The 125,767-nt window shown below is 44.5% G+C and overlaps 3 protein-coding genes across 7 annotated transcripts; 2 read left to right on the forward strand and 1 right to left on the reverse strand.

The window, feature by feature from the left end:
- The first annotated feature begins 24,535 nt into the window (after positions 1 to 24,535).
- MLF1 (myeloid leukemia factor 1) lies at positions 24,536 to 68,760 on the forward strand. 5 transcript variants are annotated; one of them, XM_074298078.1, is made up of 9 exons: positions 24,536 to 24,931; positions 47,899 to 48,037; positions 53,455 to 53,535; positions 59,126 to 59,209; positions 60,382 to 60,510; positions 63,060 to 63,219; positions 67,099 to 67,237; positions 67,907 to 67,985; positions 68,639 to 68,760. In XM_074298078.1, the coding sequence occupies exons 1-8, from the start codon at positions 24,885 to 24,887 to the stop codon at positions 67,911 to 67,913; spliced, it is 786 nt and encodes a 261-aa protein (XP_074154179.1). In that variant the 5' UTR covers positions 24,536 to 24,884; the 3' UTR covers positions 67,914 to 67,985; positions 68,639 to 68,760. The 5 variants fall into 5 exon arrangements, with proteins under 5 accessions (XP_074154179.1, XP_074154177.1, XP_074154181.1 ...); XM_074298076.1 differs by lacking the exon at positions 67,907 to 67,985; XM_074298080.1 differs by lacking the exon at positions 53,455 to 53,535.
- A 4,869-nt stretch (positions 68,761 to 73,629) lies between these two features.
- On the forward strand, positions 73,630 to 119,437 carry GFM1 (G elongation factor mitochondrial 1). The gene is made up of 18 exons (XM_074298081.1): positions 73,630 to 73,835; positions 82,456 to 82,605; positions 83,126 to 83,258; positions 84,282 to 84,486; positions 86,681 to 86,797; positions 87,906 to 88,056; positions 94,441 to 94,595; positions 95,101 to 95,185; positions 95,624 to 95,761; positions 97,259 to 97,360; positions 98,181 to 98,237; positions 98,805 to 98,942; positions 99,699 to 99,781; positions 109,283 to 109,445; positions 110,577 to 110,721; positions 117,624 to 117,784; positions 118,603 to 118,656; positions 119,065 to 119,437. Exons 1-18 carry the CDS (start codon positions 73,776 to 73,778, stop codon positions 119,194 to 119,196), a joined length of 2,229 nt encoding a protein of 742 aa, XP_074154182.1. The 5' UTR covers positions 73,630 to 73,775; the 3' UTR covers positions 119,197 to 119,437.
- LXN (latexin) lies at positions 99,819 to 106,008 on the reverse strand. Its single transcript, XM_074298083.1, has 6 exons — positions 105,754 to 106,008; positions 105,039 to 105,101; positions 103,691 to 103,868; positions 103,170 to 103,306; positions 100,485 to 100,547; positions 99,819 to 100,235 (listed from the first exon to the last, which is right to left on the reverse strand). The coding sequence occupies exons 1-6, from the start codon at positions 105,880 to 105,882 to the stop codon at positions 100,137 to 100,139; spliced, it is 669 nt and encodes a 222-aa protein (XP_074154184.1). The 5' UTR covers positions 105,883 to 106,008; the 3' UTR covers positions 99,819 to 100,136.
- Positions 119,438 to 125,767: the final 6,330 nt, after the last annotated feature.

Raw genomic sequence — 125,767 nt, forward strand, 5'->3', positions numbered from 1 at the left:
TTTTTTCTAGGTCATTGAAATAGTTTCTTGGGAGTCTGATTGGTATAGCACTAAATAAATAGATTAGTTTGGGGAGTATTGTCATCTTTATTATATTCGCTCGGCCTATCCAAGAGCACTGAATGTCTTTCCAATTATTTAAATCTGATTTTATTTTTGTGGCAAGTGTTTTGTAATTTTTCTCATATAATTCCTGACTTTTCTTTGGTAGATGGATTCCCAAATATTTTATACTCTCAACATTTGTTTGGAATGGAATTTCTCTTTGTATCTCTTGCTGTTGCATTTTGTTAGTGATATATAAAAATGCCGAGGATTTATGTGGATTTATTTTGTATCCTGCCACTTTGCTGAAATTTTGAATTATTCCTAGTAGCTTTTTAGCAGAGTCTTTGGGGTTCTCTAAGTATACCATCATGTCATCTGCAAAAAGTGATAATTTGATTTCCTCATTTCCTACTCTAATTCCTTGAATCTCTCTCGGCTCTTATTGCCGAGGCTAGCGTTTCTAGTACTATATTGAATAGTAATGGTGATAGTGGGCAACCTTGTTTCACTCCTGATCTTACTGGGAAAGGTTGCAGTTTATTTCTATTGCATATTATGCTTACTGAAGGTCTTAAATATATGCTCCTGATTATTCTAAGGAATAGTCCATTTATTCCTATACTCTCAAGAGTTTTTAGTAGGAATGGATGTTGGATTTTGTCAAATGCTTTTTCTGCATCTATTGAGATGATCATATGGTTCTTATTAATTTGATTATTAATATGGTCAATTATATTAATAGTTTTCCTAATATTAAACCAGCCCTGCATTCCTGGTATAAATCCTACTTGATCATAGTGTATTATCTTGGAGATGATTTTCTGAAGTCTTTTTGCTAATATCTTATTTAAGATTTTAGCATCAATATTCATTAAGGAGATTGGTCTATAATTTTCTTTCTCAGTTTTCGATCTACCTGGTTTAGGTATCAGTACCATGTCTGTGTCATAAAAGGAGTTTGGTAGGACTCCTTCATCCCCTATTTTTTCAAATAATTTATATAACATTGGGGCTAATTGTTCTTTAAATGTTTGGTAGAATTCACATGTGAATCCATCTGGCCCTGGGGATTTTTTCCTGGGGAGTTGATTAATAGCTTGTTCTATTTCTTTTTCTGAAATGGGACTATTTAAGCAATTTATCTCCTCCTCTGTTAATCTAGGGAGCCTATATTTTTGGAGGAAGTCATCCATTTCACTTAAGTTATCAAATTTATTGGCATAAAGTTGGGCAAAGTAACTCCTTATTATTTCTCTAATTTCCTCTTCATTGGTGGAAAGATCCCCCTTTTCATTTGTAAGACTATCAATTTGATTTTCCTCTTTCTTTTTTTTGATCAAATTTACCAAAGGTTTATCTATTTTATTGGCTTTTTCATAAAACCAACTCTTGGTTTTATTTATTAATTCAATAGTTTTTTTACTTTCAATTTTATTGATTTCTCCTTTTAATTTTTGTATTTCAAGTTTAATTTTTGGTTGGGGGTTTATAATTTGGTCTTTTTCTAGCCTTTTAAGTTGTAAGCCCAATTCGTTAATCTTCTCTTTCTCAATTTTCTTCAAATAAGCCTCTAAAGATATAAAATTTCCCCTTATTACTGCTGTAGCTGCATCCCAAAGATTTTGATATGATGTCTCATCATTGTCATTATCTTGGGTGAAATTGTTAATTGTTTCTATAATTTGCTCTTTCACCCAGTCATTCTTTAAGATGAGATTATTCAGTTTCCAATTACTTTTTGGTCTATTTACCCCTAACTTTTTACTGAATGTAGCTTTTATTGCATTGTGATCTGAGAAGAAGGCATTTATTATTTCTGCCTTCCTACATTTAATTTTGAGATCTTTATGTCCTAGTATATGGTCAATTTTTGTATAGGATCCATGAACTGCTGAGAAGAAAGTATATTCCTTCCTATTGCCATTCAGTTTTCTCCAAAGGTCTATCATACCTAGTTTTTCTAATGTTCTATTTACTTTTTTAATTTCTTTCTTGTTTGTTTTGTGGTTTGATTTGTCTAAATCTGAGAGTGCAAGGTTGAGATCTCCCACTATTATAGTTTTACTGTCTATTTCTTCTTGCAGTTCTCTTAACTTTTCCTTTAGAAAGTTAGATGCTATACCACTTGGTGCATATATGTTTAGTATTGATATGGCTTCATTATTTATGCTACCTTTCAGCAGGATATAGTTTCCTTCCTTATCTTTTTTAACGAGATCTACTTCTGCTTTTGCTTGATCTGAGATAAGGATAGCTACCCCTGCTTTTTTGGCTTTACCTGAAGCATAATAGGCTCTGTTCCAACCTTTTACCTTTATTCTGTATGTATCTCCCTGCTTTAAGTGTGTTTCCTGTAGGCAACATATCGTAGGGTTCTGCTTTTTGATCCAATCTGCTATCCGTCTCCGTTTGATGGGATCGTTCATCCCATTTACATTTACAGTTAAAATTACTAATTCTGTATTTCCTGCCATCGTATTATCCCCAGATTATGCTTTTTTCCCTTGACCCCCCTGATCCCCCTCCCCGATATTTAATTTACAGACCCCCCTTGTGATGCGCAACCCTCCCTCTTTTTTTTTTTTTTTTTAGGATCCCTCCCCCCTCCCTCCAAGTCCCTTCACTTATTCTCCTTTTCCTTTTCCCTTTTCCTCTCCCCCCTTTTAATGAGGTGAGAGAAAATTCTCTGAAAAACAAATATGTTAATTATTTACTCTTTGAGCCTCTCCTGATGAGAGTAAGATTCACACAATGATTCTCCCCCTCACTAAGTTCCCTCAGATATGGTGTATTTTCTATGCCTCTTCCTGGGATGTAGTTTCCCTCTTTTTATCACTCCTTCCCCTTTTTCTGAACCGACCTCCTTCCCTTTACCACACCCCCCTTTTTTTCTTTTATATCAATAAAATCAAATTATCCTTGAGTATTTTTTATATACCCACAACAGAGTTACAGTTCTCAAGGGTTCTGTGTACCTTTTTCTGTTTCTCTTCAGTCTTGTGGATGTAGATCAAATTTTTTGTTTAAGTCTGGTTTTTTTCTTAGAAACATATAGAATTCCTCTGTTTCATTGAATGACCATCTTCTTCCATGGAAAAAGATGCTAAACTTAGCTGGGTAGTTCATTCTTGGTTGCAGTCCTTGATCTTTTGCCTTACGGAATATCAGGTTCCAGGCCCTTCTATCTTTTAATGTGGAGGCAGCCAGATCTTGGGTGACCCTTATTGTGGCACCTTGGTATTTAAATTGTTTTTTTCTAGCTGCTTGCAGGATTTTCTCCTTTGTGTGGTAATTCTGCAGCTTAGCCACTATATTCCGTGGTGTTCTTTTTTTAGGGTCTATTTCAGAAGGAGTTCGATGAATTCTTTCCACATCTACTTTCCCTTCTGTTTCTATTATCTCTGGACAGTTCTCTTTGATAATTTCCTGTAAAATAGAATCTAGGCTCTTTTTTTGGTCATAGTTTTCTGGAAGTCCAATAATCCGCAGATTATCTCTCCTAGATCTATTTTCCAGGTCTATAGATTTTCCCAGTAAGTATTTGACGTTGTTCTCCAGCTTCTCATTTTTTTTGTTTTGTTTGACTGATTCTTGGGTTCTCTGTGAATCATTCATTTCTATTTGTTCCATTCTGACTTTTAAGGAGTTATTTTCTTCTTTCACAGTTTTTAGTTCTTTTTGTATATGCCCAATTTCATTTTTAAATGAATTATTTTGCTCTATTGAATTTTTTTCCATTTCCCTAATTTTTTTTTGAGAATTATTTTCTTTTTCCAATTCAGAAATTCTATTTTCTTGAGACTTTTTTATCTTTTCCAATTCAGAAATCCTACTTTCCTGTAGTTTTTTTAACCTTTTCTAATTCATAAATTTTGTTTCCCTGCATCTCCTGTGAATTCTTTATTTTTTCCAACTCCAATTTCAGGACGTTGTTATTTTCTATCATAGCTTCCCTTTCCTTTCCCCATTTTTCTTCGATCTCCCTCAATTTCTTAAGAGCTTCTTCTAGGAGAGAGTTATGTGATGGGGGGCAGGAATCGTTCCCCTTTAGGTTGTTGTCTGTTGATTCTCTGCTGTCAACTTCCTCGGGGTTGGATACCCGCTCTTTCTCTGTGTAGAAGGAATCTATTGTTTTTCTAGCTTTTTTGCTCATATTTAAAAAAATGTTTTGGGGTCTGTCCCTGGGGTAGGAAATTATTTACTTCTTTACCAGCTTCCTCCCAGACCAGATGGATGCAGCGGCTCCTGCGCCTGAGCTAAGATAGAGCTCTGGGAGAGAGTTCCCCACCCCCTCCCTGGAAGTGCCTCAGAGGTGATTAGCACTACTGTGCTTCGAGGGCGTAGAATAGTAAAGACAGCACGAAGCCCAGCCTATGTGTCCGGGTGGGGAGTGGATGTCTGCAGCAGGTGATGTGAGAAGCCCCTGCGCTCAAACTGGAAGTGTCTGCCAGAAACCGCGGTCCCTAGTTCAAAGGTTCCGCTTCTCTGGGACTTCCTGGAGCTGAGTTCCACTCCCTCCAGCTAAACTAGGCAGTGTGTGTTGCCTTGGGCCGTATCCACCCACTTGTCAATCTCTTAACTATTCTCAGGTGGTAGCTGAGGCTGCACCCCCTGGTGCCGATTCTCTGCTGAGTCACCCCCAGGATCGGGGAAAATCTAATCTGAGTTTTAAAATATTTTGGCTTTCTCTTCTGAACTGCTAAATAATTAGCAGAGAAGAGCTAACAGCCTGTGCCAGATTCCTTTACCTCAGTGGCTTCTCTGATCCCAGAGCCCTTCCCAGCACAATGGGCGCAGTGTGCCCCTACCCCACCGTCTGTGCTGGTCTCTCTTATTCCTCCCCTGAGAACTGACCTTTCCTGTTGAAACTCCAGATTCTCTTCAGCTGGTAAGTCGTGCTTCCAGTCCTTGTGGTATCTATCAGTCCTGAGCTAATTCTGAGACTTAATTTATCTAATTGGTTGTGAGGGAGTGAGGACGTTCACTGAGTCGTGTGTTTCTTCTCCGTCATCTTGGCTCCGCCAATACTGCCATCTTTTGAAAATCTCGGTACTAAAATAATCATTTTGTATATATATACACACACACACACATATACATACATATACATATGTGTATATATATATATATATATATGAAATATGTGTGCATATTTATATATATGTAATGACATATAAGTATCCATACAAATATATGTCCTCATAAACATTATCTATGTCATTTCAGTTGGGGCCGTGACAGCTGGGAAGAGATCACTAAAGGCATCATGGATGAGAGAGCACTTAAGCTAAGCTTTGACTTAGCTAGACCTTAGGTAGCAGAGAGAAGGAGGGGTGCTTTCCAGGCTTTATGCAGAGGCCTAAAGACAAATGGAAAGCCATGTACAAGGAACAGCAAGGAAGCTAAAACATTGAGTGTTTGTCACTAATTGCACTGAAGTTGATGATTCAACGAACTTTTAATACATGATGACATGCAAGTTGATATGATAGCATCATTAGTTTCTTCAGCTTATTTGCATGCAAATAAGATTATCTGAGATAATTTAATGATTGGAGAAAAGGGTCAAATTACTAAATAACCATAGGGGAAAAGTGTGATTACAAAGAAGATCCCTTTGAATTTGACACAGTTGAAAGAATCGCTCTCACATGGCCGGCCATGGCCTGGATGATGACTGAGAATCAGTGAGAAGGGGGTTTGGCAGCACAGGGACAATCCTGAAGGTCAGCATCCTGAGGTCTGGCTCTTTCGACTCTCTCTTGGTATCTTCAGCACCTCGGACAGAGCTTGGCACAGAATTTGCTGAAATCCATAAAGCTGTGTGTATAGAAGGGATTCTGGGAAGATGGCGGAATAGGTTGGTAAATTGAAAGCTCTCCCAATTTCCCCCACAAACAGAAATGGAAACCAGTGGAATTTAAATTGCCAATTTCAAGATCCCCAAGGAAATACAGAAATAATTAGAATCTGAGCACATTGGCTGTGGAATGGACCTTTGTCTTGTCCAACACTCCCAAAATACCCATGAAAAAACTGGGGTGATAGAGATGAAGTGATTTGCCTGGGGCCATACAGCTGCTTAGTGGGAAATTTCTTCATTCCCAATACAACACTCCTCCCATTTCAGAACATAAGCTACCCAACCAAAAAACCAGAGCCTAGCCTTCCAAATAATAGTTAGAGATGTTCCCCACAGACATTTAATACCAAATTCTTAAGGAAACTAAGTCTTCCAAGCTTCAATGGGCACATCATACCATATCACTGGGCACTGGCTCCAGCATTGGTTCTGGAGTCCTGTGGACTCTCTCTTACAACATTTCATGAATCCATCTCTTTCCACTCAGATGGTCTCGACACTTACTACCTGGATGTTTAAAGTTGCCTTCTAAATGGTCTCTCTGGTTCGAGTCCTTCCACATAGTGGCTAAACTGGTTTTCTTAAAGCACAAGTCTGAAAGTGCCCCTTCTGTGCTCAGCAGCTCCCTTTTCTTCTATAATTAACTACAAATTCCTGTTGGACATTTAAAGCTCTTTACCACCTGGCTACAACCTACCTATTTGCAAGTATATGTAGATATGACTTTCTTTCTTATGCTCTAGTACCTGGCCAAACGGATCTTTCAGTGACTTCTCAAGCACAAAATCTTATTTTTCCTCTCTGTGCCTTGGCAGAGACTGTTCCCTATGGCTGGATTGCACACCCTCCTCCCCGCCACTATTTAGAACTTCCTTCAAAGGGCTCTCAGGCTGATGATCATCTTCCAGATGAAGGATCAGCCTCCTAAAGGGGACTCGGGCAAGAATCTTGAAGATTTCCCTGTGCTTGTCCCAGAACAATCCCTTTCCTCTGCCTCCATAAGGATGGAGCATGGAGCCATCCTTGAGCGCCTCTTGCCACATAACCTGGAACATTTCAGTTAGCTTTTGTAGGGACAGCTGCCCTGCAGATCCCAGCCGAAAGACAAGCAGCGTGGGTGCTTTGTCACACCAGAGGAGCCCACGGACTCAGAGCTGCTTCCCAGCTGGAAGTTCAGCCAGAGAGGGACTGACTCCAGCCGGAGGTAAATGGTCACTGACTTCGACTTTGATTGGCGGCGGTCTGCCGAGAACTCCAGAGAAGAGTTCGGCTCTGGGATCACGTCCTCGTCACTGACCAGTACGGCTCCTTCAGAACTGGTAGTGGGGACAATGGCCCACAAATAGCCATCATATAAAGTGCTTCGGTTGTCACTATCAGTGTAAAGCTGAGCTTCATCTGCCTTTTTTACCGAGGGAAGAATCCTGCATCTCTCCAAGCTTTGCTTGTGTTTTACATTTGATGGAGTGAAACGCACTCTTCTTAGAGATGGGTCACATGGCTAATGAGTGTCTGACTCTGGATTTGAACTCAGATCCTCCTGACTTCAAGCCCTGTGTTGTCTTTCCTCAATGACCTGCTCAGGATCACTCAGCTAGTACAGGCAATCGAGGCAAGCTTATAGATCCAGATGGTCTGGACGGCATCGTTACCATAGACTGGCTCCCAACAAGGTTTTATATTAACCAAGAATTGTTTAGCATGGAAATGAAAATAAAGACTTTGCTTAGGTTCTGCTCTCATTATTCCAAAATTACATAACCAGGACACTGAAACTGGCCCAGCCCGACAGGTCCTCCAGCGTATTGACCGTATAAATCAGAGTCAGGGTAGATCTCAGCCAAACCGACCCGCCACCCACTGACACGACAGGAGGATTAATAACTGATAGTCCTATGAGGCTTTGATGTTTTCAAAGCCCTTCATATACAGCAGGAAGAGAGCTATCCCTGGTGGGAGTCCTGATTCCCCGACATCAGGCAATTCCCTACTTCTCTCTGGACCCTCATTTTCGTGATCCTCACAACCCCTAAGGTCCCTCACAGCTCTCCTTCTCTGATCCCACAACCCTAGGTTCTACAAATTGTATCATACCTACTTACAGATGAACCTATCAGAGCCAAGAGAAGTCAGTCACACAGCTAATAAACATTGGAGGCAGGATTTGAATCCAACTCTCTCCTGATTCAATTCCAATACTCTGTCCATGAGGGCTTCCCTTGGAATGACCACCGGCTCTATGTTCCCAAAAAGGCCTGATGACAGACTCAGGCCATCCACTCCACCCCCGTCCTGGGTGCGCCACACCACAAAGCCGACAGTCGTGGATCCCCACCCAAATGACCGAGAATTAAGGAGATAAATGAATCCCCAGTGGAAATCACTGTGGATTCTCATTAGTTCAAGAATAACATACCTGAAGACTTTAATTAAAAAATAATATTTACTCCAAAGAAATGAGAGTTGTCAGGTTTCTGCAGAAGCCATAATCTCAGTTATGCAAAATTGTCTTCGATGAAGGCAGACATCATTAATCTCGCTGGCGAGTCCCCGCAGACTGACAGTCCTTAGAGCATCGCAGTGATTTCCTGCAGATGCCTTTTTATCTGCACAAAAGAGCTATAACTCATGCAGACACAAAGCCTGCAAAGGTCTGAGCAATTAGAGACATCCTTCTGTGAAAAACGCTGGCCCTTTATCATGGGAAAGCTCCTCATAATGAGTTTATTCTTTAATGGAGCCCCACGTCTCAATACTATCCCCCCAAATTAACAGTGGCCAGAAACCCTCTGCTTTTTTCTGTTAAAGCAGTGTACCCTGTCAGCACGTCCTGCAGAAAGTCTGGAAGAAGCTGCTTCCTCTCTAGTTTAAGCTGGATTTCTCCTGGGACTGCCTCTTTAAGTCAACTACCAATGGACTAGAATTCTACTTGCCTACAGAAGTAGTCCATAAAAATATGAAGCAGTAGTCCTCGAGGTCAGGGACTACGTCTAAGAAGGACCAGAGATTTAGAAGGGTCCTTGGAGATTATCAAGTCCCCCCCTTTTACAGATGAGAAAACTGAAGTCGAGGGAAGGATCACCTAGGGAAGTAAGTGGAAGAGCTGACATTTGAACTCAGGTCCTCTGTAGACCCAAGACCCATTCCGCTGTTCTACCTGGCCCCATAATTCTGACAATTCCCTAGCCAGTTGCTGACTTCACATCAGCCCAGAAGCACCAGTAGTGAAGACTTACAGCCCTCTCCATGGTTGCATCCCAGACAACCCCTCATTACCTCTCTTATGACTAGAACCCTACCACCACCTCTTTCTCTCCCTAGCCTTGTGCTATTTAATCATCAGCTCTGCAAGACTAATCTGCTCCCCAAATTCTTCTCTCAACTTCTCTTTTTCATCCCTGCCTTGTTTGTGCCCCACTCCAGCTCTACCCAACTTGGCTCCCAGGTCGCCAGCATCCATGACCATCCTTTAGAACAATGGTGGTACCTTCTGTTACCCCCAACACACACAGAGCGGGTCCAGACTCTCCCTTTGTCATCCCAGCTCAGCAACCTCCTTCCCCCTGAAGTTCCCTCTACTAAAATTTGTCACCCAGCAGAGAGCATGATGGTCCCTGGTCACTCCCTTTTCTCAAGAAACTCAGCAAGTGGCTCATCATCTTCCTCTCCTTCCTCATCCCCCTTTAAACTAAGGGACATTAGCATTCATCTTGACACTCTATTCCCCAGGTTCTTCATGTCTTCCAAAAAGTTACCTCCTCTCATCATGGCCCACAACGGCTCCCCTTCCTCATTCAAAACTGACGTTTCTGTATCTGCTCTGAATCTCCCACCATTCTTTCTCCCTCTGCTTTAACTCCTTTTAAACTTGATTTTCATCCTCATTTCTCAATCCATCAGGATGTTCTCACATCATTATCCCTCCTCTAACTTTTTTCTTCCTTCCCAAACTTGCTCCTAAATAACCAATTCTATTGCACATAATCCACCTCTCCATTCTTGTTTCGCTGTTGCTTATCTCTTACCAAACTCAGTTCCTTGATTGTGTTCACCGTCTGCCCTCATTGTTCACAAACTGTTCAACAGATCTAGAAGAAGGTGTGTGATCAAGGGAACCCCACGGCAGGAAGGCGATCCTTTTACTCTCCCCTTACTGATTCCCCACAGAAGCTATCCCAAAGCCTCTTCTCTCCTTGTCCCCCCATCTCTCTCTTCTCCTCTCAGCAGATTCTCATCTCTTTCTTTACAGAGAAAATGGCCATTCATCATGAGCTCTTTCTTCTCCTTTATTGAAAAATACTTCATTTGCTTGCATTTTGTTTTCTTATTTTTTCCCCTTTTTGATCTGATTTTTCTTGTGCAGCAAGATTATTGCATAAGTATGTATACATATATTTTATTCAACAAAGTTTTTTTTAACACATATTGAATTACTTGCCATTTAGGGGAAAGGTGGGAGAAGAAGGGGAAAATTTGGGACATGAGGTTTTGTAAGGGTCAGTGTTGAAAAATTATCCTTGCATATGTTTTGAAAATAAAAAGTTTTAATTAAAAAAGAAAAATACTTGCTGAGTGAAACGAGCAGAACCAGAAGATCATTATACACTTCAACAATGATACTGTACGAGGATGTATGCTGATGGAAGTGGATTTCTTCAACATAGAGAAGAGCTAATCCAATTCCAATTGATTAATGATGGACAGAACCAGCTACATCCAGAAAAGGAATACTGGGAAATGAATGTAAACTGTTATTCTTCCTGTGCAACAAAAAATTCGGTTCTACACACATATATTGTATCTAAATTATACTGTAATATATTTAACATATATAAGACTGCTTGCCATCTGGGGGAGGGGGTTGGGGGAGGAAGGGAAAAAATCTGAATAGAAGTAAGTGCAAGGGATAATGTTGTAAAAAATTACCCATGCATATGTACTGTCAAAAAATGTTATAATTATAAAATAAAATAAAAAATTAAAAAAAAAAAAAAAAAAAAAGAAAAATACTTCAACACCATCTCCTGCTCTTTCTTCCATGAGTAGGGCTCCATAAAAAGAAGAGAATGTTTTTGGGAAAAGGAAATAAAGGATAAGGTCAATCGCACTAGAAAGGTCAAGGAGGATAATGAGGGTCCTTGATCCCAACTTCTCAATTGTCTCCAATCTTTCTCAAAAGTTTGTTCTCTTTCTATTGGTTTCTATTCTGGTCTATGCAGCCATTCCCAAGAAAAAAGCTACTTCATTTTCCCCTACTACATCTCCAACTTCTCTCTCTTCCCCATTTCTCAGCCAATTACTGGGAAAAAATTGTCCTCCCTCATTGCCGCCATTTTCTCACATCTTCCTCTACCTTTTGCAGACTTCCACATGACTGAAATTGCTCCCTCCAAAGCTACCAGCTCTCTCTCCTTTGTCAGACCTCAGTCTTTCCCCGTCTTCATGCTTCCTCTCCTCCTCTTCAGTCTTCTCTGGGCTTTTTCTTCTGGTTGCCTCTCTGTCTCCTTTTCAGCATCTTTGCCAGCCCTTCTTTTAGATCCCACGTCCCTCCCCCCACAAGTGGTTCTCTCCCGGTCTCCCTTCTCTCTCCCTCTACAATTTGTTTTTCCTGTTTATGAGGTCATCTTGGCAATCTCATCAGCTCTAGGCCTGCTAATGATCAGGGATCACGGTCCAGACTGCTGATTCAGCATCTCACCATTTAATTAGTGGACATTTCAAACTGGGCACTCTAGAGATATCTCAAACTCAGAGAACTATCACCCAGTCCCCCAAACTCAGCTTCCGAACTTTCTTCATTCTGTCGTGAGTCTCCCAGGCAGATTGTTAGGATTACTAAGTGAGAACTCAGGTTGTCTGGATGGTGACAAGGTGAGAATTCAGGTTTTCTGGACGGTTACAAGGTGAGAACTCTGGTTGACTTGATAGAGGGGGCAAGCTCATTGGCTGGGGTGGTTCTTCCCAGAAGCCCTTGCATTATCCCACGCCCATTCTCTGGGAGGATAAAAAGAGACAGCAATGGGCGCAGAGGGCAGATCGGCCTGGAGAAGGATAAGAGCTGGAGGAGATTCAGAGCCAGGATTCAAGAGAAAGACTCTGAATTGCATCAGGCTTGACGGGGCTCTCTGCAGGAAGGGAAGTCACTTCGTTGGACAAGAGTTAACAGCAACTGCCTGGAGACAACGGTTCGTTACAGGAAGAAGAATAAGTCGGAGAGATTTGAGTAGACACAGCAGATCTCTTCCCAGAGAGCGATCCAGCAGCTTCTGGAGACGACAGCACGCTACAATTGGCGCCCAACGTGGGGCAAGGACTTTTGCTTATCCTGACAAGAGGAGCTAGACCAGACCTTTGCAATTTGGCGCCCGAACAGGGACAGACACGGTCCTGATTCCAGTGGAAAAGCCTCCCATCCAGATCTCAGTCTCTCTGACCCAGAACCGTGAGTAAAGAGGAAACTTTGTTAAAGATTAAGTGAGTGTGCTAATAGATAAATAAGGAACTTGTTAAGGACTAAACCAGGAATCTCTTATAGTGAAATGGGGCAAACACCTTCTGTTCAAGGAAAATGTTTAGAGAGCATCATCAAGGTTATGAAAAGCCAAGGCTTGATTATAATTTTAGAGGAGATTACTGAACTTTTAAGAACTGTGAAGGTCATATGTCCTTCTTTTTCTCTGGAAGAAGAATTGGATCCAGATGAATGGGAATTAGTAGGAAAGCAATTAGGTGAACACTACAATTCCAGGCCAAACTCAATTTCCAAAGATACAATTCATACCTACAATTTAATCCAAATGGCTTTAAAAAATGTTATTCTAAAGGAAGAGATGAAGGAGCAAAATGGGGAGGTGTCAACTAAACTAGGTGAAAAGGATGAATCAGATAACAATGAAGTTAAGTACAATTCTGAGCAACAGCAACAGGAGCACCTTCCATCTCCTCCCTCAATTAACCCTTCATGGGTGGAGCAAGAAGGAGGAGAGGAAGAGGCAGAAACACAAACAGAATTGCCTGTGAAGAAGCCTAAGCCTATGACAAGATTAGAAAAAGCATTGGTTAAAGCTAAGAGAGAAGGACAGGATATAAGTGATTTTATACATGCATATCCTGTGATTGAAAATACTGACTCTGTAGGTAAAAAAAGGAGAAGATATGCACCTTTAGATTTGAATAAAATTAAGGATTTGAAAAAAGGTTGTACCCTTTATGGGGCTACATCAGCTTATGTCAAAATGTTACTAGATGGTTTGTCTTATGAAGTCCTAACCCCGAATGATTGGAAATCCATAGCAAGGACATGTCTGGAACCTGGAGAAAATTTATTATGGCTTGCGGAATTTCATGAATTATGTAAAATTCAAGTCAGATGCAATTTGGAAATAGGAGTTAACACACAATTCACTTTTGAGCACTTAGCTGGTGAAGGTCAGTATGGAGAGAATTCGGAACAGATTAATTATACCATGACAATATATGAACAAATTGCTAAGGCTGCAATAAAAGCTTGGGGTGTCCTTCCTGGACAGAAAGATCGTGGAGAGGCTTTCACTAAAATACAGCAAGGTCCCAATGAACCTTTTGCAGATTTTGTGGGACGTTTGCAAACTGCTGTCAAAAGAACTATTGGAGAAAATTCAGCTACAGAAATAATGACCAGACATCTGGCTAAGGAAAATGCCAATGAGATTTGCAAAAGAATTATATGGGGATTAGACAAAGATGCTCCTTTAGAGGAGATCATAAGACGCTGTGCTACAGTGGGAACAAATGCTTTTTACACCCGGACAATGATGAATGTGGAAAGACAGGGTCCCTCATGGCAAGGGCCTTCTAGAGAAACTCGGCGATGTTTTCAATGTGGAAAAATTGGACATCTAAGAGCTCAGTGTAGGTATGGAGATACAGTGAGAAGACAGGGTGAGAGAAGACCTAAAACCCCATGTCCAAAATGCAACAGAGGACTCCATTGGGCATCAGAGTGTAGACTAATTCAGGGAAATGGGATGAGGGGCCCAGGTCCAGGACCCCAGGCAAAAAAGACTTGGGGCATGATGGCAGCTGATGTTACACCCAAAGAACCTTTAGAAGACCAGGACTCTGATTTAATCAATCAGCAGAAAAGCAATCACATGGCAGAAAGGGATTACCTGATAAGTGAGTCAAAAGGCAATCAGATTGCAAAAATGGATTACACTTGGGGAGAATACAGGCCTTTTAAACCAACAGGGCTGTGCCCAGTGCAAACAACTCCAATGTAATTGCCAGATGATGAGAAGATATTTAGAAAGTGGTAAATAGAAGGTAATTAGATAGGTTAACTGCCTGGGAGAGAGGGTTTGCTTGTATTTCTTCAGCAGGAGAAGGAATCAGATGGGTGCCAACGAGTCATATTCGCCTTGTCCACCAGAGAGAGACAGAAAAAGAGAAAGACCTCAAAATAAAGGAGAAGATCTAAGAAACATCTGACACTGAAAGAGCATGGATAATAAGAAGACTGTTAAAGAACTTTAAAAACCAGCAGGAATCATTGGACTTCCTCACACAAGATGAGACTAATGGACAATGGACTTATGGACATTTATAAATTTTCAATTTATGATTATGTTATATACTTCTAGCATGTGTTACGTTACTATGTTACTATGTGCTTATGTAATTTATGTAATTATCTGTAATACTTCCCATATTGATGGATTTATGTTTCAAGGTCATTTATGTAATTATCTGTAATACTTCCCATATTGATGGATTTATGTTTCAAGGTCATGACTGTCCTATGTTCTAAATCAAAAGAAAGGGGGAGAATGTTAGGATTACTAAGTGAGAACTCAGGTTGTCTGGATGGTGACAAGGTGAGAATTCAGGTTTTCTGGACGGTTACAAGGTGAGAACTCAGGTTGACTTGATAGAGGGGGCAAGCTCATTGGCTGGGGTGGTTCTTCCCAGAAGCCCTTGCATTATCCCACGCCCATTCTCTGGGAGGATAAAAAGAGACAGCAATGGGCGCAGAGGGCAGATCGGCCTGGAGAAGGATAAGAGCTGGAGGAGATTCAGAGCCAGGATTCAAGAGAAAGACTCTGAATTGCATCAGGCTTGACGGGGCTCTCTGCAGGAAGGGAAGTCACTTCGTTGGACAAGAGTTAACAGCAACTGCCTGGAGACAACGGTTCGTTACAGGAAGAAGAATAAGTCGGAGAGATTTGAGTAGACACAGCAGATCTCTTCCCAGAGAGCGATCCAGCAGCTTCTGGAGACGACAGCACGCTACAGCAGATGATCTTGGGGTTCTCATTTCTTCACTCCCTGGATCTGGCCAGATTTTGTGATTTCTACCTTCACTGTCCTCTCGGACAGATACTGCCTTAGTTCATTCCTTCAACATCTCTTGCCCAAACTCCACATTGATCCATCATCCACAAAGTGGCCACTCTGAGCACATCATTCACCTCCTCACTAAACTCTGGTGACTTCTGGTTTCCTTTTGAATCAAATATAAATTCTTCTCTGGCTTTTAAAGCCCTCCACGACCTAGAACCAACCTTTTTTCAGCCTTTTTATACAATATTTCATTTCCCTCCCTCTGCAGTTTAATTAAAATCACCTTCTCGCTTTTCCTCCTACAATATATCCCGTCTCCCATCCCTGTCTTTTGTACTGTCTGCCCTAATAGTAGCCCTTCATCCTTCAGATCCTCCCTTTTCCCAGTTCCATGACTACCTTGTATTTTTCTGCATATGTTTACATATGGAAAGGTCAGCAACAACTTTTTCTATTTGCTTCTGTATGTGCAAGGCCCAGAAAGGTGTCTGGTCCTTAATTAATAATTGATCGTACAAAGAAGACCATGATAAGTGTTTATTTGAATGAATAAATAAACAAAAAAAATTAACCAAAAGCCTACAGTTTGCACTTGGAATAAGAAGGAGTAATAATTTTGCTTTGAATAATGAGCCTCATATTATCATTAATTACACTAATACTATGCTAAGTATTTAGTCCCATACATCTTTCCTGGAAGACTTCTGTTACTAGGGGAACCTAGTTTATGAATTATTGAACCATTATTAAAACTATTATTTAAATAATGTTTGGATTTTTTTCTTTCCAATGTTTTTAATATGGTAATTAAATTTGAGTCCAAAGGAAAAGTGATCAATCAAAATCTTCTGTTGCTACAGTAGAACAGAGAGCTTTGGCATATTTATCAGGACTCCTACAATAGAAATGGAGCTGGAGATAAAGGTGGACTGGTGGACTGAAGGAAAACCGGCTTCACTCTTGTTAAGCCCAGAACCTCTTGAACTGGGTTTGAGCACAAGGGATTGCCACTAGGGAAAGAAGCAAAAGCTACAAACAAGTACTTTCTGACCTCAAGTCAGACACTAAGACAGAGACTTTGTCCCTGGTGGTAGAAAGGGGAGTTTTACTCGGGTAGATGGCTTCTCTGTGTCCTAATATTCTTAGGCAGGATCACTTTGCTTATAAAATTCCCATGAATCTCCCACATAGATGGCTCTTGACCAGTGGATCTTCTCCAAGCTCACCAAGTTTATGCAAAGGCCTTCCCTTCTTCTCATCCTGATCTTTCTCCTTCCGAAGCCAACAGCAGAATTGAAATGTCTCAAGTCATGGTAGCCTAGCAGCTCTGGGTCACCCAAAAAGCAATGGAGAAATGTCCGTCGGGCATTACTTGGCTGCTAAACTTGTTACAAGTGGGGATTTTCATAGGAAAAGAGGCACAAAGAAATCAGAGAAAAATATGGCTGAAAAAAAGCCAGTTCCTTAGCAAGAGCTAAAGGATGGACAGACAGTCCATTCGCTCCATTGGAGTTCATGCATTCAAATAAGGTTCCTAGCACATTTGGTGGGCCCCCTCTAGGGCATCTATTGGAAAACATGGAGAACTACATGAAATGTCCTTGTTGTTGGATTGATCCAAAGAGACAAGCTCCTCCTCTCTTATTATGGGAATGGTGGGAATGACATGGCTTCCCAGTGCTATGGACATGGCCTCAGGGCTCCTCAGACTTGGCAGGTATCAGCTAAGTCATTACACCCTCCCCTGCTGACCGGAGAAGCATTTCTGGATGATGAGGTGGGCCATGGCTATCCAAGCAAAATTCTTCTGGAGCACCCCTGGTGAATAGCCTTTCTCTGCTAAGTCTAAGTAAAATTTGCTTAACTGGATAATGATAGGAGAGAACCTCAGTTCCTTCCATGGTTGAACCTGGACCAATTGCACAGGCAGGAGTGTGAGCCAGAACAACCTAGCATGCAGTCAGTGAGTTCAAATGAGCCTGGCCCTCAGTAAAAGTTTGACAATGTTTGTTGATTGACCTCCCAAATTGTTCTCTTCCCTTCCTCAAATTACTTTATAGGAACTCATTTTCGTCTCTTTGGTACTTAGAGCAGAGCCTTGCACAAATAAAGCTTATTGAACTGAATTGAATCAGACGCCACAGAATTGGATTTCCAGTTTCTTTCCGCCTTGGGCTCTTCTTCTTGCCATTGCCCCCAAATCTGTACCTTCAATGGTGCTGACAGACTACTGGACTGGCCTTTTTCATTAGCATTTCCCTTGCTCACTTTTTTCAAATTAAGAAAAAATTCCTTTAAGATCCAACAAGGCGTTCCTAACATTTCAGTTCTTAAAAACTTCTAGGTTTATTTTTGAGAAAAGAACACAGACCTGCCATTTAATGTTTTCTTTGCAAAACAATCCCCTTCTCCTTAGAGCAGGGCTGTCTCTGCTCCTCTTCCCCGTAAGACCCAAACTCTGAGCGTCTTCCTGAAGATTTCAAAATGACTCAGAGAGCCTCTACCCACAAGCACATAAAACATCTCAAGAATAGCCAGCTTCGGTGTTATTTACAGAGCCTGCTTTAGACTTTTGGACTTGAGCTGTGATCTTAATACTCCTCATTTTATTGGAGTCACAAGATGTTTCTTCTATCCCATCCCCTGAAGAAACATTGCCTGGAGTTGACATCAAAGCTGCTGATTCAGTAGGGGATGCTTCTCTGCAGAATCATTGTCCAAGAGAAACAAAAACAACAGAAAGGATTCAGGAATGGCTGGATATTCATTTGTTTTTCGAAATACAGCGGCTCTTTTCCTACCTGGGATTTCACCAGCTTCAGTGGTAAATGGCCCCATATGGGACACTGCAAAGCTTTATCTCTCAGCAAAGAGACAAGGGATAGAAGATGCAGCTCAATTTGAAATTTTCCTTTAGGAGAAAAAACCAATACAATCCACTTTGTTCCGTCGTCATTAATACTCTGTGGCTTTGAAATAGCCACTGTTTCCTTCTCATTTTTAACACTCCATGTTTTTGAAAGAGAATGCTAAAACGTGTTGTTGCCCTTCAACTGGACTTGGCCGTTTGGGGGCCTTCCTGACCATGTTTACTTATGGAAATGTCCCCATCAGTTGGTCCTTTGTCCCTGAAGTACAATAGTACCACTCCACAAAATGCTCATTTCTTCCAAAATAATTGAATAAGCCTTTCTAAGTCAAATATTGACATGACAGAAAGCTCTTGCATTGTGGTTTCATTTTAGAATTGATCATTTTTCTATGAAACTGTTTAGACTTGATATTTTAAAACCAGTTATATAAAAATTACATTTTTTAAAGATGAGTATAATAAAATGTTAGCCATTAAAAAATTTGACATGAGAAATGTGGACAATGCTCACATTACCTGTTTGATGAAATGCTTTTTTTCCCCCTATAACCATAAACTGAGCTGTAAATTGGTGCAGTTCTTCTGAACAGCAGAGAGGAATTAGGCTTTTTAAAAAAGTGTCTAATTGTCTATGCCCTTTGAACCTGAAATGGGCATGTGTCCCAAGGAGATCAAAAACAAAAAGGCTCCAAAGTCATTGTCATTGGTTAGGAAATGTCTATTGTATCGCCTCAATGTGATGGAGTATCACTGCATTGTAAGAAAAGATGAATTTGGAGGTTGCAGAGAAGGCTTATCAAGCTGTAGACAACATGTCAAAGGATGCTGAATCTGCAGCCCAGGGGGCATGGGTCTGAATCCTGGTTCTGATACTATTTGGGTGAGCTTGGGTTCCTCGGGTTCCTGATTTGTAAAATGTTGAGGATGGGACTTGCTGACTTTTAAAGCCCCTTTCAGTTCTAAATAAGCCAGGTGGTTCGATGGATAGAGCACGGGGTATAGTCATCAGGAAGACCTGAATTCAAGTCCTATCTCAGAAGCTCATTAGTCATGTGACTCTGGGCAAGTCACTTGACCTAAGAACCTGTCTCATCTATAAAATGGGAGTAAAATTAGCATCTGCCTAGAGACAATTCTGGTAAATCATTTTGCAGACCTCAACATGTATAAATGCTATTATTAAGCAGATTGTTTACTGACCTAGCAGGATGTCCCTTAGCCCAGCTTCAGCTGGTTTTATGGCGCCATGGTCATGTCCCTTCCAGCCTTGACTCATCTGGCCAGTTCCCAGCCCTTCTTGCTGGCGCTATGAACTGCTGGGGCTCTTCCCAGCCCACCGTACCACTTAGACTCTCGGGATTGCTCCCTTTTGTATGCCTCTTTCCGCCCCAGCATTTAGGTGAGGGCCCATTGTCCATCATCAGACCAAACCATAGTAGTCAACATGAATGCAGAGTTCCAGATTTACAAAGCACTTTCCATCCTCACAAGAGCCCTGGGAACTCAGCTGGAGTGTAATTATTTCCATTTCTCATACCTTTGGAGGTTCTAAGATGATGTGACATAACCAGGCCCAGACAATACCTAGAGGAGGATTTGAATCCAGGTCTTGCAGGCAGTACATTATGCTGACAGCCTGGCGCCATGCTGCTCCTTCCCCTCAGCTCCTACCTCAGTTTCTGAGCATAGGCTTTCTGGAGCTTCTCTTTATGCAAATAGCTTCATGTGGCCAAGTCAAGAAGGGAGGGGTGCTGAACCCAGTGAGAGCCGCCGTCTGGCACAGAACCCTTCCTCCAATCAGAGGCTGGTTTATAAAGGTTAACTCTTTCCCTTCCTCTTTTTCTACTTCCCTCTTCTTTCCCTTTTCTCCTTCCCTCCTCTCTTTCCTTCCCTTTTTCTTCTCCCTTCCCTCCTCCTCTCTTCCCTCCTTCCTTCTCCCTTCCCTCCCTACCTTCCTTCCCTTTCCTCCTTCTCTCTCCCTTTCCATCTTTCCTTTCCCACCCTTCCCCCTTCTCTCCTTTCCTTCTAATCTCTCTTCTTCTATCTTTCCTTTCCCTTAAGCTAGAAGTCATTCTCATCTTTCCCCCCATTTCATTAATCTCTTCTGACATTTAGAATCACTTTTTCTCCTGGAAGGGTGAGCCCTCGAGCAGTTGGCTTAGTGCTTCCTGGCCCAACCTTTGAGATCTTTGGGTCACCTCCATAAGGCATGGGGGAAGACTACAGGAGCCACAAAAGGGATTTTTAAATTAATTTTAATTTCTGAATATAACCATTTCCAGAAGCCATGCATTGTAATAATTTTTGTTTAGATAGAGAGGGAAGGCATTTAGCAAAGCGTAGCCATATTCTGCAAGGCTTGCAATTATTATCCATGAGAAGGCATCTTCTCAACTCTTCAGAGGTCAGCTATTTTTATCCCTGTGGTCACTGTGTATTTTGCCTTGGGTCCACGGACTTTTTTCTGCATAGGTTGTAAGTTCATAAGAACTGGGATAGATTTAGGAGGAGATGGAGGAAATCATACGTGCCAGACAAGGAGGGAAGCCATGATGCACAGAGTCAGGAAGATGTCTTCTGAACTCAAATCCAGCCGCAGGCACTTAAGAGCTTTGTGACCCCAGACAACTCATTGACCTTGTTTGCCTCAGTTTCCTCCTCTGTAAAATGAGCTGCGAAGGCAGAGAAATTGCCAAGAAAACCCCAGATGGTCATAAAGAGCTGGACAGACTGGAAACAGCCAAACAGAAGATGCACCAGGCACCGTGCCATGCACTGATCATGATCTCACTCAATCCTCACAAAACCCACAAGCGATAAAAGTAGTATCTCCATTTTACAGTTGGGGAAACTGAGCCAGTCAGGCCCAGGATGACGCAGCGAGGAAGTGTCTAAGGCTGGATTTGAACTCAGGTCTGACTCGAAGCCTGGCTCCACAGGCTGCCCTTTAAGTCACCTGCACATTTCTTTACTAAGAGCCCCAGCCTAGGGTCCCCTTCACGCCCAGAACTGACCGGCTCCTTTGGGGCTGGCTCTCTGGCTGGTCCTCTGTATTCTCCATTCTCTGCCCCAAGTGACGGCACCAGCTCAGAAAGCCCAGAGGAAGCCGACTGATGGACAGAATAAGGGAGGAAAAAAATGGGCTGGATCACCTTTGGGAAGGCTGATCCTAAACTGCTCTTGCAGAACAATCCCTTTTCTTTCCAGTGATGCTCTGGGTCCCGGCCAGTATCCCTCTCACTTCCGGTTTAGTTACCCATCTCTCACAGTCGCTTTGCTTCCAATGAGTCGCTGATGCTGCCTTGGCAGCAGTTGGTGATGCTGGGGGCCAAACTCAAAGACAAACAGAGACGACTAAACCGCTGGCCACAGCTGACTTAGAAAGCCACAGGTTAACATTATCCATGTTCCCTTGGATTCACATTTATTTTTGTTAAATGTTTCCCAATTACATTTTAATCTGGTCACACTTACGATTCAGTGAGGAATCCAGATCGGAATTATAAACTCTGCACCTAGGGAGGAAGTCCCAAATAAAACTTAGAAGAAAGCTAACGTGGGGAGCCAGATGGCAAAGTGGAGGGTGCGCTGGGCCTGGAATCAGGAAGGCCCGAGTTCAGATTCGGCCTTGGGTGATGATGGTCAATTTGCCGAGTCCGTCTCCTCGTGAAGGGAGAATCGATAGATACACTGGCAATTCCTTCCCGACTAGTTGTCCATCTCCTCACAGCCACTCTGCCTCCCAAGAAGTTGGTGATGCTGCCTTGGCTGTTCGATCCATGGCCACCCAGTACATTTTAGTCTACTTCTCTACCCTCGGGCTTGGGGGTGCCACCTGTAACAGGTGGGAGCTGGGTGCCGACCCACCCGAGAGGGGGGATAGGGAGGGAGAGTCGGGGAGGAGGGGTAAATGTTTAACTACCGGCTCTGCCAAAACATCTAAATTAAAAATAAAGTCCAATATGCATCATTAATGGTTTCTCTTCACTTCGTAATCAACAGACCAAAAGCCCAAACCCCAGGTTTGCATTTGCAGATTTCTGAAGAGTAATACTCACTGAACATTTCTCAATGGATTCAGCCTCCTGGAGCTCCTAGGGACCGGCTGCAGCACCTCCAGAAAAAACCGCAGGCTCACAGCTCCCTAACCCCCAAGTGCTGATCAGGCACACTTAGAGAGACCCTCGGGTTACGTCACGTCGGTGCTGGGAGACTAGGAACGGGAGGTACACGACATTCCAGCTGTGATATTCCTGTGATACCTGTGGGCTGCTTGAGCCCGGGGGGAGGGGGCAAGGGTTCACCTTAAAAAGTCTCAGGCCCCTCCTTGGGAAGGTGAACTCCTTCCCCAGGCCTTCCCACAAACCTCCACCTCAGGTCTGCCCCAAAACATGGACAAAACCAAGAGGAATCTCTCGCTCCCACTACACTGAGCTAATGAGAACCCGAGTCAATGTGGAGACCAGAGTACTTGATAGGAGAAGCTTGACAACGTGAGGTCCAGGTATTCCTGTGGAGAAAAAGAAAAAACACGTCAACTTTCATTTCTCAAAATTGTGTGAAGGCCCCAGGGGAGCCGGGGTCGGGGAGCCGTGGGGGCCCGGGGAGCACCTGTGGCGGGGGAGCCGTGGTCGGGGCTGGGGGAGCCATGGTCAGGGCCCCAGGGGGAGCCGGGGTGGGGGAGCCGTGGGGGCCCGAGGAGCAGCTGTGGTGGGGGAGCCGTGGTCAGAGCCCCAGGGGGAGCCGGGGTGGGGGAGCCGTGGGGGCCCGGGGAGCACCTGTGGCGGGGGAGCCGTGGTCGGGGCTGGGGGAGCCGTGGTCAGGGCCCCAGGGGGAGCCGGGGTGGGGGAGCCGTGGGGGCCCGGGGAGCACCTGTGGCGGGGGAGCCGTGGTCGGGGCCCGGGGAGCAGCTGTGGAGGGAGAGCAGGGGGGGGGGGGGCCGGGGAGCAGCTGTGGCGGGGGAGCCGTGGTCGGGGCTAGGGCAGCCGGGGTGGGGGAGCCGTGGGGGCCCGGGGAGCACCTGTGGCAGGGGAGCCGTGGTTGGGGCCCCCAGGGGGAGCTGTGGCGGGGGAGCCGTGGTCGGGGCCCCAGGGGGAGCCGGGGTCGGGGAGCCATGGGGGCCCGGGGAGCAGCTGTGGAGGGAGAGCAGGGGGGGGGGGGGGCGGGGAGCAGCTGTGGCAGGGGAGCCGTGGTCGGGGCTGGGGCAGCCGGGGTGGGGGAGCCGGGATGGGGGCTGGGGAGCACCTGTGGCGGGGGAGCCGGGGTCGGGGCCCGGGGAGCACCTGTGGCGGGGGAGCGGTGGTCCGGGCCCCCAGGGGGAGCTGTGGCGGGGGAGCCGGGGTCGTGGTCGGGGCTGTTCTCAGCCTCAGTCTCCTCGACTGTAAAATGGGATGACAGCAGCTGCCCTTCGGCGCCCATTGCCTTCCCTTGAGCACACTTTGGGCAAATGATATCAGTTGTTACAGATGAGGACCCTGTCTCACAGTCACGATCTCACAACTGATTCTCTCATTTTAAGGCATTTTTTTAAAAGTACCATCTTGTCCTCAAGAGTGTTTGAGGAGATAATAGGCATTTTCTTAAAAAACAAAACAAAACCCAAACCACCCGATTCTCCGGCGGGCCGCCTGGTTTGCTGACTCGGTGGGCCTGCCCTCAGTTTCCTTCCAGGCCTCCCGACAGCCCCCGATGAAATCCGGCTCCACGTGGGGACAGTGTCCTGCGGAGTGCAGGCCCCGGCGCTGGCTGGAGGCCACGTGGCGCCCTTGGGGGCCAGGTTTCAGGGCTAGGGTTTCAGGCTCTAAAAATACCTCGGTGCGCACCTCTAAGCGGTCAGTCTCTGGCCGGACGCCCAGGGTCCGGGCCCTCCTGCAGCCGGCCGGACCGGGGCATTTCACCCTTCACTCCACGGCCCCCCAGCCTGCTCCGGCAGCCCCCAGACCCAAACTAGGAGCTCTCGTTCCCCACCCACCCGTCCATCTCCGGGCCCCGCACGCACATCCCGGGCAGGTCCCAGGAGACTTAATGGCCACGGCCTTGACCCCTGACCCAGGCAGGTTTCCAGGCCAGCCCGCCCCCGGCAGCCAGGCAGGCTCGCGGCAGAGCCCGTGAGGTTGGGGGGGAGGGGGCGCGGAGGGGGGAGGGGTAGCTCCTTCCCTGACCACTGAGGTGACCCCAGGCGAGGGACTCCTCCGGGCTCTGCCGTCCTCCTTGGCCCAGGTCATCTGGGACAGGGCCTGGAGCAGAAGCCGGGAAGCGCGGGGTCAGGCCCGCCCCGTGACCCCGCCGTATTCTGCCCGCCTCGGTTTCCTCCTCTGTAAATACGGGCCCATGGCAGCGACCCCTCTGCCCCTCCGCCTGCGTGAGCTCCTCGCGGACTCCTCGCACGGCGCAGTGAAAATGCGGGCGGTCGTTATCATTAGTATCAGAGTCCAACTGAAGGAGGAGGAAACTGAGGCCCGAGACGCGCCCTCCCGCTACGGCCCACGCGCCACCCACTCCTCCGACCCCCGCCCCTCCCCGCCGCGGTTTGTGTTGACTGAGGTTGCCATGGCAGCGAAGGCGGTGCTGCAGCCACGGCGCCCAATGGGGAGCTGGCGCCTGTGTCACGTGCGATAAGCCCCGCCCCCTGGCTCGCGGTGGCCTGGCTGGAGGGAGGAGGAGCGGTTCAGTCACGGCGTCGAGACCTGACAGGGAGGCGGGCTGCGGGTCAGCTGCCCCGGGTCCAGCGAGGTTCCAGTCTGCCTGTGTTCCCCCCCGTGCCCACGGAGAGAAGCCACGATGTTCGGCCCGTCGCGGAGCAACTTTGAGGAAGACCCCTTCTTCTCGTGAGTTGGGGGGGAGGGGCGTGCCTTGGTTTACCCGCCTAGCGTCCACGACCGCGCCCCGCCCTGTATCTAGGCCCTGTATCCGGCGGGGGGAGGGGGGAGCAGAGGGATGTCCCCCGAGACTCCGGTCACGGCGAGGGGGCCAGAAATGCCCCTTCACCCCTTGTGACCTCCCCCTCCGTCTGTTCTAGAAGCATGTAGTAGGCCCCTGGGGCTTGCCGCGGGGTCCAGCCTCCTGGTCCCGGGATTCCCGGCTGGACACAGTCTGGGCTTCGGGCCTCAGTTTCCCCGGGGGAATGGGCGGGGCCGAGAGTGGACCGGGGTCGGAGGCCCCGTCCGAGCCTGCTGACCCCCCACCCCGGCTTTGGGAGCGTCCCCGCCCTGCCCTCAGTGAGCTTGCCCTCACCGGCCGCCCTCCTCTGGGGGCCCGTGACTGTCGCCAGGGCTGTGTTACGGGCCCTGTGTGGGGCGCGCACTGAGCCAAAGAAGCGCAGAGGATGGCGGGAGAAAAAAGAACCAGAGTCTCTGCCCCCAGGGGCCATGGGGGGGACACCCCGCGAGAACCCCCATTTGTCATTGCTGAGAAGGGCCAGTGTGCAGCTGGTGGCGCCCCCCATTAGTGAGTGACCTCGCCGGCGTCAGGGGTCAGGGGTCAGTGCGCAGGTCCCCGAACCATAGGCTGTGGTGCTTGTGTCCTGATGTTGGAGCCGGTTTTGGAGAGTGTTCAGGCGTAGGGTTTATTTTGGTGCCGTTATCAGCCGGGGCTTCCCGGACGGGGCGGCTGGCAGGGGAGTCCGCTCTCTGGCAGGGCTGTTTGCCCCCGGCCTGGTTTTTAAGAGCTTTCGGTGACTTCTGACAGGACAAGAGTGGGGCAGAAGTCCCGCGTGGGTGAGACCACCTCGGCGTGGTGGGCCCCAGGACACCTGTCCAGGCATTCGAGGTCCTGCCTTTCTCAAGGGCCACATTAGTCATCTGTTCTCCCAGGTGCACAGTAATTAATGCACAGAATCGTGGCGAACTTTAAAAGCCTCATCACGCTACTACTGCACTCAGTGACGGACGCACTTTGTGTTTTTATATGGGGAGCTACCATTGATTCCTCAAATAAGAGGAAGCTTTTGAAAACTTACAGAATATGTGCACTGCTGTACATTTAGGGCCTTCTAATTTCGAAATTCCACGACTCTGTGAAAATAATTTTATGGAGGGTGGGAGGGTAATTCGTTCAGTCGGGTCACTGCCAACTTCATAACCGAGAACTCGCTGCTGCTGAAAAGGGAGTGCTCGGCCCTCATCTCCACGGAGCTATTCTGGGATTACAGGGAAATTCTGGATGTCTAAGAGTGAGCAGGCTCGGCAAATGGACTTTTAGTAGGCCAAGATATGAGTTAAAAATCCCATTTAGGAATAGATACCCCGGTATAATCTGTCCGAGCTGATTATTTAGTACTTTTTTCAAAAAACAAAATATTTTGAGTGGTGCATTTAGTGCTTCTTCCTGTCTTAATTAAGTCAGCCACAATATAGTAAATTGTTCGATTTTTTTAATGAATTGAAAGAGATCTGGAAAGAAATTTCATGAGAAAAAAGAAAGCACTTTCCCAAATAAGTGAAAGGATTGCCTTGTGCTCCAGATACTTCGATAAATTTGTTTATAGAGTTAGAAATAACCCAATATCACAGAACTACTGAATTTGAGAATCAGGAGGGACCTTGGTCCAGCCAAGGATCCATAAAAGGCAGTCCTCATGCTCACATACCAGACAGGGGCTTCCATCCTCTGCTTTCCCCGAGGAAGAAGCGGATAATTTTAGGCAGGCAAAAAAAGCTTAAATAAATTACTGTTGGGGATGCTTATTATACTGCCAGTTTCTAATAATGTGGATGAGTTTTGTTTTCTGACTTCTGAATACAACTTTTGTAAAGCTCTCAATGCTGATATTGTATGATTGCTCATATTTCATTAATGGTTGCTCTTTCAGCGAACCTTTTAAAAAGATTTTTTCTGTCTCAGGCATAATTTGATTGTGTATCTAGGGCACAGTTTTCTCTAATGGATACCATTTATTTCACGTATCAAAAATCAGTTGAAAAGAGGACTTAATATAAATTTGTCTTGGAGTTGTTGAAACTCATTGACAGGTGTGGCAGTGTTTTACCTAAAAACCACAAACACTAAAATATTGGTTCTTAATAGTCTGTAGTTACTTTACTTTTATGAAGATAAATCACTTGGCTGTTTTTCAAGAAATATTCTGTTCACGGATCAAGAGAAACACTGGCTAACCTTTTAAAGTCAGTAATTTTTAGAAGAAATATTAATCAACTTAAACCACTTTTGGTATCTGCCTTGAAGGAAAAGAGTTTGGTAAAGAAGCTGGTGCTTTTGAAGGCACTACATGGTCTTCCTGCCACGCAGAGAAGAGACCTTCAGATGGGCAGAAGAGGGATGCCCCAGGAGCGGGTACCCTGATCGGCCTGGCTGCCAAGGGGATGCTTCCCCTGACTCGGCCTTCACCTGCTGGAGATGCAAGACTTGGGAATGAGCTTGGCCCGTCTCGAGGGAGCCGGTGTTTGCCCCCATAAATAATAGTCTTTAGCCAATTGTTAGGGGTTCAGCCTTGGCCTTTTCAGTAACTGTTTGAATTGAAATGGAGTTGCCTCCCCAAGGAAGGTCGGCATTGATTCTAACCTGGGAGGGGCACTGATGGATGGTGACTCAGGGACGCTGCATTTTAAGAGTAGAAGGCCTGGAAACAAAATGATCCCGTTAGGAAAATTAACAGCCCTTCCTGAGCTGCTTGCAGCTGTGTCTAGCGTTCTCAGACTCTGTCTAGATATACACACACATATGTGTACAGAGTTCATAGGACACCTATTCCCTTGGGAGATGTTCCTCGTGCTCTGTGATGAAGCTAGCTGGAGTAGGTCTGGGAAAATCCATATTGTACGTAAAACAAATTCTCTTTTATAAAAGAGAAACTGCAAAAGATCAGCTAAGTGGTGCATTGGATAGAGCCCCAGGCCTGGGGTAAGGAAAACTCCTATCATGAGTTCAAATCCAGCCCCAGACACTCATTGGCTATGTGATCAATTAACCCTATATGCCTCAGTTTCCTCATCTGTAAAAGGAGCTAGAGAAGGAAATGGCAAACCACTTTAGCATCTTTGCCAAGAAAACTCCAAATGGGGTCAGGAATAGTTGGGCCTAAACAACAAATTTTTTTCTATCCAAAATATATCTGATGTATTTTGATATTTGGTGTGTGTGGATGTAAAGATTAAGTCTTTGTAAAGCCCTTGCTTAGCACAATGTTTGGCACACACGAGATTTGTTCCCTCTCACCCCTCCTATATTGGTTTTATTTCCAAGCTGTCAGAATAGCCTCCATTTGCAAGAGAGCACATAAACTGATCTGAAAACAACAGGGCAGTCGGGCATGGCCCAAGCCTTGGGAAAAGGCCCTTTTCAGAAGCTCCTTGTTAGAGACATGACAACTCAGTATTATTATGGGGAGACTCGGGGTCTTGTGCTGACACCAGCCACCTCCTGGTCCGGGGGAAGGTCACAATGGTGGTTTGTCATGGAGCAAAGGGCTTCGTTGTCTCAGCCTTATTTCCTCCCTCAGTTGACATGTAGGGCAAGAACACTCAGGGAGTCGGGTGCCACACTGACCCGAGACAGGGTTACAGCAATTGCACTGATTGAATGGCTTAAGATACAAGTTAGTGTTGAATTTGAGGGGCAAATTTGTAAGAGGAAAATATAACAAGTCATCTGTTATCACTTCCCATGTGAGGAAAGATCTCAGATTAGATTAGTTTCCAAAAACTAAAAATAGCCTCCACTCACCCCCAAAGAAGCCTTTTGGTTTCTGTGAAACAGGATTAACGATTGGAATAAGAGAAGCATCATAAGAGTTTCTCTCTTAGCAGCTGTTCTGGGGAGTCATTTGTTGAACTCTTTTCAGGACTCCAATGAGGTTCTTCCTAAGTAGTTCAGGCAAATCTTGAAGCCAGACTTTTTTGGGCCCATGTTTGTTGTTTTTCAGTAAGCAGCTTGGATTAATGTGATGTGTTTGTGTGTTTTGTGTGAAAGTGCACAGCATGTGTGCGTGAGTATTCACAGATTGAAAGGAATAATGAATGGATTTAGTAAAAGTGAAATAGCCCTGATTTTTACTGGTCTGCATTTGCTGGCTGCTTTCTTTACTGTTTCACTTGCTCATCTCCATTCTTTTCTCCAGGCAAGATTTTCTGTCTGGCTAAGAAGTAGAATGGAGGAACAGTAGAATAAATTAAACACATAGTACACAGTAGTAAGTGAACACAGTAATCTAGTGTTTGATAAATTCAGAGATCCAAGGGGAAAGAATTTGTTATTTGATAAAAATTGCTGGGAAACCTAGAAAGCAATTTGACATAAACTAGGTTAAAATAACATATCTATCCCGCATCATATTCCAAGATAAGGTCAAAATGATAGGTATCTCATAGAAATATAGTATTATAAACAAATTAGGGAAATGTTGAGATTACTTTATCAGATTGGCTAATATAAAAAAAAGAAAATAGCAAATGTTCAAGGGGATATAGGAAAACTGGCTGCCCTGTTGGTAGAGTTGTGAACTGATCCAACCATTTACTTGGAACTCTGTCCTACGGGCTCTAAAGCCGTGTGTACTTTTTGACCCAGTAATCCCACTACTGGGACTGTATCCCAAAGAAACCAAAGAAAAAGAAAGATGTCCTATTTTTACCCCCAAAACATCTCTTTGTGATGACAAAGATTTGGAAATTGAGGGGATACTTATCAAGTGGGGAGGGGCTGAACAAGTTGCAGTTTATGATTATGATGGAATATGATTGTGCTGTAAGAAATGATGAGCAGGATGCTCTCAGAAAAACCTAGGAAGACTTACATGAACTTTGCTGCAAAGTGAAGTAAGCAAAACCAGGAGTGTGTTGGACACAGTTATAGCAACACTGTGAAGTGATTGCCAGTGAATGGCTTAGCTATTATCAGCAATACAGTGATCCAGGCCAATTCCAAAAGGCTTGGGTTGAAAAAAATCTACCCACTGATGGAGTCTGCAGGTGAAAGAAGACATTTTTCAACTTTATTTTTCCTGGGCTTTTTTGTTTTCTTTTGTAATACATGACTGATACAGAAAACATGTTTTGTGTGACTGCGTATATCAAAATGCTTGCCTTCTCAATGAGTGAAGAAAGGGAGAGAACTTGGAACACAAAAATTATTTTTAAGAACAAATGATTTTTACATGCAGTTGGGAAAAAATAAAATAATAACATTGTTAGAAAAAAAAAAATAAATATGTTAAATAAGTGTTTGAATAGCCAAAAGGAGTGGTCAAGTGCCTTGGGCCCAAACTCTTTTTTTTGTGGCTCTCCTCATTTTGTCTTGATTTTAACTCTTCATCTCAGCAGTTTAGGCATTTCTGTGAGAATTAAGGAAAGCCTAAGTGAGATCATCAGTCATTTTATTTCATCTGTTTTAATGTTCTTACTATTAAATGCATTCTTTAAAGTAATTATTATAACTAACATTTATAGAAAAACACTTTAAAGAACCACTTTACTATGTTATTATCCCCTCTGAGCTTTACCACAACCTTGGGAGGTAGATGCTATTATTAGCCACATTTACAGATGAGGAAACTGAGGCAGGTGGAAGTGAAGTGATTTGCCCAGGATCACACAACTTGTGTCTGAGATGGAATTTGAACTCTGGTTCCTAGCTGTCTTTGGACCGAAAGTGCAAGAACGAATACCTACTAGAGGCAAACTCAATAGAAATTGAAAGGCCATTGGAAGTGGCCATGTGAGGAACTTCTGTGGGGGGTAATCTGAGCTCCTGAGTTCTCTTGAGCCTCTGGGTTCCTGAGTGGTGTTTCAGGAGGAAATCATGGGAGGTGTGTGTAAGGGCCCTTTAAATGGGCGGACACAGTGCATCGGGAGATTGAGGCCCAGAAGTAATTTCTGTGGATATTAGGACTGCCCTTGGGCGGGATCCTGGCCATATTGAGATAGCTTTGTAATGGGTGACTCTCTCCCTGATTGGCTGTGTGTGTGACCTCACAGGCCCTATGTAAGCCCACTGCAGGCAGCAACCGCCCTCTTTAACCTCCTGCTGTTCACCCTGGCTCTCCAGCCTGGGTGGCCAAGCCAAGATGGGTAGCCAAAAGAGGTAAGAGTTTTGGTAGTGAACACATGGGTCTTCTGACCAGGTGTTCACCAGGGAACCAACAAGTCAGGGCATCAGTTAGGGCATTATGTGAGTAGGTATAATAAAGGCTTTTAAGATTACACGTGGTTGTTCTTGAGTGCGCTACCGGTTATTAAGCTAGTAATTGTAACTGCCAGGAGAGCACGATACAGGTGTGTTTGAGTCAGGCTTGAAAGTTGGGCTCTGAAGACAAACAGGAGAACATTCAGGAGAGCTGGGCAGCTTTGTTCCTTCCAAACCGGTGAACAGAGGTTAAGCACTCGGAGAAATTGTGGCAAAGCCTTCAAAGAATGTTTGGAGTGCCAGGAGACCCTGCCTCTGTGCACGCTTCCCTTTGAACCCGCCATGGCCTGGAGATCATTGAGGTTGGTGGGCAGGAGGCTGCAAGGACAGGAGACAAGGAGCCTGGAGGAAGTAAAAAGAAGGCCTTGGGAGGGAAGTGATGAAAAACCAGGAACGAGAAGCCCTTTCAACATCAGTGTACAATGAATCCTAGAGATAATAGGGAGCAAGTGGAGCTTATTGAGGGAGTCAGCAGCATTTAGGAAATGCTGCCTATAGCAAGCCAACACTGGCCTGAAAAGAATCTTTTGGATTTGGGAAAACTTCAACAATAAAAATTTTCCAGTAAATTGCATTTACTCGGGCCAGCCACATTCACAGTTTTGAATCTCAGTGCTCCCCAAATAATCTCCTCAAATAATCTTGGCGTCCTCCAGGTCCAGTCTCCCTCCTTGTCAGTACTGTCTGTCTCAGCCATTCAGAAGATGTGTCACTCATTTCATTTATTTACAGTCACTATGCAATCATCTACCTTTCAGAATAATTTAAGGGACTGATTTTTTTAAAACGTAGATTCTTTGGTTTGAATTCTTGGCCCTTCAGAGGTAAAAATCTCTATTGAGTGCAGCAGCCGCCCCAATCCTCCGCATGTTTCTGTGTCCCTGACCACCGCCGGGTCCACTGGTCCATTTGTGCCTACCTCTCCCAGACAGCTATGACCCATATTCTCCATCCATAAGTTTGCTAAGCAGCTTCTCCCAAGAAAACTGAGAGCTGGGAGTTTTCCTGAGGTGGACAGGATTTCATGGCACCTCTGGAGCCCCAGTGACTGGCCCATCTTCCCTTTGGGCAATGACTTTCTCCAGGAATGGTTCTTGGAGGAGCCCTCAGCTGCATGTCTGCACATAGCCCTTCTCACTATTTTGTGGTTCGTGGGGCTTTTGCCCCCCATTCTGATAGTTTGTTCCCTTCACTGTTTTTCTCTGGATCTGGAGGCAGTGGCCTCAGGGTGCACAGTGTGGCCCTGCTACTTACTGTGGGGACCTTAACCAAACCAGCTCAACTGTCAGGCCTGTTTCCTCATCTGTAAAGTTTAAGGGTTTGGACCAGATCCCCTGAGGGATCCCAGCAGCTGCTGTCCAGCAGGGACCCCAGGATGTGATGTCAGCTCTCTGCTCTGGCCCCTGATACTCAAGCTGGCTGCCGGCACCTACGACTTCTGCCTCCCTCTTTATCATCTCTTAGGCCCTTGTAGTCGATGGTTGATCTATATTGACATTATTCCTTAAGCCACCGTGGGAAATCTGACAATCACTGTCAGTGGCCTCCATCCACTTCCTGTTTTTGTTGTGTCTGACCCCACTGGCGCTTTTCTTGGCAGAGATGGTGGAAGGCTTGGCCATTTCTTTTTCCAGTTCATTTGACAGATGAAGAAATTGAGGCAGACAGGGTGACAGGATCTGCCCGGGATCCACAGCTAGGAAGTGTCTGAGGCCTGACTCTGGCCTGGCACTCCGGGCACCACGCCAGTAGGTTGGAATTATCTTCAATCCTCTTTATACTTTTCATTTTCTAGCTCGTCTGTTGTATACACAGAGAGAATGCTCACTTGTCACAAGATGCTTTCTGCCAGTTAAAGTGAGACCTCGCTGCTCACTGTCTCTGACACCTCTAGTTCTCCCAAAGCAGGGTCACTGCTGGGCCGGTCCAAGGCTGATCCCGGGGGATCTCAAAGGCCCCCTCCCCTCAGTCATGGCTTCTGAACTGCCAGCGCTTCCTTATGCCATTGTGTGGGTGTTTGTTCTGTTAGCATTCTGTCAAGGCAGGTGCCATCAGTGCTGGTTAGTGGACAGTGTGTCTGCTGATCAGACACTGGCCTCTTAAGTGGGACATCTGGCTTCCCCATCAGTCAGTCACAAGACAGAGGGACAGAAAAGGGCTTTATCAGTGACTGCTGTTGAGTTCCACAGGTATTGTAAGTAGCTTTGTCACTGCGGGTGATGTGAAGATGAGATTGCATAGGGGAAGGTGAGACAGATAGACAAAAGAGATTGGGAAAAAAAAATTTTGAGGAGAAAGTGGTCTTGAAAAATTGTTTTTTTTCCAAGGGAGTGTGAGGGAAGGTTTGAGTGGCCGTGGATAGGAAAGAGACACCAACACCAAAAGAAGTCCTCGATCAACAATTGTTGCCTTCTTGTGGTCCCTTTGTGAAATAGAGTATTTATTTGGATAGGACAAAATGAATGTAAAAGTAAATCTTTGGGGTGGCTGAGGCTTTGGAAGAAAGGAGTCCTGGAGGTTTCAGGGTGATCTCATAGTCTCGTGCTCACAAATCTATTTCAGTCCTTGTTTCCCTTCACCTTGGGAACATAAGCCCTTGCCAGCACGCGCTCAGCTCTAGAGGTGTTGGTCCCTTTGGGACTGAAGTAAAGATGGCCTTCATCTGAGTGGGGCGTGTTGGGAAGTGCGCCGGGCGATGGAAAGCTCTCTTCAGCTGTAGTTGGAGCCGGTTATGGTAAAGCTGGCACTGCAGTGACAACATGGCAAGAGGGCTGCTGGTTTTGTGATTTCTCCTTCATATACATGAAATGCAACTTCAGAAATGGCATAGGATTTGGAGTCCTGTTTAGAATTTTAATTCTTTTGAGTATTTTTAAAAAGTCTTTCCTGTCTCAGTGCCTTGAACCTCTGAGTTTACATGGGCAAATATTTGCTAGAGCATGAAAACCCATAGATTTTTCTTTGGTTAGTCATACTTCTTTCTGCCTCCCTCTCCCAAGTTTGATGCAGGAAAATCTTTGAATATAAATCCCGTGTCCTGACAGATGTGAACAAATGTCACCTCTAAACATACCGTGCAAGTATTCAAGTGTTACATTCACATATGGGGTATAGGACGGCCCTAGTCCTGCCTCAAACCAAAACAACAGCAACATAAAAGGACCCCCCCCCCCCCAATAAGGCCATAGGATATCTGGCAAAACACAGAGAGATCTCCTTGTATCTCCTCCTTATCTCCTTTCCCCAACCAAGTAGTCAGTGAAATGGGTCTTCCTTTCCATTGAGTTCTCCTGAGTCTTCTGGTCCTCTAGACACTCACAGTTTAGACTCAACTCCTAGAAAGCAAATGAAGTGGGACTTGCTAGAGAGGTCACAGCCAGACCCTCCCCCCAAGTACAACTGCATGCTCGAGACCCTTACTGAATAGTCCACACTTTTGTGATCCAAGCCAAATACATGGTCCAGGTAAATAGCAGATCCTTGCGTTCCCCTCACTTCTTTAGGCCATTGCTTGCTCTTCAGTGTTAGGGATCCCCTGTGAAATCCTCTTCTCTCTGCAATGTAATTGTTTCCTCCTAGAAACTTTGCCCTTGACCAGATCTTAGGGTTCTTGAATATGGGATGGTTAGATAGGCTGTGCCCTTGTGAGCTAGTCTTGAGAAAGCTGGCTTCTAAGACTAGCAACTTCCTAGTAACTCTAATTTTCTAATTTCATCTGAGGAGGAAATCCCAACTCTCCCTTAGAAAATTGGATTTAGAAACTCCCACAAATTTGGACCATGTAGTTCCCCTGCCCCAACCCTGTATGTATGTGCATGGTCCCTATCCCTCCAGGGTTGGGTATGATATTCTTGAACCTCTCATCATTGCTCTGGCTGTGCCATCTGGGACATTTGGGCCCCATCAATCAGTCAGTTAAGATTATGTGCCAGGCACAGCAGTGTGCCATTCCCCTCCCTTCATGTCTGCTCCAAGGCACCCATTAAGGACTCCTTGTGATGATGGGGCTGAAAAATAAAAGTTCCCTTCTCGGTCATTACAGAGAATGGTTCCTTCTCCCCCAACCTCTGCCCCACAGGAAAGGAGCCAAGCACCAACCCCTACTCCTGGAGATGTGTGCCAAGTGGTCCATTCAGATCCTGCAAAGGAAAGCTGATTGGAATTTTTGTAAACCTTTTTTTCCCCAGTACTTTGAAGGAGGGGATGAGAAAATCAGTTTGCCTCTAGGTTAAACTTCATTTCTATCAAAAATCAAATTTTTAAATGTGACTTTTGTTGGAAGAGTTTCTTTTGAAAAGTTCCAAAAATAAGCAAATGAGTCAAGTGAGCATTATAAAAACAATTAAGCCTCCTGTGGATGGCCTTGCCTTTCTGGAACTCCAGTCCCCAATTCCCTTTTTTGTGCACAGTGGCTGTTTTTTTTTTGTTGGTTTTTTTTTTTTTTTTTTTTTTATCATTGCTTGTAACTGAGAAGCAGTGGGTCAAGAGGTGGCCTGCCTAGGACGAACCAACAGGTGGCTTCAGTCTGGGCTTCCTGGAATTTGTTCAGAGACTAGTGCTAAAAATACTTTGGCTAAGATGCCAAAGATGTCACGGTGTGAAGATGTAGGGTGATTGAGTGTTTGAAAACTTTACTGAGAAGGATGTTGAAAAGACTATGAGCAGCATTATGGGGTACCCCATAAATGAGAAAGAGTATAAAGCACTCTTTGCAGTTCATTTGTTTGAGATTCCCAATTTGATGTGGAAATTCTTGGATTTATGAAGGAAGATGTTTTCCACCTTCACAGGAAAAGAGAATAAACAAGTATAGTATGGTGTTTTACATAGAGACATATGAATGTATATACATCTATATGTGTATGATTGTACAATCTGTGTATGTATATATATATATATTTCATGTATATATATATACACACATATATACATATACATAGTTGCATATACATGGAGGTTTGTGTATATGTGCACAGTGTATGTATGTATACATGTATATATCTGCACTTAATTATAGCCCTCTTAGGGTGGGGAGTGACAAAAAAAAAGTATAAGGTGTGTGGCAGAAAACAAAACAAAACAAAAAAAAAACCCTACAAGCAAAGAAAAGATTGATAGCACTACACAAATCATGGTATTTATTAAATAGGCTTTGTTGAAATGGAAATTTTATTGCTTTATATGTTGAATTCTCTCTTATGTTTTGTGCATATGGCGGTGTCTTTTTTCTTTCCCTATTTTCTATTAATTTTAAAAATAAATATTTTAAAAGATTTTTTAAAAGAGAGATTACCAACTTGATTCTCAACTCCGTTTTTTTCTTTTCTTTTCCAAATAAATGCAAAAATAGTTTTCAACATTTACTTTTGCAATTTTTCTCCCTCTCCCTTCTCCCCCTTCTCTATGACAACAAGCAGTCCAGTAGAGGTTAAACATGTGCAGTTCTTCTAAACATATTTCGCTACACAAGAAAAATAGGATTAAAAGAGGAAAAAAATTACAAGAAAGGAAAAAACAAACCAACAACAATAAAAAGATGAAAATGCTAGTCTTTGATCCACAATTCAGCCATTTATCAATTTTCCCCATTCTTTTCTTGAAGAAAGTCTATGAGTCTGACTAGTCTCATGTCTCAATCCTAGTCTTTTTACAACATGCAATTTTCATGGAGCTTACTTTATGCCTGCTTGTGCATTGAAGTCACTGAGTATCAAAGTGCATATTAATTTAATTGGAAGAAGGTCTTATCAGGTTTTTAATAACTTCATTTTCCTCTTCATTTCTGCAATAGGTGTTGGCATGTAAGTTACAATTTCCTCTCTGTGATCTTTTTTCAAATATTTGTCATAAACTTTAGTAGTGGGATAACATAATGGCCAACTAAGTGTTTATTACTTCTGGACGCATGTCAAAGCCGACTCCACCAGCTTCCTTATTTACCTCTTCAAGGAGGATCTGGGATCATCAACTTTAAGAGCGATATGATTCTTTTTGTTCAACTGGTTATTGAACAAAGAAATCACATAATACAAAGCATATGAATGGGATAAATTAATATTTCCTGGCCCCTTTCTTCCACTCCAACCATCAAAAAAGGTACTTCTTAGGACTTAAGGCCTTTTTGAATTTTTCTGAGTTTCATTGATTGCCAGTGAATTCATCCTTAAGTGGTCAACCTATTGGTGACAAGTCTCTACTTAAAGTCCAGGATATACCTTGAATTATAATGATCCATTTTGCCTCAAATATATTGTATTGAATTATTTGCTTGATATTGCATCTCCCCCTCATTAGAATGTAAGCTGGAAAGCAGGGACTGCTTCCCCCCCCCCCTTTTTTTTTTTTTTTTTTTTTAATCAGCATTGCTCACACATTCCCTTCATTATATGGTGTAGAAACTGAATAATGCTTATTGAATTGGATCCTGAGAGGGCCCTGACAGATGTGGGGCTGCTTTAGGAGCTGATGATTCTTCCTCAAAAGTCTTGAAGCAAAATATGGATAATCCTTTACTAGGAAAGCTGTAGAAAGGATTATTGTTCTGGCCTCCAAGGGCCATTGCAGTTCTTGAAAGTCAGTAATTCTCTGACATGTATTGTCAGACTATTTTACCTTTTCCTCCCAATTTTCCATAAATGTCAGTATAATTTAATGTCTTTTGATAAATTTTGCTTAAATATGACTTTGGGATTGTGGTATTGAAGATAGGGAGAAACACTTTCTCCTTAACTCTAATCTCATCAATGTTCCCTGAACTGATGATAATAAAGTTGTATCACAATTGCTTACACAAAGAGCTGCTCAGAGTAGCCAAGAAGACTTGAACTGGGCCGTGATGAAAAGAAAAAGTCAGAGTCAGGCCCTCTCTGTGGCCACATTTAACGAATAATTTAATAGATCAGTCTTAGAATTGCCCAAGAAACTTAGAAGTCAAGTAGCTAGGAAGTGCCAAGAGTCAGAATTTGAATACAAGTCTTGATGTTAGGTCTCTTGATCTCCACAGAATGTGAATTTGCCCTATTGGGGATGCCGCAGTGAGAGTTGTATGTCCATGTACAAAAGGAATCTCCAGTGTGATTCAAAGATGGATTTTTGTGAGGTAGCTCTTAGCTACCTTTACAGATTTGCTAAGTGTGGAGCTTCTGCTTTTATCAAGAGATTTATAAGATGGTAATTAGCCTCTGCAGACTCAGTTTCGTGGACATGTCCGAGTACTGCCATCTGACCAGTTGGGAAGTTAGTGTTTTGGTCTGACGGGCATCTTTCCGCCGTCTTCTCAAGAATAGCAGCAAGTTCTCATTTTGTAGCTTACCAGTTGTTTCACAAAAGGAAATGCTGTTAGTCTTAGACAACTTGTCTCTGAGGAGATGATATTGCCTTTGTTATTTTTTTCCCTCCTTCCCCCACTTCCTATCCCCTGCCTTGGAAGTCATCTTTTTAATCATAGAGAAACAGAGTTAAGTTTATTGGCCTAGAGTTTTTAGACTTTCTGCTCCCGGTTTTTGAAAATCAAACGATTTCCTCTTCTTTTTTTTTTTTTTTTTTTCTTTTTTGAAGGGGAGGGAAGACAAGGATATTAGGGCTTTATCTTGCTCAGTCCAGAAGTACAGTGGCCATTGATGAGCCTCATTCCATTATTGATCCATTGCCTGGCTTGGTGTCTCAGCCAGTTTGCCCCCTTAGTTTGATCTTGCTCCCCCTGCATTTAAAGGAATCTATCATCTCGGTCTTCCCCAGTATGTGTGTGTGTCACCATGTGCCACTGATGCAGGCTCCTTTTATTGTTCCTAGAGTCATTTTCCATGATTTTTTAAATAGCTCTTTACCTATATGAGCCACTTGGCTCAGCAACCACACCCAGTACCCTTGGGTGTGGTTCACTTGGGCCAGCCTTGAATTCATTAAAGGAAAACTAGGTGCTTTCTTACTAGTTCTTCTTTTAGGTAAGAACTCCATGTAAGTTATTTTTGTTCTTTCCTTTCTAGTGTAAAGGTCATTCTCCTTGGCAGGTAAAACAATCAAAATAAGAACTGAGCAATTTCACTTTCTTTCCTTTGTCTCATCCCAACCACTCCATCTGTCTTGAGCATTGGCACTATTCTTTCTTTGATCTTTTGATTCTTTTTCTCCAGTTGTAAATGTCTTTTAAAAAACCTGTTTTGTTTTCAAACCATCCTGCAAAAAGAGAAAAAATTGCAGAAAAGAGGAAAACAAATATTTAACCAAAGTGAAGAATATCTAAGTAGAGGGAACCTACCAGACAACTTTAATTTTATAAAGGAATATATTAAAAATGCAACTGGAGCAATTAACAGATGATTAATATTGGAGGGTGGCACAAGTTCCTGATGTTCTTTTTTACAGAACTGTGTAATGCCGTAGGATTCGTTTTCTTTGCTTTGATCACATTTTTGTTCAGATAGTTTGCAAAGAGAAAGAAATATAAGCTATAATTATATAAGAAAGTGTCTAAATCATTAATAGAGATGTGAACATTTAGACCTTCCTAAGGTTCCATTTCTCACACTCTTCAGATTGGCAAAGATGACAAAAAAGGATGGTGACAAGTAGTGGAGGAAAATGGGTACATTAATGTTTTGTTGGTCAAGCTGTGTGCATTATTAAGTTCAACTATTCCAGAAAGAAATTTGGAACCATGCCCAAAAAGTCGCCCAACTTGATATAGTGAGAACTATTACTAGGCCTATATCCTAAAAAGATCAAAGGAAAAGAACTCAAAGATCCAAAAATATCCAATTAGCCATACCTTCACAGCAGCAAAGAATGGGAAATTAAGGCAGTGTATCTATTAACTGGCAAATGACTGGACAAATTGTGGTATAGGAAAGTAATAGAATATTATCATGCCATAAGAAACAACAAGAGGGATAATTTTGGAGAAACAAAGGAAAACTTAAAGGAACATTGATATGGAGTGAAGTTTTTATGCAATAACAACATTGTTAAGACAGATAATTTTGAAAGGCTTAAGCAATGACAAACTATGATTCCAGAGGACTTAGGATGAAGAATGCTAACCCAATTCCTGAGAGAAATGATAGAAGTAGACATATTTTTAGACATGGCCAAGGTAGGAATTTGTTTTTGCTTGACCATGTTTATTGTTAGGTTGGTTTGTTTTTCAACTGAAGAGGAACTTGGGAGGGAAGGATTGTGGAAAAAAGAAGAAAGAAAGAAAGAATTTATTGGAGTGTTTTATAAAATGCACAGAAGAGAACGGAAGGAAAGACCAAAAGGCATCACAACCTAACAAGGACAGTTTTTAAATTATAGGTGGAATTCTTTATATACTTTAAAAAGAAATCTTAGAGATTCACAGTATCTTGTATTTTTTTCTGTTCTGCTGTGTATATGGAAGTTCTTATTGTGTTTGGTGTTTGTAAAGTTCAAAATAAAAAAGATTTTGAAATGATTTCTCTTTGTGTCTTCAAAATTTTGTTCTTGAGCATCTCCCGTCCCTCTTGGACTAACTTGCCCTATAGAATTCTAACCTGAGGGATCCTGTGGAAGCATAGCTTATTCAGAAAGGAGTTCCATGAAAGGTCCCACAAGTGGCCTAGCTTTTCTCCCTTCTCTATGGCTCCACAATTCCTCTTTCCTAGGCCCTAGCACTTGGTAGTGGTTGTCACCCTGTGTGAAATAGAGACATTAGGAGTGTAGGAAAGAGAACATTCCTTGTGAGATTGTGGGCAGCAATATAGTAGATAGGGTCACTTCAGTGCCCCTTCCTTGGCCGCCTCTAGGCAGAGCGCGCTGCGGTGGGAAGCAGAAGCAGCCCCTTTTCACTTTTATAGTCGGTCCTGAAAAAGACCCGTTATCAGTGTAAATGATGGTGACATCATTCATTTTGTGACATCTCTTAGAGACCAGAGTCAACAGTGCCTTGTTAGGAGCAGCTCTCAGTCCGATGGGCCACGGCATTGTGTCATTCTGCTTGTGCTTCTGCTCAGCCCTTTGGGTTTGGAGACCTTTCCTCTTCTCCTTCAGGTTTCTTTTTCCCATCACTGCTTTGGTTCTCTCCAGGTTATTCAAATGAATCTCCTTGTGTTTGTGTGTAGATCCTACACTGGTGATTTCTAGCTTGGAGCCAAGCTCTCTCACTGTCTTACCATGTGACACTGAGCAACAAACTGTCCTGGATCTGAGTCCTTACCTAATTGCCATCACCAGGGGGTGACTGACTAGCAGGCTATCAGTTCTTTGGTCATGGCAATCTCCAAAACAAGCCAAAGTGACGCCAAGTATTGTGCAGTCCCTTTCTTATTTGACAGCTTCATTAAGAGATTGGCAAAAAAAGAGTAGACCAAATATGAGTGCTACTATAAATAAATAATAGTTTAACTATAGGTTTTCTAAATGTGAGATTGTTGTTCAATGTCTAACTCATTGAGATATACTATATACTCTAGAAAAACTGAAAGACAATATTTTTCTTCTAAATCAAACCAGAAATTAAAAGAAAGATCTAACCAAGTGGAAGGATAACTTTTAGAGGTTCTCTTTGGAAAGGGAAACAAAAGCATTCTTTAGATCACAGATTTGGAAAAGCTAATAAGTAGCTGTAAGCCATAAACTCTTTACTTTGCAGATGAGGCAACTAATTCCTGCATAGGTCACTGGGAGTTAATAGTATACTTTTTCACATTAATTGCTAAAAAAGTTTCTCCCCATATCCTAGGTGCATATGATTGATTTTTTAAAATTAATGTTATAATTATAGTTTTTTTTGACATTACATATGCATGGGTAATTTTTTTACAGCATTTATCCCTTGTACTCACTTCTTTTCCGAATTTTCCCCTCCCTCCCTCCACCCCCTTCCCTAGATGACAGGCAATCCCATACATGTTACATGTGTTACAGTATATCCTAGATACAATATATGTGTGTAAAACCGAGTTTCTTGTTTGCACGGTACGAATTGGATTCAGAAGGTAAAAATAAACCTGGATAGAAAGACAATAGTGCAAACAGTTTACACTCATTTCCTAGTGTTCCTTCTCTGGGTGTAGCTGATTCTGTCCCATCATTGATCAACTGGAACTGAATTAGATCTTCTCTATATTGAAGATATATGATTGATTTTTTAAAGACAAAATGTAGGACTTGACATTGATTGCTTTTATGTATTCATTTATTTATTTATTTATTTTGATTTGTTTTGTCCCAAGCAATCATCCTAGACTTTTTTTTTTTTTTTTTTTTTTGCCAAGAGGATTACCCTTGCTTCTTCCCTAAATATCTTATATCTATCTCCCCTAAATGTCAACTAAATAACAGGCTTTATCCTTGTTATTTGTCTAATTATTTTGAACCAGGCAGCCATTTGGTTTAAATTCAGCATTCATTTGTCAGATCTATGGTATTATTTATCAACATCATTGTGCCATCTGCTCGTCTGATGGGTATTCTATCTTTATGTGAGTTACTGGTGAAAAACCAAACATGACAGGCCCAAGGATGGAGTCCTGGAGCACTTGAGCCATTCTGAGGAAGACTGTCATGGAGCTATTTATCAACACACTTAGGTTATAATTTATTTAACATGTTCTGTATTTGCCTATCTGTTGCCATTCCACCCATCTATCACCATCTTGCCTAAAGTGATATTGCTTACTAAAGTGAAACATAGGGGTGGACTCGATAGAGCGCCCCTAGGATCTTCTGGCCTGGAATGTTTGAAGAACTCAATTGGTGCTTTATGATCACCATATTTTACAGATCCACATTGTAACTCAGATCACAAGCCCGGTTTTCTTGGGAGTTGGGAGGCATCTGAGTTATCATCCCTAAAACAGAAAACAGATGAAGAAAATATTTTGGCAACATCATCATTATGAGCCAGGAACTGCAGAGAACCTCTGGGAGGAATAAAAGGAAAATGTTAGATAAATCCTCTATGTTCATGAACATTGTCAGATTTGGGCGTCTCCCAGCATCTTGGGATGATGACTTGGGCCTCAGCCTTGTTAATCTGGCATTAGGCACTCAGACTAAGACTAGGACATGAGGTCTACAGGAAAAGAGAGGAGATAGGAACATTGAAGGTTCTTGAACTTAATAGGAACATGAAGGTTCTTGCACTTAATATGCCTTCATTTCTTTCTGTGTCAGAGGGCCTTGAGTCTGGTACTCAGGAGTTTCTTACGCTGCTCCTTCAGTTGACCAGTGGGGAACTGAGGCTCACTTACTGCAGTCAGCAGTTAATAAGAATGGCAGACAGAGCTCTGGGGTTTGATCTCGGGTCCTGTTATTCTAAGTTAAACTCTCCAACCTTGGGATTTAGCACCATGGAAGTAAATGAAGTTCTTGAAAAGACCTTTCATACACTTTAAATACTTAGTAACTCTGCAGAAATGAAAGAGCAGAAGCTGATAAATTGATCAGAAGCCTTGTTGCCTCCAAATAGTGAATGTCTCCCAATAGTCCAAAGAGGCTAAACATGGTGAGTAAATACTGACCAAAATGCAAAGAAATGAAATCATATTACAGAGCAGTTACTGATAGTGGGTATCAAGAATCCATTTTCTGGTAAAGGAAAGCCAAATATAAAGGCAGATCAAAATATAAGAAAGAATAAACATGTGAAGACGAAACAAAGAGCCATTGCTTCAATCTGATCTGTTCTAATGAACCATTAATTCAGAAAAGTGAGAACTAGAAAAGGTATAGGTTTGATCTTAATTATTATTTCCTTCCAAAGTTTTAACTGATGCAGAAGTTTTAGAATAACTAGGAAGAGCTCTGAAAAGCCCCCCAACTCTCTTAATCAAGAAACATTTGGTCTCTTTGCCAAAAGGGTGGGGAGATGGCCACCAAGGGCAGACATGGAACACAAAATGCTACAGTGGAAGAGGATATTAGCCAGGAGCATCTTATAAAACAGCAAAAATCAATGAAAGGGAAAAACAAGTCTATAGGAAGCTTGGTTTGAGACCCCAGTGAATTTCATCTTCCTGAGGGTCTTTGTAGACAAACTGGCAAAAAGACAACAAATTAACATACGAAGGAAAGCATTGGCTAACATTTCCTGAATGAGCTTTTCTCCAACACCGCATTTCCCCTGTTCAGAAATGGAAACACAGAGAGTGGCCCATCTAATGCAAGCATCTCAAGTTTGTCACTTTTCCATTGCATATCTGAGTCTGGGAGAAGACAAATGTGGCAATTGTAGTTTGCACAGATCAAGCAAGCTCTAAGGTGTCAGGCTGGAAAGCCTGTATCTGAGGAGCTCCCAGGTCTGTGGATAATTTGCAAGAGGTCCATGAACTTGGATAGGAAAATAATTACTTTATTTTCATGAATCTGTAACAGAAATTGAGCATTTCTTTTTGTCACTTAAAAGGCGATTCTAAGAGGAGCCATATCATCAGAAAGCAAGGTCACAGGGCCCAAGAGTATGTCTAAGGTGTCAGTGCCAGGCCTAAAATAATCTTTAAGATGAAGAGTTTTCTCAACTGAGTAACCTAGTAAAAAATGAATAGAAATATATATACTTAAAACCTGCCTACCTCTGGCCTACAGGTGGTTTTGAGCTTCTTAATGGCTTTCCCATTGGCTCAAAAGTTCTTGTAGGAAGTAGCTACCAAGATGGAAGGATTTGAGTAATGCCTTAAGGTCCAGTTGAGAATAATTCATTACACAACTAAAGAATATAAACAAAGAATGTAAATGGACAATTTTCATTACACAAAATTGGTTTTTGTACAAATACCAATAACTAAAATTAGAAGTGAAGCAGATAACAGGAAAAATCTTTATAGTAAGTTTCTCTGCTCAAAGCCTCATTTGTAAGCTCTATAAGAAATCAATTCAAATTTATAACAATAACAAAAAAATAAAATAGAGCCATTCTCAAAATTGATAAATGAAAATAAATGAAAAGACAGTTTTCATAGGGGAAAAAATGAAACTTACTGACAGTCAAAAGAAAAAAGTGCCCCAAATCACTAATGTTTTGAGCAATACAAATTAAAAACAACTCTGAAGTTCCATCTCATACCCATCACATTGACCAAAAAAAAAAAAGAAAAAAGAAAAGAAAATGACAAATGTTGAGAGAGATGTGGGAAAATAGATCTATTGATACACTATTGATGGAGCTATTAAATAGTGCAACCATTCTGGAAAGCAATTTGGGTCTATCTTCAAAAATGTAAGTAAATTGCATATAACTTTTGAACCTGCTATATACCACCATTAGGTAGTACTTCAATAAAAATAATAAATAATAAAATTTTAAAAAGAAATAAAAAAGTTGAAAAAGGATCCATATGTACAAAAAATATATATAGCAACTTTTTAAAAAGTTTAATCTGCATCTTTAACATTTTCCCTTTTTTACATCAAAACAGTCATTAGGACAATAAAGTACTAATCTGTAGTGGCTATTCTGATTTCTGATTTTTGTTCTTGAATCCTTTGCCTTTTTTTTTTTCCCAAATTAAATTTTAAGTTCTGAATTTTTTCTTTTATTCCCCTTTCCCCACTTGTTGAGAAGCTAAGAAAAATAAAACTCATTATAATATGTATAGTGTCACAAAACAAATTTCTACATCTGCCATATTTCCTTCCCCAAAAAAGAACAAGATAAAAATATACTTCAGTCTATACTCTTGAGTCTTCCAGTCTCTTTGGAGGTGGATAACTCCTTTGAAATGGAATCCTTTGAAACAGAAATGTTACTCAGTTACACTAAGTCTTTTACAGTTGATTATAATAATGCTGTATAAATTGTTTTCCTGGTTTTGTTCATTTTGTTGTGTCTATGTAAATCTTACCAGATTTTTCTGAAAATCAACCCTTTTGTTTCTTACAACACAGTATTCTATCACATTCATATTCATGATTTGTTCAGCCAATCCCCAAAGCACAGGCATCCCTTCAGTTTCCAATTCTTTGTTACTACAAAAAGAGTTGGCAAAAATAGATTTGTACATATAGGTCCTTCTCTCTTTTTGTTTCTTGGGGCTATAAACCTAATAGTGCTATTACTGGATCAGAGGGTATATAGGCTTAGTATAGCTTTAGGGGCATTGTAAGTGACTCAGTTACCTATTTATTTTAGAAATGAGATTTTTATCAGAGAAATTTGAATCAAAGAGTTCCTCTCTGTTTCCTAACAGCTCCTTTTGTAGAGATAGAGAATTAGAACTAAGCAGGAAGTACCCATCAATTAGAGAATGGCTGAACAAATTATGAACAAATTATTCCTCACGAACATAATGTAAGAAGGTAAGAAAGGATGAAAGGAACTGTTTCAAAGATTTGTATGAATTGATGTCCAGTGAAGGGAGTCTATGATTTGAGTTTGTGTTGTCCACCCTTTTGAGTTTGTAAGCTTTTTTTATATTATTCTTCTATAGTGTCTTTACTTAGTAGCTTTGGCATTGGATATTATTGAACAAAAAGAATCAGATAAAAGGCTTCAAAATCACTAATCATTAAATTTAAACATCTGAGTTTTCACTCAGACCTGGGAATTTGGTGAAGATGATAAAAGACAAATAGTCACTGGGAGCGGTTTGGGGGAAATAGGCTCTTGTCCACAAGGCTCAAGTGCCCAGGTCATCTGACACTGGGGATCAGTGTCTTTTACATGACTTTGAACCTTCTGCAAATGGGATTCGACACAATGGGATTAGATGAATATTGTCGTTTTAGAATTAACTGGGAAAGCTATAGACACACACATATATGCTCTTATAGATGTTCACCTGTTGTGTCCGACCTTTCATTAATTGCCTTCAATGCATGAATTACAAACGAGCATCAGTCATGTATTTTATCTAAGGTCATCCCTCAGTGCCAGTTCTGCTTCCCAGAAGGGGCTCTGAGCCACTTGGAAGTTTGAGAATGGGTTGACATCGTTTGGGTCCCGAGTTTGCTAAATGAGTGGGCTTTCCTGGGGTTTGTAGTGATTCATGAAAGTGATGTTGGTAAACCCTGGAAGAAAAGCCCGAGTTTCATCCAGGGGCTGCTGTGGTCTGTTATTCTGTCTGCCCCCAGCCATCGAGCCTGTGACCTGGGCTCTTTTTTGCATGTTTCTCTTGTTTCTGGTGTAACTTTTCATGCAGATGACTGTCAGAGCCACAAATGCAGTCTTCCTTTGTCTCCTGAATTCCAGCCCTGCTTGACCCCCTCACCTGAAGTTCTCTTGTTCCCACCTCTACCCTTGCCTGGGTCTTTTGAATTAACCATTGGGCCTGCCACCTTTGAGGGAGTTGTCCTTTGCACTAGAAATTCTTTCTGTTATTAAGTCTTATTGCTTCTAGTTGAGTGAACAGAGCATTAAGTATTTACCAGAAACAACACACTGAGGATATATATAGAAACATCAAGTGAGAGCTCTCTGCCTCTGGTCAGATGGGAGAGTCCTGGGGGCCTCGTAGTGAAGGGCCAGAAGAGACGCAAGGCTGCTGTGGGGTGGTCTCCACCAGAGACACAGATCCTTTGTGACACGGAGCCATCGGTAGAGCCAAGACTTGGGGGCAGGAGCTTGCCTTTCAGGTGCCTTGCAGTAGCAAGGGTCAGGTTGTGTGTCTGACAGGGCTTGTTTTCTGAGGAACAGAAGAGGGTGGTACTTGAAATCCATCATTATTAATGATATTTTCTATCTTCTGTTTATTTTCCACAGAGACACCTTTTCTTCTCAGAGTGAAAATATGCGTCAAATGATGAAAAGTTTGGCTCAGCCTTTTGGACAACTTCTCAGCATTGCTGGTGGGAGAGGTCGTCATGATGATGACGATGATGATGATAAAGTTTCTTGTTGTGTAGGTTCTTTATTTTGAAGATTCTTAATAAGAACATGATAGGAATTTTAGGAAAGAAATAGAAAATATCATAATGCATTTAATTCCTTAAGGCTGCTTTTAGGTCACAACTACGGGTATTGAAGCTGCCATGTTTGCTGGGATGGGATTTAACCCAAAGGATGTATAAAACTCTGTAATATGACAACTTTTTATTGTGTTACATAGGATTTGCTTGTACTAAATTCCCATGATTATAGAGTTACAGTTTATCCATACATTTAACCAAAAACTTTTGCTATGATACTCATTTGTCACTCATATTAGTCAATTAACAATTAACTTCTCACATCGTATTTTAAGAAAATAATCAAGAAACATGTTTGTCACCTGTAATTGTCTTCCTCTTCCTTCCTCTTCTATTGTGAAAAAGCACCTGGGGGGCTATTAGCAAAAGTGACAATAGAATGCATTTTTTGCTTTGTTTTTTCCTTGGTCTTTGACAGAGTGGACACAGATGTGGGCTGTTGACTGCCTTTTGGCCCTTTTTGCTTCTTTCATTACTATCTTAACCACCTCAGCCCCCTCCAGAGAAAGAAAAGTAAACCTTGAATGGGCATGTTACCTTACCCTTCCTATTCATTGTTTCTCATAAGCATCAGTGATTCCTTAACTTAGGGGAAGTTTCTACTCTAAATATCAAAGAAACCAAAAGATGGGAGAAATAGAAGCAGCCCTAGAATGTAGGACGTTCATTACCATCCACTGCTCTGCAACCTCTTTCTGTTGTTTAATTTACAGGAATGAGAGTTTAGCAGGTAAAAAATGGTTGCTGGGAGTTGCCCTTAGTTGCCCTTTATTCAGAGGGGACATGAGGAGTAGAAATGCAGGAAAATGCAGACTATCTGTTCCTGACAATTACTTTTATTTATCTGAAAAAGTGCTTTTTGGTCCATCTGAAAAGAAGGGAATATTTTAAGTTCCTAAGCCCCTTAACTCACATTTGTTTCAAATTAATCTCCAGTCATAAGTGGAAGGGACAAGGATCAGTGAGCCATTGTATCTTTTTTGGTTGACTGTTCCATTTGGTATTGGAGGGAAAAATAGCTTCATGACAATATAACATATGTAGACTGGGGCCCCTGGCTCTCAGTTCAGTGGGTCTGTAGAGCATCGGGCTTTATTTAATTGCTGTCAATTACCACCCTCAACTAAAGAAGACAGGTATAGAAACTTGAAAAGGACGCTGAGAATCCCCTTGGGGGTCAGCCCACCCTGAGCGAGGTGGAGAAAAGAACTCCCATGAGGAAGAGCAGAAATCAATTTTCTTCTCAACAGAAGTTCCCTGGACATCTGCCAGGCCTAGTTTCAGTGCCTTCCAAGGATTGCCAGATCACCAAAGTGTCTACAACTTCCATCCTCGGATTTCAAATTTTATGGCAAAGTAGGGACTTAACTGCTTACCTAGGGCACTCCAAAAGTGCATTTTTAAGATGTTAAAGCTTGATGGGAATAGCCAGCTGAACGTTTAAAGCTGGGAGCCACCCAGAGATTTTGGGACCATCCTGGAGAGTAGGTGTGTTTGGGGATTTATTGGGGTGACTCCTTGGAGGGTTTTCCTCTGAGAAGGATTGTAGTTTCACAAATGAAATGTGATCCTTGAACAGATTTGAGACTTTTTGTAGCTCAAAAGTGAAGTTGTAAGAGGTACCAAAGGTGGTATTGGGGGGGCCGGGAATCATCCTTTATATGTGTGGTGTTTGCTACACAAACAACAAAGCTGCTCTCTCAGCCAGAGTCCCCCATGTCCCAGGCTGGAAGGGTCAGACTCTAGAGATGAAATCTGTCCTTTTGGAACTTAAATCAAAGCTTTTGTAGAAACTCATCTGTGTCTTAGGTGGAACTTTCAATAACCATGCTGTCAAGTGTCACCTAGTTTCAGTGGCACATGACACGCATATAAAAGTTCATGATTTTAGAGGTATATAAATATAAACAAGAAGTCCTTACCCTCAGGAGCTTGCATTCTGTAGTTGAAGACAGTCCTTGAAAGGGGAGGAGGTTGGGAGTGTGTGGAAAGGTGCAGTGCTAGATTTGGGAGCAGAGTAGCATGACTAATCTTGGCCCTTTGCCCACGATGGAGGTTCTAGGGGAGAGCCTGCTAGTGGAAAAAGGGGCCTTTGGGCAGCTGAGGCTGGAGGAAGAGTTACAGAAAGAAAAAACACCAAGAAATGTTACAGAACACCCTTTTTTAGCTCTAAAGCAGTAGCTTACATCTTGTTTTGTTATCTTTCACCAATAAAGATTGTAATTGTTCTGTAGCATCACCACTTAACCACTGGAGCTCAAAGTTAACCAAGGAGAGCAGTGGTAGGGTTTGAGTTTAAGAACCCGTGATTTCTTCAGTACAATTCCTCATCATAATTAGACTAATTTTTCCACAATGCTTTCAGGTTCACAAAACCTTTTCCAAGTGTTCTTACTTTGGAGCCTTCTCTGAACCTTGTGAGAGAGGTACCACAGGTGCTGGTAGCCTGAGGGAATTAATGCTCAGGAAGGCCAGAGCCACCTAGCAAGGGTTGGAGTCAGAGTAAGTGGTCCACATGCCTCTCCTTGCTCCTCCTGTCCTCCTGCATGGCCTTCACACTCCATCACTGCTTCAAGGATTGTCTTCAGGAGATTTTAGTGCTGAGAAAAATACCCCCCCAAAAAAAGGCTGGGTTGGAAGGAGAGAAATGAGGCATAAAACCTGCCAGACCCTCTGGGACCCAGGCTCTTGTACTCTACTTCCCTGAGCCGCATACCTGTTACGGAAGCAAAATTATCATTTTAGGGAGGGAAATTCCATTTGAACTTAATCTTTTCATTTAAATTGCAAAATAATCTGGGTAGATACCGCATTGTCCATGTCAAGAAGTGGCAAATTCTATACAGATGTAAGCACTCAACAAACAGTTATTATTTGGTAGCTATATATTCCATTGTTAACTCTCTAATTGATTGTCACTGTTTTGGGGTATTCCTAAGGCTTTACATAGAGCTTAATCTGGAGTCATTGAATTGTATTGGGGGGAGGGGAAAAGGCAGGATACTGTAATTCAAAATGTCCCAGTGGCCTTTGAAACAAAAGGAATACTAGACTACATTTTGGCTAAAGAGGTCCCTTTGCAATGAGCAGCCAAGATCAGCATTGATTGTGTTGTGTGCCATCATAACTGTGGAGACGAACAAAAGTCAGGAAATTATCCAAGAAACCAAGAGCCCAGGAAGTGAGCTAGGTCTCAAAAGTCCTTGATTTTATAGATGGGCAAACCAAGGCCAAGAGAGATGAATTGCCTAAAGTCACTAACTTGTTTTATCACTAACTTGGAGAGCCTCTCAACCCTTAAGGTCTGGTTCTCTTCTCCACAACTGTACTCTCTCCTCCCAGGCTGCAACCCAGGTGTCATTGAAGTTCCTTTGAATGGTAAAATGTGACACTGACACCTAATGAATGTGCTTCCAAAATGATGACTTGTTCTTCAGAGTAAATCCACTTGTTAAAACAGGGACTAGCATTTTCTAGTAAACAATGCACAAAGATTAATTTATTTTAAAAAGGAAACTTAAATCTGAAAATAAGTTAATTTTATCTTTAGTGAAACTTAGATTATGATTGCACCTAATTCTTAGGCTGCCCTAAATCTCAGAATGAAAAAGAATGAATTATAATGATTTTTATGGCATATTTTTTCTGATATGATAGCATACTATGACTTTGACATCACAATTGTAAGGAAGGGTCAGTATTGAAAAATATTGGAGACATCCTGGGACTTTTATAACTAATATGTTATGCACATAGAAATATGACTCAATATGGAAAGATAAAACACACAAAATTTCCTCAGAAGGAAAAAGGCGGCTAATATTGGCCCTAGGAAGAGGAATTGAGCACCAAGGTTTGGCGGGTGTCACTGGGAAGGGAAGGCATGAATTCTGGAATAGACATGGCCTTTATTTTAGGAGGCCTTGAAGGGAAACAGTGCTGGAGCTTCATGGTCTCTGAGTGACCTCCCTGGCAATCCTCGGACTTAATCTCAGTCACAGCATCCCATAAATCTTTTAATACCCTCCTATGGACTGCCTTTGAATGGACTGGCTCATAGCGGATCCCATAAGAGTAATCATATAGGGTGGGTAGAACTGCATTTGGGGTCCAAACTCCACCTTTTCAGCTATTCCAGCTCCTCATATTAGTGTGTTCCTATTGTTCCTGCCAGAAAACCACCAGCCAGCATCTTCTAGGGTGCTGTCCAGGGTACTCTGAACTGCACCCCACTGTCCAGAATACTCTTATGTTCTGGCAAAGCCTGTAGCCCTTGGTGCTCCTGAGTGCAAAGCAACACAGTTTGTGGGGGAAAGAAATCTTGGCCTTGGACTCAGGTGAGACAAGGTCAGATCCTGTTTTTTGTGATAAGAGGATAAATCACTTCTCTGAAACTATCTACTCATCTGCAAAATGGGAATGATAATACCTGTACTATATATAATATTTATATTAAATATTAACATATCATATATAATAAATTTATATATAATAGCTGTGTAATGAAAAAAAGAGGCAAGGTGATGTCATGACTTAAGAACTTGGCCCAGAGAGAGAGACCTGCATCCATCTGGCCTTCCCCCTGCAGGATGGGATACAGACAAATTTCTAAGATGCTAAGCTGAAGCAAAAGTCTGGGCCTATGGTGGAGGGAGTTATTTCATCCTGGAGTTCCTTAAGTAATTAATATCAGAGGTTCATTTTCTAAAAACTGACTTTGAATCTCCTTTCAGTGACCTTGGGACTACTTTAGGATTTCACTTCTCCCAGAGAAACTAGAAATATTTTAGAAATCAAGTATATATTTCATTGCTGGTCTACGTTAATTTGTTTTTATTTTACATAAAATGTGTACTTAGGAAGCTATTAGGTACAACCCTAATCTTTTGAAATTTAGTTAACTTGAAAAAAATGACTTGTTTTAAATCAGCATGTATAGCAGACCCGATAAACTGGTCTCCTGTGTCAAAAAGTAAGAAGAGAGCATTTTAATCATTGTACCATATGTTTCTAATTAACTTTGGTATGAAATATGAAGGTTCATTTAAAAAATATTTCTCTTAATCCAGTCTTTTATATGTCTTTAATGGCTGCTCGCTCGGTCATGCTCACAGTGATAAATGATCTTCCTGTTTGCTTGAAGAAAACTATTTTTCTTGCTTTATAACTACTGGTCTGACTGTGATCATAAACAGATAAACAAAACATGAAAAAACACCCAATTTTTAAAAATTAAAAATCCACATAATTTCTTTAGTTAATAGGCCTTGTGACAATGTATTCTGCATTCCTCATCTTTTGAGGACCTGTCCTGCAGCAAGTAAAGAGTAATTAGGCATTTTTTTTCCAGGCAAGGAACCATGCCCTTGTTCCTTTTGGCAGTTTTGGTGATCCATCTTCACTGATGCCTTTTGGGAGTTTTGGTGCAATGGTTTGTACTACAAATACATCAGTTTCTAGAGGATTTGATTTTGCTGCTGGTGTTTGTTTTTTAATTTTTGTTTTCATTTTAACTAAAGTAGACTCATTTTTTCCTACTAATTTCATAATTGCTTGTTAGAATAATATGCATTGGTATAATTTCAATTTACATTTACATTTTAGCCAGATTAAATATTTAGCAATATAGGACATTTCTAGACAGATTGAGCTTCTTGGTTGTCTGTATTGGGTAAGTGTTAAAATTAATTGGATTTCCTGAGAAAATTTCAGAGCTGTGATTAAGTTTTTGGGAGAAAGAAAATGGAAGCCCATCTGATGTTTTTTATTTGCTGTAAACAATCTACATTTGCACACAGATATATGGATCTATACAGAAATGTGGATGATTGATGATGTCCTATGTTTTCGAAGACAATCATGAAATCAGGGAGATGATGCTATGACATGCAAATGAATTGAATTTAAGTGAAGATGGGTTGTTCAAAGTCACCTGCTTTACTTTTCCTTCCAGAACCATTTGGTCTTGTGGCCAGATATAGATTAGGATGACTGGAGATGGACCTCATGTGGTTATACTTAAGCATTGAATGAAGTTCTGATTTCTCTCTGTGATTTTGTGGGCCATGATTTATCTGTTATTGAAGCCAAATTTAAAAGGAGTCCTATGATTTCAGTTCTCATTTGGCATAAGGTGTGGTTATGGAATAGTGCCTCTAGTGGAAAATTGTCTTAAGGGGGTTAGGGACAGGAAATTAAGTAGTGACAATAGCTATTTGAGGTTTAAACTGAGGTGCTGTTGGAGAAGGCAAGAAGGAAAATAGCACTTACAATATCTTTTGTCCCTACCAAGTTGCTTTTGCTTGATGCATTTTACTGAAATGAGGCTTTAATTTTTTTTTTCAAATTTAGTTCTTTATTCTAAGTTTTTCTTTCCTAATAAGTTCTTTAAAGAACATCTGTTCTAGGTTTGAGATGCAAGCTCAAATTCAATGGAATTCAGCAAATATTTATTGAAATGTTGTGTGAGGTATTGTGGCAGGCACCCCAGGGGATAGAGACCGTTTCAGAAAATTGTCTAGAAAGAAGAAATGAATAATAAAGAACAATATCTTGGGATGATATGACAGGAAAATCTATAGCAATTGAGAGTTCAAAAGAGGGAGAAATCCCACCAATGCTTCATGAAGGAAGAGACATTTAAGTTTATATTGAAAATGTGGGGAATATTTGAATGGAGGTGGAGAGAAGAGCATGGAGGAAACCTTACAAAGTCATGGAAGCCTGGGAGCGTTTAGTCCAAAATATTCTGATGGAGCAGCAAATAGTTAGGGGAGCTATAGGACAGGGTTGGAACCCCATTTCAAAGAACCTTGAAGTCTGAACCTTTTTCCTGTGGCTGGAGAAGTTGGCAAAGGGTGTTCAGGGGAGCAGTGACATGATCAGACAGTTGTGCTTTAGGAAAACGGATCTCCTAGCACCATGTAGGAGAGATTGCAGGGAGGAAACACTGATGACTTGGACTCGGGCTGGAGATAAAATAGCCTTTGAACTTGGTTGATAGTAATGACAGTGGAATGGAAAGAAGCAACTGACTGTGAAACATGTTTCTCTGAGATAAAATTGATTAGATTTGGCAGCTGCTTGGAGGTGAGAGACAAAGGGAAGACAGCAGAGAGAGCAGGGATGATTATAAAAATCAGGGTGACTGGCCAAGAGAATGGCAGCCCAAGGAGCTTGTTGGTTGGAGGAAGACAGTGTCTGATTGGGGAAGTGGAGTTTGGGGTTCCAGCAAGGTATTCAGTTGGTATTCAACAGGGAACTGGAACCATAGGAGTAGAATTTTGGAGAGAGGCCACAACCAGAAAGACGAAGATTTAGGAGTGACCCACAGAGAAGATTGACCAGGAAAATAAGTAATTATTGGGGGACAGAGCCAAGATGGCAGATAGTAGACAGGACTTTGCCTGAGCTCTTCCTGGCTTCTCTCAGAAGCAATACCAGATCAAACCTCTGAACCTATTTTGAGTGATAGAACCCACAAATATTTGGAATATAACCAATGGAAGATATCTTGGAAGGACTTCAGGTCTGTCTCAATTGGGGAGGGAGAGACATGGCCCAGAACAGAGAGGCCACACATGGGGAATCTAGTGGGAGGCTCTAGCCAAACTACAACGGGTGCTAGTGGGTTGGCATTCTACCTGTGAGACCTCTTCAACAACTATAGAAGGCAAATAGTCTCCGAACTCCAGCATAACAAGTAGGACTTAGCCATACCCATCCAGCACAGGAAGGAAGCTGGCAGCATTAGCCCCAGGGCAGCATAAAACCCATCCGTCATCCTATAGAGGAAGCTTAGGACAATTTCCACTTTGCCCTTGGAACAGACTTCAACCTTTAAAAATGAGCAAAAACCAAAAAGTTTTGACCATAGATAGTGATTATGGAGACAGAGAAAAGCAGACCTCAAACTCTGAGACAACTAAAGGAAAAACATCTCCAGATGATGCCTCCTCGAAGGGTGATATGAATTGGTCTCCAGCTCAAAAGGCTCTCTTGGAATTCAAAATAGATCTTTAAAAAGAGAAGAAAAATGGAGAAAAGGAAATGAGAGCTTTGGAAAAGAAAACACAAATTGTCTGAAGGAAACAACTTAAAAATACAATTAGTGAAATGGGAAAAAAAAATATTACCAAAGAAAATCACTTCTTAAAAAAAAAAGATTTAGTGAAATGGAAAAAGAGAACTCCTTAAAAAATAGAATTGGTGAAATCAAAAACAATATCCAATAAAAGAAACAATTCATTTAAAAAGTTCAGTTGGCCAAATGCAAAAGAGAGATAAAAAAAGCTAACTGAAGAAAATAATTTACTAAAAATTAAAATTGAACAAATGGAAGTGAATGACTCAATGAAACATCAAGAATTCATCAAACAAAACAAACAAAAAAAAATGCAAAAATGCCTCATTGGAATAACAGATATAGGAGGGACAATCTAAGAATTATTGGATTACCTGAAAACCATGATTTAAAAAAAAAAAAAAAAAAAAAAGGCCTGGACATATTTCAAGAAATCAAGGAAAACTGCCTTGATGTCCTAGAACCAGAGAGTAAAATAGCCATTGAAATAATCCACCAATCATCCCCTGAAAAAGACCGCAAAATGGAAAACTGAGAAATATTGTAGCTAAATTCCAGAATTATCAGATAAAGGAGAAAATACTGCAAGCAGCCACCAAAAAAAAGCAATTCTAATATCGAGCCATAATGAGGATTACCCAGGACCTAGCAGCTCCACTTTAAAGGATCTGGAAGATTATTATTACTGGATATTAGCCAGAGCAATGAGCACATGTAGGAGATGGGGGTGAGGAGAAGGAGCCATGGAGAGGATAAGAGTGGGGCACCCAGGGGGTGTCAGGGATGGTGTCAAAAGGATGAAGGGCAGTGGTCCACAGTGCCTGTGACTGCAAGGGTCTCACAGGGACGAAGGCGTAGAGTCAAAGGGCCTTTGGAGGCCATCAGTCATAGACTTCAAGAACTCTGCATCTGTTGATGAGGAAAGCTGCGGTACGGAAAAGGTGGATGACATGGGTGACAAGGCAGGATTTTAACTCAGTTCATCCTGATTCCAGTGTCTGGGAATAGACAAAACCTAATTTGCTCAGTTGGGTGAGGACAGAAGAATGCTCTAAGGCTTGGATTCCAGTTCTGCTTTTGCTGCTTCCCAGCTTGGTAACATTGGGCAAGTTACATCACCCCTCCTGGTCTCGGGCAAAGCCCCAGGTAGCCTCCAACTGAAATTTTAAACTAGCGATTGATGATGCACTTTCAGACTCTGCCATGAGCTCATGCTCTGACTGAGCAGAAGCAGCTGGGCTTGGCGAGAGCGACTGTGGGTGGCCTTCAGGAGGGTGGTTTGGGCTGAGCTCACCCATGGGAACAGCAGGCACCATTGCAGGTGGTGGAAAGTGGCTGGGCAAAGCCAGCTGAGATCTCAAGGTTGCTCATGGTGGGTAGCGAGCCAGAAGTGGGGTGAAGTCGCAGCAGTGAGGAGTGTGCCCTGAGGAATAGGGCCTGGCCTTGGGCCTGTCAGGGAGCACATGGGGCTCAGCCCATACCCATTGTCTGATTCCACGGTTCCCGGGATTGACCCCTGCCTTTCTCCAGGAGATTGCCTGCTTCTCTCATGCATTCCCCTGGTGACGATGTAGGATGTAACTTCAATGGAACTTTTGGAAATAACTTTCAAATGTGGAAAAACAAAGACACCAGCTGTGAAGGGGTCCTTGGCTATTTAATGATCAGTCACAAGTTGTGGCAGGTTCTGCCCAGCGCCCTGCATGCCCTTGGGATGGCGAGGGGGCCCATAGAAAGCCACCCCTTCAATGGTATCCATGAGAGTGACCACCCAGCCTTTGTATGAGAGGCTCCAGACAAGGGAACCCCTGCCTGTTTGGTACGGCTTATTAGGACCAAGTCTCCTCTCATCTCAAGTGGTGAGCTTGGTCCCTCCCCCAACTTTCCCCAGCCTCCGCTGCCCCCTCTCACAAGGAGGGAATTGGATTAGATGCCAGATAGCTCGGTCTTTTGTTCCAGCCTCAATGCCCCCCAGCACTCTCAGAACCTTTGGGAAGCCCTGAGCAGCTTCCTGACCTGACCCAGCTCTGTCTCAGCCAGAGCTTGGTCCATCAGCAGAGGAGCAAGAAGGGCTTAGGAGGCAGAGGCTGAGAGATCTGTGTATGTGTACTCCCCTGCAGGCCTCAGACCCTGGCCAGGACCACGCCTTATATAGAAATGTCATCCCAGTGGGCAATTTGGTGGTGATGGGAGCTGGTCCCTAGTCCTGGGTCTGGTGGAAGCACAGCTAGCCTAGGAAGGTCCTTGTTTCTGGGTGCCCACGTTGAGTGCCTTCTGAGGGACTGACTTGGATCCCAGACCTCTGACCAAGCCAGGGAAGGCGCTGTGGGAAAGGAAGCAAGTGGGTGATCTGGCCCCTTTAGGGATAAAAGGTCATAGTGGCCAACAGAGTGGCACTTAGGAAGGCCTCAACTCTTCAAGGAACCTAGGCTGGTCAAGGGAAGGCCAGGGCACCCGAGAGGTGCCACAGCTGTGCTTTCTGAGATGCTGCTTGGCAGGAGGGAGTGACTGGGGCATCTGGAGTGAGGAAGTGGGAAGTCCCAATTGGATAGGCTGAGCCTTGGAATGGAGGGAAAGGAGACCAGCCTGGCAAAATGGGGAGAATGGACAGGACCATTACTGCAGGGATGTAAACCCTACCACTGGAGAGAGTCCCGAGGGCCTGGTGCATCCAGAAGTGAAGGGCTTGGTGTGTTTTTTTAAAATATGGATGAGAATCTCTTCTGGACTCACTCCTAATTGAGTATTGAATTTGCCCGTATTTTTGGAGCTCATTTTATGATGATTGTATGATTTCTGATTTGCCTGCTTGGCCCATGTGCATGTGACTTGATTGCATGAACCAAATGACTTTTCTTTGACTTCTGTTTTGGGGATGTTGGTTTGTTTCTCCTGTATTATTCTCCTAGTTAATAACTCACTTCCTAATATCCTGTAGAATACAGATGTCAACCCTTTTCAGGCAATGGACAGAATGATGTCAAATATGCGGCAAAATATGCAGGATTTACAAAGACGTTTTGTAAGTATTAAAAATTAATTAATACTTAAGTGGGAACTGTGGGTGCAGAACACGGCGTACACTGTCAACCACCACGGGTGCATTGGATAGACTGAGCGGTTTCTTTCTCTTATGTGTTATAGGCCCCATACTCAACATAGGGGATGGCTTTCTGGGAGAGCGACAAGTATATTTCGAAACAAAGCGGGGAGCGTAGAAACTATTAATAACAAGGTTTTAAGATCTCTAATACTTCACAGTACCCTATAAAATACAACACAAAAATGAAGTCGCTTCACAAATCAATTAATTGCTGCCCTCTTAGATCTCAGTCAAATGCCAAATTGTGACTGGCCTTAGAATGGAAGCTTTTGTAGATGTGGGAGGAATTCGGTGGAGGAAAATCCCAACAGTGACCCAAAGCTGACAGTCACATATTGAAACCCGAGTCGGAAACCGATCCTGGCCTAAAAGCAGGCCTTGGGCATTTCGTAGTCATCCAGAATGTTTAGTTTGGGCATGTTTTATCCAGTTAGGCTGACTTGTAAAGGTAAATACTCGGATCGCTTCTGCCAGCGGGATGAAAGAGTAAGAGCAGGGTCTGATTTCCTTCTGGTGAGAGCAGCCTGCCAGAGAGAGAAGTAGCCAGGGGCCAGAATGGGGGCATGCCCCAGAACACCCTATTGCTCACTCTGATTCTGAGGGACACCACATGGGAAACAATTCCTGGAAACTACATTCCAGGAAAAGCTGTAGTGGACTGGGCCTTCTTAAATGTTTCTAATGAGAATTCTCTTCTGTTCCGGTGGATCCTAGACATCTTGGGCAAAAGCCGAACCCTTCTGGACTCCTGAATAGATCGAGGAGCTCCATAGGTCCTAGATAACGTGGGAGGCCTGGGGAGACTCAGGTCAGAGGCTCCCAGAGTCTGCTCACTCAAGTGGGCATTTATGCCAATCTGCCAGCTTGGTGTTTTGTCCTTTTCTACTATTTGCCAGTCCTTCACAAGAGTGGGGAAGAGTAGCCTGGATTCCTCTTAGTGGCCACTGAAGCTCTCCAGAGGGAATGTAGAATGCTCTTAATAGATTTCCTAAGTCACTTCTTGCTGTCTAGTTGACTCTTTCTCATGTGGCAGTGATTCAGAAATCTGAGCAGTGTATTTCTGACCATCATCTTTTTGTATTTCTCTGTAGAGTGATATGTCAGTTGATCCAGAAGGACACTCCTACTGTTCTTCTTCCATTATGACCTTCTCCAAAGTAGGTAATGAGCCTCCAAAGGTTTTCCAAGCTTCTTCTCAGACGCGGAGAGCTCCTGGCGGGGTGAGTATTTTGAAATAGCTTGTAAAAGCAGGAGCAGCTTACTGCTGTTTGGTACCTTTTTAAACTGTTTCCTTATTTGCATTTTTTTTCTCTTTTTAAAATAAATTTTTTCCCAATAACTGTTATTTACCTCAGTACCCTCTTCACCTCCCTCTGCAGAAGTATTTGCCTTAATCAAGCCTGGATCTACCACCATAATCCAGGAAAGCAAAGGCAGACTACAAAGTTACCTTGTCTAGTGCCTTGCTTATCCACCTCTGACCCTACCTTTCTTACCCAGAACCTTTCACCTGATAAACAGGTAGTCCTCATGTGGCAAAGCATCATAGGAGAAACAGTCATTTCCTTACAGGGTGTTCTGGTGTTCAGGGTGGGTATTCTGGACCCAAGGCTGGGAAGATCTCCTTTCAATTCTTTTTCTCAGCTCTCTGCTCTACTTCTCTTATATTTGTCTTAGATACCTTCTGTGCTCTTTAATACCAGAGAATTGGCTTCCTTGAGCATATGGAGAACGAACCAGATAGATTTTTGGTTCCTAAACTGAAGTCTTTGGTGAAAATGTAATTGAGGAAACAGCTGGCCAAAGCCCTTCTTTCTCCTCATCTAGAAAGAGGTCATTGAAATTTTCCTAGCCTTCCATTGATAAGGAAAGTTGTCCTTAAGACTGCCTCAAGTGGGCTGCCTCTGGTTCAGAAACAGACTCTCTAGTCCCTTCCCTCCCATCTTTATTGATCCACCTATCTTTGCATAGGGCCTTCCTATCTTTTTCAATTTAATTGATTTTGGTTACATTTTAAGTTCTAAAGGGTCTTCTTCCCTTCCTCCTGGCCTGCACCAGAGAAGGCCCCCCCCCTTTAATGCAGATTTGTAGTTGTGTAAAATCATACTATGTCCACTTCTGTTTATAATTCTTTCTCTGAAGATGGATTACATCTTCCTTCATAGGTCCTTTGTACTTTGAGTATTTTTGAGTATTTATAGTACTCAGAGTAACTCGATTGCTCACAATTATTTGAAAGATATTGCTGTTACCTTACATAATGTTCTCCTGGTTCTACCTGTTTTATTATTTCATGCAAGGCTTCCCATATTTTTCTAACATCAACCAGCTCATCATTTCTTACAGCACAATCCTCAATTGATGGACATTCCCTCAAATTTCAATTCTTCACCACCACAAAGAGCCACTATAAATATTTCCCCTGATCATTTTGGGAAACAGACCTAACTTTTGCACATGGCTGTCCCAGTACCTGAAAAGCGCCCACCAGGTGTGCTCCTGGGCCAGGGGGCCGCAGCCTCTGCCCACATCTCTGCCATCACCACTGTTTTCTGACCCTCAGTGCTCCACATTGAGCTCTGGAGAGGCTGTCTCGCCCTCTTTTTAGGTGGTCCTTGGCAATCCCACTGTAGTCACAGAACAGGGCCATGGGAATCCTCCTGGAGCTCAGGCTTGGGACAACCTGGTCCAGGCCCATTTCTGACGCCAGTTCTGTCACCATCAACAAAAGACCCTCCCTTTCCTGGACATCCTTTTCCTCACCCATAAAATGATACCTGTAGTTCCTGCCTCCCAGCATTGTTGAGAAGTTCCAGGGAGACAAATGATGTGTAGCATGATTGACCTGCAGAACGGGGAGAGCGTCATAGTGGGTGTCAAAGGGACAGAGTGGGAATCCTGGCTCTCTGGGGCTCAGTTTCCCTGTCTGTAAAGTGAGAGGGCTAGGCTTGGTGGGGCCCCTGGGACACACAGACAGCAAGCTGCCTTTCCTTTGTTTTAATACATTGAGTCAGCCAGGTTGGGGAGGGCAGGAAGGGAGGCTTCCCCAAGGAGGAAAAACTCTCCACTTATGTTCTCTGGCCCTCCTGGGCAGCATAGCCTAGACGAGTTTCCCAGAACATGGTCCTGGCAGGGACTTGCTCACCCTGCCCCGGGGCCTGGCTTTGCCCAGGACATCATGTGATTTTTTTTTTTTAGGCAGCTTGGAAGTGGGTCTCTCCAATAATGGTGGCTTTTCTCAGATTTTGAAGATTTGCCATTTTAAGCCTTTTGTCCACATTATAAATATGTTCTGGTGTCTTTTTACTTTGACCTAGTTTGGTGTTTGGCTCGGGTGTTTACCCGTGCATGCCCCTGATGAAGGGAAGAAGGGAGGGCTCTGGGAGGTTGAGACCTGCCTAGGAGGGTCCATCTGGAGGGCAAACCGATGTCTAGAAATGAAAGAGATTCTGTTGAGAGAACACCTCAAGTGTGGTGCAGGCTTGGAAGTCACGGGCCTTGGGTTCCAATCCTGGCTTTAGGATAGCTTCCTCAGCCCGAAATGAAAGGGCTGAACTCAATGACTGCAAGGATCCCTTCTTCTCCAGCCTAGCACTGTGTGAAATCTTAGGCAAGGCCTCCCTTGACTAAAATGATGGGTCAGTAAGCCGGAAAGGGCCCTCTGAAGCTATGATCTTAAGAATGGGAGCTTCTCACCTGGTCAGCTGTGGAGGAGGGTAGAACGGCCATCTGTAGCTGGGCTTTGATTCATTTTCTCTTAATTATTTAGATTAAGGAAACCAGGAAATCATTGAAAGATTCTGACACTGGAATAGAAAAAATGGCTGTGGGTCATCACATTTATGATCGGGCTCATGTCATAAATAGGCTAAAAAACAGCAAAACTGGTGACCAAGAGTTGAACCAAGAGTTCATCAATATGCGGGAAGGTAAGTGAGCCAAGCCTGCCGCAGGCTGAGCAGCCTCCAGGAGGCGCCCTAGAGCAGCCATCGTCCTCACCATGCATTACACTGCATTTTTTTTAAAATATGGTTGGTGCGTCTTTTATACATCAGAGTCATTTCCAGATATGCCCCTTGTTACAGACAGACAAACTCTGTGTCTGTCAGAATATGTGCCATGCATTTTAAACATGCATGTATGGTTTCTTTTGTACTCAGGAAATGGAATCCTTCACATCATCAATAAGGGATTAAACACATGATGCTTTAGATTTTAAAAGAGTTTTCCATACAACAACATTGCAAGGAGGGGCAAAAATCATTATTGGGGGCTTTATTTTATTTTTATTTCTTTTAAACTTAAATACAAAACAAGGAAAGAAAAAAGATAATACACGACAGAATATGAGAAGATTCGATATTAAACAATAAATTTCCATTTCAATAAAATATGTAATCTGTGTAGAATTCATTGTTTTCAAAACTACTTAGCTTTTTGGTTTTCTTTTCTTCTCTTCTATGTACTTTTTACTTTATTCTCTACCCTCCCAAGAGATACACACATGTCTATAAATATACTCATACATACATGTACATATATGTAAGACCATACAATGCATATTTCTGTTTGTCAGCTCTTTCTCTGGAGATCAATAACATTTTCCCTCATACAGCTAAAACTTTCCATGTTTTTCTAAACTAACAACTCATCATTTCATATCTCACAGTAGTATTTCATCACAATCACATTCACACAACTTGTGTAGCCATTTCCCCAGTTGAAGAGCATCTATCATTTTAGTCAATCTCATAGGTGTAAGGATGTCTCAAAGTTGTTTTAATTTGCATTTCTTTAATCATTAATGATTTAGAGCATTTTTCTTAGATATAATTTTGATTTCTTCTTTGAAAAACAGCCTATTCATGTCCCTTGATCATTTATCAATTGGGGTATGATTCATATTCTTAGAAATTTGACAAAGTATTTTATGTATTTGAGAAATTAGATCGAAACAATATTGAATTGAAACCTAGTGTGGTTTCCCTATTTTTCTTTTAATTAGCTTTAACTTTGTTACTTCTTTTTTTATATAATTAATCCTACTCCAGCCTTTATTTTACTTCTGTGTATAACTCTTTTTTAAAATTTTGTTTCCTGAAAACAACATATTGTCAAAACTCAAACTTTTAATCCATTCTGTTATCCATTTCCATTTTATGGGTAAATTCATCTCATTCACATTCTAAGTTAAAATTACTTGTCATGTATTTCTCCTCATAGAATTTTTCATCACTATCCTTCTCACCCTATTTACTCTCTATCCCTCCAAACTTGTCTCATTTACTTCTACCTTGCCTTTCTATTTCTCAACCCACCCACCCCTCTCCTAGTCCTTCTCTTACTCCCTCTCTACTCTTAATTCTGAATCAATGCCCCCTTCAAAAAGCCCCTTCTTATCCTATCCCTTCAGCCTCTTATTTCTTTCTAAATTTAAAAGGCCTTTAATCCCCTCTTGACTATATGTTTGTTTCCTTTTTAACGCATTTTCTATAAAATTAAGATTCTAGCACAACCAGTCCCCTCTACCTCCACTTCTTCTGTATCCTTTATGCCTCATTTCTATGAAATAATGACTCCTTTTTATCTGTCCCTATGCAGTTTTATTTTTTAGAATCATTCCATCATATATAGCTCAGTCCAAGCTTTTCTTAAAAACTACCCAAATTATGATGACTATAAAAATAGATATTTGCGCATATAAGAAGTAAACAGTTTGACCTTGTTGTTGATCCCTTATGTTTAGTCTTTCATGTTTACTTTATATTTCTCCTGGATCTCATATGTCAAATTTTGCATTAAGGTTTGATATTTTTGTCACAGATAGCTGAAAATCTTTCAATTTTTTAAATGTCCTTTTTTTTTCCCCTGTTGATGAGTATACTTAACTTTGTGGGTTAATTATCCTTGGTCACAACGCCAACTTTTTTGGTCTGCATCATATAGTTTTCCAGAACCTACAGTCCTTCAATGTAGAATCTGCTTATATCTTGTAATCCCAATTGTAGTTCCTCAATATTTAAATTGTTTTTTCTTGTTGCTTGCAATATTTTTTCCTTAACCTAGGAGCTTTGAAACTTAGCTATGATATTCCTGTAAAGTTTCTTTTTGGGGTCTCTTTCAGGTGATTATCAGTGGATTTTTCTATTTCTGTTATACTTTCTTGTTCTAGAACTTAAGGGCAATTTTCCTTAATAATTTCTCATACTATTGTATTAGTATCCTCAGTATTCTTTTATTCTCTCTCCTCAATCTGTTCTCCAGATCAGTTATTTTTCTGATATTTCACATTCTCTTTCACTTTTTTGATTTTGTTTTATTATTTCTTGATGTCTTATAACATTATATAATATCTTGATATCTTTAACTTTCCTTTGCCCAATTCTAGTTTTCAATAAATTATTTTCTTAAGTGACTTGCCCAGAGTCACAGCCAGGAAGTGTTAAGTGTCTGAGATCAAATTTGAACTCAGGTCCTCCTGACTTCAGGGCTAGCGCTCTATCCACTGCGCCACCTACCTGCCCTGTGATTTTTTTTGGATTGCTCTTATTTTCTTTTTCTAATTTTTCCTTGATAATCTCTTGTTTTTAAAAGTTATTTTTAAGTTCTTCCAGGAATTCATTTTTGGACTTAAAGCCATTTGACATTTCTCAATGAAAAAGGATGTTTGTTTTTTAGCTCAACTTTTTCCTCTGAATATGAACCCACATCCTGTCTATCCCCACAATAGTTATCTATGGTTGGGTTCTTTTTCCTTTTATTTTGTTTACTTTTAGCAGCAATCATTATAATCAAGTTTTGGTTCTAAGGTGTGGGGAATGATCCCCCAGGCCTCAGGTCTTTTTTACTGTTATTTCTGAGCTCTGGGGGGCAACCTTGGGTACTCCCCCCCCCCAGACCACAGCCCAACCCCCAGTCAAGCTGTCCCACAAATGTTTTTGCTTCTGGTGGTCCCTCTGGTGGCTGCGAACTTTTCCTGTCCTTTCTGGCAGGGACCTGAAACCAGGGACGCTGCTTTCCTACAAGTGTCCGCAGCCAGCACGTTCCTACCTCTCTACTCACCAGGTGTGTGCTAGCTCCTTCTACCCCACAACCGCAGCCTGCGATAGCATCTGGCCAGCACATTGTGGATGGGGTCTCTGCACAGTGGAAGACCCTTCTGTCTCCTCCTCAGCCTCCCAGCCCCCATCCTGGCCTAAAGCTGAAAGCTGCCAAGGCTTCGGTTGTTTTTTGGTGGAGAAAACTGGGAGCCTAAAATCTTGTAACAAACTCCACTGTTTTCCCAGTATCTGCTCCCTCATTAGTTCTTAAACTTCAGAATTCTGTACAAAATTGGTATTTTTCTCTCTCCAGATTTGTCACCTTCATTATTAACAGTTTCAGTTTTTCTGTGTAGACTTTGAAATACAAATGCAATTATTTAAGTCAAAGTAGAGAGAAACATTGGGATTCTAGCAAATGACATTTCTGGTAAGGAGAATGAGCTCAGTAGTTGAGCAGTTGCCCAGCTGCCCCCCCCCCCACAGGTGGAGTCACGACATTGTAGGACATTACAGCATCTGGGAGCCCCAGATGTGAAGTGTAAATAAGCACATCCTCCCAACACAATTTAGAAGTAAAAGAAATATTTAAGGAAGCAGTGAGGGCCCAAAGGAAAGAACAGCTCCTGTCAGGCTGGGCAGGTAGATGCCAAGGCCCCAGGGATGGCGCAGGGGTTTCAAGTCCAGCGGCCCCAAAAAAAGCCGGGGGGCCGGGAGCCCGTAGCTGAGCCAGGAAGCCTAACCGTGTCTTTTGTCTATCTCCCAAAGCCGATGCCCGAGACTTCAATAACGAATGGCAAAGCCAGATTCTAAAAGTCATCCAGTCAGGAAAGAGGAACCTAGAAGGCACAAGAATAAGAAATGGTCACTCTGACGGTTCATTGCCTTATGAAGACATTTCCAGAAGGTAACAGATGACTCCATTTTGTTGGGACGGCTGTAGGTGCCCCCCTAGACCTCAGGCTGTGCACATGGACATGCCCTGAGGAACACAGGGAAGCTCAGACTTAGCCAGCCTCGTGCTGGGGGTGCCTCATGGGCACAGTGCCTGGCACACAGTAGCCCCTTCTTCACTGACCCATATCCCAGCCCGACAAAAGAGTGCACGTTAATCTGTGCTTCGGGACGGAGACAGAAGCCACATTGGCTGATGGCAAATGCTACCCTCATGTAGTCACTGAGCTCCTGGAATATATTGGGGTTTGCATCTGCATGATCTTCTCTCTTAGCATAGGAGGAGGGGGAAAAGGCCTATGTCAGAGAAGGGATGGGGAGAAAGAAAGGGGAAGTTTTGAATATTTGATCCTAAAATTTTTTTTGGAATAACTTTAAGCACAAGATGAAAAAAAGAAAAGCTAAGCATGATGTCCCATTTTTATGCTACATTTTGGGTATCTTTTTTTTTTTTTTTTTTTTTTTTTTTTTTTTTTAAACCAATTTTTACCAAGGACTAGACTTTACATTTTGACTTAATCTTAAAAACAAAAAGAATGGAAAGAGAAGGCCTAGTCTTTGTGATGTTACGCTTCCAGACCCTGGGAAGCCGGACAAGGCCTTACACAGAAATCTGTTTTAGGCTGTAGGAGTTGGGAGAAATGCTGCTGAAGGTGGAAGGCTTCTCAGAATCATCGTTGGATCGGGCAGAAGGCTGCAAAGTAAAGAGAAGCCTTGGTTGGCGGAGTGTCTCCTGTGCTAGCACCTTTTTAAACAATTATTTAAGGACTTAGTTTTCTTCCTAGTAAGGAAAGGCAGGTTTGTCGCCAGGAGGCTGGCCCCCAGGTGACAGAACCCTTTTTTTGGCCACAGCTATTCATGAAGATCCTCTTAAGTTGGGGTGGGTGGAGGAAAATCCAGCAGTCTTAAATTAGGGACAGTCAGTGGGAACACTTGAATACAAACGCCCCAGTGCTAAGTAGGACAGTGGTGTCCCCGGCCCACTCTGAAAGTCTCATTGACTGAGACCTGGCAATGTAGACTGTTCATGGGAGGTTCTGGAACACCAGCATAAGGTGCTGGCTCTCTGGATGAAATATAAAGCCAAAATCCTGCGAGCAGCCACAGAGCTTAGGGCACTATGTGGCTGGTAAGGCGTCATTGTAGTCTGTTAAAACAGGAGCTGTTTCTTTTGTCTTAATGTGCAGTGAAACAAACAAGTTAGAATTTTTGAAGCTAAATTTGGGCTGTTAAAAGGTAAAGAATGATGTCGTAGTGGGATCTGTGGTACTTCTGTTGACTTACAAAGTATGGCACCGTTTCTGAGATGTATTATTAACACAATTGTTTCTCTATGTATATCTATTTTATCCAGGGAGAGACCTCGCCAAAGATCATCCATCGAAAGCCAGAGAAGACCCAGGGCTTTTGAGGAAGCTCTTCAAATTAAGGGATCATCTGTCAAATCCAACAAAAAATAAATTTCCGTGCATTTGATTTGAGTTTTAATTTTTTTTTTTTTTTCATTTTAATTGAACAAAGGGGATGGTGCTGCACGAGACCAGTCTTGTTCCTCATCGTTGGCCTTGACTGTTCTTTGGAACTTTACTCGCCTTGCTTTATTGCCCCTACCCTGGGCAATTGCTCCATTATAGCTACATAAGTGCCTGGTTTTCAGCAATTAAGAGAAATTATTAACACAAAAAGCACTTTTAAGTTTGTTTAGCACAAAGGCATGTGTATAATTTAAAAAACTTTTAAAAGATAATCATTTTGCTTTTTTTAACTTTCTTCTGGCCATGTTGTTCCTACTTTAAGCAGGTTTGGCTAATGCATCTAGTTTTATGATCTACAAATAAAATTTATATGAAAAGCAGATCTTTTGAATTTTTTTTTTTTTTTTCCTGTGGCTGACCATTCTGGAGTTGTGTTAATAAAGTTCTGGCTGAACACCGGCAGGTAGTAGTATATAGTTACCATACTCTAGATCTTAGGGGAGGAACCTCTGTTTTTGTCACTCTTAAATCTTGATGTGTTCATAGTAAAGTGACTTATTTTTTCAGAAATAGATCTGATTGTGAATGATTGGGAGCTGTTATATTACATGATCTCATTTGCTTCTTCCATAATCCATTCCACTCTCCCTCTCCCCTCCAGTGTGGGAAACAGGTGAAGAATTTACAGATTAAGTACATGTTGATCAGGGATTGTTATCTAAAGCCTTAAAGGCCTCAGTTTAGGAAGCATGTGATTTTTAAATAAGGCCTGGACTACATTTCACTGTCCAAAAGAGGATCCATGGTGAGGAAGCATGTAATTTTTAGATAAGGTCTGGACTATGTCCTATTGCTCAAAGGAGGACACTGGTAAGAAAGCTATACACCTACTACATTCCACTGACTAAACAGTAGATTTATGTGGCTAATCACACCATGTAGAGGTGTCTTTGTCTGAAATGTATAAATATGAATTATTATAAGCATATATAATATATTTTATATATGTTATTAGTAGCAATATATATTATAAATATATATATATAATATAAATATAATTATTATAAATGTATAAATATTGTGAACATTTTCAAGGGAGTGGCTCTCTCCTGCTGTGAAATTAGTTTCACAGACCAGGATGAAGTCTACTTCTCAAGATTCTAATAATTCTGCTTTCTGTGAGTGATCTCTGAGTAGTCAATTTGGGTAGGTCTTTTTGTCTCAAACACTTCTGATTGTGAATGATTGGGAGCTGTTATATTACAGGATCTCATTTGCTTCTTCAATAATCCATTCCACTCTCCCTTTCCCTGTCCCTCCCCTCTTTCTTTTAAACAACTTTTTTTCTTGTTCTCCTTAAGTATGTTTCTATTGCCTCAAGGCAGGGATTTTCCCCTTTCATGGTAAACTCTTGAGTATCATTTTTCACTCTCCTCTCTCAGCCCTCTTTTTTGTGATATATGAAAAGTAAATCTGGTTGAGATTCTACAGATGTAATTATCTAAAATCCATCATCCATGAAACAAACTGCAGAGGTATACTTGATTTTTGTACTTGTATGCTACCTGAAACATAAGTTCTGTGTTAAGGATTACAAACACAAATCTCTTTTTTCCTTCAAAATTCAAGGATTTTTTATCCTTCCCCCCCCCAAAAAAAAAAAAAAAATTTTTGTTCATTGTTTCTTCAGAAACACCAGCAATATTCCTCTCTAGAGAGGCCAAACACTCAAACACTCAGCTTCATTTACTGCTTTGGAATTAGGATTCGAAGCAGGTTCTTCATCTTAATTTGTATCCTCATAGTAAATACTGTTGTGCTTTCCATAGTGATAGCTGTGGGAGGAGGGAAGAACCTGCCCTCCATAGGCTGCTGTCATATTCTTAGCTGTACATTATCTTGTCAAAAATCCAGTGGGCATTTTACATGTTCTGATCATCAGGCTACAAATGTATCATGTGAATATTTTACATGTGATCTCATTTTACTACTGAAATGGTTTGCCATCTGTCAAGGGAACTCTTTAGAAAGTCTTAAACCCAATTTGATGTATTTATCACCGTGACCTGGCTGGTTAAATAAGTGTTCAAAAGTGCATTTAATCAAGATTGTTAAGATTACTCCTACAGCAAAAGTTTTACTTTTCTGTTTTCTGAGTTTTCTGCATGTGCCATAGAATTTTTATCTTGCAGCCATTTATCCATCCGAGAAGGATCCTCTTCCATTTCCCATAGCTGCAAGCCAAGGCAATTCTTTACTTGTAGAAAGATAATTTTCCTGACAATTCAAATTGCAAACTCAATTTGGATTTTCTTTCTGGGATACTTGCTTCCCACATGCTCCCCTCATGCTCTTGGAGAGAAGCCGGGGGTTTCTGCACTCAGAATTGCAACTTCTTTGCCAGGGTGAGACCAGCAGGGTCCTGCAGCTGCCCAGGAGCAGCCCTGGTCCTCAAGCTCTGCTTGGAGCAGCTTCATGATGGCCTTAGGAAGAGACCTCACTCTCCAGGATCCAGCATAGAGCCACTCCAGTTAGCAGCTGCCTTCTGGACAAAGCTAGGGACCCGATGAGTGGAGGGCTGAGACCTTTGTCCTCCAGACAGCTTGAGGTAGGCCTGCTCACAGGTTGAGGAGCCCGGCTCCCTTGGTGGTTTTTCTTTTTCCTCTTACAAAAGGATATGCCGGGTATGAGCGTGGCCACAAGCCTGGCTCTCACTGGTAGGGAAGCCTCTCGCAGCTGTTAATTGGCCCAGTGGGATGTGGCTGACAGCCACTCTTGGGGACCTGGAGTCGGGTGCTTTCCCCATACATAACCCTTCTGAAGCTTTTAGTGATCTGGAGTCGGACACTTACCCCATACCGAATTGAGCTAGTTCTGGAGCTTTTAGTGACTTGGAGTCAGGTGCTTTCCCCCTACAGAACTGAGCCCTTATGGGGCAGTATGGATAGAGCTTTGTGGTCACCAGGGAAGGAAGGGTTGTTTCAGGATTCAGTCCAGCCTCCTCAGGAACCAGGATTGCCTTCATCCCCCTCCTCATCACGCCATCTCCATGCTCTGAACAGAGGGCAATACTAGGAGAGCCTACTTCCAGTGCCGGGTCCCTCAGCCCTAGCTTGTGGGGGCGCTGTGTCCCACAAGCAAACCCTGGGGAGGGGATGGGGAACTTTTAGGGGTTTGGTAGGTGTGGACGTGAATGAGCAATGTGAACAAGCATGAAGATTAGCCTTGCAGTCCTGGCATGTGCTGAGCCGTTCTTCACGCACTGGTCCAGAGAGCTGTTTGTTGCTTCCCTTCTAATCTTGTTTGCATTAGTTTTGTTTGTACAAAAGCTTTTCAATTTGATGGAATCGAAATCTTCTATTTTGTGATCAATAATGATCTCTAGTTCTCCTCTGGTCATAAATTCCTTCCTCTTCCACAAGTCTGAGAGGTAAACTATCCTATGAAGAACATTTCTAAGCAGAAAAGCATCACGTCAGACTCCAAGGCTGAGGTTACGGCTCTCCCCGGAAGCTGGATAGGATGTTCCGGCTTCTCTGGGGATTCGGTCAGGCGGGCGCTGTAAAACCAATGTCCCATCCATGGACTGCACGAGCCACAGAGTGGGGCACGAGGTGGGGAGCGTTGAAGGGGAGCTCCAGCGGGGACCCTGGAATTATATCCGGCCTCGAAGGCCCCTTGGGGCCTAGCTCAGCAAGTCAGGAGACCTGGATTCCGGTCCAGCTGTCACTGTGACTCAGACCCACTCTCCTCCCTGTAGCTCAGTTTCCTTCCTTGTAATAGTGATATTTAAAGTTTGCAAAGCGTCTTGTGTGTGACCTCCATTGATCTTGAACAACCAGTGGAGTAGGTTGCCCCGGGCGCTGGGCATCTCGATGGCGGCTGCAGTCCGGCAGGGGGCGTCGCTGCACGACCCACGGCCTGCAGGGCTCCCTCCGACCGGCAGAGGGCGCGGTGCCCTTTGGAGCTCCGACCTCCATATGGAGGCATTATCCCCATTTTCCAGATGAGGAAACAAGCTTACAAATCGATTCGTAACTTGGAAGGCCAAATTGGAACCAGTCTCACATACCAGCTGGGTGATGGAAGCCCAGGTCATTTAATCTGTCCATACCTCAGTCTCCCCAGCCCCCCAAATGGAGACAAAACAGAGCTTTCACCTTCAAAGCTCCTTGGGTGGCTCAAGTGGGATCTTGCAGAGTACGTTGCAAATCATACAATTATGCTCTATTATCTCTAGCTTTTAAACAGTAAATTCTAGAAGCCTGAGGGAGACCTTGTTAACTGGCACGAGCAGGGCAGTACCCCGCCCTTTCCTCCACAAGCCTTGGCGGCCCCTGGGAGCCAGCCTGTTCCCCAGAATTAACTCTAATTTAGCCTGCCCAGAGCTTGCTGGGACCTGTCCGCACGGGCCTCCCCAGCTAGACCTAAGCTCTTTGAAGGCAGGCACTGGGTTTTTGCCCCTTTTGGTCTCCCCGGGCTTAGCACGGAGCTGGGCATATAGTAGGTGCCTAATCCATGCTGATTGAGTGTTGATGCCTTGCAAAGGGAATGGGTAATGGACGGGGGACAAGGAGGAGGCCGGCCCCTCTGTGTGTGACGGTGACCAGGGATCCACCTTTTTGTGTATCCTAGGGAAACTTCTGGAGCAAGGCCAGCTGAGCTTAGCTCTGGGCCAGCCCCGGGCACTAGGCATCTCGATGGCGGCTGCAGTCCGGCAGAGGGCGTCGCTGCACGACCCACGGCTCGGGCAGCCCGCAGGGCTCCCTCCGACCGGCAGAGGGCGCGGTGCCGCTTGAAGCTCCGACCTCCATATGGAGGCTTTCTGGCCGCCCCCGCTTCTTGGTCGCCCATTGCTCCGGAAGTGTTCGAGCCCGGCCTCGCCGGTCCGGAAATGAGCGGCCGAAGCCCGGCGTGACTTTGAGCGGCTCTTGCTGCGCCTGCGTCTGGTGGTGCGGGTGCCGGGAGACGCCGCCGTGTGTCTGCGAGTCCGTGCATCCGTCCCACTGTCCCGCGATGTGGCTGCTCCGAGTCCGGGCGGCGCTGGGCGGGCGCGGGCTCCGGCCCGGGAGGCAGGTACGGGGCGGGGCGGGGTGACCTTCAGCCGGCGCTGTCACGCCCCCGCCTGTTTACCCACGTGGGGTCCGGGGGTCGCGAGCAAGGCGAGGGGTCGCCGCTTCTTTGCTTTGGGGGTCCGTGCCCTGGAGTAGACTGCGGAGGGGACGTGCGCCCCTCCCCCTCCCTGCGCCTCAGTTTCCCCATTCCGTCCTGCCCGGCTCGTGACAGCGGGAGTGTAAAGCGCCTTTCGATGCTGCTGTTCGAGCGCCGTGCAGACGTCTGGCATGAAAGTGCATCTGTGCTCACTGTCACCGCCCTCCTTACGGGGCTGGAGAAGCGAGTGCTTATCATGGATAAAGCGCCGGCAGCGTCGGGGAGGGGCGGGCGCGGGCACCCTGAGCTCCAGTCCGCCCTCGCCGGCCCCTGAGCTGGAGAAGGAAAAGGCTCCGATGGCTTTGCCCCCCCCCCCCCAAAAAAAAAAAAAAAAGCCATGGGATCCTGGAGAAGTCAGCAACTGAACAGCAGAAATGTAAACGTTCTTGTTCCTAAAGCTTAGTTAGTGTTCAAGCGCGGCCGCGGGTCCGTACCCCGTTACTTTGTTATTGTGGGAAAGCACAGAGTAGAGCGCGGGATACAGTACTAGCTATTAAAGAACCGCCAGACCTGGGGCAGCAGGGGGCGCCGTGGAGAGAGCGCCGCCCCCAAGTCTGGAGGACCGAGTTCTAATCCAGCCTCAGACACTTCCTGGCTGGGTGACCCTGGGCAAGTCACTCAACCCCAGCCTGGGGGGGGGGGGGGCCTTGGCAGGTATAGCAGTTATGTTAATAGGATACAATGATGATAAAACTAGGAATCCTGCCTATTTACCCGCGGGGAATCCCGCCTTCTGCCATTTATAGAGCGCCTCCCTGGGAGGACCGAGCTGCTGTTGCAGTCTTTACAGTGGGGGGGGGCGGGGGGGCGGACTGAGGCAGGCGGGTTCGGAGAGACTGAGGCAGGCGGGTTCCGTGGGACTGAGCCAGGCGGGTTCGGTGACTGGGGGGACTGAGGCAGGCGGGTTCGGTGAGACTGAGGCAGGCGGGTTCGGTGAGACTGAGGCAGGCGGGTTCGGTGAGACTGAGGCAGGCGGGTTCGGTGAGACTGAGGCAGGCGGGTTCGGTGAGACTGAGGCAGGCGGGTTCGGTGAGACTGAGGCAGGCGGGTTCGGTGAGACTGAGACTGAGGCAGGCGGGTTCGGTGAGACTGAGCCAGGCGGGTTCGGTGAGACTGAGGCAGGCGGGTTCGGTGAGACTGAGGCAGGCGGGTTCGGTGAGACTGAGGCAGGCGGGTTCGGTGAGACTGAGGCAGGCGGGTTCGGTGAGACTGAGGCAGGCGGGTTCGGTGAGACTGAGCCAGGCGGGTTCGGTGAGACTGAGGCAGGCGGGTTCGGTGACTGGGGGGACTGAGGCAGGCGGGTTCGGTGAGACTGAGGCAGGCGGGTTCGGTGACTGGGGGGACTGAGGCAGGCGGGTTCGGTGAGACTGAGGCAGGCGGGTTCGGTGAGACTGAGCCAGGCGGGTTCGGTGAGACTGAGGCAGGCGGGTTCGGTGACTGGGGGGACTGAGGCAGGCGGGTTCGGTGAGACTGAGGCAGGCGGGTTCGGTGACTGGGGGGACTGAGGCAGGCGGGTTCGGTGACTGGGGGGACTGAGGCAGGCGGGTTCGGTGACTGGGGGGACTGAGGCAGGCGGGTTCGGTGAGACTGAGGCAGGCGGGTTCGGTGACTGGGGGGACTGAGGCAGGCGGGTTCGGTGAGACTGAGGCAGGCGGGTTCGGTGAGACTGAGGCAGGCGGGTTCGGTGAGACTGAGGCAGGCGGGTTCGGTGAGACTGAGCCAGGCGGGTTCGGTGACTGGGGGGACTGAGGCAGGCGGGTTCGGTGAGACTGAGGCAGGCGGGTTCGGTGAGACTGAGGCAGGCGGGTTCGGTGAGACTGAGGCAGGCGGGTTCGGTGAGACTGAGGCAGGCGGGTTCGGTGAGACTGAGGCAGGCGGGTTCGGTGAGACTGAGGCAGGCGGGTTCGGTGAGACTGAGACTGAGGCAGGCGGGTTCGGTGAGACTGAGCCAGGCGGGTTCGGTGAGACTGAGGCAGGCGGGTTCGGTGAGACTGAGGCAGGCGGGTTCGGTGAGATTGAGGCAGGCGGGTTCGGTGAGACTGAGGCAGGCGGGTTCGGTGAGACTGAGGCAGGCGGGTTCGGTGAGACTGAGGCAGGCGGGTTCGGTGAGACTGAGGCAGGCGGGTTCGGTGAGATTGAGGCAGGCGGGTTCGGTGAGACTGAGGCAGGCGGGTTCGGTGAGACTGAGGCAGGCGGGTTCGGTGAGACTGAGGCAGGCGGGTTCGGTGAGACTGAGGCAGGCGGGTTCGGTGAGACTGAGGCAGGCGGGTTCGGTGAGACTGAGGCAGGCGGGTTCGGTGACTGGGGGGACTGAGGCAGGCGGGTTCGGTGACTGGGGGGACTGAGGCAGGCGGGTTCAGTGAGACTGAGGCAGGCGGGTTCGGTGACTGGGGGGACTGAGGCAGGCGGGTTCGGTGAGACTGAGGCAGGCGGGTTCGGTGAGACTGAGGCAGGCGGGTTCGGTGACTGGGGGGACTGAGGCAGGCGGGTTCGGTGAGATTGAGGCAGGCGGGTTCGGTGAGACTGAGGCAGGCGGGTTCGGTGAGACTGAGGCAGGCGGGTTCGGTGAGACTGAGGCAGGCGGGTTCGGTGAGACTGAGGCAGGCGGGTTCGGTGAGACTGAGGCAGGCGGGTTCGGTGAGACTGAGGCAGGCGGGTTCAGTGAGACTGAGGCAGGCGGGTTCGGTGACTGGGGGGACTGAGGCAGGCGGGTTCGGTGAGACTGAGGCAGGCGGGTTCGGTGAGACTGAGCCAGGCGGGTTCGGTGAGATTGAGGCAGGCGGGTTCGGTGAGACTGAGGCAGGCGGGTTCGGTGAGACTGAGCCAGGCGGGTTCGGTGAGACTGAGGCAGGCGGGTTCGGTGAGACTGAGGCAGGCGGGTTCGGTGAGATTGAGGCAGGCGGGTTCGGTGAGACTGAGGCAGGCGGGTTCGGTGAGACTGAGGCAGGCGGGTTCGGTGAGACTGAGCCAGGCGGGTTCGGTGAGATTGAGGCAGGCGGGTTCGGTGAGACTGAGGCAGGCGGGTTCGGTGAGACTGAGGCAGGCGGGTTCGGTGAGACTGAGCCAGGCGGGTTCGGTGAGACTGAGCCAGGCGGGTTCGGTGAGACTGAGCCAGGCGGGTTCGGTGAGACTGAGGCAGGCGGGTTCGGTGAGACTGAGGCAGGCGGGTTCGGTGAGACTGAGGCAGGCGGGTTCGGTGAGACTGAGCCAGGCGGGTTCGGTGACTGGGGGGACTGAGGCAGGCGGGTTCGGTGAGACTGAGGCAGGCGGGTTCGGTGAGACTGAGGCAGGCGGGTTCGGTGAGACTGAGGCAGGCGGGTTCGGTGAGACTGAGGCAGGCGGGTTCGGTGAGACTGAGGCAGGCGGGTTCGGTGAGACTGAGGCAGGCGGGTTCGGTGAGACTGAGCCAGGCGGGTTCGGTGAGACTGAGGCAGGCAGGTTCGGTGAGACTGAGCCAGGCGGGTTCGGTGAGACTGAGGCAGGCGGGTTCGGTGAGACTGAGGCAGGCGGGTTCGGTGAGACTGAGCCAGGCGGGTTCGGTGAGACTGAGGCAGGCGGGTTCGGTGAGACTGAGGCAGGCGGGTTCGGTGAGACTGAGCCAGGCGGGTTCGGTGAGACTGAGCCAGGCGGGTTCGGTGAGACTGAGGCAGGCGGGTTCGGTGAGACTGAGGCAGGCGGGTTCGGTGACTGGGGGACTGAGGCAGGCGGGTTAGGTGAGACTGAGCCAGGCGGGTTCGGTGAGACTGAGCCAGGCGGGTTCGGTGAGACTGAGGCAGGCGGGTTCGGTGAGACTGAGGCAGGCGGGTTCGGTGAGACTGAGGCAGGCGGGTTCGGTGAGACTGAGCCAGGCGGGTTCGGTGAGACTGAGGCAGGCAGGTTCGGTGAGACTGAGCCAGGCGGGTTCGGTGAGACTGAGGCAGGCGGGTTCGGTGAGACTGAGGCAGGCGGGTTCGGTGAGACTGAGGCAGGCGGGTTCAGTGAGACTGAGCCAGGCGGGTTCAGTGAGACTGAGGCAGGCGGGTTCGGTGACTGGGGGGACTGAGGCAGGCGGGTTCGGTGAGACTGAGGCAGGCGGGTTCGGTGAGACTGAGGCAGGCGGGTTCAGTGAGACTGAGGCAGGCGGGTTCAGTGAGACTGAGGCAGGCGGGTTCGGTGACTGGGGGGACTGAGGCAGGCGGGTTCGGTGAGACTGAGGCAGGCGGGTTCGGTGACTGGGGGGACTGAGGCAGGCGGGTTCGGTGAGACTGAGGCAGGCGGGTTCGGTGACTGGGGGGACTGAGGCAGGCGGGTTCGGTGAGACTGAGGCAGGCGGGTTCGGTGAGACTGAGGCAGGCGGGTTCGGTGAGACTGAGGCAGGCGGGTTCGGTGACTGGGGGGACTGAGGCAGGCGGGTTCGGTGAGACTGAGGCAGGCGGGTTCGGTGAGACTGAGGCAGGCGGGTTCGGTGACTGGGGGGACTGAGGCAGGCGGGTTAGGTGAGACTGAGCCAGGCGGGTTCGGTGAGACTGAGCCAGGCGGGTTCGGTGAGACTGAGGCAGGCGGGTTCGGTGAGACTGAGGCAGGCGGGTTCGGTGAGACTGAGGCAGGCGGGTTCGGTGAGACTGAGGCAGGCGGGTTCAGTGAGACTGAGCCAGGCGGGTTCAGTGAGACTGAGGCAGGCGGGTTCGGTGACTGGGGGGACTGAGGCAGGCGGGTTCGGTGAGACTGAGGCAGGCGGGTTCGGTGAGACTGAGGCAGGCGGGTTCAGTGAGACTGAGGCAGGCGGGTTCAGTGAGACTGAGGCAGGCGGGTTCGGTGACTGGGGGGACTGAGGCAGGCGGGTTCGGTGAGACTGAGGCAGGCGGGTTCGGTGACTGGGGGGACTGAGGCAGGCGGGTTCGGTGAGACTGAGGCAGGCGGGTTCGGTGACTGGGGGGACTGAGGCAGGCGGGTTCGGTGAGACTGAGGCAGGCGGGTTCGGTGAGACTGAGGCAGGCGGGTTCGGTGAGACTGAGCCAGGCGGGTTCGGTGAGACTGAGCCAGGCGGGTTCGGTGAGACTGAGGCAGGCGGGTTCGGTGAGACTGAGGCAGGCGGGTTCGGTGACTGGGGGGACTGAGGCAGGCGGGTTCGGTGAGACTGAGGCAGGCGGGTTCGGTGAGACTGAGGCAGGCGGGTTCGGTGAGACTGAGGCAGGCGGGTTCGGTGACTGGGGGGACTGAGGCAGGCGGGTTCGGTGAGATTGAGGCAGGCGGGTTCGGTGAGACTGAGGCAGGCGGGTTCGGTGAGACTGAGGCAGGCGGGTTCGGTGAGACTGAGGCAGGCGGGTTCGGTGAGACTGAGGCAGGCGGGTTCGGTGAGATTGAGGCAGGCGGGTTCGGTGAGACTGAGGCAGGCGGGTTCGGTGAGACTGAGGCAGGCGGGTTCGGTGAGACTGAGGCAGGCGGGTTCAGTGAGACTGAGGCAGGCGGGTTCGGTGACTGGGGGGACTGAGGCAGGCGGGTTCGGTGAGACTGAGGCAGGCGGGTTCGGTGAGACTGAGGCAGGCGGGTTCGGTGAGACTGAGGCAGGCGGGTTCGGTGAGACTGAGCCAGGCGGGTTCGGTGAGACTGAGGCAGGCGGGTTCGGTGAGACTGAGCCAGGCGGGTTCGGTGAGACTGAGCCAGGCGGGTTCGGTGAGACTGAGCCAGGCGGGTTCGGTGAGACTGAGGCAGGCGGGTTCGGTGAGACTGAGGCAGGCGGGTTCGGTGAGACTGAGGCAGGCGGGTTCGGTGAGACTGAGGCAGGCGGGTTCGGTGAGACTGAGCCAGGCGGGTTCGGTGAGACTGAGCCAGGCGGGTTCGGTGAGACTGAGGCAGGCGGGTTCGGTGAGACTGAGCCAGGCGGGTTCGGTGAGACTGAGGCAGGCGGGTTCGGTGAGACTGAGGCAGGCGGGTTCGGTGAGACTGAGGCAGGCGGGTTCGGTGACTGGGGGGGACTGAGGCAGGCGGGTTCGGTGAGACTGAGGCAGGCGGGTTCGGTGACTGGGGGGGACTGAGGCAGGCGGGTTCGGTGAGACTGAGCCAGGCGGGTTCGGTGAGACTGAGGCAGGCGGGTTCGGTGAGACTGAGGCAGGCGGGTTCGGTGAGACTGAGGCAGGCGGGTTCGGTGAGACTGAGGCAGGCGGGTTCGGTGAGACTGAGACTGAGGCAGGCGGGTTCGGTGAGACTGAGGCAGGCGGGTTCGGTGAGACTGAGGCAGGCGGGTTCGGTGAGATTGAGGCAGGCGGGTTCGGTGAGATTGAGGCAGGCGGGTTCGGTGAGACTGAGCCAGGCGGGTTCGGTGAGACTGAGGCAGGCGGGTTCGGTGAGACTGAGCCAGGCGGGTTCGGTGAGACTGAGCCAGGCGGGTTCGGTGAGACTGAGCCAGGCGGGTTCGGTGAGACTGAGGCAGGCGGGTTCGGTGAGACTGAGCCAGGCGGGTTCGGTGAGACTGAGCCAGGCGGGTTCGGTGAGACTGAGGCAGGCGGGTTCGGTGAGACTGAGCCAGGCGGGTTCGGTGAGACTGAGCCAGGCGGGTTCGGTGAGACTGAGGCAGGCGGGTTCGGTGAGACTGAGCCAGGCGGGTTCGGTGAGACTGAGGCAGGCGGGTTCGGTGAGACTGAGGCAGGCGGGTTCGGTGAGACTGAGGCAGGCGGGTTCGGTGACTGGGGGGGACTGAGGCAGGCGGGTTCGGTGAGACTGAGGCAGGCGGGTTCGGTGACTGGGGGGGACTGAGGCAGGCGGGTTCGGTGAGACTGAGCCAGGCGGGTTCGGTGAGACTGAGGCAGGCGGGTTCGGTGAGACTGAGGCAGGCGGGTTCGGTGAGACTGAGGCAGGCGGGTTCGGTGAGACTGAGGCAGGCGGGTTCGGTGAGACTGAGACTGAGGCAGGCGGGTTCGGTGAGACTGAGGCAGGCGGGTTCGGTGAGACTGAGGCAGGCGGGTTCGGTGAGATTGAGGCAGGCGGGTTCGGTGAGATTGAGGCAGGCGGGTTCGGTGAGATTGAGGCAGGCGGGTTCGGTGAGATTGAGGCAGGCGGGTTCGGTGAGACTGAGGCAGGCGGGTTCGGTGAGACTGAGGCAGGCGGGTTCGGTGAGACTGAGGCAGGCGGGTTCGGTGAGATTGAGGCAGGCGGGTTCGGTGAGACTGAGACTGAGGCAGGCGGGTTCGGTGAGATTGAGGCAGGCGGGTTCGGTGAGACTGAGGCAGGCGGGTTCGGTGAGATTGAGGCAGGCGGGTTCGGTGAGATTGAGGCAGGCGGGTTCGGTGAGATTGAGGCAGGCGGGTTCGGTGAGACTGAGGCAGGCGGGTTCGGTGAGACTGAGGCAGGCGGGTTCGGTGAGACTGAGGCAGGCGGGTTCGGTGAGACTGAGGCAGGCGGGTTCGGTGAGATTGAGGCAGGCGGGTTCGGTGAGACTGAGGCAGGCGGGTTCGGTGAGACTGAGGCAGGCGGGTTCGGTGAGATTGAGGCAGGCGGGTTCGGTGAGACTGAGGCAGGCGGGTTCGGTGAGACTGAGGCAGGCGGGTTCGGTGAGACTGAGGCAGGCGGGTTCGGTGAGACTGAGGCAGGCGGGTTCGGTGAGACTGAGGCAGGCGGGTTCGGTGAGACTGAGGCAGGCGGGTTCGGTGAGACTGAGACTGAGGCAGGCGGGTTCGGTGAGATTGAGGCAGGCGGGTTCGGTGAGACTGAGGCAGGCGGGTTCGGTGACTGGGGGGGACTGAGCCAGGCACGGTGAGACTGAGGCAGGCGGGTTCGGTGAGACTGAGCCAGGCGGGTTCGGTGAGACTGAGGCAGGCGGGTTCGGTGACTTGGCCCGAGGGTCGCCCAGCCAGTGAGCGTCGCCCGCCCCCTGCCCCATGGGAAGGACTGTCCTTCCCTGCCTTCTCTCCCTTGGCTCGGTCTCCGGGGCTTGTGTTTGTTAAACCTTGTGGCCCCAGCCTGCCATCCCAAGCCTGGCCCGTAGTAAACATTCCACATGCACGGGCTGGCTGCTCAAAGGTGCCAGGAGCACAAAAACATGGCTGAAGCACCACGTGGGCCCCACAGGACACACGGAACCCATAAGCACGAGAAGTGGGCCCCAGACTTGGGGGGATGAATCATCTTGGCTCTGGGGACAAAGGGGAAATAAATGTGTGCTTTCATTCTGATAAACGATGGCTCGCAAAAAAAGGGAAAACAAGGCATGTGGTTTAAATTTTAATAAAATATAGTGGCCTACAATGAATTTGTCCAGTCCTCTCTTGCCATGTTCCCTGAAGAAAGGTACCAAGGTGAGCAGATGACTTTCCCTTACTCTCTCTTTGCATCAGCCCGGTGCCAGCTAAGTGCAGGCGCCTGGCACGGTCCCCTTCTGTTGCCCATGAGGCCATGTGCCGGTCCTCGCCTGCCCACGGTGTCTGTGATCCTGTATGCCTGCCTCAGTAGCCAAGCCTGATTGCCTCTTTATATTCTAGTGAGTGGAACTGAACCAGCCTTGTCTTTTCAGGTGACTTGGAAGGGCTGTCGATGGTGTTCCGGAATTGTTCCTAACGAGAGGATCCGCAACATTGGCATTTCTGCTCACATTGATTCTGGAAAAACAACTTTAACTGAACGAGTGCTTTACTATACTGGAAGAATAGCCAAAATGCACGAGGTAGGAGCTGGTGGGTGGCCCCAGCAGCTGTATTCTGTCATGGCTAAAGAAGCTCCACTTAAAAAACAAAAACACCGCCGGCAATGTGCTTTAAAATAGAAATCTCTGGCAATCTTCAGCTACATTTTGATAAAAGGTGAAAAGGCTAAAATCTTGGGAAGTACAAAGAAGAAAGGTCATGTTGATTTTTGCTCTTGATCTGATGACGTGGATGAGAAAACCGAGTCCTGTGTGGGGCGCTGCATTTTGGCACATTGCAACTGACCTTTTACAGTTACCGGTTTCCCCAAATTAGGGGAATGCTTATGTGCATGTGGGGGGCTGGGTAACCGCTGCCTGGTAGGGATGTGGGGAAGGGTCCAAAGGGGTAGATTCCTTCACTGATCATGTCTGATGTGAGACTCGGCAACTTTGGGATCAGCTAAATCTTATTCTTCAAAGTCATTTAGTTTTCTCAATCAGGATCCTATCACGATAGAATCCTTCCCTTCTTGTGGTCTGAATTATTGTTGGCATTTAGGTGAAAGGTAAAGATGGAGTCGGTGCCGTCATGGATTCCATGGAACTGGAGCGACAGCGAGGAATCACTATTCAGTCTGCAGCCACCTACACCATGTGGAAGGACGTGAACATCAACATCATAGACACACCTGGTGGGCTTTTTATCCTCACAGTTAGGGTACTTCATGTAGCATGAGCTCCCTCCCCTCGGGCCTGGCTCCCGTCCTGGACATGTCAGACTGACCTTTCTCCAGGACCCACATTTTCAGGTGCAGGATGAAAGGTTAGATTAGATAGCCTCGGTCCCTTCCAGCTCTGAGTCTGTCTGCCTCCCACAATGCCAAGTGCATTGACGTGGGGTTCTAAGTCTCTGCTGTACCAGAGGGTTTGATGAAGGGATAGGGCCTCCGAGAAGATACGGCACTTCTCCATGGCCCCAGAGCTCCCGAATTGGGAGGCAGGATTCAGACCCAGGGCTTTGTCCACTATGCCACATGAGCTAGTTTATTATTTTATGTTAATTTATTGTAAATATTATATTTAATTTATAATTCATATGTGGCTCTGGGCAGTCAGTTGTAAATAATGTACTAGGTTCTGTGCCAGCGACTGGGAAGATACTGAGATACAAGGACCGATAGGATGCCCAACACTACAAGGTTCTTGGCACTACAGGTTACCAATCCCAGACTTGCCAACTTCTATCAGTTGCCTCATAATTGAAAATGAATCATTAGATTAGGTATCGATTTAATTAGTTCTTAGCTGAAGCGACTAAATTAGGGCATTCAATTGGTCCCATTTTTATGTAATTCATTCTGGAGCTGTCCACACCAAACGTGACCTGTTGGTAGTGAAAGGACGAATATGTGGTGCTGGGTCCTGTGCCAAGCACGACTCCAGCCCACCTGACTTTCGTCCACCCCAGGGGAGAGGGAAGTTCCGAGTGGGCACAGAAGATGGTACCTGTATTAGGGACTGAGAGAGATGCGTCTGTAGACAGTGACCAGGAGAAGTCTTCTTCATGGTCACTAACTCTGGCATTGGGCTGAGGAATTGTTCTCTCTGTGGGAGAATTTATTGCAGGGATGCTCGAAGTAGGAGGTGAGCCGAGGACCTGCTGAGCCAATCCTGGCTGCCCTTCGAGCCATCACCAGACACTTCTGTCTCTCTAGGGCATGTGGACTTCACAATCGAAGTAGAGAGGGCACTACGTGTATTGGATGGCGCTGTCCTGGTGCTCTGTGCGGTTGGAGGCGTTCAGTGCCAGACGATGACCGTCAACCGGCAGATGAAACGATACAATGTTCCATTTTTAACCTTCATTAATAAACTGGATCGAATGGGTTCCAACCCCTCGAGAGCTCTGCAGCAAATGAGGTATCAAGGGTGGGCTCCTGTCAGCAAGGGATACTGCATCTGACGCAGGGGCCGTGGCCTTTTATCCCCGGCTACTTCCGCTTCCTTAGCAACAAGAGGCAGATCTGCTGCTGGGTCCCCCTAGACTTCAATGGATGCACCTTTGTCTGGGATCCTAAGTGGAGTACACATTAGAGTGGCCAGCTCCCAGTGTGTAAAACTTAGTACAGGGCAGTGAGGGTGATGAAAACAGGAGCCTGTGTGCTCTCTTTAAATTGTCAAACACCTTGAAGGGGCTATCTTATGTAATCTTCACAACGGTCCCATGGAACTAGTGTTATTATTATCTCCATTTTATGTAACATGCCCTCCTAGCAGTTACTATTAGCAATCTGTCCTCGTTCCTAGGCCCAACAGAGTACCTTTGACCACTGACCTTTGCAGTGTCAACTCTACCCGGCTCGCCTCCTCTGAGGCCTTCAAAGGTCTCTGGCCATGATTTCTTGAATTGGAGTTTAATAACCGGTAGCGCGCTCAAGAACAGCCACGTGTAATCTTAAAAGCCTTTATTATACCTACTCACATAATGCCCTGACTTGTTAACTCCTTAGTGAACACCAGGTCTGAAGACCCACATGTTCACTACCAAACTCCTTACCTCTCTGGCTATCCATCAGCTTGGCTCGGCTACCCCAGGTTAGAGAGCCGGGTTAAAGAGAGTGACTGCTGCCTGCAGTGGGCTTATAAAGGGCCTGAGAGGTCACACACACAGCCAACCAGTGAGAGAGCCATCACCCATTATGTAGCTATCTCAATATGGCCAGGATCCCATCCCCAGGGCAGTCCTATATCCATAGAGATTACTTTTGGGCCACTCAAACTCCTGTTGCACCGTGGCTGCCCATTTAAAGAATCCTTACAATTTTACATAAGCATTGTGTCTGAGACTGGATTCAAACTCAGGACCTCCTGACCCCGAGTCATGCACTGTATTCCCAGCACTGTGTAGCTGCCTGCAGGAACAAAGCATTTGTCTCTGACTGATGGTTTCATCAATTTAGGCAAATGTTGTCATTTGAGCAGCTGCTGACCATGTAGCCTGAGGTTCACCTGTGACTTAGAATAGTCCTCCGGAGTTGCCAGGACCTAGAACTGAAGTGAACTGCTCAGAGTCACTGCTAGTCTGGATCTCAGTTGGATTTTGATTCCAGCTCTTTGAAGCTTAGCATTTTCTGTGCTTAACAACAACCCTTTAGAACCCATAACAGAGATGGGGCCCAGGTGAGAAAACCCTCAATTCACTTTGGCTCCTTCTCTGCAGCCAAGAGGCTAAAGGGTTCCCTGGAGCCCCTAGAGGTTCAGTGATATCCTGGGCTCCCATGGTGTGTCAAAAGTGGCACCTGCCCCCAGGGGCACCCTGCTCCTTTATACCCAGAATGGCCTAAGTACATCTTGTGTATTATGGAAAAGTGATGGGGAGTGTCTTTACCTGTTAGGAATTGCAGCTAATACCTTTTCATATTCCATGAGGATAAAGTGAAATTCGCTTTCTTTGGTTTGCTACATCTGAAACCCAAGTAAATCGGCTTTCTTAGCTTAAAACTGTTACTTGGAATCGTTTGTCGCATTCAGCATCAGTTCAGTGCTTTGCTTTTTTCTGAACTCCATGACAACACTTAGGTCAGAGCATTACCGTTCCCCTACACAGATTGGAAAATGAGTTTTAGAAGTGAGTTGTCTTGCTCAAATTTCATAACAAATTGAACAGGGCAGAAATTTTGAACATGGAAAATTTCCTTTCCATTTGGGTCATGGAGCTCTTGGCCTTTGGCCCAATAGAAAGAAAGGAAAGATTTTGGGATGGTGGGCAAAAGGAAAGAGGTGGCTGTGATCGGAAGTCACCTGTGAACATCCAACTTGCGAGTTGCTGAAAGAAATAGCACCGTATGGTGGTGGAGGCACTGGGCACAATGGCACGTGTAGGTAGCTGGGCTTCACTGCAGAGAAGTCAAGGCGTAGCTATTAGCCCCAGGTTCTTCTTTTGAGGGTGACAAAATTGTAGAGCTGGATTTGTTCATTTTTCAGTGTTGAGGATTCAGGAGTAGCAAGTGAGCACTGTCTGGGTGGGATATTATTTTTTACTTGCAACGTGAAGTAGTTATATAATTAGTGGTTTGCCACCTTTTCCCTTACAATCCCAGTTTTTATTTTTCAGATCAAAACTAAATCACAATGCAGCATTTGTCCAGATACCCATTGGCTTGGAGGGTGATTTTAAGGGCATCATAGACCTCATTGAGGAGCGGGCCATATACTTTGATGGAGACTTTGGGTGAGTGGCCAAACCCTGGAAATTGGAGAACAGTGAAATAATGAATTGAAATGAATTCCTTTCAGAAAATAGCGTCTCTTTGAAATTGGGTCAGAATGATTTCTTCCAAAATACTTAATGAAAAATAATATAATCTTCTCTTTACTAAAGTCCTGCTACAACAGAAAGAGCTAGTAGAAATATTTTTGCATTTATGTTCCTTTTCTTCTTTTTCTGTGTTCTCTCTAAGGCATGAGCCTAATAGTGGAATAGCTGGGTCAAAGGTTGGATGAAGTTCAGTGACAATTTAGGTATAGCTTTACTGGCACGTGTTCATGTTCAGGTTTTCTTGCACTCTCTTCAACGTTTATCATTTTCCTTTTTTGTCATCCTTGCTGCACTGATAAGGGTGAGGTGAAGCTGCTTTAATTTGCAGTTTTTGGGTTTTTTTTTGCTAAGGCAGTTGGGGTTAAATGACTTGCCCAGGGTCACACAGCCAGGAAGTGTTAAGTGTCTGAGCCCAGATTGGAACTCAGGTCCTCCTGACTTCAGGGCTGGTGCTCTCTCCACTGCACTGCCAAGCTGCCCCAATTTGCAGTTCTTTAGTGGAGATTTGAAGCATCTTTTTCTTATTTGTGGCTAGTTTGAATTTTCTCCTTTGAAAAATGCTCATAAGAGAAGACAAGAAAGATTGAGACTGAAAACAATGATTGTCAGTTTTGGCTTTAAGTAGTCACGGGTGACATTTGAGAAAGCAGCTTTGATGGGGTGGGCAGGGAGGGGGAGGAAGAATGGGTGGGAGGAAGAAGCCACAGGAAAGCTTTTTTACCATTGGGGAAATCTGAGCATGTTAGTAAGCAGGTGGGAAAGGACCATGGGGAGTCAGTGATGATTCATGAGAGGAGGAAGGATGGCTAAAACAGGGTCCCAGGGGAGATACCAGAAAGGGATCCAGGGGACAGGCCAGAGAAGTTTAGGGAAGTGTGATACTTTGCCCAAAGAGAATAGGCAGCATTGCCCAGAGGCTTTCAGAAGTGAGCAAAGGTCACTGAGGGAAGCCTGCCTGCCTTCACTTTTCCAGAAGAGTAGGAGATCCAATTTTTTGAAACAAAAGACTTTCTTTCCTCAGCCAGACCATCCGATATGCCGAAATCCCCGCGGAGTTTAGGGCAGCGGCCACCGACCATCGCCAGGAACTTATCGAATGTGTTGCAAATTCAGACGAGCAACTTGGAGAGCTGTTCTTGGAAGAAAAGATCCCCTCAGTGACAGATTTAAAGGCAAGTGTTTTCAAAATAGTCCTTACATTAATGGTGAAGCTATATCTTGGTCTTTCTTGTTTTTCTTTATGTAATTGGTATTTCTACTGTCCTCATTGCTGAATGAGGGAATAATGACAAAAACTGATACAAGTCTTGGAAAAATGTTGTCACTTTGATTTCTTGTATAATATTTTGGAATGGAAAAGAAGGAATAATATATGCTTTGAGAAAGATATATCATAGATATTAGCTTATCATCTATTCCTTTTTCACAAAAAAGAAAATATGGAAAATTTAGGAGAGCATTTATGTCAGTGCCAGAGTTGTCTCTTGAAGGTACCTCCCCTTCCCTAACACTTGAAGAATTTTTCAGTCTTCCATTAATTGATACGGTTTCAAATTCAAATGTTAGAGGACAAGCTGATGGACATGTTTCTTAAGCATATTTGGAATCTGTGAACCATACTTGTAGCTACAGTGCTTTTAGCCAAACAACAAAGAGCTTAAATTCCCTGCTGGACTCAGTCATTGCTTATTTTGCTTTTAATTCCATTGGGTATCCTTGGCAGTTTTGGCTAAAATTGTGCATGCAGGAAGGATTTCGTTCTCTTGGATCATTTTGCCCCTAAATACCTTTATTACTTGTAAGGAGGGAAGCCGCCCAGCATTTAGAAGATGACAAGCCTGCTAGAGAGGGAAGGAGGGCATGCAGAATGGAGGGGGCCTCGGCTCCACCGAGCTGTCAGGTGTGTTTCATGTTCTTAGTTTAGGGCACCTTCCAGATTTCCCTCTTTTGGCCAAAGCAAACCAAAGTCTGAAAGAACCTCCTAGCTCTACTGTTCCAGACCTTCTGGAATTCCTGGAGTGTGATCTTCTTATCTCTTAATCACTACATTTTACAGCCTAGCAACAATAATAGCAGCAGCAGCAGCAGCGGTGGTAGTAATGGTAGTAGTAGCAGAAGCAGTAATGGTAGTAGTGCATGGTAATAGTACATAGTAGTAATAGCAGCCGCAGCAGCAATAGCAGTGGTAGTAATAGTAGCAATAATAATAGTGGTAGTAATGGTGGTAGTAGCAGCAGCAGCAGCCAGTTATCATCCAGCTCATTTGAGCCTTTTCCTTCCAGGTCAGCAGTAATCTTTTTTGGAGGGGGGTAGGGGGGCTGAGGCAATTTGGGGTTAAGTGACTTGCCCAGGGTCACACAGCTAGGAAGTGTTAAGTGTCTGAGACCAGATTTGAACTCAGGTCCTCCTGAGTTCAGGGTTGGTGCTCTATCCACTGCGCCATTTAGCTGACCTTAGCAGTGATCTCTTAATGACAGCTCCTCATTTCTGTCCTTGACCACTGCAGTCTTTGATACTGCTGACTATTCTCCTGAATCTCCCCTCTGTTTTGGATTTTCATGACGTTGCTATCTCTTGATTCTCCCACTCCTCAGATTTCTTTTGGGAGTTATCATCTAGTGTGTGCTCCCTAATTGTGGATATCCTCCCAAGGCTCTGTCGTTTTATTTTTTTCCGGTGATGCATGCATATTGACTTTTTAAATATATACTGAATACATATATATATATATATATATATATATATATATATATATATATATGTGAAGCATGTTGAGAGAGAAAAATCAGAACAAAAGGGAAAAAAACATGAGAAAAAAAAACCAGAACAACAAAGTGAACATAATATGTGTTGATTTATATTCAGTCTCCTTAGATCTTTTTCTGGATGCAGATAGCATTTCCTGTCCAAAGTCTGTTGGAATTGCTTTGGGTCGCTGAACTACTGAGAAGAACCAAGTGTTTCACAGTTGATTATTGCACATTCTTGCTGTTATTGTGTACAATGTATTCTTGGTTCTGCTTGTTTTGCTCAACATCAGTTCATGTAAATTTTTCCAGGCCTTTCTGTAATCAGCTTGTTCATCATTTGTATAGAACAATAATATTCCATTACCTTCATGTACTACAACTTGTTCAGCCACTCCCCAGTTGATGGGCATCTACTCATTGTCCCAGTTTTCCCACAGCCCCTCCAACATTCATCATTATTTGTTCCTGTCATCTTAGCCAATCTGACAGGTGTGTAGTGGTATCTCAGAGTTGTCTTAATTTGCATTTCTCTGATCAATAGTGATTTGGAACACTCTTTCATGTGAGTGGAAATAGTTTCAATTTCATCATCTGAAAATTGTTCATATCCTTTGACTATCAATTGGAGAATGGCTGATTTCTTATAAATTAGAGTCAATTCTCTGTATATTTTGGAAATGAGGCACTTATCAGAACCTTTAACTGTAAAAATGTTTTCCCAGTTTGTTGCTTCCCTTCTAATTTTGTTTGCATTAGTTTTGTTTATACAAAGGCTTTTTAATTTGATATAATCAAAATTTCCTATTTTGTGATCAATAATGATCTCTAGTTCTTCTTTGGTCACAAATTCCTTCCTCCTCCACAAGTTTGAGAGGTAAACGATCCTATGTTCCTCTAATTTATTTATAATTTCGTTCTTTATGCCTAAATCTTGGACCCATTTTGATCTTATCTTGGTATGTGGTGTTAAGTGTGGGTCCATGCCTAGTTTCTGCCATACTAATTTCTAGTTTTCGCAGCAGCTTTTGTCAAATAATGAATTCTTATCCCAAAAGTTAGGATCTCTGGGTTTGTCAAACACTAGATTGTTATATTTATTGACTATTTTGTCTTGTGAACCTAACCTATCCATTGATCAACTAATCTATTTCTTAGTCAATACCAAATGGTTTTGGTAACTGCTGCCTTATAATATAGTTTTAGATCAGGTACAGCTAGGCCACCTTCATTTGATTTTTTTTTTTCCTAGGTCATTAAAATATTTTCTTGGGAGTCTGATTAGTATGTCACTAAATAAATAGTTTAGGGAGTTTTGTCATCTTTATTATATTCACTCAGCCTATCCAAGAGCACTTAACATTTTTCCAATTATTTAAATCTGACTTTATTTGTGTGAAGTGTTTTGTAGCTTTGCTCATATAATTCCTGACTTTCTTTTGGTAGATAGATTTCCAAATATTTTATGCTATTGACAGTTATTTTGAATGGAATTTCTCTATTTCTTGCTATTGAATTTTGTTGGTGATGTATAAAAATGCTGAGGATTTATGTGGATTTATTTTGTATCCTGCAACTTTGCTAAAGTTGTGAATTATTTCTAATAGCTTTTTAGTAGAATCTCTGGGGTTCTCTAAGTATACCATCATATCATTTGATAGTTTGGTTTCCTCATTACCGACTCTAATTCCTTTAATCTCTTTTTCGACTCTTATTGCCGAGGCTAACGTTTCTAGTACTATATTGAATAATAATGGTGATAGTGGGCAACCTTTTTTCACTCCTGATCTTACTGGGAAAGGTTCCAGTTTTTCGCCATTATATATGATGCTTACTGACAGTTTTAAATATATGTTCCTGACTATTTTAAGAAAATGTCCATTTATTCCTATCCTCTCTAGTGTTTTTATTAGGAATGGATGTTGGATTTTATCAAATGCTTTTTCTGCATCTATTGAGATGATCATATGTTTTTTGTTAATTTGGTTATTGATATAGTCAATTAATATAGTTTTCCTAATGTTGAACCAGCCCTGCATTCCTGGTATAAATCCTACTTGGTCATAGTGTATTATCCTGGGAATGATTTGTTATCTTTTTGCTAATATCTTATTTAAGATTTTAGCATCAATATTCATTAAGGAAATTGGTCTATAATTTTCTTTCTCTGTTTTCAATCTACCTGGTTTAGATATCAGTACCATGTCTGTGTCATAAAAGGAATTTGGTAGGACTCCTTCAATCCCTATTTTTTCAAATAGTTTATATAACATTGGAGTTAATTGTTCTTTAAATGTTTGGTAGAATTCACTTGTAAATCCATCTGGTCCTGGGGATTTTTTCTTAGGGAATTGGTTAATAGCTTGTTCTATTTCTTTTTCTAAAATGGGACTGTTTAGACTATTTACTTCCTCTGTTAATCTGGGCAAGCTATATTTTTGAAGTTATTCTTCCATTTCATTTAAGTTAATGAATTTATTGGCATAAAGTTGGGCAAAGTAATTCCTAATTATTGCTCTAATTTCCTCTTCATTAGTGGCGAGTTCTTCCTTTTCATTTTGAAGACTAACAATTTGATTTTCTTCTTTCCTTTTTAAATCAGATTTATTAAGGGCTTGTCTATTTTGTTGGTTTTTTCATAGAACCAGCTCTTAGTTTTATTAATTCAATAGGTTTTTTATTTTCAATTTTATTGATTTCTCCTTTTATTTTTAGAATTTCAAGTTTGGTGTTTGACTGGGGGTTTTTAATTTGTTATTTTTCTAGCATTTTTAGTTGCAAGCCTAATTCATTGATCTTCTCTTTCTCTATTTTATGCAAGTAGGCCTCTAAAGATATGAAATTTCCCCTTATTACCGCTTTGCCTGAATCCCACACATTTTTGTATGACATCTCATTATTGTCATTTTCTTGGGTGAAGTTATTAATTATGTCATGATTTGCTGTTTCATCCAATCGTTCTTCAGTATGAGATTATTTAGTTTCCAATTATTTTTTGGTCTGTTTTCCCTCGGCTTTTTATTGAATGTAATTTTCATTGCATTGTGGTCTGAAAAGGATGCTTTTACTATTTCTGCCTTATTGCATTTGAGTTTGAGGTTTTTATGTTATAATATATGGTCAGTTTTTGTATAGGTTCCGTGAACTGCTGAGAAGAAAGTATACTTCTTTCTGTTTCCATTTAGTTTTCTTCAAAGATCTATCATATCTAACTTTTCTAGTATTCTATTTACCTCTTTGACTTTTCTTATTTTTTTTTTTTTTGTGTGTGGTTTGATTTATCTAATTCTGAGTGCAAGGTTGAGATCTCCCACTATTAAAGTTTTGCTGTCTATTTCTTCTTGCAGCTCTCTTAATTTCTCTTTTAAGAATTTAAATGCTACACCACTTGGTGCGTATATGTTTAATATTAATATCGCTTCATTATCTATGCTACTGCATCCATTTCTCTTGCCAATTTTTCCTTGATTTTCAAAATCCATTTTGAGTTCTTCCATGGCGGAATATTTTTCTTAGAGGCTTTGAATGTAGGAATTATGACTTTGTTGCCATCGTCTGAGTGTGTATTTTGATCTTCCTTGTCACCATAGTAGCTTTCTATGGTCAGAATCTTTTTCTGTTGTTTGTTCCTTTCCATGGACTATTACTTGGCTTTTAACCTTTAAAGGAGATCTCTTTCCAGGGTGGAGAGTATAATGTCCCAGGCTTCAAGTTTTGTGCAGCTAGTTTTAGCAATCTTTTTAGGGATCTGTACTGTGAGCCACCACTGCTACCCAAATCTGAGTATGGGCAAAGCGACAGAGTCCTGCCACAGTGCCAACAAAGAGGTCCCTGAAATCTCCTTCTGACCAGCTGTTTGGGTCCCCCCACCTGTGGGCTATCTCCCGAAGCCAGAGGTGTCTCTGCATGATCGCTGCTGCTTACCAGGTGCTGCCGCCACTGCTATTGATTCAATGACTCTCATAGCCCTCTCCTGGTTTGCTGGGGCTCCCCTTGCTCCCTAGTGCCCCAAACCTTTCTTGCCTAGTTGTCCTTAATGTCTGTGGATATAGAGGTCTGGAGATTGCCACCAATACCACAGATTCAGAGGCTCCACCACCTATTCCTGGTTTCCTGGGGCCCAGGCTGTGCTGGGGTGGCCTGCGCCATAATTATGCTCCATTCCCACCCTGATGCCACAGATGCCTCCTGCTGACCTGAGCCTTCTTCAGCTGGAAAATTGTTATGCTCTGTCTTTTTGTGGGTTCTGATGCGCTAAAATTTGTTTAGAATCATTTTTAAAGGTATTTGGGGGAAAGCTCATACTTGACCTTCTGTTCATTGATCATCTTGGCTCTTATGGTTAACTTCCTTGTAGCTATTTTATCTTCTGTCTACATCTGTGTGCATCCCATCTTCCTCAATAGCCCAGTGATAAGTGGTGGCCATTGTGATTCTGAGGAAATGCTATGGTTTTATCTTTCTTTGTCTAGTACTAAGACCTGTGTGTGGTCCCTTAGGGGAATGGTGAATTGTGCAGTTTGGGTAGAGCAGAGTTGTGAAAGGGAACAAGGTACGTCGAGGCTAGAAAAAGAGTTTGGAGCAAGGATTCTTTGTCAGGCAGTGACCTTTCAATTTTCCATTATGGCCTTAAGAAAAAGGGGGCAGCTCTCCCAATTGCTATTGGTTTCTGTACTATATAAAATCTTGACTAAAAGCAACAAATACTAATTTACTCTTACTTATTGGGTTTTAGGCATAAAATGTACTGCTTAAATGAAGCCAAACAGAAGTAACATTTGATTAAAATTTTATTTTTTGTCTTTTTAGCTTGCAATCCGAAGAGCAACCATTAATCGCTTGTTTACGCCTGTTTTTGTGGGAAGCGCTTTGAAGAACAAAGGGGTGCAGCCTCTCCTCGATGGTGTCCTGGCTTACCTCCCCAATCCCTCCGAGGTCCAGAATTATGCCATTCTCAATCAGGAGTAAGAGCGATGGGGATGCTTTCTGGTTGGGAGGGCATTTTCATTCTCTAAAAAGGGCCAGGATACAGAGCTGTGTGTTGGAAGTCACTGGGTTTTGTTTTCCAGCACACAAATTAATATTATCAGGAAATCTTGGGCAGCAATTTCTACATATAACTTACAAGAAAAAAATTCTTGTTTTTCATACTTGTTCTAAGTAGAGAACATTGTTTTGTATATTGTGAGTCTATTTCTCCTTCCTCTGGCATAGATTTTGTAAATAGGCTCTAGTGCTGAAAAGCTTTTCTGCCTTCTTTATCCTCCCTTATTTGTCTCATGCTTTGGCAGAGGCCCTAGCCTCTGGCCGGGAGCTGCTGCTTCATCCTAGTTACATTTATATTGGCTGGGAGACACAAGGCCCAGAGAGAGGGGAACAGATGCCCTCTGCCCCCAGCTGACGGGCTGCTAAGTGAGCTTGAGGAGCACTGTTGGTCCTACAGCTTCCCCCATTTTCATTTTCTTTAAGGGACACTGAAGAGAAACCCAAAGTCCTGATGAGCTCCCAAAGAGATGGTTCCCAACCTTTTGTTGGCTTGGCTTTTAAACTGGAGGTAGGCCACTATTTTATTTTTGCTGAATAACTCTGCTAATTAAGAATAGTGAAAGTAATTGCGTGTCTTTGGGGAAGGTTTGAATTGGAAAAGATGTTTTGTCCTTGATCATCTAGACAGTAGTTTACATAGCACTTGGGTTTGTTTATTTTCCCCCTACGCATGACTGGAATGGGCATTGGCTAAACATTGTCTAAACAGTTCTTGTAAACTCATTCTAAAGACAAGATTACATGGAAATGAGGGGGGGGGGCTCTGTTTTGGAGTGCTGGAGAAGTGCTGGGTGACTCCCTTAAGGCTCCCTGAGAAGAATTACCCTCTTCTCTCCTGGAGGTTGATGAAATCACGTACAGAAGGGTCAGTAGCTCAAAAAGATGGTGCAGCTGAATTGACCACATGCTCTTCTTGTCTGCCTTGCCCTCCAATGCCCCTTTCCAGGCTGGGCGATTTGGACAGCTGACTTACGTGCGAAATTACCAGGGTGAGCTGAAGAAGGGCGATAACATTTATAACACCAGGACCAAGAAGAAGGTGCGAGTGCAGCGCCTTGTCCGAATGCACGCAGACATGATGGAGGCAAGTATCCGGCCCACTGCAGAGGCCAGACGTTTCCTTCTCTCCTCTCCTCTCCTTGGTATGTCCTTCCTGTCCTAAGAGCTAGTTTCCGTTTAATGGAAATCACTTACTCTTTGTTGTTTCTCTTTCCTACAGTTTCCCATGGCTCTGATTCAGTGTTTCCTAGTATTAGGAAAGGCAGTCCCTGTAAAGAAATGGTTCTCTGCCAGATGTTGCAAGCTGTATATAGCATATTGCCAGCTTATTTGTTTTGGAGGTGGTCTGTAGCAACATCTCAGGACAAAGAGAGGGAACTCTCTCCTAGCATTTGATCAAGTGATCAGTTCTGGGTCTCAGCAAGATTCTGTTGTAGGAACAGGAGCATGAAAAACCCTTCTAAGGGTTCATGAATCATGGTAACTCATGTGTCCTAAAAATGCCATCATGTTTTCCAGAAAAGCCTGATCCTTTTTTTCCCTAGTGGATCTGGAATATGGTTGGAGGTCTTCCTATACCCCAGGGTGTCTGGAAGGCAAAGGACAGTTTCTGCCCCCTCCCACTCCCAGGTGAAAGTAGTTTGGTGCCAACATCTCTTTGCCCCGGCCTGCCAAGGGGAACAGAATTAGGGCCAAGCTGGGAGGGGGCTTTGGCTTGGGCTTTGCCCTCCCCACCAAGTGCCGTACTTTGGTCTAATCTCTGTCATTTGGCTCCATGTTCCTGCACCTAGGATTGTGTGAGTCGTGTATATCCATGTCTGTAGTGTGTGTGTGTGCATGTATGCAGTACACCAGAAAGTAGAACCGGCACACACTTAAGTATGTCCATCCAAGGAAAACTGTCCTTCCCCCAGCCACCTCTCTGCCCCGGACCCTGAAGATGAGGGAGCTCTCTCTGAGGTCCACGGTGCTGCTGTTCTGTTTGTTGGGCAGCAGAGGGCGTGGATGGTGGGAAGCAAGGTTGGGCTGTGTCATGGGCCCTGGCCAGGGCTGCCCAGCAAGCAAGGGGAAAAAGGAGGTTCTTGTGAATGAAGCAAACACATGTGGACAAAAGCCAGGAAACTTAGCGGACACCAGCTCTCGGATTTCCTGTTTTTTGGGGCCCCTTTACATCTGTTGAAAATTAAGGTTATTTTTAGGCACAATGGACTTCATTCTCCTGCCTACACTCTTAGAACTTCCTTTGAAGTTATGGACTGAAAATAGTTATCTCACATCTCATTATCTGATCGAAGGTAACCATCTGGGACTTATCAGTCCCCAAGAAATCATTTTACAGGAGATTTGGTGATATCAGGGTTACCGATTCTTTCATGGCTTGTCCCGGAGGAGGGCTGTCTTAAATGGGACAGAAATGAGACTCAAGTGAAGGTGCTCTGGCTTGCTGCTGTTTAGCTGCCAGAAGTGTTGGGAGATTCACCCTAACTGGTCACTTCGTATTTCTCTTAAATACTGTGCACTTCATTTTGATATTTTTAATGTGTCACATGCATGTACCTTAGTATTCTTTTTCTTCACTTAGGATGTTGAAGAAGTTTATGCTGGAGATATCTTTGCTTTGTTCGGCATCGATTGTGCCAGCGGAGATACATTCACAAACAAAGACAATATTGATCTTTCTATGGTAAGTTTCATTGCTTCAAAGCAATCTTTGCTTGACTTGACAAAATTTGTGTTTTTATGCAGTCCATTTAGTATTAAGACTCAGAAAAGCATTGTCTTTTTTGTTGAATCTCACCATCTTGGCCATAAAGATGCCAGAATCTTGTTTTCTCCTACCTACTAGAAAATAAGGATTCAAACTGGACACCTAGAGACAGATAGGATTTTGGATTTCCTGGTCTCTCTTATAGATGAGGAGAGTGGGAATTTTCCCTCACAGAATTGAGACTCCTTGAGGGAGAAAAGGCCTTTTACTTTTGTCCTCATGATTTTTCCTGCCACATATTAGGTTCCTGTTAAGCTAATTCTTGATTGATAATCCCTTTGTTGGCAAATTAGCCCTTTAGAATTTCCAAATTGGGATTTTTGTTTTAATTTTTAATTTAAAATGATTACATGGGCATCAAACAAGAGAATCATAGAACTGAAGTGCCCCAGATTTTGCCTGTCTAGTCTCTGGAAGTGCTTATTGTATGTCAAGTATTGTACTAAACATTGTGGGTGAAAAGAAAAGGCTGGTCCTGTCAATAATAAAATCTAGAATAGCTTATTTAGAGACTGGCGATCATTTCTTCTAACCCTTCATTTTGCATATGAGGAGACTAAGCTCCTACACTGGGAGTGGGGATTTCCCCACTGAAGCACTTTAGTCGCTTCATTGACAGGAGTTTAGGAGAAAACCCATAAGAACTGTCCTTTGTTCTTCCTAATTTGTGTTACTTTGTGTAATTCTCCAGTCTGTTCCAACCTAAACTAGAACTTATTTTTTTAAACTCTCCTAGGAATCAATCCATGTTCCTGATCCTGTCATTTCTATATCAATGAAGCCTTCTAACAAGGTAGGCATTTTTCAGAAATGTGCCCTGTCCCCACTTAGGTCCAGCAGGGGAGAAGGCCCTTTATTCTTTTGTCTCAGTCATTCCTTCAGGGCTGTCCTCCAGCCCAATGAGTAGAGGTGGAGTCTGTGTTGTGGCTTCTCATCAGGGCACAGATTAATGGGCAGCTGTTCTGCACCACCCGTGTTAACCCAGGCTTCTGCTGGAGGGTTGGCATTTCTAAAATGTGCAGGTCCTCTGGAGAAGGGGGCACTTTTGAGTGTAGTAGTAAAGAATGAGGTTTAACCCAAACTTCAGGAGCCTCCTCTGTGAAGGGACAGAAAGGCATAAAAGTCCCTTTCCTCTCTGCTCTGAAGGTATCTAGGCCATGGAGCATAAGATGTCCCCTTCCCTCAGAACTCTGAAGTCTCTTAAGGAAAAAATCCACCATGTCAGAGTGGACTTTGATTTTTACTTAATTCAATCTGCTTGGTCCCTGAAATTCAAAGATATTTGAAAATGAGATATGGAGTAACTCATGTCTTTGGAAAACACAAATAATGTAACTCATTGCTTTTTTACTTTGAAAAGAACGATCTAGATAAATTTTCAAAAGGCATCGCCCGGTTTACAAGAGAAGACCCCACATTTAGGATTCACTATGATCCTGAAAGCAAAGAGACAATTGTTTCAGGAATGGGAGAATTACACTTGGAAATTTATGCTCAGGTAATGACCACTGTTCCCTTTCCTTCTGACCCCTGGCCAGGGATTGGCATTTTGTGGGGGACAAGATTTGAAATCGATTCCAAGGAGTCTTGTGATGTGCCATGGAGTGAAGAGTGGCATGTGGCCCCAGGGCTCTGACCACAGAGGCCTGTTTGCCTCTCCTGACATCACAGTCATCATAGCAGTTAAAGGGTTGTAGGTGAGGTCTGCAGCCCCTGGGCCTCATACATGACCCAGTCACCTCTTTGTCCTTAATCTGACTTGCTTTTCCATCTGGGTTTTCATTTTAGACCACATAAAAGTGATAGGGAATGGTGTAGATTTTTTTGGAAGCTTAGATTTTGTTTCTATGACTTGAATATATTGTTAAAAACTGTCCCACTCTTTGTAAAAGTAGAATTTTTTTCTTTCAATTGCCATTTCCCATCTGCCTACTGGAGAGATTATATAATTAACACTTCAACTTTATAAAGTAGGTGCTTCTGCCTGCAGATCACTCCCCTCTGTGCTTGTAATGTTTACCCCCCACATGCCCCACTCTCCAAAAATTGGTTTATATTAATCTGCACCATCTACAAATGGTTTGCTAATTAAACTTAGTAAAAAAGGTAAAACTCAGCACTTGTTTGAATTACCATTTGTCCTCAAGTAGTAGTTCAGAATTCATAATTCACTTTCCAATTTAGACCTAAAAATGCAATTTATCAACATGTCTGTTTACATCTCTTTGCCCTCCTGCCTCTTCCCTTTCCCTAGAGGATGGAGCGAGAATATGGCTGCCCTTGTGTCACTGGAAAGCCCAAAGTAGCCTTTAGAGAAAGCATCACCGAGCCTGTACCGTAAGTATAGTGTACAATTAATCTAATTAGGCATGGGTTGGACATGGGTTGTTTATTATGGAAATTACACAATAGTACACAGCAGTCTGGACACTGATACATATGGCTGCCCTTGTGTCACTGGAAAGCCCAAAGTAGCCTTTAGAGAAAGCATCACTGAGCCTGTACCGTAAGTATAGTGTGCAATTAATCTAATTAGGCATAGGTTGGACATGGGTTGTTTATTATGGAAATTACACAATAGTACACAGCAGTCTGGACACTGATACATCACTATCTTGGGCAGAGTTTGGTTCCCAAGCTCTGTAGATGGATGAAGGGCACAAGCAGGACATTGGTGACTGAGTGTTCCTGCTCATTCCAGGTGGCACACCTTGGGTTGGCGGCTATAGTGTTTTACTTTAACTCCATACTGGGGATGCCAGAGGACTTGCATTTGCCAGGGATTAATTTCCTAGAGAGGAAAAATTAAATGTAGAGTTGAAATTCAAGGTATCTTGAGTTGTGCAATTGTTCAGTCAGTTAATCAAGGATTTTATGTGCCTGGTCTATATGAAGTGGCAAAGAATTTGGTCTTCAAGGACAGGGGAGACAAGGTGTCATGCTACATATGTACAGATCTTAGGGAAAGGCATTGGCAGCTGTTCACAAGGTGTGGGTGAAAGTCAGTTCCTGAGGCAGGGGTATGGTGATAGTACTTTACCTGTGATACAATATCATGAAGTAGGATGGTATAGTCTAATTCAATAAAATCATCGTTTCTTTTCTGTAACAAAAATTAAAAATTAATTTAAAACACTTAACAAAAAAAACACCTTTGAATGTAAAAGAAGTCAGGTTTCATTTTGAGATGCAGATCACAAGATGGCTCAAAAGTGAATTGAATTCAGTAGGCAGTCTAGAATGATGGAAAAGAACTGGCTAATGAGATCTAAACAGCTCTGCTTTCGCCTTAGCTCTAGGAGGGAGGGCACCAAGGCAAGGCAAGTCATCTCTTAAGGGTTCAGTTTCCCTGAGAGTGGGGGACTAGATACCCGCTCCCCCAAGGTCCCTTTCTGGATGAGTTCATTCTCTGATTCCAATTTTGCTTGAACTGGTTCAATTAGCATGTTCAAAAAGCATCACTGTTTGCCCTTTGTGTTCTTAGTCTCCTCATTATTGTGACAGCTGCATAAGAATTGTTAAAAGACTAGTTTATTATTTAAGAACCTAGAGAGCATCCGTCATTATTCATGAAAGTAGAGCTCAAGGGACAATCAATTATTGAAATGAGTTATTTGTATTAAAGTAGCACATGTTTCTATGGAAAGCTTACTCTGGAAAATCTAGAAGTTGTGATAAACACAATGTGTAGGTTTACAGGGTTTTCTAATTAAGAGCAGCTAATTAGACATTGGTTTATCTTGTGAGGAGAGCTTCTGGCTCTTTAAGACAACTAATGTCTTATTCCTAAACTCTTTTGGGAATATGGTGGTTTTATGGTGGTTGCAGTTGTGATTGTATTGAATACAAGCCGTGTTCTGGTTTAAATGAGTTGCTACAGAGGGCCTTCCTGGCTCCCACTATACAGTTCTGCTTCATGATCTGTTCTGTGCAGATCTGTAATGAATGTCAAATGGGAGAGAGATGGTGGCTTGCTTTTGTTTGGCTCTGCAGACACTGTTTTCTTTGACTGTTAAGGGAATGCATCCAGTAGTCTGTTTGCCATAGTAGTGAGACATTTTCTTGAAAAATTAGAATCTTTCTATTAAGGTACTTGATGTGACTCCAAGTCCCTGTCATGGTCCAGGCTTTTTATCTACCAGATATATATATGCATGGGTAATTGCCAAATCTTTTGTTTCAACTTTTTCCCTCCTTTCCTCCACCCCTCAGATGGCATGTTGACCAATACATGTTACATATGTTAAAGTACAAATTAAATACAATATATGTACAAAAAGAATCAGACTTTGAAATAGTGTACAATTAGCCTATGAAAGAAATAAAAAAATCAGGCTCTTATGGATGTGACAGTCTGTAAAAATCTTTTAAATCTTTTATAAAGTCAAGTATTTGTCTTCATTCCCTCATTAATTTTAACAAGTCCATGATTTCTCTGTGCCTTATTTTTCCCATAAGGGAAATATTTGTATCTTTCTAACTTCTATGGAAAGTTAGGCATATGGGCAAAGGAAATTAAGGTTCTGAGTGTTAGGTTAGCAACATGATATGGCCGAGGAGGATGTGACATCAAACTCAGGCAGAGTTTTGATAGAACAATTCTTATAATCTGAATTTAAAGGCCACTTAAAATTTGTCTGAGCCAATGGAGAAGAGAACTTAAAAGTCCATTATAATTGGTCTCTTGTTGCAAAACAGATCAGCCAGGTGCTACAAGTTAACTAAAAGGTTTTATTCCTACAATACAAGTTGAATTCCCACAATAAAACTTGAATGAATGGGCAGGAAGTGGGGGGGGGTATTTACAGTCAGGGCTTTTTTCCTTCCCTTCAAATTCAACTACTTAAAAAACATAGTAACAAAACCTAGGAAAAGCTCAGGGAAAGGTCTCAGTAGCAATGCTATCAAAGACTTATTACTTAAAAGAGAGCAGATACATTCCAACATTAAATTGAAAGACAGATGCCAAAGGTGATCTGGGTAGTTTACTGGGTGTCTTTAATAACCTAAAAAAATTAATCATAGAGTATGGAATTACTAATAAAAGTGAAGTTTTGTGACTAAAAATTTGGAGCTGAAATTGCAAGAAATAAATGACTTTAAAGATCTATGTTCTCAGAAACATCTACTAGTCAATTTAATTTGTGATTTAGGAAAAATGGGTGGTGTTGAGATGCCCTTGAAAGCTAATGGGGATAAAGAATCCATGTCTATGAGTACCAATCTTTCATTGGTATGAAGAAACATTGACAGCATGTATTTGTATGTAAAGGATTAAATTATCCTCTATCTGTAGTTGTCAAAAATCCTAGGTAGGATATATTTAGATTTTTTTGAGCCTTTTTCTTTTGGATATAGGAGAGTGCTCATTTTCATAGGTAGAAGTCTCAGAACACTGCTTTGCCTCTGCATGTTTATTGGCAGCAAGTATCTGTCCCCCAAGAAAATATATTGTGCCTTACATTGCTAAATTTTGTGTTCTGGAAATGCAAACTAAGTTTCCTATCAGGCTGAAACAACTCTACATAATTAAGAACCAAAATGTGCTGCCAGTAATTTGATCATCATATTCCAGAGCCAGATATTTCATGGTCTCTTATAACCATTTGCTCCCTTTATAGTGGATGGTTAAGCATTGATTTAGGGACACAGGCATTTGCTGTATTACTAATTCTATGGTTAGAATGGGTCCCCAATGTCTGATGGTCCAAAAGTTGCTACTCACCACTTGCTTGACAGTTTGTATTCTTGCCATTTTATACCATGTATTTTCAGTGGAATTCTGCCATATAATGTAACCACAGGCAACCATGGCTAGGTGTCGAACTGGCTTCAATTCTGGAGATACGTTCCCAGAATTGTCTGTTGGGGGAGAAGCATTTATATGGTGAAGGCGGCCATCATTTTATTGACATAGCAACTCACAATTCTAGATTAGAAATTGAGATTTCTGGATTTTTGGAAACATAGTCTTCTCAGCAGTAGAATATTAAGGGTTTCCAAAGTTACTCTTAAGCACCCCCTTGTTGTTTGACTCTGGTACCGTTTGGACTAGTCCTGAGCCTGCTGAGAGGGAGCTGGGAGACGATGCCCTGAGCATCTGGGACAGCTTCAGGCCCAGGCTCCATCCCTGGCCTTCTCCCTGTCTAGCTTGGGGTCCTCAGCTGTCCAGTGATGGTGGTGCTGAACAGGCCTGCCCCACCCACCACTGGCACATGGGGCAAAAGGTAGTCTTTTTACATGTACCTGGAATGTTCTTTGCTTCCAAAGGTTCCTTCATGGATTTGAGACTCTCATAAAATTTATTGTCTTCCTCATCTGGGTTTTTACCAATGTCCCCTTCAAACGTGAAGTCCACTTCGGGTACAGTGTTCTCTCCAGCTGTCGGGTAAAATACTTGTGCTTGGCAGTTCACCTTAATTTGCTGTTTAAAATATATTTACATAAAATTCAGATTTTCTGATGCTCTGGCTTAGAATTCAAAATACTTCTGTGATTATTCTGGGTGTCCCTTAATCAGGGTGACTTATTTTGTCCCATTGTACCCTTTTTCAGAAGACTATTTAAATGCCCTGATATGTGTGTATGGCTATATACATACACATATAATATGTATATATGCATTTATAATTTTATATTTATAATATTCATAATCCATCTTGCACTGGAACACCAAACATTTTAAATATGAATAGTAACCATTTGCAGAATCAGACATAAAAATCAAATCACCGTGAGTGCCCTCCCTCCCTTTAAACATTAGCAAAGTGAGGTGCTAATGGTACCGCAAGAAGGAAAATCAAACATTTAGATCTTTCCATCATCGTTTTTTTATTGGCCTCTGAAAGTATCATCGCTCATCCCTTACCAGAGGGCAGCAGCGGATAATCCTGTTTTAAAGGTGGTTGGTTGTCTAGCAACTCGGATGCCTTTTATTAGAATTCCTATCAGACCCTGTATCGCTGGCTCACATTTAACATCTCGTGCCAAAGGCAGAACTTCAATTCTGACTGCCTCCTATCAGTCTTTATCACGGCCATGGCCCAAACATCTGTTTCCTTGCCATAGTAATACATTTTTATCAAGCCTGTTTAACGTCTTGCCATCTTTGCTATTACTGACATATTTGTCCAACAGTATTTGGCCATTTTGTATCTCGTAGATAGCTGGAAGATTATTCCCCTCCCCCCTCTTTGCAGCCTCTTGTAAATCAGAACAGGAATGAGGAAAGCAATTGGAAAAAACACTGATTATGGAAAAAGCAAGTTCCTTCAAGGTACTTCCAGCCAAGCTGGACAGTTCTATTGTAGCCACAAGATGGGATTGACCATGGTCATGTGGTGCCTAAAATGGAAACCAGAGTGAAATTGATGGCTTGTTTTCTATATAACGCAGCAAAAATGCCCATTTCCCATGGGGCCTTTGCATTTGCCGACCACAAAGCTTCTCCGATATGGTTAATATTTCAGTGTTTAGGAGGCAAGGATTTCACCTTGGCTTTAAAAATAGTCCCCCGGAAAGGCAGCCTTATGTTCGGCTCAAAGATTATTTTAGCTGTTACAAGTAAATGACATTAAAACATGGAGTTACTTACTTTCTGGATGATTTCTTCCACAGAAAATTTCAGGTGGTACTTATGGCCACTTCCTGGAATGTCCTGAATGAGCAAGGTAGAGAAGGCCAGTCTTACTCTCCCGTTGGGGAAGGGAGAAATCCCTGCGGATTTGTCGGGGGGCCGGGACCCCAGGGAAAGGGGAAAGGGGTGTCAAATACCTATGTAAATACCCCTTAGGACAGCTCGGGGGCTTTGCGGCCGGAGAACAAAACGGACCCATCTCCGCGCCAGGCCGAGAGCGTTCCTTACAAGAAGGGCAGCCCGCAGCTTGATTTTTCACTTGATTAGCCAGGTCTTAGCCAAGCGGGGCTCTTCCACCCCCTGGCTGTGGCCCGCTAGCAGAGCTGGGTCTCCCAGGACCCTCCGCAGCCCAGCGGCGGGGCTCCGGGAGCCCATCCACTTTGGGGCCACTTGGGCGGCTCGGCCTCGGGGGCGTCAGCATTCCCACGGCCCGCCGCCGCAGGGTGCCCCTGGGTGCTGCCCACGTAGCCCGGGGCCGGACGTTCGGGCACGGCGGCCGCCCTCCTGCCATCTGAGTCGCAGCCGTGGGAATTCTGCGGAGAAGGGGGGCTGGGCGGGAGGGGGCTCGTGGGGGACCCCGGCCCGGCCGCCGCCCGCCCTCCACCTGCTGCTCCAATGAATTAACTGGCCGAGCCGGAGGCGCGGGGCCGCCCGGGCCGGGTGAGACACTCACCTCCAGGCTGGCCTGCGTGACGAAGTCCGCCAGGAACACCTTGTGCGGGGTCCCCTGCTGGTAGTTGATGCAGTTCTCGGCCACCGTGGCGGCCCGCGCGGCGGGGTAATGCTCCGGGGGGATCTCCATGGCCGGCGGGGGCAGCGGCTGCGGAGCGAGCGAGGGGAGACGTGTGGAGACTCGGAGAAGCGCCGAGCCTTTGGCTGCCGGGCGGCGGGGGCGGGGGCTTCGGACGGGGGGCGGGCCCGCCTTCCTCCTCCCCCTCCTTCCTGGTTCTCCTCCTACCCTCGGCTTTCTCTCCTTTCCCTCCTCCTCCTTCTCCTTCTTCCCTCCTCCTCCTCCTCCCGCCCCCTTCCCCTCCTCCGGGAGGCAGGAAGCTCGGGCCCGCGGCCGCCGCTCCCTCTGCCCTCGGGGCTCTCCTGCCCGGCCCGGTTTCCTGTGGCGCGGGGGCCTCCCGGAGGCCGGGGCTGGGCCCAGGGCGGGGGAGGGCGGGGCCCTGCCCTTTGCCTCCCAGCCCCGCTCTTCCCTCGCCACCTGTGCGGAGCCTTTGCGTCTTCCTCCCCCACCCCCCCTCCCAGAAAGCTGGCCCCCCAAGCGGGAGCTATCTGGCGGCAGTGGTTTGTGGGTTTCCGGGCCCGCGCCCTGGGGAGGGCGCTGACTTGGGGCTTGCAGCCCCTTCCCTGAGGATTTTTCTGAGATCTAGACTTGAGTAGCCCCACGGATGGGGGGAGGGGGGAGTCAGGTGGCTGCTAAGCAGGTGCAAGATTGGCTTCTGGGAGATTGGAACCTTGAAGAAAATTGGGTTTCGGAGGATCCCAGAATTTGAGAGTTAAAAGGGACTAAAAGTGGAGTCCAGCCACGGGCCAATTCCCCGGGACTGAGTCCCGTCTGACTAGTGTCCAGCCTCCGCCGGGACGGCCAAAGGTCGCCCCTTTCACTCCGAGCGGCACTGTGGTCGGCGTTTTCCTCCCATTCTTGTGCCTCTTTACTGGAACCAGTCTGCTCCCTCCCTCCCTCGGGATGCCTGAAGACAGCTGTCACGTCCCACAGTCTCCTCCTCTACCATTCAGGCCCTTCCTTCCCCAGGCTGGCTGCCCTCCCCTGGAGGACAGTGCCCTTAAATCGTGGCAGCCAGCACAGAAGGCCATCCTGCCGAGGAGAGCCAGCAAGAGCAGATTCCAGCCAAACCCTCACCGCCCTGCCCCCCGGACCCCTCCTCCCCGAGCTCCGGCGGGGGCCTCATCGTCACTCGGGTTCAGCCCGGACTCCGCTACCCCCCCCCCCATCATGTTCGGGACCATCATGTTCTCTAGCCAAGCTTTCTGCCTGTTGTGACTTTGAGCCAGTGCCACAACTGCCTGGAGCCTTTAGGAATTTTGAGTCACAGCTTCTTTTGTCCTCCCAGTTTGCAGATGATGATCTATCTGCAGATCTGGCATTCTCCCCCTCAGATCCGCAGGTACTCCAATGGCAGCTTCCCACCCAGATTAAAATGAGGTGCTTTGTCCAGTAATGGAGCTTTCTGGGGGTGGTGGATAGAACCCCACCCCCACCCCTTGGAGTCTGGAAGATCTGAGTTCAAATGATGCCTCAGACACTTATCGGTTCCTGGCTGTGTGACCTTGCATGATTGTCTTGGCCCCTCCCCCCAAAATAAATAAATGTTGGTGCTTTGGTGGAGCTCCGGATAAGCAATATCTCTAGAATTTCCCTGATAAAGCAGTTTGGGAAGGTCACTTACTAAAGGAAGTAAGGTCACTAGGCCAAGAGCTGGGCCTGAGGAACCAGAACCACCACTTTCTTTTTCTTAATGAGCCATCTAGAATTTTCTGAGGAATTGAAGCTAAGTCAGTGGCCTGGGATTTGTAAACTGGGCCAGGTGTGTCCTCCAGGCCTTCAGGACCTCTGCTCTTGGTCTTTCAGAGCCCCCTGTCGAAGGGGCAAGTCCCATCTGTGTCTTGGAGTAGCGGGGATGGACTTCATCCAGCGGGAGTCAAGGGCTCCCTTGCTGGCTCTGGACTTTATCTTGGTCAGTCAGTGGGGTGCTAAGCATTCACTGAGTACTTAATGATGGGCTGGCCTGAATGTTGGGGTGCGAAGAGAGGGGAGTCGGAACTGAAAAAGGCCTCGGCCTCCTGCAGATTGATTTGAGCCAGATGGGCCAGGGAAGGCTGAAGGTGAAGATGAGAAGGAACAGCACTCCGGATTTGTTGTTGTTTTTCACAATTCTCTGAAACCCCATTTGGGTTTTCTTGACAAAGATACTGGAGTGGGTTGGCGTTTCCTTCTGCAGCTCACCTTACAGATGGAAACTGAGGCCAACAGGTGACTTGTCCTGGATCACCCCCTAACTGCTCACCAAATGTGGTGGACGGTCAGCCAAAGGGCCCGGGAGTCGGGGGCTGCAGGTGGTCGGTGTGGCGCAGTCAGAGGGCGTGGGGAGTGGGACCTAGAAGAAGAGTAGAAAGATGCTCTTGCCAAATAGAAATGGGGGAGCCTGGAGTTTGTGGTGGGCATGAGCTTCAGGAAAATCTCCAGTGATGTAATGGAGGATGGAGTGGGGAGAGCGTTGAGGCAGGAACCGTTTGCTGCGGTCCGGGGACAAGGGGACGTTGGTGAGAAATGTCATGGAGGTAGAAATGCCAAGATTAGTGGTACCATGGGACTCGAGAGAGAGGAGGGTAAGGGCTGTTATGGGGAAAGGGGGAAGAGTTTTGGGGCCGTTCTCGGGAGTGTTTTGGTTGTGCCCTTTCCAAAGGTACTTCTTTGGGGCAGAACAAACAGTAGTAAAATGTGAATTGAGCAACCTTCCTGCTCTGCTGGCTGTTGACATCATCCCATCCACCCCAAGCAGCAGGCCTCGCCCTTCTTGGGTTTTCCTATTCTCAGTGGAGCTGTAAAAGGCAACTCTGTCTCCCTTTGATTGTCCTCAACTTTCCAGGCCAGCTGCAGCCCCTTGGGAGCGTCAGCAGCCCAGCCCTGTGTTTCCAGGACCGGGCCACACTCCTCGAGTTACCCTGTGGCCCTCTGGTCTTGCTTCTTTATTTTCCCGTTACAATCCCCGTTGGGTTGGCCACTGAGCCACCACACGCCCGCCCGTCTGAAGGTACCTCCTGTTTTACCTCTTCATCTTGTTTTCCTTCCTTACTTTATAAATTTAATTTTTGGGAGTTTGAGAGAGAGCCCACTTGGGCTGACTTGTATAAAATTTTAGTCCAAGGACCTTTTTGTGTTTTCTGATGGAAAGAGAGATGTGGCGGAAATTTCCCTAATTTAAGACAAAAAAAAATCCTGTGGAGGAACAGCTAAGAAGAGTGAATGAGGCTGGGGGACTGCCCCAGAGGCACCGAAAGGTATTAGAGGAAAACTGAGCACTGGGCCGATTCTCTGTGGAGGATCCATGGAAGAGCATTGGCAAGGAATCTCCCTTGAGGAACAGAGGGAGAAGGGTGTGGCCATGTTATCTTGGAGTCCATTGAAATATGAAATAATACAGCCACTTTTGTGCTTCTCGCTATTTCATTTACAGGTTCGATTTTACTCATAAGAAACAATCTGGTGGTGCTGGCCAGTATGGGAAAGTGACAGGCGTCTTAGAACCTCTAGAACCTGAGAACTACACCAAGCTGGAATTTGTAGATAACACATTTGGGACAAATATCCCAAAGCAGTTTATTCCTGCCATAGAAAAGGTGAGAAAATTCATTTTGGTTTGTTAAAACACCAGCCTGACGACCTTAACATCTTTTTTCATTCCTCTCTAACTTATTTGCCTTAATTATAGCTTTCTTCTTAGAGCTGACCTTTCGATTTCTCATTTGATTTAAGGAATTTCTGTTCTTTAATTGTGTGGCCATGTGGCCAATAAATTCATGCCTTTTTGAGGTTAATAAGAGATTTTACTTTCTTCCTGATCATAAGCTTTACCTCTCTGATAATACCTTGAATGTGTTTAGCTGGTTGCAAATATGTCATAGTAAAATAGTTTTTAAAAATTGAAATTTTTCCTTCTATCTTGAAAGATTATTATGTATGTTTAGTCTCATGGACATTTGCTGTTTTGTTGCTTTAGGGTAGAATTTAAAGTTGCAAGTGATTTTTATTTCTTATTTAATTTCAAAGTTTTTCTCTCCTCCTTGCTGACAGGTTATAATTTAGGGAACAGAGGTAACACTCCTGGATTCTCATTTTGCCTTCCTTCCTCTGTGTCCTTTGTAATCCTTCCATTGTTATTTGTTCAGTAGCTTGCTTCAAGTAGGCAAAAAAATTTTTTTAATGACTTAGAACTAAAATTTAAAAAGCTTAATAGAAATATACTTTTGTTACAGCTCTAAGGAAATGGCAGGTTAACGTTATCATCTCCCCCACTTTGGCCTTTATTGATGTTGTAGACCATTTAAAGGCATGATCTATTATTCTCGGCATGATACTCAAGGGATTGGGATCTATAGAGAGACCTCAATTTTGATGGAGGTTTTGTAATAGTATGTGAAGTAGCTTCATTTCTCTCTCCCTTGTTTTCCTCATTGGGAAATCATAATAATGTTCTCTTAGGATGGGCTGCAAAAATGAAGTAATTACTGTTAAGGGAAGGCGCCAAAAATGGCAGCCCTTTTTCTTTTCATATTGCTGTAATACCTGTGTAATAGAGCTATAAAATATTATCTCATTCATTATTCACTTGCAGTCTTATGCCCAAGTAATGTTCTTCACTCAACTTTCAAACCCCTGAGTGTCTGGGGTTTTTGGCAGGGTTATGAGTCACTGTGGAGGCTGTATATCCACCCCTACCCCTACACGCTCCCTTCTGCCATTTTTTTCAGGGGTTCTTGGATGCTTGTCAAAAAGGCCCCCTCTCAGGGCACCGGATATCTGGGGTACGTTTCATCGTAGAAGATGGAGCACACCACATGGTGGATTCTAATGAAATCTCTTTCATTCGAGCTGGGGAAGGTGCGCTTAAGCAAGGTAAGATGGATCTGTTGAATCATGCACTGTTGAATCATGTACACTGTCGCAGGTGGCAAGAGAGGGTTGAGTCCTAGTGAAAAACAGCAAAGCCCCAGCTCTCTTAACTCATCTAGATGTTTCTTGCTTTTGACAACAAAAAAATCTACCTGTGCAAAGGCACAGGTATGCCTTTTTGAGGTTAGTAAGAGATTTTACTTTCTTCCTGATCATAAGCTTTACCTCTCTGATAATACCTTGAATGTGTTTAGCTGGTTGCAAATATGTCATAGTAAAATAGTTTTTAAAAATTGAAAAAATCTACCTGTGCAAAGACATAGAATATGAGGCAAGAAGAGTCAGAACTTCAAAAAAGCATCTTTCATATAAATTACTGGTGGTCATGTTCTAATTTTTTTTTTCTTTCCTGAGGCTGAGGTTAAGTGACTTGCCCAGGGTCACACAGCTAGGAAGTGTTAAGTGTCTGAGATCAGATTTGAACTCAGGTCCTCCTGAATTCAGGGCTGGCGCTCTATCCACTGTGCCACCTAGCTGCTCCTGTATCTGTAGGAAGTTTAAACTCTATTCTGTCCCTTTCTGAGTTGTGCAAGTGGTTGTCTGACCTTAACCCTCCAATCATGAGAAATTCTCCTTAGGAGAGGCTAAAATTTACCTTTCTGCAACCCCTGGTTTTAGTCCTGTCTTTGGAGGCTAATCCCATGTTTGTATTGCAACATTTGGGATTCCTCAAGTCGGCTCTCTTTATTTAGGCTTCCTTTTCTTCCCAGACCATCTGTCTCCACTTCCTTTAGTGGTTGTTAGGCCCTTTGTGTTCCCTCTGACTGTTCTGGGTGCATTCTGGCTTGTCACTGTGCTCTCAGGCTCCCCAGGCCTCCTGCTGTCTTCTGACCCAGGCAGAGGCTGCACAGCAAGGCTGACGGCACCCTCGGGTCTGAATCCACTGCTCATCAGAGTGGTGTTGGCTAAGAAAATGCCTGCATCCTTTTCAGGTGAACTCTGCCTTCCTGACTCCTCCATCTTCCTTCTGGAATCCCAGGAGCTCCACTGAATTGCTTCATCTTAGTTGCAGTTCATCTTTCTAGCCTCTTGAGGTCTTCTGGGATCCCAGTTTTGCCGTTTGGGTTCATTTCCCCAGCTTCGCATCCCCTGCACGTTTAATAAGCATTTCATAGGTGGCTTAATTGGTGTTGACCAGAATTGGGCTGATGAATCCCTGGTTCACTTCACTAGAGGCCATTAGGTGAGCTCAGTCCATTGATCCTTCCCCTTTTGCTTAGGTTATGGAACATTCCAGATCTACAGAACTACCAGCTTTTCCAAAAAAATATGAAGGGCTTTTGTCAGATGTCATGGATGTGATGTTTGTGGTTTTTCTTTGTAACTCTGTCCAGTAACCCTGTTTTTTTTAAAAAGGAGATGAGAGGGAGTTTGGTGAGATTGGTTTTTTTTAAGACATCCTGTTTTGAAGTGATTATTGCTTTTCTTCTGAGTGTTGTAAATATGGTTTTTTAAAAAAAATCAGTTTATTGGAGGCAGCTAGGTGGCGCGGTGGATAGAGCACCAGCCCTGAAGTCAGGAGGACCTGAGTTCAAATCCACCCTCAGACACTTAACACTTCCTAGCTGTGTGACCCTGGGCAAGTCACTTAACCCCAGCCTCAAAAAACAACAAAAAAAAACAAAAAAACACACATTTATTCTCTCTCCATAGTCATTGGGAGAAAAATCAAAATAAAAAAAAAAAATCTTGTTAAAAATATAAAAATTTATTCAAAGCAAATTCCGGCATTGTAGCCGTCTATGTCTAAAAAAGTCTCAGTCTGCCCTATCTGGAAACGTGTGTGTGCATGTGTCATTATGAGTACCTGGATTTGTGAAAACCTTGCCATTGCAAGATGTTAAGAACCTAAGCCTTTCAGAATTCTTTGCTTTCCAATACTGTCATCGTTCACCTTTGCCCGCTTCGCTCTGAATCCGTTCATGCCGGTCTTCCCGGTCTTCCAGGCTTCTCTGAAATCGTCTCTTTTGTCATTTGTTAAGGCACAGTAGCATTCCATTCCCTTCCCATCCCAGGATTTCCTTAGTCATTCTTCCCTGCCGGCGCCTCCTTGATCACCAATTCTTTGCCACTACAAGAAGATTTGAGGGCTACGAACTTCAAGTGAATGGCAGGTCTTGGTTTAAGAGCATCCAACTCATCTTTTCCTCTTAAAAAATTGAAGCTGAAATCTTAGATATTCTAGAAAGCACTCACAACCAAGACAGGCAGTAGCCCAAGGCCTTTTGCTGATAGAAAACCTGGAAATGCTCACATCAATAGAACAAAGAAATGCTTTGTACATTTTATTTATAATAATGCCAGATTTCAAGGACTGTGTGATATTCAAGCAATGTTTAACGTAGGTGGATTTAGTTCTCACAGAGTTTCTTTAGTAAATCCAAAGCTGTGAATCAAGCCTCGGCCCTTTACCTGAGAGCAATGTGTTGAAAACAAATTACTTTTTTCAAAATGAAAATTATGCACCACTCAATTATTATTAGCTAAAAATTGATTGGATTCCTTATAGGGAAGGGATTACATCAACATCTAGCTGCATTATATTTAAAGTTTTTTAAAATCCTTATCCTTTTAAGGGAGTAAGGCTCAGACTTGTGGTGCAATGGGGCAGCTTCTCATCAGCTCGGATTTAGGGCTTTGCCTAGAGCAGTGATAGCAAACTCTGCTGAACAATGATTTAGAAGGCCACAAATTCACATTATGTTTTATTTTCTTAAACATTTCCAAGAGTTTCTGTATGTTTAACTCCCTGACCCAGACTTGCCCAGGGTCACCTGAAAACTATTTGTCAGGAAGGACATGAATTGAGGAGGCCTCCCTGGTTTCACTCCCAGCTCCCTCCGCTACTCTGCGCTGAATAAACATGTTGGAAAAAATGTCCCCAAGTAGCCGTCAACGTTAACTAGCTGTTTGAGGAAGATCATTTCTGGATCATTAAAATCTCTGTGCAGGCAAGCACATCTACACATACATGCACACATCCATATGTCTGCGTGACTAGACGGTCACCCCACAGATGGAGCGCTTGTGAAGAGCCCCCATACGAGTGCTTCTAGCAGACGGAGGCCCACACACAAAGTCCATCTTAAATGTCTTTTCCTCCACCTTTTCCTCTCCTTTTAAACTTGCTCATTCAGAATAGCTGTTTTCTTCCTCCTCTCCCCTGCTTAGTCATTGAGAGATGATCACTGTTCTAGGAAAATAACCCAAAAACCCAATGTGAAAATTCCAGTTCTTCCAGTTTCCTCACTACCCATCTCCTACTTAATACTTAGAGCTAACATACCGGTCACTACATGTCAGTACTAATTCTATCTTATCTCCTTCAGAGGTGACGTTTTATTGCTGTAGATGGGAAGATATTAGAGAAAAATCTTGTCATAGTTATTCTTCACTCCAAACACATGGCTTCACAGTGACCACAAGCAAAAATTCATCTGGCTCCATTTTCTTTTCTGATTTTTTTTTTAATAATATCTTTGTACTTGTTTTGTAAAACAAAAAAATTTCCCAATTGTGTATTAAAAAGTTTTTTTTTTTTTTTTTTTTTTTAACATTAATTTCTTAACATTTTAAATTTTAGTCTTTCCCTCCTTGTGGCCACCTCGCTGCCTCTATGTCCCAAATAAAATCCCTTCTGTCACAGGCTCTTTGAGGCCCTCTTAATTCTGGCGCCTCTTCTCTCTCCTTCATTCCCTATTTATCTAGTAGAGAGCTTGCTTTGTGCACATGGGTTTGTTTGGTATCCTCCTCCTTTTGGATTGTATCTTCAGAATACTGCCACAGGCACACAGTAGGCCCTTAGTAAATGTTTGTTGTTTGATTGACTAGTTGACTCATGCAGATTATCTGTTTTTCTCACCTGGGTTTTACCTCATCATACATAGAGCCTTCTAGAGCAGCTAGGCTGGCGAGTACTTGTCCAGGGAGCGGTTTGACCTTCTGGGTTTCCCTGGGTTTAAATCAGGCCTCTCACTGCCATCCCACAAGATTCTCCACTGCAGCCTTTGGCTTGAAGATGTCCCTGCTGTGCCCGTGTCCTGGCAATGTCAGGTGGGCCATTGGCTCCCTTCTCGATGGCTGCCAACTGGCGGTTACAGATCGGAACCTTGTCATGTAGTGGGGCTGACTGGAGAAGGCTCAAAGGCAGAGGTGGATCGGAAGGGAGACCGAGGGAGAGGGGAAGGGCTCTGGGGAACTGTGCCATTCTCCCAAGGTGTTGGAATTCTTCATCTGCTTAAAACATGTCCATATTAAACCAAACCAAACCCCAGCTATTTTTAGAGCCAGGGAAAGCTGGCGATGTGGCTGCCATTCCTCCGTCTGCAGCAGATCAGTCACAAGCAGGCCTTTGTTCTTCCTCATCCTCCTATCTGGGTTTAGAACTCGGTCCTCTAAGGGATCATCAAAGAGAGCCTGGGAGTCTGAAATTGCCTTTTACATTGAAGGCCTTTGAAAAAATGCTGTAAAAGCCTCTCATTTGGACTAAATGGGGCTCTGCTTGGGCAGAGGGCTCTGAATTAGAGAACAGAACACAAGCACAATTAGGCTGGCAGATTGTAGCTGGTGACGTGCTTTCCTGCTTGCGAATGAGGTTGTTTGAAGGCACTGGGCACCTCGGAAGGTCCTTCTGTGCTCTGGAGGACGCCAGCCTGTGATCCTTGAGGTTGGCCAGGAGTTCTTAACCTGGGGTTCACCTCCTTAACCTTGGGCAGATTTCAGGGAGCTTGTGATGGTGGATGGGGAAAAGGGCTATCTTTGTTTTCTTCTTCCCAAACAGAAATGTAACATGAAGACTGGGAATCTGGTCTGGCCACAAAGAAAGGAAAATTAACTTGGTCCCATCTGACATGTGCCTCATTGTACAGCCCAAGACCAAGAGGCTGGAGGCAGCCTCACCCATGTGATTGTTTGGTCAGAAAGAATGCCTTCCAGTGTTGTTTTCCTTAATGCTTTTGATTTTTGCCTTGATGTTATCTCCCTTAACCTTAATGCCTGCCTGCAGCTAGCAAGTGGTGGATAGAGCTCCAGGCCTAGAGTTAAGAAGGTCTGTCCAGCCTCACTAGCTTTATGACCCTCAGCAAATCATGTAACCTTTGTGCACCTCAGTTTCCATAGCTGTAAAAGGGGGATAATAAAGAGCACCTACTTTCCAAGTTGGTTGTGAAGATCAAATAATATGATACTTGTAAAGTGCTTAGCCCGATATGTGGCTGGTACTAAGTGCTAAATAAATGCTTATTGTCTCTCCCTCTATCCCCTTTTCCCCCCAAAGAAAGAAATTTAGCATGAAGGAACTGAAATTCCTTCTGTTGTCAAAAGATCTGTTTGAGAAGAGATCTGTAACCTTGTCAGATTTAGGCAGACCATCCTCACTAACTAGCACAAAAACCATTTTCAGAATGATCCCAGAGGTCCCATTAGTGTCCAATCAACCACCTTAAATGGGCTTCTTGTTATAGCAATGGATGCATTTAATTTGAGGTATGTTTAAGTCTCCAAAGTGACTTATGGAAGGGAACGGGTTCAGAGGAAGAAAAGTGAAAAAAAGGTGGATTATCCAAGGCAGATAAACTATAGATAGAAAATACCATCTGCATCCAGAAAAACAAAGCCAAAAACATCTGCTTGGTGATTAACAATTTATTATGTTGAATAATGAAAGTATTTATTTGTAAGGTAAAAGAAAAAAAGAAAAAAGTTGGATTATTTAGCTTAAAAAAAGGAAAGCCCATATAAAACTAGGCATAACCTATGACCCCGCAGGGCCATTACTGGGTCTGTAGCCCAAGGAAATCATAAAGGAGGGAAAAGGACTCATGTGCAAAAATGTTTGTAGTGGCTCTTTTTGTGGTGGCAAAGAATCGGAAAAGGAGTGGATGCCCATCAATCAGGGAATGGGTGAATAAGTCATGGTCTTTGAAGGTAATGGATGAAATATTCTCTTAAAAAATGATGAACAAGCTGATTTTGAGAAAAGGCCTGGAAAGATTTGTACGAACCGGTGTCGGGTGTAACAAGCAGAACCAGGAAAGCATTGTACATGGTAACAATAAGAATATGTAGTGATTAACCATGAAAGACTTGGGGCAAAGACAGTCCCAGTGAACTCTGGACAGAAAATGTTGTCTGCATCCAGAAAGAACCAAGGAGATTGAATGTAAATCAACACATGTGATTTTTTCCCTTTTGTTCTAATTTTTCTGTCCCAACATGATTCATAAAGAAATGTGTATTAAAAGGGGTTTTTGTTGTTGTTGTTGTTGTTTTTAAGAAGGGAAAACCCAAAGGTGTGATTTAGTTACTCCAACAGGGACAGAAGGAGCAATTGTTGTTCATGTGTGATAAGAATTGGGAGAGAAAAAATGGATTAAATTGAATGATTTCATTGAGATAAAAGAAAGAACTTTGTGATGACTTCGAACCCCCAAGGGTCTGGCACAGTGGGCTGTCCCATGTGGGCTCCTGGTTCTTATCCCAGGGTGGTCTGGGGAATCTCATGCCTGGAGATGGGACTCAGGTGACCTTGGGGAGGCCCCCTAGCTCTACGGCCCTGGGTCCCACCATGGGTAGGGCTGAGTATCTGCTTGGAAAGATTGCTCAGGTCAGAAGGAAGCCCCAGTTAATTGGTGTCTCCTTTGGGGAAACCAGCCCCAGGGAGGGAAGTGTGTCCGGTCAAACGTTGCAGTCTGCAGAACCGTCAGGGACACCAGCCTCCGGGCTGGGCTAGTGGGTAGAAATGAGTTGGTGCGGACACATCCGTTCCCTCTGCTGTTCTGGCAGACGCTGACACACGCTCGTGCCCTCTGTGCCCATGGGTGCTAAGTCTGACTTCTGTTCCCCAGCCCTGGCAAACACCACTCTGTGCATCCTGGAGCCGGTGATGTCGGTGGAGGTGGTAGCTCCCAACGAGTTCCAGGGCAGCGTGATTGCTGGGATTAACCGCCGCCACGGAGTGATCACAGGCCAGGATGGCGCTGAGGACTGTTTCACTTTGTACGCAGATGTAAGTGCTGGCTCCTTTGGAGATCCCGGGGAGGGAGAATCTGCAGGAGCCTTGAGATCCGTGGCAGTGACGGGCTCACCCAGACCTCCTTCTGGCTCTTGGAGACCTGCCTCTGTGTGTCCATGAGGGAGACCTTGTGGCAAGGGGCTGGGAGCTAAGAGGCAGCGGGCTTGGGGCCTGCAGGGATCTCAGGATCTTGGGAGTCTGGACTTGGAATAGTGTCCAGGCCATGGAAGCGTCTCTGGCTTGGGTGTGTGTGTCCAGCTGCTTCCCTGGGAGGGTGGGCCTTGGGATTAACTGAGTGACGATCGCTTCTTTTGCCCCTGCCTTTCCCTTGCCCTTGTTTATCAGGGGATCTTCCCAGGAGGCCCCCTGAAGAGAAGAGAGGGTTTGGGCGTCCCCAGGGACCCCTTGCAGAGAGGAAAGGCTCTGGCCTCCCCAGGGGCCTCCTGAGGAGAAGAGAAGGTTCAAACTGTCCCAAGGGCCTCCTGAGGAAAGGAGAGGGCTCGGGCCTTCCCAGGGCTGCTCCAGCCCCGGCTGACCCAGGAGGCCAAAGGGGAGAGGCATGACAGTGTGGGGGGCCCCGATCTACTCAGTCCCACGGAGCTGAACAGCAAATATACGACTGGCAAGTCTGGCCAGATGGGAGAGTGCATCACGTCAGTGGTGGTTACGCCCAGAAAGTTGTTCCTGGTCGGGGGGGCATCCAGTTTTTTTCCTCTGACGCTAACATTCCCCCCTGGAGGTGAATGGAGCATCTTTTCTGTTTGATGTTTTTCTGGAAGCCGGACTGAAACCTTGCCTGCCTTGCCTTTCAGGTGCCACTAAATGAAATGTTTGGCTACGCCACAGAACTGCGGTCATGCACCGAGGTAAGCCAGGTCGCCCACCCCAGAGGAGACCTGGGAAAGTGGCTGTGCCAGCACACCTGGCAAGTTCTCTTCCGCTCTGTCTTAGGGAGAAAAGGGAAATGGATTGTCCTGCGTCTGTCCTTTCACTTAAAACTCCTAGAAAGTTTTCCCTATTCTCACGGCATCCACAGCCTCTCCTCTCACCCCCGCCCCCCAAGCTGTTAGTGCTGCCCCCAAATTGCCTTGCATATTTTATATTTAATTATGGTATTTCCTCTGATAGACCGTAAGCACTACTCGTTCCCACCTTTATACCCGGCACACAACAAGCACATAAATGTTATTGGGCGACAGACCTCACTTTTGCCTGACTTTCCATGACAGTTGTAATAAGTATGGGGTGACCTTGTACTCTTTTCCATCCTGCAGGGAAAAGGCGAATATACGATGGAGTACTCCCGCTACCAGCAGTGCCTGCCCGCCACCCAGGAGGAGCTCATCCACAAGTACCTGGAAGCTACGGGCCAGCTCCCTGCCAAGAAGGGAAAAGCCAAGAGCTGATTTTTTCCCCTGAGCGAAGCAATGAACTTGGTAGTGATTCCCTCTCCAGTCTCCTGTGTTCCCCTAAAGGCTGGATTCCAGGGGAGTGGATTTAGGCCAAGGAGAATGGGATGTGAGCGGATTTCCTCTCTTTTTATTCAGAAGTAACCTAAAGTTAATATATGTGTAATACCTTACGGCCATGGATTCCTTTTTTTAGTTACAAAATGTCTATTAAAAACGTTTATACTTTTCTGAACAATATTTATTTGAGGGATTACCATATTGGACTGGTGGTCTTTTCTTACCAAAGGCTGTCAATGAGAGGGAAATCCTGATGTCTGCGTGCTCAGTGGACAAATGTTTGTGATTGTTGAAAGGGACAAAGGTGCTTTTTCAGGCTTGGATCCTTGCTTCAGGAAATGGATGTACTGGCCTGAATTTCTCGCTCTAAAGGGTTTAGGTCCCCATGTTTGTTGCTCTTGTGGCTCTCTCCAGCTCTGTCCGGTTTTAGGAGGGTAGAGGGCATTTTGCCAGGGCCTAACGTAAGGAGTATATGCCATCAAATGTTTGCTACCTAGATTAGTCAGAAGGTGCTCGGCAGCACCATGGACAGCTCCAGGCCCCACTCTGGTGCCTGAAAGGATGATTGGTTGGAGCTTGTGTTTATGAGCATTCTGGATGGCATCAGTAGCCTATAGTTCTAGACTATCTCGTGTAGCAGAAGAGTTTGTCTTGCCTTAGAACCCTTGGTTTCAGAGAGGCCTTTTATCCGGCTTTCTGAGCTGTCTTCCCTCTTACAAAGATGGTTTCTGTTTGCAAAAAATTTGAACAGTGGTCTGGAGGCTTGAAACCACTGTGGCATTTAGGAAAATTGGCATTTGGGGAGGGTGGGGAGAAATGAGAGAAAGGGGAGGAAGAGGCGGGTCATTCATCTCCACAGTTTGATTTAAACCAAGTTGGGAATACTGATCATTTCCTACAGAAACCACATGGCTATAGAAGACTTCCCATCTCTTTCTTGGGATGTTAAAAAAGCAAAACCCAGTAACTAAAGGACGACATTGGCTTCCTTGTGGTTTCTGGGAGCGTTCTCTTGCATGACTTTGCATTTTGAGTTGATAAAAGGAGATATTAGTTATGAAGGTGACTTAAGCCTTGCAAGTGTTGTTGTTACTGAACGTCCTTATGGACTGTGCTTTTGGATCAGCCATCTCTGCTCCAGCTGTCCAAGGCTTGTTCAGATTTTCAGGGAAGTGGGCAATAGGAATGAGTTAACTCAGGTGACTTTTCTTCTTACAGAAATGCTTACAGAAGTTTTGGGGGTTGGAAGGGATCCCAGGAATCATATAGTTGGACCCCTCTGCAATACCCTTGATGAGCATACTCACTACTCCATAAGGCAACTTATTCAACTTTTGGGCTGCCCCTCCCTCTCTCTATATATATGAAAAAATATATGTAATTATGTGCATAATTAAGGAAATTTTACTCCTCTCAAGCCAGAGTCTGCCATTGGTCCTAATTCTGTTTTCTCAGGTCAAGGAAAGCACCTGGTAGACCTGGAGCATTCCTCTAGCCTAAAGTGCTGCAGCAGATTCTCATGAAATGCTTTTCTTTTGCTTCCCCGTTCAGATCTTACATTCACTCTCGCAATAAAGGACTCTTAAAATGGGGCAGCCAAACCTACACACAGCACATCAGGTACAGGTTGACCAGGCCAGAGTACATTGCAACCAATGCTGCCTTTGTTTGGGGTGCTCTCATCCTCTAAATGAGCTTTTTTAGCCACCAGCTTAGAGTCTGAACTCTTGCACTTTACCCATGACTTCCATTCTGTACATTGGCATTTCTGTTCTTGAACCTAATTGTAAGATTTTAATAAGAAAATGTAACTGGGATAAAATAAATATAAATTTATCCCATCGTTCCTGCCTGTCAATCTTTGTTTCCATGTCACCGTCTTGTCCCTTAGCCCTCTCTCCCTCATAATAACTCCATTTTGGCTAACATGCCATCTATGGGATGGAATGGAAACACTAAACACCCACTGTGAGCCAAGTACTTGGTGACACAGACAGCTCTTCTGTCAAGAAATTCACATTTGGGGCAGTTAGGGGGCGCAGTGGATAGAGCACCAGCCCTGAATTCAGGAGGACCTAAGTTCAAATCTTACCTCAGACACTTAACACTTCTTAGCTGTGTGACCCTGGGCAAGTCACTTAACCCCAGCCTCAAAAAAAAAAAAAAAAAGTTCACATTTTAATGGGGAGAAGGAGGAGCCGGGGAAGGTCACACATAACAGAGGGTGCATATTGATGTTCATCTTACAGCAGACAGAAGGGCCAAGGAATTCTTTGACAGGGAATGTGGCAGGACAAATGGCAAAGGACTAGCAGACCTTGGGGAGCAGTGTTGAGTCAGATGATTTCCAACCTAGAGGATGAGGGATTCAAGGATTTGAGTAGAATGGGGCTCCGGAATACCTCCAACAGAGGAGGGCACATGGGAGCCAGCATCCATCCAAGAGTGAGTGTCAAATTTTTGTGCACAACCTGTATATATATATATACCTGCCCTACTCTAACGGCACCATAGTTACCAGTGTAATATCTCTGATATTATACTTTAACTATCATACTTTAATGGCCCCATAGCTACCAATGTAATATCTATCTCTGATATTATCATACCGACAGGCCGCTAGACAGGGAGGTCATCCTCAGCTTTTGCTAGAGTCCAAGCCCTTCCTGGCAGACTCCTTAGTTGTGGGCTGGACCCTCAAGGCTACATTTGATTTCTGAATCAGAACAGGCCTATGACTTCATTGACTTGGGGAACTCCTAGGGAGGAAGCTCTTTCTCTAGCTACCAAAGCAGCTTGGTATCACCTCATGTACTAAAAACCACCCACCAGCTCTCTCACGACTGGAGGAATAATTGGGACAGGCAAGTTATGGTGTTAATTATACTGTGACAAAGGAAAATCATTTTTTAATTCATTTATTATGAAGTGATGACAGATACTGGCACAAGAAAATAAGGACTGAACTTGGTCCCTTCCCATGGGAAGCTAAATGCTCTATTATTTATTTATGAACCCCAAGGCAATTTCCTAGTTAACCCTTAACTCTTGGGTTAGTATTTGGGCCCCCAACAGTAGCTTGGTACTTGGTCTTTTGCATCATACTAAACATTTAAATGATTCAACTTTTGAAAGTAGCCATAAGCTCCAATTCCCATTAGGTTCTGTAGCTGTCTTTGGTTTTCTGTATATTGAATGTTTGGCCCAAAGTCTAATAGCACCCTAAATGTGGATCAGAAATTTTCTTACATTTATTTAGAATTTTTCATTTTTTTCCCATAGAAACAATTTCACAGGTAATCTAGAGACAAGTTTCTTTAAACTCTGGGTTTGGGATTCCTACATGGAGTCACGTAACTAAAGGTGAGGGTCACGAAATTATGATTTATTATCAGTAAATGTTTGATTTGTATGACAATTTTGTATACATATATGCCTGAGGTGGCATAAACATTTTTCAGGGGAAAAGAGGTTTAAAGTTTAAGAAGCCCTGATCTAGAGCATACTTTTAGATGCAATTCTGCTAGGAAGAATTTAGGTAATTGAAACCACGTAGGAACGCCTGACTTTTTCTGCAAATTCCAAGGAAAAGAATAGATTCTACTTGCTGGGGAGAATTTTGTTATTTTGGGGTAGAAAGATTTTGCTTTATCCTGTTTTCAATTTTCTAAATTTCTAAATAAAGTTTCCTAATTTATGCAAGATATTCATAACTATGGTGAGAGAAATAATTATTTATTTTATATAACATTATTTATTCATTATATCCATTAGGACAATGGGATGATCCAAGTTTTTTTTTTTTCCCTTTTCTATTTCCTCATTCAGAAACTAGCTCCTGTCAGTCAAAGCAGCCTGGGAAGGACTGGGCTGATGATGAGATTGAGTTGGATCTTGGTGGGAGACCCCACCCAATTAAGAATGCTTGGTTCTGATTAAAGAGTCTTTACCCTTTATGGAGGTGGAATTTTTAAGATAACTCCCCCATAGTCCTACTCTGGGTGGAGAATAGATCCTTTAATCTGGATTCTCCAGAATATCCTATTAAAAGGATGAATTCTCCTATTCAACCAGACTGATGGATTTTTAAATGAGTTAAACATGAAAAATAATGAATTAGCCTAATAATGGACCTGAATTCAAATCCCAACTCTTGTAACTTACTTCCAATGTGAACTTGGGCCTCAGTTTTCTCATCATTTATAAAATGAAAGGATTGTACTTCTGAGGTCCCTTTCTGCTTTAAATCTGTAATTCTAAGAGGTAAAAACCTTACAAATTAATATAAACAGCTAGCTGAATGAAACTGGAAAAGAAAAGGCATTTTCCTGTAATTCTAAATAATTGACGTATCCAATCCATCTTCTAGCTACTCTTTGCTATATAGAGCAGAAAAAATGACATGATCTCCCGTTACTTTGGATGAGTCATCCTAAAAGAACACATATAATAAAGTATCTATTCAGTGAAATAAGATAAAAGGTCTAAAATGACCTTTCCGTTTCCAAGGGAGACATTTTTGAGAAAATCTTACATGCTAAATTGGTGCCCTTTCCTTTCCCTTCTGTGAATTGTATATTAATTTAAAAATAAAAATGTCACGATATTGGGTGCCACCATGTGTGTTCTTCCCTGATAACTTTTTTTTAAATAGCAAAATTCCTATTCTTAATTAGCTCACTGTATTTGCAAACCTCAAGTCTCAGAACCTCACAAAATAGTGGGAAGGACTTAATTGTCCACCTGGAGGTTAATAATCCAAATAAGCTTTTTTTTTTTTTTTTTTTTTTTCCCTTTCTTGGCTCAATATTAAGACTGAATGAAGATACGTGGCTCAGGCATCTGAAAAAAATCCCTTCTTTTGTGAGTGATCATGGGAAACTGGGTGTTAATCCCAGTAGTCAAAGCTGCTGAAAAATTTTAAGTCTTTTTTTCTGAAAATGTCACTCATTGTATTACTAAAATCATTGTACTGAGGAGCAGGTTGGAGCAGAAGTCATCCATTTTATTGTATTTCAAGAGTGTTTACTCTATGGAAGTTAATTTAGAAAGTGTGAAGTCATGGCTATGTCATTGGATATAAACTTAGGTCTATATATAATAAAGATCTAAATCTTGTCACCACACACTTGGACTATTGTGATGATCTGGTTGTTCTCACAGCCTCAAATGTGTTTCCAATCCACTTCATCCTTCAACTCAGCTATCAAATTGATCTTTTGAAAAGCCACATCTGGCCATGTCACCTCCTTACTCAATAAACTCCATTGGGTCTCCAGTACCTGCAGGATCATATTAAAAATCAGTTTGACATTCAAAGCTCTTTATAACCCCGTCTGTTCTCCCTTTCCATTCTTCTTCCATCGCATCCCACCTGCAGATACTCTGGGGTCCAATGACCTTGGTCTCTTTCCGTACCTGGAAACCAGATAGTCCGTCCCATAACTTCCTTTTAAATGCTCTTCTTCCTCATCTCTGCCTTCTGATTTCCCTGGTTTCTCTCAAATCCCACCTTTATGTGGGATTATTAACTCTACTATTTTCTCTCTGGGACTAATTTATTCTGCATCTCTTGTTTGTGAATGGAAGCCATTTGTGTGTTGTCTTTCCCATTAGACTCAGATGTTTTTGGTGAGCTGCCTTTCTTTCCTATCTAAGTCAATGTAAACAATTTAACTTAGAGGGAGGGGTGCTGGGCAGATAGATGTCTGGGTGTGGGATGTCAAGAAGGTGCGGGAGGAACCTGAGTCATTCATGGTGTTACTGATGGTCATATGACCTCAAGATACAGTGGAAAGAGCTCAGTTGATGTCCAAGGGTGTGTTCCTCTCTTGTGTGACTTTGGGCAGTCCCTTCTCTCTAATTCTAAGTATGGGACCCATGACCCTCCAGAATCTGATTACTGTAGGGTCTTAGGCAAACCACTTGCCCTCTGGGGGTCTGTCTCCTCATCTGTAGAATGAGATGGTCGGACTAAAAAACTTTGGCAGTCGTCCTTTGCCCCAGAACCAGCTCCAAGGCTTTAGGCAAGCGGTGCCGGCTGTTTTACCATTGCCCGTAAACAGGGAAATGTTCATTTTTTTGTCAGCTAGATAATGAGGCTGCTGCTTCGTCATTATTGGCCCGGGCAATTTGCTTAATACATTTCTGACATTGTCACTGACCTTCCATGACATGATACCAATTCTGAGCACCATCAGATAATGGGAACATCTATTTTCCATCCCTTTTGTTTCCTTCCACAGCCATTTTGGTCCTGCCCCTAGGAGGCACTCCATTGGATTCAATTATAACTTCCATTATGTGTTCTCCCGCTTGCTATTAAATTACTTAGGCTAAGGGGAAAAACCAGGGGTGCAAAGTCTTTTGTGAGTGAAAAACAGAAGGAAGCTTGATATACTGGAAATGTAATGCCAGAGAAACTGAGGCAAGATAGACAATTAGGGAAACTGAGTCAGGACAATAAAAGAGAACTGTGGCACAACAAAAAGAAGTCCTGAATTCAAAT

Source organism: Sminthopsis crassicaudata, chromosome 3, assembly GCF_048593235.1.
Source record: "Sminthopsis crassicaudata isolate SCR6 chromosome 3, ASM4859323v1, whole genome shotgun sequence".
Classification (NCBI taxonomy): Eukaryota; Metazoa; Chordata; class Mammalia; order Dasyuromorphia; family Dasyuridae; genus Sminthopsis; species Sminthopsis crassicaudata.

Coding starts and splice junctions, on each gene's coding strand:
- MLF1 (XM_074298076.1), top strand. CDS start 24,885: ATGTTCGGCCCGTCGCGGAGCAACTTTGAGGAAGACCCCTTCTTCTC. Junction 59,210..60,381: donor AGGATTTACAAAGACGTTTT/GTAAGTATTAAA, acceptor ATTTCTCTGTAG/AGTGATATGTCAGTTGATCC. Junction 60,511..63,059: donor CGCGGAGAGCTCCTGGCGGG/GTGAGTATTTTG, acceptor TTAATTATTTAG/ATTAAGGAAACCAGGAAATC.
- GFM1 (XM_074298081.1), top strand. CDS start 73,776: ATGTGGCTGCTCCGAGTCCGGGCGGCGCTGGGCGGGCGCGGGCTCCGG. Junction 86,798..87,905: donor TACTTTGATGGAGACTTTGG/GTGAGTGGCCAA, acceptor TTCTTTCCTCAG/CCAGACCATCCGATATGCCG. Junction 109,446..110,576: donor TTATTCCTGCCATAGAAAAG/GTGAGAAAATTC, acceptor CATTTTTTTCAG/GGGTTCTTGGATGCTTGTCA.
- LXN (XM_074298083.1), bottom strand. CDS start 105,882: ATGGAGATCCCCCCGGAGCATTACCCCGCCGCGCGGGCCGCCACGGTG. Junction 105,102..105,753: donor TCACGCAGGCCAGCCTGGAG/GTGAGTGTCTCA, acceptor TTGCTCATTCAG/GACATTCCAGGAAGTGGCCA. Junction 103,869..105,038: donor TGGAAGAAATCATCCAGAAA/GTAAGTAACTCC, acceptor TATTTTAAACAG/CAAATTAAGGTGAACTGCCA.